Here is a 144,179-nt window from a genome sequence, read left to right as displayed (position 1 = left end):
GTTGAGGACCGAGGGACAGGAGCGGTAGATCTATCTGGGTGTAGCGAGCCCAGCCCCAGGTCCAGCTGAACGGACCTCGGGGTGACTTAGTGCCCGACGCATAAATCCGCTAGGTTTGAGTCATCCCTACTTGCACTTCACACATATCAGTGGACTTGCAACCCATTGGTGATCTCTTTTATTTCCTTATTTGCTACATACCAGGTTTTTGATAAAGATAAAGGTTTATATACTCACTTTTGCATGAACTCGCTCAACATTATTGTTGATTTTTCAACTTACATGTATTTCAGGGAATTAAGGATCTGGCACGGTTTAGCAGGATTTCCCGCTGCATTTAGACTCAGAGTCATCCGGGTTCAAGGCTTATGGCTCTTTCCTGGACAGGCCATAGCCCCTGAACCATGTTTATTTGTGTTTGCACTATGGTAGTGGTTGTACTGTTTAAGACAAGTAATGGTTGTTGGGTGTTTACCCATTTAGACAATGTTTGACAATTTTATTTTCAATGGATGACTTTGCATGATTTTAAATTCATATAGCTGGTTATGGTTAAGCTATGGTATTAAGAAGTCACACCAAATTAACCACGCTTCCGCAAAGCCAGGGTGTGACAGCTTGGTATCAGAGCTCTGATCATAGCGAACTAGGATTCCTTCTCGAGTCTAGACTATGATCACTAGGGCTCTCACGAAAACATTTTCTGCATACCACTTAAGTCCAGATCCAAAACGTTTTTACAAACAAATGTTGAGCACATTTCCTTTATTCATTATTAGGCTCAGTCCTGAAGACTGAGGCTCGGTCTTGGAGGCCGAGGCTCGATCTTAGAGATCGAGGTAGATGTTATTTATGTTAGGCTCAGTCTTGGAGGCTGAGGCTCGGTCTTGGAGGCCGAGGCTCGATCTTAGAGATCGAGGTAGATGTTTGTTGTTTTAGGCTCAGTCTTGGAGGCTGAGGCTCGGTCTTGGAGGCCGAGGCTCGATCTAAGAGGTCGAGGTGGATGATAGAGCAGTCTTAGAGACTGGGAGGAATTTGGCTAGTGGGACTAGGAATGTCAGTCTAGGAGACTGGGAGGCTAGTGGGACTAGGAGAATTATTTGATTGTTTATTGATGACTTACATGTTTACATGAATATATGATTGTTTATTATACGTATATGTGTTTGTGTTACAAACGTCATGCTAGAAGGATGGACACTACGAATCCCATGGCCATAGTGTCAGACGACATAGTTGCAGCGGAGCACGAGGTGTACATTTCCGATACTACCGGCATAGACGATGACGACTTTCAGCCCCTTTTGCGCTGCCTGATGTCGTAGCAGAGCCTACTGATGGCCATCTTGTTGGGAATTTGCCACTCGTGGTGGTCCCTGTTCCTGTACCCCTTGCCGCTTATCCTATTGTTGATATGCCCCCCCTGACATGGCCTCTGACGACGATAACGATCTACTAGAAAGAGGACCCATTTGAGGGCGAGGCCCTATTGCTGCTGGAATTAACCTACTGCTTGCGGACGCTCCTGCAGGGGAAACTTATGCCCATTCCCCTGTCCCAGACTCATTTGAACTTCTGACTTCCGCATTTTCGCATATATAGGGAGTGCAGCACCATTCACTCGACGCCGACCCTGATACGGCATCATCAGCTGCACCGGTTCCCGCACACGGCTTGAGTTTGATCACGGTATTGAGGGTGATCTTGTTCTTCCACCTGGTGTTGATCCAGACCATGACCTTGAGTTCATACACTTAGACCAGCCCTTGGAGGATCCTGTAACCCCCTGTGATGGTTAATCCAGCTGATTTTAAGATGGAATTTGTTAATCCGGAGCCAGCCATGGCCCCTGAGCCAGGCGTTGCTCCTAACACCGCATTGGAGCATGACCCTGTTCATGCCAATGCACCTGCTGTTACTCCTTGGTTGATCATCTGCTTGGACGAGAGAAAATTTGGGGTAACTGTGCAAGATAATTTATTATTACGGGGGCCCACGTAATAACGACTTGTAGTGCACAGAAATCCTGGTGGACTCTGCGGGTCAAGCTAATAAAAACCCATGTGGCAGGAAATAACTCGAACACGAAGGACCAAGGGGATGAAGCCTCGAGTTCATTCTATTTCAAGCAACAAGCCAAATTGGCAAGCCTATGTGGAGGCTCAGAAAATTTATTTTCCCCACCCATACATTGAGTATATTTATGTGTAAAATTGGGTGAGTACATGATGGCTTATGGTACTATGTATCTCATAAGACAATTGGAAAGTTGTCTAACCCACTTCATGCCATTCCGGCAGAAGAGAATGCCACCCAGGCGTGACACAAACACCAGTATGTTGCCAAGGATAGGAGCCGAGCTGCAAAAACGCAACTCACAGGCAATTGCACGACATGAAGCTCTCCGCTTTTAGCACGGCAATGGCACTATTGGAAATAATCCCTAGCTGACCGCACCTATAAGCAGTTCCTAAACTGCAAGCCTTTGAACCTCGACGAAACAGAAAGCGCCATTGCATTTGTTCGTTGGCCTGAAAAGATTGACTCCATTCTACGAAAAACTAACTGATCGCCCCAAACAGAGTGATACCTTTACTTTGGGGTCATTTCTAGATGGCACACTCTCATGGTGGGACCATCAGGATCAGGCCCTTAGCACGGAATGCTGCTTATGCACTGAGCTAGGACGAGCTCAAGGAAATGATTAAGAGGAAATGTTGTTCTAGGACTGGAATTCAGAAGCTTAAGGTGGAGTTCTGGAATTTGAAATGGAGAGACCAGAGATTCCTTAACATGTCCAGCAATCGCACGACTTGCCTAGGGTCGTCCCCTACTAAGTCACTATTGTTGTATGATACAGTTATGTACATATAAGCTTTACATTGTGGTCTCGATTTATGGTAATGCAATCGTAGTATTCTCATCACTTGTGATGTTTGATCTATGGTTTATGTTCTATGACATGAGATGTTATGTGGCTGATTTATTGATAGCATGAGATGTTATGTGCTGATATTGTTGAATACATACGTACATTTTACCTGCTACGACCTAACCTATGTGAAACATCTTTTAGAAGATGCCACCAAGACGCGAAATGCGCATACCCACCAACGAGGCGGAACTTCAGGAAATCATTGCTGCAGTCATCGCACAATACGAGGCCCATCACTCCGAGCGCAACGGAGGTACCTCGGAAAACAACGGTTGTCCCTACTGGCACTTCCTCAACTACAAGCCTCCGAAGTTCGACGGCACTGGAGGTGCCATAGCTTTTGTGAAATGGATTGAGAGTATGGATTCCATCTTTCGAATGAGTGGTTGTACGCCAGAACAACAAGTCCCATACGTTACTGAGTTGTTTCAAGATGGAGCTCGATTATGGTGGAATCTTCAGGTTCGAATAATGGGCCTAACTACAGCATACGCGTTAACTTGGGATGAGTTGAAAGGAATAATGCGTAAGAAGTATTGCACCCAAACAGAAACACAATGGATGGAAGGAGAATTCAAGAGTCTGATAATGGAAGGTCCGAAAATGTTGGAATACATGCAAAGACTTCATGATTTGGCACGAGTAGTTCCGTACTTGGTGGAACCAGAATTGAGGAAATTAGGACATTTCATTTGGGATTTGGCACCTCAAGTCCTGAGCTTAATGACAGCATCTACGCCACCAACAACTGTAGCTGCAAGTAAGATGGGCTTGGCACTCGTTACGGAAGCCACTAGACTAGAAAAACTTGCAAACCCTGACAGAGAGACTCAGGTAGAGTCGTCTGGAAAGAACAAAAGGAAGCTTACCGAAGATACCCGAACGAATAATGAGGTGATTCGAGGTTGTTTTGACTGCGGAGACAAAGGGGATTTCAAGAAAGATTGCCCTAACAACAGACAGGCCAATGATAAGATTTACTTAGAAACTAAATCAAGACGTGCTGGGTGCAAGTATCACCATGAATGTGGATGTTGGAAGCCTAGGTGCGGGAGAAAAGGGCACAACAAGGATGGTTGTGGGATGAAGAGTCCCAGACAAGGAGAAAACCGTAACAACGCCCAAGGTGGAAGCAGGAAAGGAAATGGCCGAGTGTTAGGATGCTTCCATTGTGGGGACAATGGACATCTTAAGAGAGAATGCCCAAAGTTGAAACAAGACCGTGAAAGAACACCCAGCATCGGAGTTTGTGAAGCATGCCAGGATCCAAGCGTGATTACTGGTACGTTCTTTAGCAACCGAAACTTTGGCATCTAGTTTGTTTGATACTAGCGCCGAATATAGCTTTGTATCATTAGAATTTAAGAATATGCTTGGTTTAACCGCTAGTAAATTAAATGTTCCGTACTCGATCGAATTAGCAAATGGAAAGTTAGTAGAAGCTAATGAGGTGATTCGAGGTTGCGAAATCGAGTTGGGAAAGCGCGAGTTCGCTCTAGATCTACCACCAGCCCAGCTGGGAAGCTTCGACGTGGTAGTAGGGATGGATTGGTTATCATGTAACAAGGCCGAGATAGTTTGCCATGAGAAGGCCGTTCGCATTCCGACCGAGGATGGTGAGACCATTGTTGTTCATGGAGAGAAGCGTGAGACGCCGTTAAGAATGATTAGCTGCCTGAAAGCAAGAAAGTGTTTGAGGAAAGGATGTGTTGCTTTTCTAGCACACATTGTGGATAAGAAGGCTGCTGAGCCGAAGATCGAAGACATCCCTGTCGTGAGGGAGTACCCAGAAGTCTTTCCAGAAGACTTGCCTGGCTTGCCACCTCAAAGGCAAGTGGAGTTCCGCATTGACTTAGTTCCAGACGCTGCGCCTGTGGCTAAGGCACCCTACAGACTTGCTCCATCTGAGATGCAAGAACTGTCGACACAACTTCAAGAGTTGTTAGACAAGGGTTTTATCCGACCAAGCTTCTCGCCTTGGGGAGCTCCAGTTTTGTTTGTGAAGAAGAAGGACGGTAGTTTTCGGATGTGTATTGACTACAGAGAGTTGAACAAGCTGACAATCAAGAATAGGTATCCCCTGCCAAGAATCGATGATCTGTTCGACCAACTTCAAGGTTCAAGCTTCTATTCAAAGATCGATCTTCGATCCGGATACCATCAGCTACGGATACAGGAGGAGAGTATCCCGAAGACAGCCTTCAGAACTCGATGTGGACACTACGAGTTTCTGGTTATGCCGTTTGGTTTGACAAACGCACCTGCAGTGTTCATGGATTTGATGAACCGAGTTTGTAAACCGTACTTGGATAAGTTCGTGATTGTATTCATCGACGACATCTTGATTTATTCGAAGACAAAGGCTGAACACGAGCAACACCTCAGAGCTATTTTAGAGCTACTGAAAAAGGAGCAGTTGTACGCCAAGTTCTCTAAGTGTGAGTTTTGGCTGAGAGACGTGCAATTCCTTGGGCACGTGGTAAATGAAAGTGGAATTCATGTGGATCCAACCAAGATCGAGGCGATCAAGAATTGGGAAGCGCCAAAGACGCCAACCGAGATCCGGCAATTCTTGGGTTTGGCTGGCTATTATCGAAGGTTCATCGAGAACTTTTCAAAGATCGCTCAACCGTTGACACTCCTCACGCAGAAGGATAAGAAGTTTGATTGGGGAATCAAACAGGATGAAGCATTTCAAGTGTTGAAGGATAAGCTTTGTAACGCGCCAATCTTAGCTCTACCGGAAGGTACCGACGATTTTGTGGTATATTGCGACGCATCGCGTCAAGGATTGGGTTGTGTGTTGATGCAACGCCAAAAGGATATTGCCTACGCATCACGCCAACTGAAGGTGCACGAAAAGAACTATACCACGCATGATTTGGAGCTAGGCGCAGTGGTTTTCGCCTTGAAGATTTGGAGACACTACCTTTACGGTACAAAGTGTACAATCTTTACAGATCACAAAAGCCTCCAGCATATATTCAACCAGAAGGAGTTGAACATGAGGCAAAGACGATGGGTCGAGTTGTTGAACGATTACAACTGCGAGATCAAGTATCACCCGGGAAAGGCGAATGTGGTCGCCGATGCCCTAAGTCGTAAGGAAAGAATCAAGCCCATAAGGGTTAGGGCTATGGAAATGATAATCCAAACAGATCTCTCCTCGCGCGTGCGTGCAGCGCAGAAAGAAGCTCTCAAGGAGGGAAACCTTGAGGCAGAATATCTCCGTGGGATGGAGAAGATTTTGGTGCCAAACAGGGAAGGAACATTGTGTTTTGGGAATAGGATTTGGGTTCCTTTGTTTGGTGGTTTAAGAGAGGTTATCTTTGAAGAAGCTCACAAGTCACGGTACTCTATCCACCCTGGAGCGGATAAGATGTACCAGGATCTTAAGGATTACTACTGGTGGCCTAGGATGAAGGGCGATGTTGCTATATACGTGAGCAAATGTTTAACTTGCGCCAAAGTTAAGGTGGAATACCAGAAGCCTTCGGGACTTCTGCAGCAACCGAAAATTCCCCAGTGGAAGTGGGAAGAAATCTCCATGGATTTTATTACGAAGTTGCCAAGAACGCCAAAAGGCCATGACACTATCTGGGTGATAGTGGATCGCTTAACGAAGTCAGCACACTTCTTGCCTATCCGCGAGAAGGATCATACAAGCAAATTGGCTGAAATTTACATGAGAGAAATTGTCACTCGCCATGGAGTACCTCTCTCGATTATTTCTGATAGAGACGGAAGGTTCGTATCGAGGATATGGCAATCCTTCCAGGAAGCTTTTGGTTCAAAGCTGAATATGAGCACCGCGTTTCACCCGCAGACCGACGGCCAAAGTGAGCGGACGATTCAGACGTTGGAAGACATGTTAAGAGCATGTGTGATGGATTTAGGCAGTAGCTGGGATAAGCATTTACCCCTGGTTGAGTTTTCATACAACAACAGCTACCACACCAGTAGTGGTGTCGCGCCTTTTGAAGCCCTATACGGACGCAAGTATCGATCACCACTATGTTGGGCTGACGCAGGTGATAGGCAGCTTGCCGGTCCCGAAATCGTCCAAGAGACGACAGACAAGATTGCGCAGATTCTGAAACGCATCGAAGCCGCTCGCCACAGACAAAAGGCCTACGCGGATCCAAACCGAAAACATGTGGATTTTCAAGTTGGAGAGATGGTGTTATTAAAGGTAGCACCCTGGAAAGGGGTGGCACGCTTTGGGAAGCGTGGGAAGTTAAATCCACGCTACGTTGGTCCTTTCAGAATTCTAGAAAGAATTGGAACCGTAGCATACAAGTTGGACCTACCTGCTGAACTAAATGGTGTTCACGATACATTTCATGTATCCAATTTAAAGAAAAGTCCAACTCAAATTGACGTTACCATTCCTATCGACGAGATTCATGTTGACGACACGCTCCACTTCGTAGAAGCACCTGTCGAGGTCACAGATTGGAAAGTTAACAGGACCCACCGGAGCAGTGTCAAACTCGTCAAGGTTCGCTGGAATGCCAGACATGGTCCTGAATACACCTGGGAGCGTGAGGACCGGATGAAAGAGAAATACCCCCACTTATTTTCCTAAGTTCTGCTTGTAACTTAAATTTCGGGACGAAATTTATTTAACGGGGGGAGAATGTGACAACCCTCTCAAAACCAGGTATCCGTACGACCTAATTAATTATTAATTGTTGCCTAATCACTGTGCTTTACTGAGTTTGCTGATAAACTGCTACTTGATTTCTGATAATTGTACATATCTGCATCATACTTTGATTTCCGTCACTACATTAATTACATGCTGAACCCTAGTGACAAACTTGATGCACAAAAAGCACAGTAGCACTAAACGGATACACAGTGAACATGCTGATATAGCCAGCATCAGGCAAACACTGCCTCTAAAGGCCTGAATGAGCCAGAATTATTTTATTACACCCATAGTGTGTGTAAGGATACAAGGGTTGTATGATTACGTCTCTAGGAATAAGATATAGAGATTTGGATGTGCCTAAAACATACTTTAAGCACGAAACACAACACTTTTATCAACATACTAGCTTCTAGCTAATTAATAAAGTGCCAAAACATGAGAAAATATTCCTGACACTTTGCAGAATAAATTGTGTCGCTAAAAATATTATTTATGACGCTTAAAGGATTACTTAAGCACTTTAACGGATTACTATCCAACCGAACAACCGGACTACACCCGGAACATAAAAATATTGTCAAAAATATTATTAGTATTTTTCTGAGCCAGTTAGGGTCCCTGATTACCCTAACACCCGCATTATAACGCATTAAACAACTAACGGAGTTAACACTTAAAGTTAACCCACTTAACTAAACTAAACTCTAACTGAGCAATCGAGATCGAACCGGATGCCATTTCTTTCTAATGGAATCGGTCACTATGATGTGACATGAGAGTACAACTTTAATTATATTTAATTAGATTACGCGAGTATCTAGGAGCATGGAGAACCGTTGGACGACGGAGCTAAATATCTCTATAAAAACCCTCCACTCTCTCTCACACATAACACACACACACAAGAAAATCTCTCTCTCTCCCTTGCTCCTCCCTCACGGCCGAACATAGCACCCCCCATCCATCCATTTTTCGGTTCAATTCTTGCCATTCCAAGCTTGTACAAGTGTCGGTGATCGCATACAACGAAGCTCGGAACAAACGGAAGTTGAAGGACCTCTACCGTTAGCTTTTATCCACGCAGTTTTCGACTAGAATCTTCCCTAGCCCCGAGCTAGAGGTATATTGTTTAAAACTCATTGTTAGTCATGTCTAAAGTGGTTAAAAGGATTTTTTATCGGTTAAATGTTGGTAACCCGCTTGATGAATCTAAAAAGTCTACTAAAATGCGTATATCGTTGGATAAAAGCTCATAACGCGTGTAAATGTCGTAGTATTTGAATATGTTGGTTATTGTGGCCCGATCTATGATGTGGTGGCTCTTATCATCGTTTAACCCGACTTTGTTAAGATCCCGAATCTTGACATACACTTGTTTCTAGCGGTACAAGGGTTAAAAGGTGAAACTCCACCACACGGGAAACATGAACTTGTGTAAAAGTGTTTTGACATGCAAAATAGTATTTAAAACGAGCCGATCTACGTATGTACAAGTGGTATATTCGTAGGACCGGGTGCCGAGAAAATCATGTTTTATAAAAGTGGATAACATGTTAATAAAAGATGTTTTCTATAAACTACAAGTGTAGAAACACTTGTAAAATGAAAGATCCGACAAAATAACAGTTTTTACAAAAAAATTGTCGGGAAGTTGTGAAGAGTGATTTGTTTCTAAAGACGGGGTTTTTGCAAGACTAAGTTATTTTATGAATAGATCCACTAAATATAAAGTGAGCTACAATACGACTTTTGGAAAAATTACAAGTTCATGTGATAATGCGATTTTACATTCTAGTCTACAAGTTTGAAGTGTTGAAACTTGGTTATTATGTTGAAAATTGATTGATTGAAATAAAGAAAGTGTTGAAATGATTTTGTAAAAGAAAATGATACGCTTGAAAGCGTGGCCACCTCCAGTTACAGGGGAAACTCTGGCGAAATTTTTCTAAAATCTAACACTTAGAATTATTTACAAGTGTTAGAGCTATTATTGGAAATATTTACAAAATATATTCGCCATGACTTTATTTATTAAATAATCGGAGGTGGGGTTTTCACAAAAATAAACGTGATAAATATATATATTCGGTAAATATATTTTGTCATCACACTGTTTATGATTATTTTGTGAAAATGTATAAATATTATTTTTAGAGTAAAAATAATATTTACAAACCTTGTCGAGCCCGAAATAATACGGACGCTTATACGTCAAGAATATAAGTTACAACGGTAATTATCATTACCACTTAATCGCCAAAACATAACTTACGCTTTATTCGGAAATACTCATAAGCGCGTGTGTTGTCAATATATTATTTTGGGAAAATATTATGTGGAAAAGGAAATATATTGTTTTTGAGAAAAATAAATATATTTTGGAATTAGGAATAAAATATATTAAGTGGGACTTAATAAAATGATATAATTACACATGTATTAATTCCCCCATCCTTGGGAAGGAGAATACGTTATCAAGTATACACACGGAGCGGTTGTCTAACCGTTTCCCAAAAATATAAACTATGAAGCTAAAGCACGGCCATCCGTCTAATAGAATTAGCACATGTAGGTCGTTGCGCAGCACCTGGATATTTGGATTACTTGATATTGTGACGCATTCACTGTGAGTTCATGTCCCCCTTTTCTTTTAACTGTTTTCAGTTTTATAAACTGCGGGGGTGAAATACATGTTACAATGATTATGGATATGTTATACATGGTATGGTTAGCATAAGGAGGGTTATTACTTAGATCATGTGAGTGGGTAGGCAGAAACTTGAGGCCATTAATCCTCGTTGAGGACCGAGGGACAGGAGCGGTAGATCTATCTGGGTGTAGCGAGCCCAGCCCCAGGTCCAGCTGAACGGACCTCGGGGTGACTTAGTGCCCGACGCATAAATCCGCTAGGTTTGAGTCATCCCTACTTGCACTTCACACATATCAGTGGACTTGCAACCCATTGGTGATCTCTTTTATTTCCTTATTTGCTACATACCAGGTTTTTGATAAAGATAAAGGTTTATATACTCACTTTTGCATGAACTCGCTCAACATTATTGTTGATTTTTCAACTTACATGTATTTCAGGGAATTAAGGATCTGGCACGGTTTAGCAGGATTTCCCGCTGCATTTAGACTCAGAGTCATCCGGGTTCAAGGCTTATGGCTCTTTCCTGGACAGGCCATAGCCCCTGAACCATGTTTATTTGTGTTTGCACTATGGTAGTGGTTGTACTGTTTAAGACAAGTAATGGTTGTTGGGTGTTTACCCATTTAGACAATGTTTGACAATTTTATTTTCAATGGATGACTTTGCATGATTTTAAATTCATATAGCTGGTTATGGTTAAGCTATGGTATTAAGAAGTCACACCAAATTAACCACGCTTCCGCAAAGCCAGGGTGTGACAATGGTGACGATGGTCATACCACTATTAGGTCAATGAACTCTAATAGTGACGTTCCTCCCTAGTAGGTCAATGAACCTAACTGGGAGAAATAGTAATGTGCACAATACCCCACTAACCAATAAATCAAGATATCCACGACTTAGTCCCTGTAATTATAACTTTTTGAAAATAAATTTGGAGTATTGTAAAACAGTTGATAAAAAGAGAATGACTCACATTGCAGATTTAACGAGCAAGATATAAGCCTTACTGATTTGCCTGTGATTAACCTAATTTAAATAATAATGCACACACACAACCGGGTTAATGATCAATACAGCATTTACGATAACTCACGAGATCAGATTCTCACAACGAACGACAAAGTGCGATACTTAAATATCCATTGATTTAACGACGAATGACAAAGTATAACCCTATGTGGGCGGCACTTAAACATCCATTGGATATATTGATCGGTCGGAAAATGAATCGTAATAGCGATCGAGTTTTACCCTGATTGCGGCAGCACTTCGTGAATCGTGTGTGTTAATGGTAGTATACAGAGTATAACTCAGTGTGTAATTCGACTTTGAACGTCATTTGAGCAGCATAAACCGACTGCCAATGTCTGTTATTTATACTAATTTTTGGGACAGGCTTACGGACCGTAAGCCATATCCCTTACGGTCCGTAAGGGACACCTATTTACCATAGGTCGGTCACGGTTGGGACTATCTATGCTGAATCAATGAAATCAACCAATCAGGACTAAACAACGTTTTATTTAGATAATCGTCCAACTAGGGTTTACCCCCCTTGAGTTTTAGGGGCGCTGATCCTGATTCCGATTGTTCTGAAAATTTTAGGGCTAATGCAGAATTATTTGGGTGTCTCAATTAGGGTTTTCTTATTGTCTAATTATCATCCTAATTATTGATTTTTGTGAGAGTTGTTACATCCTGCCCACCTTAAGAAAAATCTTGTCCTCGAGATTTACTGAAATAGATGAGGGTATTTTCGCTTTATCTCTGATTCCAGTTCCCAAATGTACTCTGGTCTTCTTCTGGATTCCCATTTGACTTTCACTAGCACTTAGTCGTTTGTGTTTGAGAAACTTAATCTTCCGGTCTTCTATTTGTAAGGGTTTCTCTACGAATTTCAGTTTTTCATTTATCTCTATATCTGGAAGAGGTACTACCAGGGATTCGTCTGTGAGACATTTCTTGTGATTGGATACATGAAACACATCATGTACTCCTGCTAACTCTTCTGGTAGTTGTAAATGATAATCTACTGGTCCTATTCGTTGGATTACTGGGAATGGTCCTACGTATCTTGGACTTAGCTTCTTGTCTTACCGGATTTATAAATTCCTTTCCAAGGAAATACTTTCAATAGCATTTTGTCTCCAACTCGAACTTCGACGGCTCTTGTTTATTATTTGTATAATTCTTCTAACTGTCTTCAGCCTTTCCTTCGTGATACGAAATATCACAGTCGTAGTCACCGAGGATTTCCTTTTCCTCATGTTTAATTCTTGTTGCTCAAATATGTATCTTAAATTCTTATGACCCATATGGATAGTAAACTTGCTTAGATAATGTTTCCTAATCTTAAGGGTAACTTGTGGCTTCTAATTTTTAAATTTACAAGTGGTATGGCTTTCTTCGTGCTTTTGCAATTGCCTTGATGCATACACAATTACCTTTTTGTGTTGCATTACCATACATCCAAATTCTAGCTTTGAAGCATCGCCGTATACTTTAAAATCTTCTGTTCCTTCTGGTAAGGCTAGGATTGGAATATTTGTTAATTTATGCTAGAGGCTTCTTTTTGTTTAGGTTCTTATTTAGAATTAACTGTTTTAGCTTAGTTAAGGATATATCTATTTAAGAGAATCCTTAATAAACTGCCTATAGTATCTGGCTAAATTTACAAAATTCCTAATTTCCATTTAGGGATTGCGAAACCTTCCATTTTAGTAATTTGCTGCTATCTTAGCAGGATCTAAGTGAATACCTTCATGATTCATCATGTGACCTTACGTGGTTTATTTCCTGTAATCATAAATACTTCTCCGGCGGGTGCCTGGATTTTCTATAAAGTTCTTATCACAGAGAATTCGAGCAGGGTTGGCTACTAACCAATCTACAACATCAAACTCGGCTAATTTCATAGGAATTAGATTGGCGAAGAATTCTATGACCTGAGAGTTCTATATTTTCCTTTTTGTCTGTTTCGACTGTAAAGATTTGCCTAAGTTCGATTAATGATAAGTTAAGAGTTTGACAGAATGAAGTATTTATAAAACTTTGGTTTGCACCAGAGTCAGATAATACTTTTTGTGTAAACGTTGTAACCTAGGACGTACCGGCCATTACATCTGGAATGAGCTCTGCTTCCTGAGCAGTCAATTGAAAGGCTCTTGCATTCCTTTTTGCTTCTTCTGCAGGTTTGGCTTTCGTGTCAGATGGTTTGTTTAGTTTTGGACAATTTGGCCTAAGATGTCCAGTTTCTCCACAGTTGTAACAAACTGAAAATTTCTTCCTCCTGCAGTCTTCTTCCTGATGCCCCGGAATTTTGCAAAAATTGCAGTATCCTTTGCATCTTCCAAAATGCTTTCTTTTGCAAAAATTGCAAAATGGACTAGTGGAAGATTGCCCATTCCCTCCTTTCTTGAAATCGTTATGGTTACCCGAACGGATTACCTGGGTAATCTTTTGGGCTACTTCCTTCCTTCTATTTTCTTCTCTTGTCCGTACTAGTTCGTCAGTCAAAGTATTGGCTAAATCCACCGCATCATCAATCGTGCGAGGTTTCGCAGCCTTGACGATGTTACGGATTTCAGAAATCAATCCCCAAATATATCGAGAAATAAGTACCGGCTCTGGCGAAGCCAGGGTTGGTACTACTCGAGCATACTCGAAGAATGTCGTAGTATACTTTCGACAATCTACATCCACCATCTGGTGGGTTAGAAACTTGTTTGTCATTTGTTCCTTTTCATATTCGGGACAGAATTTTCTTTCTACCAAGCTCTTAAATTCTTCCCAGTTCATAGCATACGCCATCCTTCTTCCTTTTGATTGTAACACCGTATTCCACCATTCTAGCGCCCCTTCTTTGAAAAGATTTGACGCGTACATGACCTGATCATCCTGAGCACATTTACTTATGGCAATTACTGCCTCAGTTTTCTCTAACCAACGTCATGCCGCAGTCGCTCCTTCATTGCCTGCAAACTCAGATGGTTTACAAGCAAGAAATTCCTTTTAAGTGCAACCAGGCGTTGCAACTTTCATTTTCTTAGGGAGCGGCGCTTGTTGTGGTTCATTGTCATGATTAACATGATCATTGCCTCCGTTTACGCAATTACTGAAGTTATCTTCAGAAATACGTTTGCTAGGAACGAGTTGTTGTGGTTCTATTGGATTTTTAACAGCAGCAACGATTGCTGGAATAGCGTTGGCTATCCCTTGAGCTATCATTGTTGGAATAGTGTTGGCTATCCCTTGAGCAACGATATTTTCGATATCCTGCCTAGTCATATATTGATCCCCCGGTTGTTGCTCAGAATCATTAACTGGTTCATTATTCGCGTTTTCCATCTGATAATTAATGTATATATATATATATAAATATATAATTTATTAGTATCAACAATTATACCTAAAATCATCATATAAATTTCACAATATACATATAACCAAATTATCGATTTCTTGATTCCTATTTTTATATTTTATAGGAGACATCAATACACACTTTTACCTTGTAATGATTTTACAGGTTGATGTTTGCTATTACTATTATACAAGCACAGTTCCATAGATCCCCTATCCTGTGGTCGGATGATATTCTAGTAATGGTGTTCCCTCTCATCGTATTTCCAGGAGATCTGTCCCCCAATCTCTTGGATCCTATTTCCATTGTCCATTAGTTCTTCACCAAGGCGAAGTTCAGCTGTATTCTCGTTACTTATTGGTGGATTTGGTAAAGCTTTTGAATTGAACTGAGGAAAAAGCTTATAGGGATGGTTTTGTAACTGTATTTCGTTAATCAACCATTCGTCTATTTGCGAGTGGATTGAAGGGTTTGGAACAACTGGTTCTAAGTTCATTGGTAGTTGTGTTTCAAGAGAGCGATTAAAAATATTTTCATTAACAAACTTAATAGTATTATAGCTGGCAATTATAAAATCTAACTCTTCCTGAGATGGTAACTTTTCAATTTGCCTAGAACTTTCCCCAATTTCTATTTCCTTAGGCTTGGGTTTCTCGAGAGGTAAAGCATCGAATTCTATAGGTTCTTCTATGTCTGGTATATATCTGTTGAAATCTCTGGAAACCTCTACTCTTACTGGATAGAGATTTAAATTCTGAAGGGCCTCAGACAAGTTACTCATGCTGTTTAGCAAAATAGACATAGTTAGAATTCATAAAATTTATAGAAAACTTTTTTTTTAAATATTAGTTCCTACTGGGTACTATTAAAATAACTGAAATTTACATCACACGAGGTTTTATTTGTAAATTTTATGATTTTCTTGATAAGACTTCTAGACTGTAGATAATAAAGGTACTAATACTTGAGTCAAATTATTTAAGAATTTGCATTACTTGCTACATTGACTAGCATATAAAGATCTGCTCATACTGTACACAATTAGTCAGATAAATAAACAAATAATCACAAAATAGCAATTAATGGAAATTAAGTATGTTCTAAATACTTAATTGGCTTAATCAGTGGCTTGAGAAGTGGCTCTGATACCACCTTTTTCTGTCACGGCCCCCGACCCGGTTTAACCCGTTTCAGGAGCCGCGGGACAGAAATCCTGCGGTACTTAAATTTTAGGCGACAGCGGAAGTCTTTTTAAAACAGGATCTTTTAATAATTAAAACTGCTCGTTTCATAACTGAGGGATAAATCCCATAATTTACATTAATGTGATTTCACTAGAACTCTTTATTTTTCAAAACATGTTTATTTATTTACACTGAGCCACTTTTCTAAGCTGGTAGTGCTTCCTGGCACTTTTCTTTGCTCACAACAGATCACCTGAAACATGTTTGAAAAAGGTTTTGTCAGCGGGGACATACTGAGTGAGTTCATTCAGGTTTTATGAAATGACCCATAGTTATAAATTACAGCATAAGAGCGATTACAATGGTTCCTATCTTATCTTTATCTGGCTTTCTGTCACAATGGTGACAAGTCACAATGGTGACGATGGTCCTACCACTATTAGGTCAATGAACTCTAATAGTGACGTTCCTCCCTAGTAGGTCAATGAACCTAACTGGGAGAAATAGTAATGTGCACAATACCCCACTAACCAATAAATCAAGATATCCACGACTTAGTCCCTATAATTATAACTTTTTGAAAATAAATTTGGAGTATTGTAAAACAGTTGATAAAAAGAGAATGACTCACATTGCAGATTTAACGAGCAAGATATAAGCCTTACTGATTTGCCTGTGATTAACCTAATTTAAATAATAATGCACACACACAACCGGGTTAATGATCAATACAGCATTTACGATAACTCACGAGATCAGATTCTCACAACGAACGACAAAGTGCGATACTTAAATATCCATTGATTTAACGACGAATGACAAAGTATAACCCTATGTGGGCGGCACTTAAACATCCATTGGATATATTGATCGGTCGGAAAATGAATCGTAATAGCGATCGAGTTTTACCCTGATTGCGGCAGCACTTCGTGAATCGTGTGTGTTAATTGTAGTATACAGAGTATAACTCAGTGTGTAATTCGACTTTGAACGTCGTTTGAGCAGCATAAACCGACTGCCAATGTCTGCTATTTATACTAATTTTTGGGACAGGCTTACGGACCGTAAGCCATATCCTTTACGGTCCGTAAGGGACACCTATTTACCATAGGTCGGCCACGGTTGGTACTAGCTATGCTGAATCAATGAAATCGACCAATCAGGACTAAACAACGTTTTATTTAGATAATCGTCCAACTAGGGTTTACCCCCCTTGAGTTTTAGTGGCCCTGATCCTGATTCCGATTGTTCTGAAAATTTTAGGGCTAATGCAGAATTATTTGGGTGTCTCAATTAGGGTTTTCTTATTGTCTAATTATCATCCTAATTATTGATTTTTGTGAGAGTTGTTACAACGAACCTCTAGGATCTCACCTATCGAAAGCGGAATACGAAAAATCTTCTTGAAACAAACTACCTCTACGTGATGCTTGGCTAACCAATCCATACCCACTATAACGTCGAAACTCCCAAGTGACATCGGTGTGAGGTCAATAGGAAAAAGATGGTTGCTAAGGTTCAACTGGCAGTTACGAAGAACAGAATTGAGAACAACGGGTTCAACACTGGCTACTTCTACTTTCAAAGGATTTCCTAGTTTCGTTCTAGACATGCGAAGCAATCGCTCAAAAGACAATGACACAAAACGCTTTTCGGCACCTGAATAAAACAGAACAGAAGCAGACTGATTGTTAACAAAGAACGTACCGTTCACCACCTCGTTGTCTACTCGCGCTTCATTAGCATTCATGTTGAAGACTCGACCTCGAGCCTGAGCCTGATTCTGATTTGCGTTGGCCAGCCTTGGACACTTGTTTCGATAATGAGTCAGGTCCCCACAATTGTAGCACAAACCAGGAGGAAAGTGAGGTCTTGCAGCTTGTGCTTGCTGTTGAGCAGGCGGTTGAGCAGCCTGTTGAGCTGGGTTGCAAGCTGCTTGATTGGGAGCAAAGCGACAAACATCAGAAAGATGACCCGACTTCTAACAGTTAGTACAAAAACAGTACGGAACTTGCGGTTGATGGTGACTATTGCATCTGTTGCACAACGGTGCATTCCACGCATACTGTTTCTTTGCTAGTGGTTGTGCAGGCTGATTGGGAGCTGCCTGATTGACTTGGGCAGTGACAGCAAAATTCTGGGAAGCCTTGTGCTTCCTAGACCCTTTCGAAGAACCAGTTTCCTTGCCCTTCTTGTTCTTACCCTTCTTGCTCTCACCCTTATCAGACGGCTATTTCTTACCCTTGTCACCCTTCTTGTGTAACTTACCCTTTTGGACCTGCGACTCAGTCAATGTCGCAGCTAACTCGATTGCCTGACGAACTATGGTAGGGTTACTACCGGTGACGATATCTTGTAGGAGTCAGGTAAGCCATCAATATACCTCTCGATAGCTTTCTCGAGTGGGGTAACCATTATTGGGCATAGCAAACTCAACTCTTCATACCTATCAGTGTAAGCCCGGTGCTCACCACTATCCTGCTTCAAGTCATTAAACTCCCTTTCTAAAGCTCTCAATTCATGACGAGGACAGAATTCCCTCATCATAAGAGCCCTAAGCTCGGCACAGGTTTGTGCTAAAGCAACCTCAGCACCACGGTCTCTCATAACCCCGTTCCACCATGTAAGAGCCCTCTTCTGAAACACACTGGAAGCAACTCGAACTTGCAATTTTCAAGACACTGAACATGATGAAACGTACTCTCAATGCTCTCGAACCACTGTAGGAGCCCAGTTGCTCCTTCAGAACTACTGAACTTGAGTGGTTTAGCTGAATTGAAACTCTTGAAGTTGCATGGAGCATTCTGGTTATTGTTAGCTTGGTTCACTTGAGCAATAATGTCTGGGAGTACAACAGCCATATGCTGCGCCATGATAGCTGCCATTTCGGCATTAGGTAGCGGATTTTCTTGTCGAGGAGGCATTCTAAAAGAGGAAACATGAGAGAAAACGAGTGAGATGATTAGATGAAAAGAATGAGATGATACAAAAATCGACAAAAGCAAAGATGGTGGTCATTCGTCTGTACCACAAAGCAAACAAACGACACACAGTGACTAATCAAAGTAAATGGGTCAAAAATATTGTATCGCGAAGACATGCTCGCCTATAAGTGAACACTCACCCCAAGAGTTCCCAGGTAAGAGTGACTGGTCCGATTATGTGGATTTGTACGAACACTCTAGCCTTAGACAGAAAACTCAGAGTACAGGCATTCACCCTTCCAGTTTGCACGTGTTCACACTATTTAGACCCAAAACTTTGACGAGATTTTGAAAACTTGGAAGGCACAAGGCCAAAAGAATCATTCAAAAACGGATGATTAAATTTTCAAAATCATTCTGAAAATTGAAGGGTTCAAAACCTTATAACAAATCATTTAAACACAGATGATTGATTTTCAAAAATCATTTTGGAAAATTGTGTTCTTGTTTTGGTAATCACCTAAAGATAGGTGACGGTAGTGTTTTAAGATCTAAACACAAGCTAACTTGTGTTAGGGTCCTAGAAAAGTTATAGTCTAGGTCAAAGCATTACTAATAACCTAATTCGCTATAACCATTGGCTCTGATACCAACTCTTCTGTCACACACCGACCGCGTAAAACAACGAAACCGCGGCGGAAACGTCGGGGAGTGTTGTAACAGAATTATTGTTTCACAACCATGGTAATTAAAGTTATGTTTTATTTATCAAACAAGAGAGTTACATTGTCTTAAACAAAAGAAACAGGAGTATATAACATTATTTAAACTAATCTTGCTTCTTTTATGTCACTAAGGCCCGAGTCCACCCTAGTGTATCCTGAATCAAACCTATGCACCAGCTCCTGAAAACACATGTGAAAATAGGTACGTCAGCATAAAAATGCCTGTAAGATACAAAGGTTTTGTGAAAATAGGATTCATGACTTGAGTTTAAAGAAATGTTTAATAAAAATTAGTCATGAATCTTGTTAAGTGTTTTCTTTTATAAATCATATGAAAACTTGATAAGAAATTAGATTATATAAAAGAAAGATGTATGGTTAATTAAATAACCAAAGAAAATGAGTTGTATAAAACAAACTGTTTTGTAAAACAATGTCTTGTGAAAAATATGTTATTTATGTAAAATGTTATATGTCTAAATTGAAATGATTTAAATAACGTTACAATATGTAATATCATAAAAGCACTTATATATAGGAAGTACCAGTGGCGTATCCACCATGCTTTTATCATATTACACACGCCTCGCTACTTAAATCACTTACCCAAACAATCCACCAAATTGTCTTATTTAAACCAATTATCAAATGTTTATGTATAAATAATTGTCTATTGTCAAAATGCAAATCATGTAATGTGTAAACCAATGCCAAAATGTTTATGTCAAATGTAAATCATGTATTGTGTAAACCAATGTCAAGATGTTTATGTCAAATGTAAATTATGTAATGTGTAACCAAATATCGTGTATGGCAAGTGAAATATATCAACTAAACCATAGGTAAAATGCACAAATCAAGGTATTGAAGTAAATCAAAGTTATGTTTTGTAAAATAACTGCATGCTTTACTGATACAAACATCTATGCGGTATTGTGAAAATGCATACATTCAAGCCTTGAGACTGTGGCGATAAACCCTTAAACAAATTAAAGGTTTATCTGAATTATGAATATCGAATTCGGTCATTCCTTCCATCCAAACAAACCTAGGATTTCAGGAACGGGAGTTGTCAGTTCCTATGGTACCACTACCTACTAACGAACGGCGTGATCAATGTTAATGAATGTATTTTTTGTCCCATTTAAACAAACCAAATGTCATACCAAAATGTAAGCATGTTTTATGAAAATAATGTACTAAGTATGCAACAAATGAACATTCATAGCATGAAATGTAATGTAAAACAATGCACTAAGTTGCACTAAATGAACATACATAGCGTGAAATGTAATGTAAAACAATGCACTAAGTATGCACTAAATGGATATACATAGCGTGAAATGTAATGAAAAACAATGTACTAAGTATGCACTAAATGGACATATATAGCAAAAACATAATGAAATCATGTACTATAAGTGTACTAATGAACATAACAAGCATATGATATAAAAGCATGAAAAGCACGAAAGTAACAAGTAGGCACATGTGTTTCACCCCAAAATGTTTGAAAAATAGTAAAAGAGGGGTCTATGTACTCACTTGAGATTGCTCAATAGTCTTTGGATAACCACCAAGCAATGCTAGAAAGATCACGGAATCAAACGGCACCTAATATAGGTAACTACGTTAATAAACCGGACCTAAATCGGAGGATCGGAGAAAATGAGGTTTCGTAAACCAAATGAGTATAAGAACTCATGTAATATGGTTTAACAAAGCCTACATTCTAAAACAGAACCTATCCTAAGTGCTTATGACCCATTACGACTCGTTTTGGTTGCTTATGCTACTTTAACGCGTCGTTTGCGTAAAACGCGTTCGGATCGCCTAACTAGTCCGATGACAAGTAAAATATGCCTTAACATGTCTAATATTGTTTCCTAATCAGTTTAGATGTCAAAATTTATGTTACATATGCTTAAAATGAATTTTGGCGTAAAAGGGCATTTTGGTCATTTTTCCTAAGGCATATAATTTCCTATCATACAACTAAGTAGACTAAGTGACCATAAAGTATAACCTCAGAAGGTTATTCCTTATGCAACTATGTTCACGAAATCTGTTTGGTCAAATCCTAATGATTGACCAAGCAGGTCGGGTTCGAAAGTCTAAGCGATTGTTTAGATCGCTTATCTTACGACCCTATATAAGCACTAAACCTAAACTGACGAGTTAAAGATGTTAAAACATGTTTAACGAGGTTTGAAAACAAGTTTGGTATCAAAACAAAGGGTCTTGATACCTAAAAGTAGTTTGGTTACAAAATACGCAAGAATACGCATTTTGACTGAAACTACAACTCGTCACTACGCCTAGATAATGTGGTAATCAGTAGGTATAGTCACAAAGGACTATGACCATCGTGATTACGCTCATGTTGCGAAGTTCAAACGAACTTCGTGTTGACCATTGACTGGTCAAAGCAGAAAGTCAAACATTGTTTAACTTTTACGCTTAAAAACGCATAAAAGAACGAAAGAAGCTTACAAAAGATCCAAGCGATGAGGTTTTGATCTTAAATTCTCAGGTATGAAGTGCAAGGACTCCAACTTAGAGAATTTGGGCAGATCAAGTGTGAGTTTGGGTGGAAAAACTTGGGGGTATTTATAGATTTCGAGTGACCGTTAAGATCGTTTATCGAAAAACGTGCTTCGATCTAAGCCGTACACATGCACCCCCTGATTTCTAAAACCATGGGCACCTAAAAACAAGCCCAAAGACTTGAAAATACATTTGCAAACATGGGGAACAACTGGAACAAGATGGAAATTATTTTTGCTGATCTAATGGTTTTACACGCCCCGCGTAAGATGAGAGACCAACTTACGTGTGACAACTCGAGTTTTCGACTTTCACTTTCGCATTTAATGCACGTTGACTTTGACTGTTGACTGTGAATATTAGTCGTTTGTTTATTTGACTTATAACTGAAACCGTTGTAATGAGATAAAGTGCATTGTGTTTGCATGAGTATGTGTTATTGTGTTGCATGGTTATGTGTTTGTTTGTGGCATGAGAACTTAACTGATTAAATCATTACGGACCTAAAAGCCCATTAAGGACCCGACGAATCAAATGTGATTCGCCATACAACCTCTCGACGAAACGGGTCTTTGATTCGTCAAGAGCATGTCGACGAAACAAACTGTTTCGCCAAGCCCAGTAAGGGCCCAAATACGTTACGTGGATATTTAATTAGAAATACAACCATATTCGCCACACTTTTTAGCAAAACGGAAACCCTAGAGCTCTCCTGTGCATCGTCGGCAGCCCCCATCATCCGAGAGTTCATCTTTCTTCCGTCCGTATTACTCGCTTAGTTCCGGTTAGTTATTGTTAGTGATTGTTAGATTATGAATTGGGAATTGTTGATAAACACAATGCTGAATCTGTGAATGCTCGACTGTTATGATTTCTTATTAACCGTAGATAGAGATTAGGGTTTGTAAAGATGATCCAATGGTGGATGTTTATGGCATTAACGATTGATTTATGTTTAACCGTGATGCATGTTGTTGTCAAACCGAATGAGTGGTTGATCAATGAAACTGGGTTACTGATATTGTTAATCCGATACTATGATTTTATGTGAAGGGGCCGAATGTTCTTGTCGATCTAATGATTTCGTGTTAGAACTATGTTACCGATGTCCTGAATATATTGTATGATTTCTGTATGATTGTTGTGTATCGTTACGACGGCTGACTAGGGTTTCTGTGTTGATACTGTAACTGATCGGCATGATTGACGTAATTGAAATTTGACGTAACTGATGTTCGACGTAACTGACTTGTTTGGCGAAACATAACTCTCGGCGAAACAGAATGTGTTTCGCCAAGGGTTATCGACGAAATAGAATCTTGTTTCGCCAAAGGGTGATTGACGAAACAGAGTATGTTTCATCAATCTGTGTTTCGCCGACTTGAATACTTTGCACAGTACCCCACTTAACTCTGTTAGAAGTTAACTGGATAGATTAACTGCTGTTAAGTGATATGCATGACTTGTATGATATTGAATACATGTTTAGTACTTCTGTGATTATACCTATACGTGAACAATTTGGATATAAACTGATCATGTACACATGCGAACTCTAGGACTTGATTGATAAACTGTGAGCACATATTTAGCATACCGAGCAAACCAAGGTGAGTTCACACAGCCAAGGCATGGGGTTCCCAGGGTGGGAATGGGTTTTGGATTATTTATTCGTACTTACTCAGATGATAGAATTTAATGATATGGTCCTCAGGGTGAGGAAGGGTAATGATGAGATACGACCTAGACTAGTATACTAATTGAACTGATCTTCGCACACACGCCAGGGGTTGGCCGCGATACTATGACTGATCTTCGCACACATGCCTTGGAAAGGCCGCGAACTATATACTAAAACTTCGCACACATGCGAGGGTGGCCGCGATACAAATATACATAGTCTAGAATAGTTGAGAACTTTCCCTAACCTTCGCATACATGCCCAGAGGGCTGCGATACGAACTAATACGATACATGACTTAATGAACGAATGCAATGCTTACTACACCAATTACTATTACTGAACTATTAACTGTGAACTCGCTCAACTAGTTGTTGACTCTCTGCTGCATGCCTTGCAGGACCTTAGGTACATATGGAGCTTGCACAAGGAGGAGCAGGTCGTTGTGGGCACGGATCGTGAATGTTTCGTTAAACACTTTATGACATTTCATACTTTATTATGTTGGGTTTTATTTATACGCTTCCGCTAAACAGTGATAACATGCTTATATTTTGAACACCTTTCATATTGGTACTTGAATGACATTTACTTTTACTTATTGATTACATGTTCAATATGATTGGTGGCTTGGTCCTGGTCATGTCACGCTCCCAAGCGGTGATATTCCGCATGTGGATTTTGGGGGTGTGACAGATTGGTATCAGAGCCATTGGTTACAGAGAACTTGGTTTTAATATGGGAAAAACGTTTTTATTAAAACCAGACTATAACCAGAACAGTGCTCTCAACGATCCACAACGACGCTTCGCTCCACGTGCAAGACTCAACATCCTAGGTAATAAGGTTTATGTTTATTACCTGCTTGCTAGAACTATATAGAACTTTGCTCGTAGTATGCTTAGATTACATTGCCTACTATACGTCATTACATGAGAATACCTATGTGCTTACACTCTTCTGTCATCGCACTACTCGCGAACCTTTCTCACTTACTCTACTTTTACTATGAAGATCATGTCTGGATGTGTGAACTTGACTCAAGCCCAGTTGACGGCACTTATCAATGAACGAGTAGCTGCGGCACTTGCAGCTGCACAAGAAGGTAGTATGCCCTGCAGATGGGATACACACTAGGATCTTTGAATCCTACATTCCTAAATCAACCTTTGTATTTAATATTGTCCTATTCTATGCACAATAGGTCAAAACGCTCCACAACCTGTCTGCAAATTCAAGAACTTCATGGACTGTCGTCCAAGCACATTCAGTGGCACGGAAGGAGCAGTGGGACTACTCCATTGGTTTGAGAAGCTCGAGTCGGTATTCGAGATGTGTGAATGCCATGAGGCTCGCAGGGTCAAGTACGCCACTGGTACTTTGGAAGGAATCGCGTTAACTTGGTGGAACGCGCAAGTACAGATCCTAGGGTTGGCAGCTGCTAACGCCACCCTTTGGAATGATTTCAAGGAGCTGATTAAACGTGAATACTACACACGGGAAGACATCCACAAGTTGGAAGACGAGTTTTACCATTTGAAAATGACTGGGTCAGAAATTGAAGCTTATACCAAGAGGTCAAACGAGCTGGCCGTGCTGTGTCCAACGATGGTGGACCCTCCAATCAAGCGCATTGAGTTGTATCTCAAAGGGTTAGCGCCAGAAATCCAGAGCCATGTGACATCGGCTAATCTTGACAACATCCAGGCTATTCAGCACCTTGCTCATCGTATTACGGATCAGGCAGTAGAGCAGAACAAGCTGCCAAAACGCATCAGTGCTACCCCTACTGCTGTTACTACTTCTGCTACTCCCAGTGACAACAAAAGAAAATGAGATGGGGATTCCAGCAAGGGATCAGCTTCATTTCAGTCACAGGTTCAGCAGCGAAAGACTGACAGTTATCAGAGTCCCAGTCAGCACTCTTCAGGCAATCAGGGGCAGGGTGGATATCGAGGAATTCACCCACTATGTAATAAGTGCAACAGACACCACAGTGGACGGTGTCGCAAGGAACGTTGTCAGAGATGCCTCAAGTTAGGGCATGAAGCTAAAGACTGCAGGAGTGCGCGACCTGCGAATCAGAACCAGCAACTACAACTACCAGCTCCACAGAACCAACAGTAGCAGCCACAGCGTGGAAACCGGGGGTGTTTCCAGTGTGGGGCAGAAGGTCATTTCAAACGTGATTGCCCTCAATTGAACCAGAACCAGAATCGCAACAACAACAACAACCAGGGCAACGGGAACAACAACAACGGGGGAAACAACAACAATGGCAACGAAGCTCGGGGTCGTGCTTTCGTGCTGGGTCAGGGCGACGCAATGAATGATCCCAATGTGGTTATGGGTAAGTTTCTTCTCGACGATATTTATGTTACTGTCTTATTTGATTCTGGTGCGGATACAAGCTATATATCGTTAAAAGTGAGTAAAATGTTAAAACGTACACCAACACCCCTAAACACCAAACATGTCGTAGAGTTAGCAAATGGTAAAAGTGTAGAAGCCACACATGTAGTCAAGGGTTGTAGCATCGTTTTAGCTGGTCAGACCTTCTCGATTGATCTTATACCCATAGTTTTGGGTAGTTTCGACATCGTCATCGGTATGGATTGGTTATCCCAACATCACGCAGAGATTTTATGCAAGGAAAAGATAGTTCGCATTCCTCGTTCTGGCAAGGAACCTCTGGAAGTTCAAGGCGACAAGAGTGGTGCTGTGGTTAGCATCATCTCTTTCTTGAAGGCTCAGAAATGTTTACGAAAGGGGCACACTGCCATTTTGGCACTTGTTACTGATACATCAGCGAAAGAAAAGAAGTTGGAGGATATTCCAGTAGTACGCGACTTTCCTCAGGTGTTTCCTGAAGATTTACCTGGGCTACCGCCTCATCGCCAGGTCGAATTCCAGATTGAGTTAGCTCCTGGAGCAGCACCCATAGCTCGAGCACCGTATCGTTTAGCTCCAACTAAACTGGAGGAACTGTCAAAGCAGCTACAAGAGCTCTTGGAAAAGGGCTTTATTCGTCCAAGCTCTTCGCCATGGGGAGCTCTAGTGTTATTCGTGAAAAAGAAGGACGGTACTTTCAGAATGTGCATCGACTACCGGGAACTCAACAAGGTGACGGTGAAGAACCGTTATCCTCTTCCGCGTATCGACGACTTATTCGACCAGTTGCAAGGGTCGAGTTACTACTCCAAGATAGACTTGAGGTCAGGGTATCATCAGCTGAGAGTCCGGGATGAGGACGTCTCCAAGACAGCATTCAGAACGCGTTACGGTCACTACGAGTTTCTGGTCATGCCATTTGGGTTAACGAACGCGCCTGCGGTGTTTATGGATCTATTGAATAGAGTATGCAAACCATACCTTGACAAGTTCCTCATTGTTTTTATCGACGACATTCTGATCTACTCCAAGAGTCAGGAGGAGCACGAGCAGCACTTGCGTCTGATATTGGATCTTCTTCGAAAGGAGCAACTGTACGCAAAATTTTCTAAATGTGACTTCTGGCTTCGTGAAGTCCATTTCTTAGGCCATGTGGTAAACAGGGATGGGATCCATGTCGATCCATCCAAGGTAGATTCGATCAGAAACTGGCCTGCACCGCGTACACCGACAGAAATAAGCCAATTCTTGGGTTTGGCGGGTTACTACAGGCGATTTATCAAAGACTTTTCGAAGATCGCACAGCCGCTTACACTACTGACACAGAAGGGTGTCACCTACCGTTGGGGAGATTCCCAGGAAACCGCTCTCCAGTACTTAAAGGATAGGCTTTGCAGCGCACCTATTCTCTCATTGCCAGAGGGCACGGATGACTTTATGGTTTATTGTGACGCGTCGATACAGGGTCTTGGGTGTGTATTGATGCAACGGGATAAAGTTATTGCTTACACTTCGCGACAACTCAAGGTTCATGAACGGAACTACACGACGCACGATCTAGAGCTGGGAGCTGTTGTCTTCGCGCTTAAGATATGGCGACACTACCTGTACGGTACCAAGTGCACAATTTACACCGATCACAGGAGTCTCGAGCATATCCTTAAGCAAAAGGATTTGAACATGCGACAACGAAGATGGGTCGAACTTCTGAACGGTTACGAATGCGCCATCAAGTACCATTCAGGCAAGGCCAATGTTGTGGCTGATGCCCTCAGTCGGAAAGATACTACACCTAGGCGTGTACGAGCTTTGCAACTCACTATTCAGTCCAGTCTTCCTGCACAGATACGGACTGCTCAGATAGAAGCATTGAAACCCGAAAACGTCAAGGCTGAAGCCTTACGCGGCTCAAGGCAACGAATGGAACAAAAGGAAGACGGCGCCTACTATGTAACGGGGCGTATTTGGGTCCCACTATATGGCGGATTACGGGAACTTGTGATGGATGAGGCACACAAGTCTCGCTACTCGGTACATCCAGGGTCGGATAAAATGTACCACGATCTCAAAACAACATACTGGTGGCCTGGCATGAAAGGCCACATCGCGACTTATGTTGGCAAGTGTTTGACATGTGCAAAAGTCAAAGTGGAGTATTAGAAACCAGCGGGCCTACTTCAGCAACCCAAGATACCGCAATGGAAATGGGAAGAAATTTCCATGGATTTTGTTACAGGTCTACCCAGATCCCAGCGTGGGAATGATACTATATGGGTGATCGTGGATCGACTCACCAAGTCTCCACACTTCCTGGCTATTAAGGAAACGGATAAGTTCTCCACTCTCGCAGACGTTTATCTTAAAGAAGTTGTTTCGAGGCACGGGGTGCCCACCTCCATCATTTCGGATCGGGATGCACGATTCACATCAGAGCTATGGCAAGCGACGCACAAATCTTTTGGCTCACGGTTAGACATGAGCACAGCATATCATCCTCAGACGGATGGGCAGTCTGAGCGAACGATCCAGACTCTCGAAGATATGCTTCGGGCATGCGTTATCGATTTCGGCAACAGCTGGGAAAAGCATCTCCCTTTGGTGGAGTTCTCATACAATAATAGTTATCACACCAGCATACAAGTCGCTCCATTCGAGGCATTGTACGGGCGTAAATGCCGGTCACCTCTCTGTTGGGCAGAGGTGGGGGATAGTCAGATCACGGGTCCAGAGATCGTAGTGGACGCCACGGAAAATATTGCGCAGATACGGCAACGTATGGCGGCAGCTCGCGACCGTTAGAAAAGCTACGCAGATAAGCGTAGGAAACCGTTGGAATTTCAGGTCGGGGACCGGGTTTTACTTAAAGTTTCACCCTGGAAGGGTGTGGTTCGCTTTGGCAAGAGAGGCAAACTAAACCCGCGGTATGTCGGACCGTTCGAGATCATTGAGAAGATTGGTAAAGTGGCATACAAGCTAAACTTACCAGCTGAACTCGGTGCAATTCACAATGTCTTTCACGTGTCGAATCTGAAGAAGTGCCTGTCAGATGAGACCCTCATAGTTCCCTTGAAGGAGCTCACTATCGACGAGCGGTTGCAGTTCGTCGAGGAACCTGTTGAAATCACGGACCAGGATGTTAAGGTCCTCAAGAACACGAGAATCCCTCTTGTTCACGTTCGTTGGAACTCCCGTCGCGGCCCAGAGTTCACCTGGGAGCGTGAAGATCAAATGAAACTCAAGTATCCCCAGTTATTCGGAACCAATGCAACCATTACTAAGGCTGAAGCTACTACTGCAGAATTTCGGGACGAAATTCCAAATCAACGGGGGGATGATGTGACACCCCAGGAAAACCAGTAAACGATACAACTTACCTAGCTTCCTCAGTAACCGCATGCTAAATTTCGGGATGAAATTTCTTCCAAGTTGGGGATAATGTGACAACTCGAGTTTTCGACTTTCACTTTCGCATTTAATGCACGTTGACTTTGACTGTTGACTGTGACTATTAGTCGTTTGTTTATTTGACTTATAACTGAAACCGTTGTAATGAGATAAAGTGCATTGTGTTTGCATGAGTATGTGTTATTGTGTTGCATGGTTGTTATGGGTGAAATTCTGAGCCCATATCCTGGAAAATATCTTGATATATATCTTGTTTATGTAGTATCTGTTTACATCCGGGATGCTAGTTCAGGATATTGGTAACATCCTGAATGGTATCCTCGGGATTACTAATGGATTATGTGCAGGTACGTGGGTTAGAAGCTAGCAACGTTAACAAGACTTATTCCACGGAAGACTCGGTCCAAGTCGTTCAAATGAAGACGTTGAAGCCGTATTACTCGGTCCATAACGTTCATAATGGAATATTCGGAGTAGCCCATATTTGTAGGGATTATTGTTTGTAATTCATTACAATAAATAGGTGGGTATATCAGATCAACTAGGACATCACAATCACACTCGCTACACTCTAACACTTGTTCTCTCGCAACTTGTACTCTCACACAAAGCATTGTAACACTTAGCGATCTGGTCAATATCCTGCACTGTATCCTAATATTTGAAGCAATAGAAGAACTAGGCAGCTGCGATTGTCAGCTCCCGAGGTTTTGTGCCGGCGATCTAGATTGATCAAGGGCTTTCCTCGTACATGTCGTGTCACCCCTTTACTTTTTGCTCATTGTTTGATTGTAGATACAGCTCAATATCCTGAGCCGTATCCTGAACACTGTTTTTCCAAACAACATAACAAGCATATTTTCAACACACTTTTTAGAACACTACCTCACTTAACTAATTTGATCACTTAATTGCTTTGGTAATTTTTGACCAAAACAATTTGGCGCCCACCGTGGGGCAAGTGGTGCTCTCTTTGCTAAAAATTTTTGGTAAATCGCTAATCGGTTTTCTATTTTCAAAACTCTTTGCCACATTGTCCGTAATGGCCTCTAGATCAAACATGAGTTCCTCTACTGTGTCTGCTGTGACTTCTGCCACTACCGGTTCGGTGCTTCCACCACCTCCTCCAAGGATGTCAGCCTCTACACAATCTCAAGATGTTATCCCTACTCGGAGTGTCCAGGGATCTGCTCCTATTTTAGCTTCTAACGATGAAATTCTAACCTTATTTGGAAGTGTGCAGGAACAAATGAGGCAGCAACAGGAAACAAACCAAATGCTTTTAAGGGAAATACAACTCCTGAAGTCTGGCTCGAGCAGATCTGCTGAGGATAATGTCACTCCATTACACCCCAGAGCGTTGAACTTTAGTTCAGCTTGTATACTGAGGATAACAGGGGGAATATTGTGCCCAGCCTTCCTCAGAATCATACTCCTGAAATACCCTCCTCGGTCAGGATATCAACCATGAGGAGCTCAGGATATGCTTCAGGATATGGGCAAAATCCTCTAATGGGTAACGTATCAAATAATAATAATGCTATTACCACTAACAGTGTTGGATCTTTGCAGGATACAACTGTAACGTCAGAATTATCCAGGGAGCTTCAGAAATTAAAGGATATGATATCCAGTGTACCTGGGGTGGTGCAGCCAATTCCTGAAGTATCCCAGGATAGCCACAGGATATCTCGGTTCGTGCATCCTATATGTGATGCTGAAATCCCAAAAAGATTTCAGACTCCGAACATGAAGCTTTACGACGGAACCACAGATCCTGAAGAGCATATTGCCCAGTATAGGGAAAGGATGGAGATCAACCCTCTCCCGCCAGATCTCAAGGAAGCATGCTTGTGCAAGGGTTTTGGTTCAACCTTGACAGGATCAGCTTTGAAATGGCTCTTGAATGTTCCTCCACTTTCGATTACATCTTTTGCTCACTTAGTAAATTTATTTAATAGTCAGTTTTCTTGTAGTAGAAGCTTCGAAAAATTAACAAGTGATCTCTACAGGATAACACAAGGGCCTCAGGAATCCCTTAGGGATTATGTGAACAAGTTCAGTCGGGAATCACTAGACATTCCCCATCTTGATGTTGCAACAGCTGTGCAAGCTTTCAAGATGGGGCTGCAAAAGGATTCTCAATTTTATAAAGACCTTGTAATGAACCCATGCAGGAACCTGGATGAAGCCCGGAACATGGCCCTAAGATATATTCGGTTGGAGGATGACAGAAAGATGCAAGAAAGGATGAACTCATCCAACACTTATGAGTCAACTAACAGGAAGTCAGAATCCTCGTTCAAGTCATATCGGCCTAAGCCATATGGCAGAAATGAGAACAAGAGAGTGAATGCTGTCGAAGATGAGGATCCTGAAGAGTATCCTGAATTATCTGAATATTGCTTTTCTGTTAACATTCCTGAATTGATGTATGCCATGCAGGGTCTAGGGGACAAGGCAAGATGGCCTCGAAAGAATCAACAAAAAGCAGATTGGAAAGACAAATCAAAATGGTGTGCTTTCCACGAAGATTTTGGACATATGACTGACGATTGCATCGCTCTGAGGAAAGAAATAAGCTATCTTCTAAGCAAGGGATATTTGAAAGATCTCTTAGGGAGAAAGAAGAATAAGGGTCAGGATACTGAGAAGGATCCTGAGCGAGCGGCATCACCTCCCGCCGATGCCAAGATAATCAACTTCATTTCAGGAGGATCCGACATCTGTGGAACTTCGTATTCGGCAGCAAAGAGACATGCAAAGGAAGCTAAGGCCGAAAGGGGAGACAAACCTGTCAGGATGACTACCCTCACAACAGACAAAGTGATCACTTTTGATGCAGATGACAGGGATACTGTCCAGGATCCTCACCATGATGCTCTGGTAATAACGTTATATGTGGCTAACCATTTTGTACGCAGGATACTGGTTGATAATGGCAGCTCCGTCAACATAATCCAACTAGAAACTCTGAAGAGAATGAATGTGTCTCCAATGGATATCACTTCAAAATCTACCGTGCTTGTTGGGTTCAGTGGAGAGGCTAGAAACACAGTGGGAGAGATAAAGTTGCCAGTATACGTTGAAGGAGTCAACAAGATACAACGTTTCTGTGTGATGGATTCTCTATCCTGCTATAACATCATCCTAGGAAGACCGTGGATTCACGATATGAAGGCCGTACCATCGACATATCACCAATGCATCAAGATCCCTACCCCTTGGGGGGTTGTCAAGATCGATAGTGATCAGCAAGAGGCGAAAGAATGTTACTCATCCTCAATGAAATCCTCGACCAAGCCAAGTGCTGCATAGCAATTAAAGATGCGGGCCCAGGATATCGTGGAGAATCCGGAGCAGGATGTGAAGAAAGTTATCCTGGATCAGGATAATCCTGATATCTCGGTGCTCGTAGGGACCAATATCCCTCAGGATATTGAAGAGCAATTAATTAACTTTTTGAAATGCAGGATGTCAACATTCGCATGGAAGCATGAGGACATGACAGGTATATCTAAAGACATTATTACTCACAAGCTTGGAATTGATAGGTCATTCAAGCCTATACAACAAAAGAGAAGGAAGTTCGCCCCTGAGCGGAATGCAATTATCCAAGAGGAAGTTGAAAGATTATTGAAGTCCAGGATGATTAGAGAAGTCAAATTCCCTAGATGGCTAGCAAATGTGGTAGTGGTTCAAAAGAAGAATGGGAAGTGGAGAGTCTGTGTAGACTACACAGACCTGAACAAAGCTTGTCCAAATGACCCATTCCCTCTGCCTCATATAGACTCGATGGTGGATGCCACTGCCGGTCATGAAATGTTGACCTTCATGGATGCATCCTCAGGATTCCAGCAGATTCAAATGGAACCTTCGGACCAGGAGGATACTGCTTTCATGACACCAACAAGTATTTACTGTTATACTGCTATGCCTTTCGGTTTAAAAAATGCAGGTGCAACGTACCAGAGATTGGTGAACATGATGTTTAAAGACAAACTGGGGGACACCATGGAGGTGTACATTGACGATATGGTGGTCAAATCCAAGAAAGCTGAGGATCATCTTCAGGATATTAAAGGAGCATTCGATATCCTGGACCAGTATAATATGAAACTTAATCCTGCAAAGTGCCATTTTGGAGTGGGGGCAGGAAAGTTTTTAGGATACATGGTGACAAAAAGAGGGATAGAGGCAAGCCCGGAGCAGATCAAAGCTATCTTGGATATAAAGTCACCCTCGAATATGAAGGATGTTCAACGGTTAACAGGACGAGTGGCAGCCTTGAATAGGTTTATTTCAAGATCCTCGGAAAAGTGTCAAGAATTCTATGATATCCTGAAAAAGAATAAGAAATTTGAATGGGGCGAGAAGCATGAAGCAGCCCTGCAGGATTTAAAGCAGTATCTCTCAACCGCGCCTCTATTGATGAAGCCTGAGGATGGTGAACCATTATCCCTGCATCTGGCAGTATCAGGGAATGCAGTAAGTGCAGTACTGGTAAAGGATCACGAAGGTCAGCAGTATCCTGTTTATTATGTTAGCAAAAGTTTGTTAAATGCTGAAACTAGATATTCTCATCTAGAAAAGTTAATATTGGCTCTAGTTATGGCATCAACAAAGCTTAGACATTATTTTGAAACACATAGGATTCATGTTAAAACTAATTATCCTGTCAAGAATGTGCTTAGGAAACCAGAGATGTCGGGTAGAAAGGCTAAGTGGTCGGTAAAATTAAGTGCCTATGATTTAATATATGAACCTAGAAATGCAATAAAGTCTCAGGCTCTAGCAGACTTTGTGGCTGATTTCAGTAGTGATATTCAAAATGAACTAGGAGAAAACTTAGAATCCTGGACATTATATACTGATGGTGCATCTAATGTAAGGGGTGTAGGTTTAGGTATACTACTAAAATCGCCACAGGGGGACATAATACCCCAGGCTGTTAGATGTGAATTCCCTGCTACTAACAATGAGGCAGAATATGAAGCTTTAATTGCAGGATTAGAGTTGGCTAAGAATATGAATATCAAGAATTTGCAAGTATATGTTGATTCCTTGTTGATTACTAATCATTTTAATGGATCCTATGCAGTCAAGGGTGAGAAACTAATTGAATACCTTGGTATTCTTAAAAAATTATCAGGATATTTCGATATTTTTACACTTGAACAGGTACCAAGAGAGGATAACGCCGAAGCAGACGCATTGGCAAACTTGGGATCATCAATCAGGATACCAGAAGGGACCCCAATACCGATATTACATATCCTGTATCCTGCGACGAATTCTCAGGATAAAGAAGTAGCAGGTATTCAGGTTCCTGGAACGGTATATCCTGAAGAGGATCCTAAATCCTGGACGGCCCCAATCATGAGATATCTCAAAGAAGGACACATCCCTGGAGATGAAAATCCTAAGGCAATTAGGATGAAGGTATCACGATTCACTATTATAAATAATATTTTATACAAAAAATCTCTTGCAGGACCATACTTGAGATGCTTGGAGGATCCTGAAGCCAAAGAAGTACTTCAGGATATACATGAAGGGGATTGTGGTAACCACACTGGGGGCAGGTCGTTATTCTCAAAAGTATTAAGGACAGGATATTATTGGCCAACAATGAGGAAAGATGCCGCAGAATATGCTCGAAGATGTGACGCATGTCAGAGACATAGTAACATACTACATCAACCAGCTGAACCACTATATCCTGTAGCGTCCCCTTGGCCGTTCATGAAATGGGGGATGGATATAGTAGGGAAGTTACCAAAAGCTCCGGGAGGAAGAGACTTTATGCTGGCAATGACGGATTATTTCTCTAAGTGGGTTGAAGCTGAAGCATTTGTTCAAGTTAGAGACCAAGAAGTAGTATCCTTCATAAAGAGGAATATCCTGACCAGGTTTGGAGTACCAGCTGAAATCATTTGTGATAATGGGTCCCAGTTTATAAGCAGAAGGACTACCGACTTTTGCAAGAGTTGGGGAATCAAAATGATAACGTCTACTCCAGTACATCCTCAAGCGAATGGACAAGCTGAATCTTCAAACAAGATAATAGTGAATAACTTAAAGAAGAGAGTTGGAGCCAAAAAAGGAAGATGGGCAGAGGAATTACCCTTTGTGTTATGGGCTGACAGGACAACGGTAAAAAATGCAACCGGCCAAACCCCATTCTCCTTGGTATTCGGAGCAGAAGCAGTAATTCCAACGGAAATGGCGATACCTACTACAAGATCTATCCTACAGAATCCTGAACAGAATCCTGAAGCCTTATGTCAAGATTTGGATACTATAGACGAAAAAAGAGACGCAGTAAGGCTAAGGATGGCAGCATATCAACAAAGAATATCCAGAGCATATAACAAGAACATAAGGACTATGAGATTTCATGTTGGTGATTGGGTGCTAAGAAAGGCTTTTCAGAATACTACTAATCCTGCCGATGGCAAGTTAGCTCCAAAATGGGAAGGACCATACGAAGTTGAATCAGAAGCAGGGAAAGGAGCATACAGACTCAAGAATATGGGAGGGGATATGCTACCGAGGTCTTGGAATGCTATACACCTAAAGCTCTATTTCAAGTGAGTTTAGAATTTAATTTCTAACTCAGGATGGTATGAATTCTACCTTTTTTAAATATGTTTGGTTTAATTTGTTCTTTGTAACCCAATACTGACTTAAGCATCGGAGGGGTGTTAGCTAAGCTGACACCCACCTTAGTTTACAATTGTTTTGCAAGATATGTTTCAGGATACAGCTCCAGGATGTGTACTCAGGATAGCTCGAAAGATTAGAGGATTGGCCCCCTCTCTCACGTTTAAGGGATACTGATCCCTTCACAGGTTTAAAGGTATTCACCTTTCTCCCGAATTGGGTTTAAACACCCCGCCTGGAGCGCAAGTTATTCAAGGATAGTTCAAGGTGGCGGGACCAGTCCATGTAAAAGTGGCTGACAATTTCGTTACTGTTGGCTATATCCTGAATCCTAAAGGTATATGAGGATTGATCACCCTCTCTCACGAAAGGGTATTTTCATACTCTCTAAGGTTTAAAGGTTATCACCTTTCTAAGATTTTGAGTTTATACACTCTCGCCTGCAGCGCATGAAACTCAGGGTTTATCCCCAGGATATTAAGGGTTTATCCCCAGTATACTAAGGGTTCATTTCAGGATATCAAGGGTTTTGCCCTGGGGTATTTGGAATTCATTCGAGTCAAAATATGAATACATTTGTGTTTCTGTGTCAAGAACAGGGGACATACATTACACTATTCAAAGGATGGATCCAAGTTTATAAGTATGCACTGGGGACAAACTTATAATGGAGAATTGAAATTGATTCTCTAAGAATCTCTGGTATGATCTCTCCTTTTTATTTGGACAACTAATAGGTTGTATTTTAATATCCTTATCAAAATATCTTTCAGGATATATACCGGGATACGTTTATAATATATTCTCAAAAATGTTCAAACAAAACAATTTTCACAAGTGAAATTTATATATCAACGACAACAATAATAAAGTCAAAAGAGGAGTTATATTATTAATATACCAAAAGATGTGCTCTTAGTTTCACCTAAAAACAAGGCCCATCCACTAAGAGCACTAATAGTCCATTACCATATTTACCCAACAGTTGAAGGCTTCATCTCCAACCGAGACCCATCCACCTCCAACTGTTGTATTGTTCAAAAACCATGCAGGAAATGTAAATTGTTCAGGTGCAGAAAAGTAAAGTGCGGAAAAGTAAATTGTTTAGGGGTTACAGACCAACATTCAAATTTAAAAAAGGTGGGCTCTGGCCTTGGCACGTATATCCGTCATCGCCCACCTAAATGCCCTCACACAGCGGCATCACCTCCAACCTTCTCAGGCTTCTCAGCACCAGCATCCTGACCAGCATCCTGTGCAGCATCCTCGCCAATATCCATCCCAGCATCCTTCTTGTCTCCAGCCTGGACCACCACCTCTGCTGACTTAGAAGACTCACCGGCTTTAGCAGGAAATGGCACAGCTTTGCCTCCGAGCTCCTTTAACTTGGCCACCCAGGATTCAACTGGCCAAGATGGACAAACAAGGCCCGTCTCCTTGGCCTCGTAGGCCATCTTGATGCGTGCTTTTAACAGGGAGACGATAGCAGAAGCCTTGATTCCCTCCCGGAAATTGATCAAGGCTTGATCATGATCCATTTGAACGGTGGCAAGTTTGACCTCAGCGTCTTGGGTGACCTTCTTCAGCAGGCTTTCGTAGTGCCGGGTCTTCGCTTCAGCAATGGCACCTTGGTCAGCGACGGTGCTTTCAAGCTGTTTGATCCTGGCTTCATGGAGTGCAACAGTACCACATGCATCATTGTACAAGTGGAGCAAATGCTGGAGGCCCTGCACATCAATAACAGGTATAAGTTAGAATATATATTGACCAGGATATCCTATCAGGATATCCTGTTAGGATATACATGCAGGATATATGTGCAGGATATACATGAAGGATATGCGTCAGGATATTACCTTGTTAAGGAAGGATGTCATTGGCTCTAAGGAATCAGGGAAGCTGAGTTCGTCAAAGGAGAACCCTTCTGAGCCTGGAGCACTGACTTCAAGACCCTTCCTCTTTTTCGCTGTGGAAGCACGGGTCCTTGGGTTGGCCTTGGGAGCTGGGAGTGGCTTGGAGCTAGTAGCAGCAGGAGTCTCCTTCTTGACTATGGCTGGAGTTGGATAACTGTCAAGTTCATCAAGGTCTAGATAGACTGGAACTTTGCTGGAATCTGCACACAGGGAGTAAAATTCTAAACCTCTCCTAAAAATATCAAATAAAAACATGTATGTACAAGATATCTTGCAGGATCCTTACCAGACATGTTTGCGCTTGAAAGAGGGCTTGGAGTTGGTGGAGATGGGTTGAAACTTCTCTCTGCCTCTGGAAGGAGTCTGATGGCGTCTATTCTTTTTTGAGAATCAGCAAGGGGAGGTGCAATTTTCCTGAAATCAGCTGCATACACAACAGAGAAAGTTGGTCAGTTCAGGATATAAAGCAGGATAAGAGGCAGGATCATCTTTAAACCCTAAATCCTACCCTTCTTCAACCATCTCATCGGATAATCCGTTCCACCAGGGATTGAATCCCTTTTTACAAAGAAATATTTGGATTGCCAACCATCCTCGTTCCTGGTGGCACGAAGTATCAATGGGTCACCGGAAGTAGAGTAAAACAGAAACCTGCATGATCCGTGACATCTAAGTTTGTAAGCTAGAGGCAGATCATGGACAGAAAGATCAGGAATGTGGTTTCTCTTGATTTGGTCAAGAACAGATAAAACACGCCAGAGCATTGGCATGGTTTGGCTGAAAGAGATTTTGGTGATATTAAAGAATTCGGTGATGAAATCCGGAAAGGGGAATTGTAGCCCTAGGGTAAAAGGGAAAGCACTAAAGCATATTCACTCGCTGGAGACCATATCCGACCGGATTTCCCGGTCAAACGGTCTAAACACGGTCCCTTCCGGGAAGATGCCGGAGGATTTCAAGGCTGACAGGTGGGCACTATCGAAGGTACATGCTTCCTTCTCCGGTTCTTGGAGAAGGTTCTGTTGGATGAATGTGGGAGCCGAGTCGCCTGAACTGGATCTTGTTTGCCTGGGCATTTGGTCGCCTGAATTGTCACCGGAGAAAGATGATAAAGATGAATATGAAAATGAGGGAGAGAATATTACCTTTTCCTTGTCGATTGTAGTTAAAAAAGAGATGAGGATGAGAAGATATAGGGCATGATGAGTAAATATAGGTCGGGTGGTTGAAAGCTGTCACATCAATAGTCTTATCTCTTAATTGCCTCGGCCACTGTGAAAAAATGTAACCGTTAGGGTATCAAACGGTAACATTTTTGGGGACAATTGTTATGGGTGAAATTCTGAGCCCATATCCTGGAAAATATCTTGATATATATCTTGTTTATGTAGTATCTGTTTACATCCGGGATGCTAGTTCAAGATATTGGTAACATCCTGAATGGTATCCTCGGGATTACTAATGGATTATGTGCAGGTACGTGGGTTAGAAGCTAGCAACGTTAACAAGACTTATTCCACTGAAGACTCGGTCCAAGTCGTTCAAATGAAGACGTTGAAGCCGTATTACTCGGTCCATGACGTTCATAATGGAATATTCGAAGTAGCCCATATTTGTAGGGATTATTGTTTGTAATTCATTAGTATAAATAGGTGGGTATATCAGATCAACTAGGACATCACAATCACACTCGCTACACTCTAACACTTGTTCTCTCGCAACTTGTACTCTCACACAAAGCATTGTAACACTTAGCGATCTGGTCAATATCCTGCACTGTATCCTGATATTTGAAGCAATAGAAGAACTAGGCAGCTGCGATTGTCAGCTCCCGAGGTTTTGTGCCGGCGATCTAGATTGATCAAGGGCTTTCCTCGTACATCTCGTGTCACCCCTTTACTTTTTGCTCATTGTTTGATTGTAGATACAGCTCAATATCCTGAGCCGTATCCTGAACACTGTTTTTCCAAACAACATAACAAGCATATTTTCAACACACTTTTTAGCACACTACCTCACTTAACTAATTTGATCACTTAATTGCTTCGGTAATTTTTGACCAAAACAATGGTTATTTGTTTGTTTGTGGCATGAGAACTTAACTGATTAAATCATTACGGACCTAAAAGCCCATTACGGACCCGACGAATCAAATGTGATTCGCCATACAACCTCTCGACGAAACGGGTCTTTGATTCGTCAAGAGCATGTCGACGAAACAAACTGTTTCGCCAAGCCCAGTAAGGGCCCAAATACGTTACGTGGATATTTAATTAGAAATACAACCATATTCGCCACACTTTTTAGCAAAACGGAAACCCTAGAGCTCTCCTGTGCATCGTCGGCAGCCCCCATCATCCGAGAGTTCATCAATCTTCCATCCGTATTACTCGCTTAGTTCCGGTTAGTTATTGTTAGTGATTATTAGATTATGAATTGGGAATTGTTGATAAACACCATGCTGAATCTGTGAATGCTCGTCTGTTATGATTCCTTATTAACCATAGATAGAGATTAGGGTTTGTAAAGATGATCCAATGGTGGATGTTTATGGCATTAACGATTGATTTATGTTTAACCGTGATGCATGTTGTTGTCAAACTGAATGAGTGGTTGATCAATGAAACTGGGTTACTGATATTGTTAATCCGATACTATGATTTTATGTGAAGGGGTCGAATGTTCTTGTCGATCTGATGATTTCGTGTTAGAACTATGTTACCGATGTCCTGAATCTATTGTATGATTTCTATATGATTGTTGTGTATCGTTACGACGGCTGACTAGGGTTTCTGTGTTGATACTGTAACTGATCGGCATGATTGACGTAATTGAAATTTGACGTAACTGATGTTCGACGTAACTGACTTGTTTGGCGAAACATAACTCTCGGCGAAACAGAATGTGTTTCGCCAAGGGTTATCGACGAAATAGAATCTTGTTTCGCCAAAGGGTGATTGACGAAACAGAGTATGTTTCGTCAATCTGTGTTTCGCCGACTTGAATACTTTGCACAGTAACCTGACTTAACTCTGTTAGAAGTTAACTAGATAGATTAACTGCTGTTAAGTGATATGCATGACTTGTATGATATTGAATACATGTTTAGTACTTCTGTGATTATACCTATACGTGAACAATTTGGATATAAACTGATCATGTACACATGCGAACTCTAGGACTTGATTGATAAACTGTGAGCACATATTTAGCATACCGAGCAAACCAAGGTGAGTTCACACAGCCAAGGCATGGGGTTCCCAGGGTGGGAATGGGTTTTGGATTATTTATTCGTACTTACTCAGATGATAGAATTTAATGATATGGTCCTCAGGGTGAGGAAGGGTAATGATGAGATACGACCTAGACTAGTATACTAATTGAACTGATCTTTGCACACACGCCAGGGGTTGGCCGCGATACTATGACTGATCTTCGCACACATGCCTTGGAAAGGCCGCGAACTATATACTAAAACTTCGCACACATGCCAGGGTGGCCGCGATACAAATATACATAGTCTAGAATACTTGAGAACTTTCCCTAACCTTCGCATACATGCCCAGAGGGCTGCGATACGAACTAATACGATACATGACTTAATGAACGAACGCAATGCTTACTACACCAATTACTATTACTGAACTATTAACTGTGAACTCGCTCAACTAGTTGTTGACTCTCTGCTGCATGCCTTGCAGGACCTTAGGTACATATGGAGCTTGCACAAGGAGGAGCAGGTCGTTGTGGGCACGGATCATGAATGTTTCGTTAAACACTTTATGACATTTCATACTTTATTATGTTGGGTTTTATTTATACGCTTCCGCTAAACAGTGATAACATACTTATATTTTGAACACCTTTCATATTGGTACTTGAATGACATTTACTTTTACTTATTGATTACATGTTCAATATGATTGGTGGCTTGGTCCTGGTCATGTCACGCTCCCAAGCGGTGATATTCCGCATGTGGATTTTGGGGGTGTGACATTACGCGGCCCGCGGGGTCCTAGTTTGGTAGTTTTGAAAGTTTAGGTCCCTGCACATGATTAAGCCCATTTTCGACACATTTAAGGCCCGTTAAGCCATTTTCAAGGCCCTACAAGGGTGCCTAAACATAAGGGACATGAAACATGCTCAAAAATATGCCGGGTGTCGGTTCGTTTGGCCGTACGGTTGCGTTGTTCGGTTAATTACGACGAAACACGAACGGACGCGTAAAACGATCCAAATTACGCGACGAATGGACTTTTATCATGCCAATCACTAAAGTAAAATATTTTAATGATTACATAAATTTTTGGATGTCTGGATGTATTTAGAACGTAAGATATGCGTGAAAATGCAAACTTATGCACTTTTTGACGCTTTTAGTCCCTGAATGACCAAAAAGTTTATTTTAGCACACCGAACCCCTCAAAGCCTATTTCTAAGCTATGTAAAGGATATTTAGGGTATGTTTAACTTATGGTCATGTTCTGGATTGTCCGTTACAGTACGAATCGGCATACTTTCATAGTTTGTCGAATTTAGTCCCTGTAAGCGAATAAACTTGATTTTGCCATACCAAAGCCTTCAAAACTTATTTCTAAGTTATGTAATGGTTATTTAAGGTATGTTAAGCATATGTTGATGTTCCGGAGTGTTTGTCGCATTAAACTGATTACGTTTACGTATCGGTTTGCGTATAATTCTCCAGAAAGTGGTATAGAGTTTGAAATTGAATAAAAATTAAAACATGTAAAATGTTAAACATAAAAAAACAAACACTGGGATCAAGTAAGATTATTTCATTGATAACTGAACTGTTTAAAATGATTACAAGCACAGGTGTCACATTATACCCACCACTCACATGATCTAGCAGTACCTTTCCTTAGCTAACCATACCATGTATAAACGTTTGTAAACAATATGTAACATGTACTTTACCCCCGAAGTTACAAAACTGAAAACAGTTAAAAGAAAAGGGGGATATGAACTCATGGTTTTCCGTTCTTCGTAATCAACAGTAACTCAAAGCTTCTTCCGGTGTACTTAATATTATTCCAAATTATATAATTATTTGTTAAAATAATAAATATTTTAACTTCAATTATATTTATTTCATTTTGGAACAATTGTTAAAAAAATATTTTTTTTAACTCGTTACCTTTATGTATTCATACATGTATATCCTTCCCAACGATGGGTGTATTTGTATTCGTATTCGTATTCTTATACTTGTATGTTTTTGCCAAGTATCGGTGTCGTATTCCGGTGTGTATTTATACGTACGAGAATATGTATTTTTATTGTGTTTATTAAGTATCCTTATACTTAATTTTGTATTAACTTTTCTGGAATAATATCTGTAATAAAAATTCAGCAATATATATTTCCAAAATATATATTTTAAGAAATATTACTTAGAAAAATTATTTATAATTTTTCCCTTAGCAAAAATATTTATAAATCTCATACAAGTCTCAAAAATAACATTTTCCAAGTCTAACTTAGAAAATATATATAAATCCATTTTTCTTCCAAAAATAATATATTTCAAGTTTACTTAAGAATACACATTTTCTCCCAAAATAATGTATTTCATGTTTGTTTGAGAAAATATATATTTTTTTTTTCCAAAAATAATATATCTTCTAATAATTTCAAGAAAAATATATATTTTTATTTGCCCATAAATAATATATTTTCTCCTTGTAAAAAATATGATATATTTGTAAAAATTGTAAAAATCATATTTTGTTCTCTTGGTGTCCAAAATATTATTTACCAAAAATATACTTATGAATAAAATTTCCGGAATATTTTGTAGGTTATATTCCTTTGTTCGGTTCCACCAACAAATTGGGTATTCTTTGTATATTTATTCTTTGGAATTTTGGTAATATATTGGATTGAAATTTTTGGGTATTTTAATGAGTTATATTATTTCAAGTCCTAAAATAATATAACTAATACACATAATATAAAAATAATCACACACATGGTGACATCTAAATATATATTTTCCTAAATACATATTTAGTCACTTTTATTTATTCAAACCAATCTCCAACATTTATAATTTTTGTAGCAAAATTTATGGCAAACTTTATATGAAAATTTATGGTTTGAAATATACTTGTAAATATTTGTTTAGAAATATTTTTCTAAGTGTTTAATTTTTAGAAAAACTTTGCCATAGTTTCCCCTAAAAATGGAGGTTTCCATGATTTCAAGGCATATCATTTTCTTTTGTAAATCAACACAATCAATCAACAATCAATCTATACTTACCATCTTGCCAAAAACAAGCATAATCTACTAGTTCATGAACTTGAAAATTTACAAAAATGTGTAGTAACTTACTAGTGTATTTAGCAAGTCTTGTTACCCTTTAAAGTGTGGTTATTTCTTTAAAAACATCATTTTTAAATAAAATGGTTCGTTACAACTTGTGATCACATTACAACTTGTGATCACATTTTCTAAAAATGTTTCTTCTTGGATTTTTCTTGTTACACATGTGTTTCTACACTTGTTTAACCTTTAAAAACATGGTTGATTTCTTTAAGAACCAAGATTAAGTAAACTTTGTATTTTTAACTTGGTTTCTTGAAAAATCATTCTTGAAACCTTAGATTTACAAGACTTACAACTCACCTTAATCATCATTTTACAAGAAAACAATATATTCTTTCAAGTTCAGGATTTATGTGAGGAAGATCTATGGATCTTTAACACTTTCTTCCTCTCGTCTTGCTAGATGATGTTTTTAATCATCATCTAGCAAGATCAAATGATGATCTACATCATTAACATAAGTAAACAACAATCAACAAGTATAACAACACATAAACATCAAGATTTCTTATGATTTTAAGCTTATGTTCATGTTTCATTCTCTTGATTCTTAGTGTTCTTCAAGATTAACATCATGTATCATCTTTTAACCACTTAAATAAGATGTAAAATGAAGAGTTTAGTGTTCTTACCACTAGCTCAAGGCTAGGGATGATCAAGAGAAGAAAAGAAGAGGATAAAAGCAAATGGTGAAGGTCCTTTAGCTTCCAAAGGCTCCAAACTTCCTTACTATGCTTCGAACACCTTTGTGTATGCTTGGAATTGGATGAAGATGATTGAATAATGGTGATGATATTGTTGTTGCTTTCGGCCGAACCCAAGAAGAAGAGAAAAGTGGTGTTGAGTGTGATGTTGATGAAATGAGATGTTAAGAACACTAAGGTTATTCTTATAACCCATCTATACTTCATTCTCCAATGTATAATATGTCTTTAAAAGAACAACATGATCCAATATTAAATTAAAAGAAAATCTCATGGTGGGGTCCTTGTTGGTCTGTTCACTAGGTTGGGGGGGGGTATAGACTAGGTTTTAACTAAATGGTTAGTTATTAGTTAGATTTCAAGTGTCTAGTTAGGGATTAAGTTATTAGATATTTATATAGTGTGTTATAATGTTCGGGGACCATAACTAGCTTGGTAATGTTAAAACAGTGCATCTAGTGAAAATTTGGTGTTTCGGGTATTGTCCAGTTGTTCAGTTGGTTACCGGTTCGTTAAGGTGCTAACTATGCAATTTAGTGTGTTTTATGTTACCCTTTTATGACAGTTTCGATTCCCGACACTTAGGAAAGCATTCGGGACCATTTAACCATATTTCTGCATGATATAAGTGTGTTTAAATGCTGAATTTGCTGATTTTCTGCAGAATTCTGCAGTTTATGTGAGTTTTAGACACTTTCCGGCGCTTAAACTATCTCTAGGAAGGCAGTTTTATGATCCTTACTTTCCTACACACTATACTAGTGTAATACTGGGTTTCTGGCTCATTCTTTGTCTTAACACATTGTCTGCCTATGTACTGAACTCCGTCAGCATTTTCCCGGTTTGTCTGATAGCTGTGCTAACTGTGTTTCGTTCATCATTTGAGTCAATAAAGTTCTCATGCAATAATGATATGACATTAAGCAATGTGTGATGCACATGTATGTATATGACAATAATCAGAAATCAATTCAAGTCATTAATTGTAATTCAGCACAATCATTAAGCACTAATCATGGTTTAATAGTTGTACGAATACCTGGAATTTTGACAGTTGTCACATTCTCCCCCTGTTAAGAAAATTTCGTCCCGAAATTTTAAGCTTTACTACTAGCTGCAGGGGTGTTGGGGAACAAATGTGGGTATTTAGCTTTCATGCGGTCTTCACGCTCCCAAGTAAACTCTGGGCCGTGACGCGCGTTCCATCGAACCTTGACGAGTTTAACGCTACTCCTCCGAGTCTTGTTAAGTTTCCAATCAATAACGTCAATGGGTTCTTAGGTAAAGTTGAGTGTTTCGTCAATGTAAACTTCGTCAGCAGGGATGTGCACTGTTTCTTGTGTTGGACTCTTCTTCAGATTAGATACATGAAATGTATCATAAACACCATTAAGTTCTGCTGGTAGCTCCAACATGTATGCTACGGAACCAACCCTTTCCAAAATTCTGAACGGTCCGATAAATCGTGGGTTTAACTTACCACGCTTCCCAAAGCGTGCCATACCTTTCCAGGGTGAAACTTTCAACAAAACCATATCACCCACTTCGAATTCCATAGATTTACGTCTTTGGTCCGCATAGCTCTTCTTGCGATCATGAGCCGCCTTAATGCACTCTCGAATCTGTATGATCTTATTAGTTGTCTCTTGGACCAGTTAGGGACCAACCAGCTGTCTATTACCTGTATCTGCCTAGCATAATGGTGATCGACACTTGCGTCCGTAGAGAGCCTCGAACGGTGCAGCCTGAATGCTTGTATGGTAACTGTTGTTATAGGAAAACTTAACCAAAGGTAGGTGAGTGTCCCAACTGCCACCCAAGTCCGTTATGCAGGCACGTAACATATCTTCAAGCGTCTGAATCGTTCTCTCACTTTGACCGTCCGTCTGTGGATGAAAAGCAGTACTCAGATTCAGCTGAGAACCAAACGCTTCTCGGAAGGATTGCCAAATCCTTGACACAAATCTTCCATCTCTGTCTGATATAATCGAGATAGGCACTCCATGACGTGCGACTATCTCCCTTAGGTACAACTCAGCTAGCTTACCCGTGTTATCCTTTTCTCTAATCGGCAAAAAGTGCGCAGACTTTGTCAAACGGTCCACGATTACCCAAATCGTGTCATGAACTCTGGGAGTCTTGGGTAACTTTGTTATGAAATCTATTGAGATCTGTTCCCATTTCCACATGGGTAACTCGGGTTGCTGCAGAAGACCTGAAGGCTTCTGATACTCGGCCTTCACTTTGGCGCAGGTCAAACACTTTCCAACGTAAGTAGCCACATCACCCTTAAGTCTTGGCCACCAGTAATAATCCTTCAACTCTTGGTACATCTTGTCCGATCCTGGATGGATCGAGTACCTTGATTTATGAGCGTCATCAAAAATAACATCTCTAAGACCACCAAAAAGTGGAACCCAAATTTGTCCCATAAAATACAAAGTTCCTTCCTCATTGGGTACCAGCTTTTTCTCCATCCCACGGAGATATTCAGCCTTTAAGTTCTCTTTCTTGAGAGCTTCTCTTTGTGCAGCACGAATGCACAACGAGAGATCTGTCTGGATAATCATCTCTAAAGCCCTAACCCTTATGGGCTTAATCCTTTCTTTGCAACTCAACGCGTCTGCCACCACATTAGCCTTTCCTGGATGATACTTGATTTCGCAATCATAATCATATAACAACTTAACCCAACATCGCTGTCTCATGTTAAGCTCTTTCTGATCGAATATGTGTTGTAGGCTCTTGTGATCTGTAAAGATCGTACATCAGGTACCATATAGATAATGTCGCCAAATCTTCAAAGCAAACACCACTACGCCTAACTCCAAATCATGCGTGGTGTAGTTCTTCTTATGGACCTTTAATTGGCGCAAAACATAAGCGATAACCTTTTGTCGCTGCATCAACACACAGCCCAATCCCTGACGCGAGGCGTCACAGTATACCACGAAGTCGTCGGTGCCTTCGGGTAGGGATAAAATAGGTGCATCGTAAAGCTTATTCTTAAGAAGCTGAAAAGCCTCTTCTTATTTGTCTCCCCATTCGTACTTCTTATCCTTTTGAGTAAGGGAGGTCAGCGGTTGAGCAATTTTGGAAAAATCCTCAATGAATTTGCGATAATACCCAGCTAAACCTAGAAACTGACGGATCTCGGTTGGCGTCTTCGGAGTTTCCCAATTCTTAATCGCCTCGATCTTGGTGGGATCTACATGAATTCCATTTTCATTCACCACATGACCGAGAAACTATACCTCACGCAACCAGAACTCGCACTTCGAGAACTTAGCATAGAGCTTCTCCTTCTTTAGCAGCTCTAAGATGGCTCTGAGGTGTCGCTCATGGTCTTCCTTCGTCCGCGAATAGATCAGAATATCATCGATAAATACAATCACGAATTTATCGAGATATGGCTTGCAAACTCGATTCATCAAATCCATGAATACTGCTGGTGCGTTCGTCAACACAAACGGCATTACAAGAAACTTGTAATGTCCATAACGAGTTCTGAAGGCAGTCTTCGGTATACTCTCTTCTTGTATCCGCAGCTGGTGATAACCTGATCGAAGATCGATCTTGAAGTAGTAACTCGAACCCTGAAGTTGATCGAATAAATCATCAATCCTGGCAAAGGATACCGATTCTTGATGGCTAACTTGTTCAGTTCTCGGTAGTCAATGCACATACAAAAACTACCATCCTTCTTCTTGACAAACAGAACTGGAGCTCCCCAAGGCGAGAAGCTTGGTCTAATGAATCCCTGTCTAGTGCACATACGAAAACCACCATCCTTCTCCTGAAGCTGCGTCGACAACTCTTGTATCTCAGAAGGCGCAAGTCGATAAGGTGCCTTGGCTACAGGCGCGACGCCTGGAACCAAGTCAATACGGAACTCGACTTGTTGTTGGGGCGGTAATCCTGGCAAGTCTTCAGGGAAGACTTCAGGATATTCCCTTACCATAGGGATATCTTCGAGCTTCGATTCTTCGGCCTCTTTATCAACAACGTGAGCCAAGAAGGCAACACATCCTTTTCGCAAAAACTTTCGTGCTTTCAAGCAACTGATAATCCGTAGAGGCGTATCATGCTTTTCTCTGTGTACCACAATCTTCTCTTCATTCGCCATCGGGATACGGATAATCTTCTCATGACATACGATCTCAGCTCGGTTACTCGACAACCAATGCATTCCAACCACTACGTCGAAGCTTCCCAACTCAACGGGCCGCAGATCAAGCGTAAACTCACGCTCTCCAAGCTCTATCACACAGCCTCTAATTACTTCGTTTGCTTCTACTAGCTTCCCATTAGCTAGTTCTATCGAATACGGGATATCTAACTTACCGACACCTAACCCAAGTATATCCTTAAACTCTAGAGATACGAAGTTATAGTCAGCACCAGTATCAAATAGCACAGATGTAAAATGTTGATTGATAGGGAACGTACCAGTGACTAAATTCGGATCCTGACGAGCTTCCCTAGCTCCAATGTTGAAGACTCTTCCTTGGGCTTGGTTGTTCTTTGGGCAATCCCGCTTGAAATGCCCTACTTCACCACAACGAAAGCAACCTTGGCCATTTCCGGTACCACCCTGATTGTTGTTGTTATTTCCCACGCGGTTTCCACTTCCTGCTTAGTTTCCGTTTCCATTTCGGTTTCCATTACCTCCCTGGTTATTTATATTCCCATTACCGTTTCCACCATGGTTACCATTACCATTGCCATTTCCATTTCCTCTCTGACCACCATTCCCACGACCAGTACCAGCCCAGCACGTTTCCTTCGAATGACCATTCTTTGCGCAGTTATTACACATCCTGAACTTGCACTGGCCGGCATGATGATACTGGCATACATTACATTTGGGCAGGGTGCCCACATATCCTTTCTCTTTGTTCTCAGAACTTGCAGCACCAGTAGCACCAGCTTGTGCCTCCGCTGGTTGGTTAGCGTCTCTATGCTTGTTGGCATTGTTGTTTGCACGAGTACCCTTCTTGAAGTTCGAAAACTTCCTTTTGTTTTCTCCTGACGACTCGACATGAGTCTCTTTCTTCTTCTGCTCAGATTTTGAAAACTTGCCCAAACGGATCATTTCTTTAGTCAGTGCCACGCTCAGGTCAATGGCTTCAGTGATTATTGGAGGCTTAGAAGTAGTCACTATGCTCAGTATTTGGGGTGCCAATCCCCAAATGAAACGTTCAACTCGCTTGAACTCTGGCTCTACCATGTAGGGGACAACACGAGACAAATCATGGAATCTCTGCACATATTCCGCTATCTTAGGACCATCCATTTTCAGATTCCAAAACTCGGTTTCCAATTTTTAAATTTCAGCGCTTGAACAGTACTTCTTACGCATTATCTCTTTCAACTCGTCCCAAGTCATAGCATACGCTGCAGCCTCACCTAGAGTCCGAACCCGAAGGTTCCACCACGACAGAGCTCCATCTAGGAAAAGTCCAGAAATGTAAGTGACTTGATGCTCTGGCGCACACTTACTCATTCACAGCACAGAATCCGTCTTCTCAGCACATCTTACAAAAGCTACGGCACCTCTAGTGCCGTCAAAGTTTGGAGGCTTGCAGTCCAGGAACTGCTTGTAAGTACAGCCTGTACAAGCAACATCATTCATAGAAGGCATTAATAAACGCACATGGAAATGTCCAAACGTATTGTAATGTGTCTTAAATGACTTAAACATTACCGTGAAGTGGGTTATTTCCTGAGTTGCCTCCGTTGTGTTTGGAGCATAGGGACTCATGTTGTGCGATTGCCTGTGAAATTCATTCTTGCAATTCTGCCTCGGTTGTGGGCAACTGAGTGTTCCTTCGAGGAGGCATCTTCTAAAAGAAGACTGTATAGGTCAGGTCTTATTAAAGACACAAGCACATAAGCATCTACTTAACGAATAAGACCTAGGGGTGTATATATAGGTATATAAGCAATCATCATAACAAGAAATCATATAACATCACAATCATAGCACAAACATGTAAATCGACAACGTATTTAATGAGAACATGACAATTGAACTTTCATTAATCATCGACCACAGGTATTGTTACATGTTTTACAAATGTACCATATCAAAAGGAACACAGGGTCACACTACCCTTGTCCAACAAGTCTACCAATCTACTAAAGTCATACAATCAAAAGGTGGTCTCCAAAGGCTTCACAAGCTCAGCTCAATAGCGGTGCTCTCATCAAAAGCAAAGCAACCTACATAAAACCAAAAACTAGCTATGCTGATGGTGGTGGAGGAAGAGGAGGTGGAGGAAAGAAAAGCAAGTTGCGCACATGCGCAAGCTCCTCCTCAAGCTCATAGACATGACGCAGCAGATAACTAATCTGCTGCTCGACCGTAAGGAATCGAGCATCAAACTCTGGAAATGGAGTAAGAGGAGCAGGTGGATGTGAAAATGGAGACGGTGATGAACGAGGGGGAACAAAAGCAGGCTGACAAGGACATGGTAAAGGACGCGGTGTCATCTCAAGCTCCAAAATTCTACGACTCATGATCTCATACTGGAGCTGAAGTGATAGAAAACTCATCCTGTGTATAACCAACAAAATGAGAGGGATGGCAAGGATCCAAAATCGGCATGGTGTACAGTGGGAACCATCGGAATGGCTCATCAAGTGGTGAAGAAGTAAAAGGAGTAAACGGTGCAGACTGGGGAATGTGTGGAAAAGCTGCTGAAACATGAGGGTCATGACTAGGCTGCTGGCCTGAAGTACCTTCCTCTGGACGGGGTGCGGGTATATCCTGCAAGAAAGCGATAAGTAAATCAACACGATGAACATCAGACTCCACAGGGTGAAAAGGAGCAACATCAGCGGGTGCGGGTGCAGGTGGAGGAATAAGTGGCTCAACAACAGGAGGGTCAACGAGTGCAAGAACTGGGTCAGGTATGAGGGGTGCAATGTCTGGTATGGCAAAGGAATAGGGTCATGATCAGGTAAGGGCTGAGGATCAGCAGGTGCAATATTGGGCTGATCGACATGAACAAAGTCTGGCTCAAGACCAGGCTCAAGATCGTGTGGAGGAGATGGTGCAGCTGACATGGCCGTATCATCACCAGAATCAGTGGCATAGCGGCGTAATCCAACTACCTGCAAGGCGGAAGACATCACAGACTCAAAGGTATCTGAGACAGAGTGTAAACTAGAATCAGAGGAAATCTCAATAACGGGGATCTCGAGAAGTGGAGTAGCAACAACGTCCTCATCCAACTCTCCATCACCATCGGCGTCATCAGGAGGACCATCAACAAACAGATCAATATCATCATCAAACAGATCATCAAAAGGCCAATCCTCAAGAGGGATGACCACTAAAGGAACAGGAGTGAGGATCGGTGCCAAGATATACTCACCATCGGGATACCCGATGATAAGATGATCATGGACTGGAATGGGAATAACAAAAGGATCCTCGTCTGGAATACCATCAGCAAGCGGTAAGTCATCTTCAAAATCAGGCTCCAAAATCAGGCAACGCAAACGGCGGAAAGTCGTCGTCGTCGTCTGATAGCATATCTGGGTCGCTCTCAGTATCGGATGTAAAGATCTCTGCCTCCGGTGCGATCTCGTCATCGGACACAATAGCCATAGGGTCATCGGTATCGGACAATCCGCTCTCGGATGAAGACATAGTGTCTGTAACAGAACAATCACAACATATGCACATATATTAACCACTATCATTTAGCATGCAATCAAAGACAATGTATCATGAAATCATGTATCCTCATTATTCCTCACAAATCCTTTCTATCCTTCCTAGTCTCCCAGACTAAACCACCTAGTCTCCCAGACTAAACCACAAAAGTAAACCTTGCAATCGTGTTTCTTGTCTTTCCATTTGTGAAAATGTCTGTTTTCCTGGATCTGGGCGTTTCGTGTATGCAATGAAAACATGTGGTAAAATATTTTTGTGAGAGCCCTAATGATTGTAATCTAGACTCAAGAAGGAATCCTAGTTCGCTACAATCGAAGCTCTGATACAAAACTTGTTGGGATTGAACCCTGCCAAAGGAACAGATAATGAAAGCCAAAACTGGATCAGAGCAATGGGAGAGATTTATTCTTCGATGAGTTTGGAGATGTTGGCCTTGTGAACACTTGCAGACTTTCACACATTCTTTTGAAGGCTAGTTCAATGACATTGTTTGCTGCAGCTATGTCTTCTGCAGTTTCTTTTTCAATTTGCTCTTGCCTCTCAATTTCTGTCATGCCCGTCGAAGTGGTTGGTGATGCAGGTTTAGTTAATACCTTCTTAAAAAAAGGTTCTGAAGCTTTGTTGAGCTCTCTTCTTTTAAACCCATTTTCATGATGGTTTCTTTGAAGTACTCAGCTTCCTTTTCCTTTACCTCTTCTTCAGACAGCTGTTTACATTCTTCTTGGTTTGACACAAGAGTAGGATTGTCTACTGATTTGAACAGTGTTCTGAGGTTTTCTATCTGCTGTTCAAGCTTCATCATCTGTTCATGTTTCTTTGAAGTGCCTGAAACAGTTATCTTCCTTTTCTTCAGCCTTTCATAGGCTTCATCAGTCTGCTGCTTTGACCATTTTGATATGGCTTCAGCAGTATCCATTTTTGCATCCACCAACTCCTTTTTCTTCTTTTTTATATTCAGAAGTAAGATCAACAATTAGCTTTTTATATTTGTTCCAATTTGGAGTTGTCTTCTTCTTACTTGGATCACCTTTAATCCTTTCAATCCTATTTGCTTCTTGCTTTAAGGCCACTATTGGCCATTCTTCAAATTGGTTTTCTTCAGCAGGGTAAAATTTTTCTTGCATAATGTATGTAAGAAGTTTTCTTCTCAGCTCTTTTCGTTGTTCTGCCTTTTCTTTGCTCAGTTCTTGTGCAAAATCTTTTAACTGTTTGACTTTTGTGAGTAGAAAATCCAATCTTTTAGAAATGGCTTCATCACCTTGATCTTTACATTTGAGTTTAGCTCGAATCTTTGCTTGCCTCGCTTTCATTTCGAGATATTCATCCATGTCTTCTGGAACTATGAAGCCTATGAGAGAAGGAAATTTCCTTTTTGAAGAATCATCCTCAGTGTAAAATTGTTTCATCTCATTCTTTACAGCATCTTGTTCCAATGGATATTTTGCAGCAATAGGATCAAATTTTTCATCACTGGCTTGAGTTGTTTCTCTTTTTCTTTTGTAAAGCTTTGTGGATGAAATGGATTTTGCTTGTGACATAGGAATGGTGAGAGCAGTGGTGGATAATTGACTAACAGCTGTTGAAACAACTGGTGTTTCAACTGCTGTTGTCATTACAACTACTGATGTATCAGCAGATGTCTTTTGCTTTTGAGAAGGGGTTGTGATGGCAGTTGTTTGAGTGGTGATGAGTGACTGACTAACAGTAGTTGGAACAACTGGTGTTTCAACCACTGTTGCCATTACAGCAGATGTTGTAACATCTGCTGTGTTCTGCTTTTTGGCAGGAGGTGATGATAGGGTGGCTGATTTTGATGGTGATGGAGGTTTTGGTGCTGTAGACACAAATGATGGTGGAGCAGTAGTTGTGGTGGTGTGTGGTGATGTGGTGTGTGTTGATACTGCAGTTTTGGTTTGGCTATTTTCTGGCTCAACATATATACCATCATCAATTCCCTTTTTCTTCCACTTGATCTTCTCCCCCTTTTTGGCATTATCTGGGAAGGGTTCATTCATGAAGAGAACAGTGGAGGGAACTTTTCCAGAGGCACTTTGAATGTGAGCCTTGATAGCTTTAATATCTGCCTGAGTATCTTTAAATCTTGACTCCATCATATTTGTCAGCTTTTGAACATGTATAGCATGCTGCTGATCTACCATCTGCTTTTGTCTTTCCAGCAGTGGTTGGAACATGGTCCATAACTCATTTGCAGCAGGTGCCTGTTGAGCAGGTGCTTGAGCAGGAGGAGCAGTGGATTGGGCTTTCTGAGCTTGTAACAGCTGCTACACCATATCCTTTATTTCAGCAACTGAGGTTTCCAGGTTTTCAACCCTGCCCGTCAATTCCTGATATTTTGAATCATCACCTGAATTAACAGGATCATCTGAATCCCCACTAGCAGTGGTTTTACCAATGTATGACTTAGGAACAGAGTCCCAAAAGTCAGCCATTGATGCCCCTTGTTCTTGGTACTGGGGACTTCTTTCTTCAGCACTTGATAACCTTTTGATGTTGCCAGTGGTTAAAACAAACTCACTGGTGGTTCTCACTGGTGCTATTGAAGTAATTGCCTTCAAGGGAGTCTTATGAATGTAACCACTGTCCAAATGTAAACCAGTGGGTTCAACATTTGTAGTGGCTGCTCCATTTGAACTATTGACAGGAATTACTTGTAATTCGTGCAGTGTAACCTCCTCAGTTGTTGCTGGGATAACAGAGATATCAACATCAGACCCAGTTACTTGTGGGAGTATATTCTCAGTGATGGGTGTTTGAGAAGAACTGGTTTGTGTCTGAGTAATACCAACTGTATGCAACAAGGGTATCATGGATTGTGGTAATATGGAGGGTGAGGGTGAAGGGGTTGAAAGAGACATGTCCTTGGGATTAGGACTGTGGAAGATGGATCCGAGTGGGTCCAGAGCTTCATATTGTGGGGTCCCTGTGTTTACAACCTGATCCTTTTGTGAGGATGCAGGAGGAGTTTGAGGCAAGGGTTGAGATCTTTCTTCCATCTGTTGTGAGGAAGTAGCAGTAGTGGTTATTGGTGACTTTTGCGCTGTCACTGGCATTGACTCTGGGATCTCAACTTCCAGAGGTGCCGTTGGTTTGGGTTTGGTGGGCTTTCTGGATGTTTTCTTTTTGGTTCTTTTTTTGGTGGCAGGTGTGGGTTTCAAAACGGTGGGTGTGCTGCTTTGATCACCTGGAGCAGTGGGCTCAGCAGCCGATACCTGAGGAGCAGTTTCATCTGCTAAATTCTGCTCAGGCACCTCTACTTTTGTTTTTATTGGTGCCAACATTCTAGAGAATGTTTCAGGTGTTAAACAGTTTATTTTAAAAGAAGCACCTTGTTTGGGCAAATCTGCATCTTCCTTTACAAATTTTTGTTCAAAATTAGTAGCTTAAAAATCTAGGAAAGAGCATAAATGCTTTAATATCAACGTTTTTTTCCAAATCATCAAATATTTCCTAGGAATAATTAAAATTTTCATTGTTTAAAATTGCATACCCCAGGCATTGAATTTTTGATGGTATTTCATTAAAAGACGTTGTTTTATTAGAAACACACATCAATAGAGTGTGAAACAAAAATCTGGGTGCAGAAGGTAAATAGCCTTTTTGTAAGGTATCCCTTTTTGGTTGCTCTGCATAGCCCCTGTTCATGAAATCCTTTTTCAACCCGGTTTTAGAAAATGAGGTTTTACCTTTCAAATCATCGAGTTTGAAGACTTCACAAATAGATTGTGGAGAGATTTGAATCTTTTTACCCTGTATCGAGGAGTTGATGGCTGTGACGATGTCTCCTTGTTTTTCAAGGGTGGCATTTTTCCAGAACTCTCTTTGGGTTTGAAGATAAATGGGAGCGTCTGCTGTTAACAAAGTTTTATACTTTGATGCAGATAAGGTATCAAGGATGGAGTCGAAGGTGTTGTCGGTTGTGGGTTTTGTGAGTATACCCACATAGTTGTGAGGGGCTTTCTAACGGATTTCTGTGGTTTCAGCGGCCATTTGAGTGGCGTCTGTTGGGGTGGAAGAAGATGGTTTTGTTTTTTACTTCGATTTTGATTTCTTCATTTTCGATGAAGAAGATCGAAGAAAGTTTTTGTGAAGAAGAGTGGGAAACTGCTTTGAGAAGAGAATTTTGGAATTCAATTCGACAGTGTGAACCCTTGTTTGGGTTTAATCAGGGTTTTATTTTAGGGAAAAAGTGAATGCTGATGTGGCAGCGGTTATAACGATCTGACGACTAAAAAGCTGACCACGTGTCAACACCTGATGAAAGAGTAAATAATGGAGGACAGTTGTTTTGACAGCCACTGATGGATCAACCATTAGTAGTTACAACGGTAACAAAATGAGGCAGTGGATGACTTTTACTATCAGTTGATAGAACAATGATTTTGAACATCAGTGTTTTTCAAGATTTTCAAAGAGCAGGGGTTGACTTTCAGCAGTGGATAGACTTTAGAGAGCAGATGTTGAGGCACAACAACATTTAAGGTACAACAGTGGTAGAAAGCAATAATGAAGGCCATTAGTATACAACTGTTTGTGCAGCAGTGTTTTGACTTTTGAGAAAGAATTTTAGCATCTGCTTGATCAGATGTGGGTATTGATTTTGTCTTGTGTAAACACAATATCATGTCCAACATCTGTTTAGTTTCAGAAGTGCTATACTCAACAATTTACATTTTGGATGTAAATTCTCAAGTTTAAATTGCCAGGAGTTATCTCAGAAATCTTTGTTCAAGGCTTTGCCACATGTTCATTATTCCTGACAGTGGTTCAGCATCCCAGATGATGAAGTCTTTTCTACCAAGGCTACTCAATTTGTGTCTAGTTATTTGAATTAGAACATGAATATCTCAGTAGTTGAAAATCAATTTGCAATCAATTTTTGATCTGTGACAAACAAACTTGAGCTTAACATGACTTTGACATGCGTGCCATTTCCTTTTGATCAGATTTAGGGATAGAAATTTCACACAAAAATAAGGAAATTATATCCTGGCCGGTGAGAAAACTTTTACTATCAAAAATGAGTAAAAGTCCAAAATATATTATTCAAAAGAAATGAAGTAATATATCCGGTTTTATTTGAGAAAAACACCTTAAGAAATAGTTAAAGGATGTTTTGAAAATAACATCAAAAGGATCTGACAGCTTTTCACCTAAGAACATGATCATATCATTCTCAAGTTATTTTAACCATTGTTTAGGGTCATTTTCTTGACAATTGATTGAAAATTCTTCTTTTAAGGTCAATCACTGGAGATGCCATTGTTACCCGAACGATTCCTGTATTCGATGAAAGCACACAGTTGCATGATGACCACTGTTTACCCAACTTTGACCTCATAAGTGTTTTATGCTTATACTCTTTTTCTTTTGGTTTCAAAAGCTTTGAGATAAGCACACTTTTGAGTTTTGTTCATTTTCTTCTTCCCTTTTTACCGTTCCCATTCATAAGTAATAAATTACTTACTGGGAGGTTTTTATGAAAGAATCCTCAATCCAAAATCATTTTCAGCAATGTTTTGGGAGATCTGGCCACATTTGTACATGTTTTATTACCAATTCTCACATTACATATGATTTGGACTATTTTGACCCCATATTTTCTTAATGTGTTTTGACAAAGTTGATTTAGTCCTTTTGAGGATTCTCAACCTGCCTTTTAGCACATAAGAAATTTTGACTAAAGCTTTATTTCCCTCTTTCTATGTTAGCAGAACACTAATGTTTATATGAACATAGGTTTCGCTAATCTGAGGTACATACTTTAGAATAAAATATGATGAAATCATCACAAATTTCATAACAACAGTTGAAATCAATTTTGAATGAAGATAGTCATACATAGTTGCCAGTCATGTTGTCAGATCTGAAAACTATGAGTGATTTGAGCATGAAAACACTTGTTATTTTGAAATTTGTGAATCTTATGACATCTTGGTTGTTTTACAGAGTATCAGATTCATCATTTTGAACATGATTTCTCATTGCGCTGTTTTCCAACTAAATACAATCAACCTTAGTATCAATGAATTTTGAGCTGAACTGTTATGTCAAATTGATTGTTAGATCGAATTTGACTGTCCTAGCTCTGATACCAATTGTTAGGATCGGAGGCTGTCATGATTGTGCTTGTTTGTATAATTTTGACAGAACAATGAATATAAAATGAGATTAAGTGCAGCAGAAATGAAAAACAAACTTTATGAACACAATCAGAAGAGAAAATAGTTTGGTAAACAAATGCTTTCCATTAAGTTGAATGATTGAGATACAAAGCAAATGATTACAGCATGTTTACATAACTAAGCTCCCCCTCAGCCTGATGCCCCAAGGTTGGTTGCACAAGATGAAAGGATTGGACTGAAGAAGAAGAATCTACTTAGTCAATCAAATGTAACAGTACAGGGTACTACTCCATTTATAGGCAAACCAAACCACTGAAGCATCTCAGCTGACGTCACCATGATAGTGACATCTAACAAACTAACAACCTATAAACACTGTGCTAAACAAACTACTGATGTGTAACATCTGATTATAAGTACAATACAAAACAAGAGATAACAACTGCTTCATGTTCCACCGTTGCAGCCTGAGCACTGACTTTGAATGGGCAGTGCTTGTATCTTCAGCAGTACTTAGGAAACAGCAGTAGATAGAGCAACAGAGCTTTAGTTCTTCAATTAGTCTTTGTCTTGAGCAGCAGTTGTAGGTCAGCAGTTTGCATGATCAGCAGATGTTGAAACCACTTTCAAGGGGAGAGACTTGCAACCAAACATCTGCTTATTCTGGATCCATTACTCTGATCCAGTTTTGGCTTTCATTATCTGTTCCTTTGGCAGGGTTCAATCCTAACAAAACTGTCACACCCTGACTTTTGCGGAAGCGTGATTATGTGCGACTTGCTTAATATCATTACATTCAACCATAACAAACAACTATATGATGAAACTAAAGATGATCATCCATTAAATAAGTTTAAAAATATCACAAACATCATTGTTTTGAAATCCCAACACATACTTTGAATCCATATTACAAACCACGCAAATAGTTTTAGAGTTCTATAAGGACTCAACAAAAGACTCTAAATAAAACCAGGCTTTGAAAGATGTGTCTTATCTAGGATAAAACACATTATCCAAACCCTTAGACTACGGATGACATCTTTTATTCTCAACATTACTTGAAATCTTCAAATGCCTGCCAGATCCATATTTAATTCCCTGAAATACATGTAGTTTGAAAACATCAACAAAAGTTAAGCGACATGTGTTTGCTTGTGTGCACGAATAAACCTTTGTAATCAGTGAAATTATGTATGTATGTTTGTAAACTCCTGGTATGAAAGCAAACAAGGAAAATAGAAAACAGATCATTAATGGTTTGCAAGGCCATTAATATGTGTGACGTGATGCAGGAAGGCTCAAACCTAGCAGATTTTGCACCGGGCTTCAGTTTGAAGACATAGTCACCTCATGTGCCAAACCCCGGTCCACATGGGTGTGGGCTCGCTACACCCAAGTAGATCTATCACTCATGTCCCTCGGTCCTACTATGAGGATTAATGGTCTTAAGCGTTATACCCACCACTCACATGATCTAGCAGTACCTTTCCTTAGTTAACCATACCATGTATAAACGTTTGTAAACAGTATATAACATGTACTCCCCCCCCCCCCCGAAGTTATAAAACTGAAAACGGTTAAAAGAAAAGGGGGACATGAACTAACGGTTTGCGTTCTTCGTAATCAACGGTAACTCAAAGCTTCTTCCGGTGTACACGACTACCTACAACGTACTATGATCTATTAGACGAGCGGGTCGTGCCTTGAGTTAGTGTTACTTAGTGTTTTGGTCAAAAATCACACAAGGATAATACAACCAAATCCGATTTTGTCAGGTGTGATGCTTGAATTAGTGGACAAATGTATGAACAATGAATGAATGAAATGAATGTGTGACACAAGGATTTATACGAGGAAAAAGCCCTTGATCAAGATATGATCTCCGGCACAAAAAACCTCGGGTGGTGGAAACTACCGATCACCAACTATATTAAACAAATAAAGGTTACAAATCGGGATGATAACGAGCTTGTTACAAGGATCACTCGTGTGCAAAAATTGTGAAATCGCCAATAAGTTGCAGAGAGTTCGCGTGTAGTGTGTGTTTGCTAACTTGTTCTATCTATTCAAGCTTGTTATCCCCTTATAAAAATGGAAATAATCTAGATAACTAACAATCCGCAATTCATGCAAGCTTCCCACGACTTCCATAATGGTCACACAAGCCATGCACTTCCAGAATTATGGAGCATATTCCCTTAGAATCTCAGCAAGACCAAGTCCCATTCGAATACTCCTGCAAAACAAGTTCAAATATAGTGGAAAGAACCATTAGTGTAAGAATAATAATGAGGATCCTGGATCATTAAACCTGCAACGTCTTCTGAGGATCCTTAATTCAAACTGAACTGAGGATCCGTGATCCTGGCTGCACTTGAGGATCCCTGATCCATATATTAGAAAATCCATCCCTAACAATTGCCCCCAAAATATGAGGAATTAATTGTAACTAGATGAGTCATATTTTCTATTTGATCAGAACAACTTGGTTAGCGATAAACTAGACGTTGTAATCGGACTAGCCGTTACGAATATGATATCAGCAATAAGACTACCTACAGAATCATCATTATATATAGGTTAGAGATAAGGATCAAATTGCATTTAAATTTGAGCATTACTCTTCTTTAAATCACCATCCAGAGATTGAACAGATATCTCTCTTCTTCCTTCTCTCTATATTTTCTTATTCTGATCCTCTATTCTCGAGCATCCATGGCAAAAATGGTTCTTCGATCCTCACCTGCTAAGGATCCTAAAAAGGATAGTCCTTTGAAAATCCAATGTGTCACGAAAAACCCTTCGTTGGAACTCTACCGCTTCACTGATCCAGAAATTGACCGGATTCGCCATTGTTTTCCGATCCTTTAACTCTTCGATGAAGAGTGATTGTATTTCTAACACTTGGGTCGCTTTTCCGACCACCCCTTTTCTGATTGGGTTCTCTTATCCTTTCCCTGTTTTCACACAATCTTTCTTCGCACTCACAGGCATATGCTACATATAGGCCATGCCAATGATGTGGAGAGTTCTTTATACCATAGAGAACATCATCGATCAGGAGGGTATAGAAATAGGGATGTCCGAGTTGAGTCAATTGTACAACCTAGTTAGCCATGGTTCACACCGTTTCCTGTTAAAACATAAGCCTGGTGAACCTCATCCAATCCTCAAAACCCCTAAAAACGACACCCACTGGAAGAGCCATTTCTTCTTTGTGAGGAGGGACTCAATCCCAGATGGGAAGGATCTCCCTAAAAAGTGGATCACCCATGGTAGGATATGGGATCCTTAGACAAGGATCATAGCAGGACACTTTTTCTTTTAAGGGTATCTGATCCTTCTTTCTGTTCTTGCAGCTATCTCACTTTCTCACATCCAAGAAACACCTGCAACAAAGGAAAGGGTTGCTGCTTTCTGGAGCCTTGACCCTGCTGTAAGGACATTTCATGTTAAAGCAAAGGATTCCCAGGAAGTATCCTCCGGGTCCTTCACCATGTCAAGTAAGTATTCAAATTTGTGTATGATTAAATGTCTAAATGAAAATAAAACAAGAATACTTATCTGTGTTTTGCATTTGTAGGCACTGGAAAATCCTCTAAATCAGCCTCCAGGTTCAGCGTCAGTGACCTTGACGCATTTGCTTCTTCCAAGTCCATCAAGAAACAGCTTGCTTCCAGTCCCAGCGTCCCAAACCCCAAAAGCATGAGCACACGGGGCAAGGGTGCCAAGAAAAGAAAAGCTTCTGAAGCCCTTGAAGGTCTCCCTCTCATCCAACACCAGTTCGAGGAGTACGTCTCCGAAGTAAGCATCCTGGATCCTTAAGTCTGATCTTCCCATACTGAGGATAACGGATCCTGACATATACTTCTTTTTTTGCAGAAATTTGATGAGATCCAAATGCTTCTGGATCACCACTTCGAAGAGGCTGAGAAAAAACACCTGGACTTCCAGAAGATGTTCCTGGCAAAGGACCAGAAAATCGCCTCTCTCGAGAATACGATCAACCTGGTGAACAGGGAGCTAGTCCTGACCCAAGCTACAGCTCAGCAGGAGAAGGAGGAAGTGATAGAAGGATCCAGACTCTCTGCTACAATCGCCATGCTCAAAATCAAGCTTCAAATGGCAAAGGAGGCTGAGGATCCTTCTTTTGACAGGTCTGCCTGGGATCAAGAGGCTTGGAAACTGAAACTAGCGGAGCTGGATGATGAAGAGGAGGTTGAGGAGGTCCTGGCAATTGAAGCTGGTGGAAGTGGGCTGAGGATCAGGTGGAAGGAACAGCTGGTGGTGATGATGCAGCGAAGGTATAGGCTGCAACAATGGGCGATAATGGATATTTCTAGACGTGGCCGGAGCCCATTTTTTATGGTTTAATGTTTTTTTGGTGTTGATGTTTTTAAACAATGGTTGGTATGTACTTGAACAATAGTTTTAGGGTTTAGGATCACTAATCCTTAGAACACTAGGGGTTAACAAAGGTGGATGGGTCCTTCTGTTTGTGGAGGATGAAGCCTTTGGTGCCCCTCGCCTTTTATTTCCTGCACTTAGACATTGTTAATATGGGCAACCTTTACCTACCCTAGCGGACGGGCCACGTATTGCTGGTAGATGCTTGGGGTAGGTAATTTTGACAACCTTTGAAGGGTTTAACTTTTAATAAATAAATAAAACCTTAATCTTTTGACTATTGAGTGTTGTTCATTGTGTATATTTACCTTTCAATTGTTATTGTACAACTTCTCTGAATTTACAAGTAATGAAAGTACCGAAATTGGTTTAAGTCAAAAGGTTTAGGATATGATCAAGGATCAAATATCCTATAATCGAAAAGTTTAAAAAATGAGATAATTTTAGGATCATATATCCTGTTGTCAAAGAATAAGGGTGACTTAGATAAATCAATAATAAAGTTAAGGTAAATAAGGATCATACCAGAGAATCCAAGTTAGCATCCTAAATCCTTGAAACTTACAATTATGTTAACCAATAGACAATTCCTTATATAAGGTTTGGATCCTGGATCCTTAACTGTTTAACTTTGGAAACCTGAGAAGGAACATAACTTGGGACTAAGCCAACTGTAAAAGGAAATGTTAGTAAGTGGGGATAAGCCCAACAATCTGGGGACAAGCCCAATAAACTGGGGACAAGCCCAAAAAAAATAATAAAAAAAAGTCGGGGACAAGCCCAAAGGATCTTGTGTAAACTGAAGTATGGCCCACACTGGCGACTATCCAAACTTAGTGACATGAAAATGCCAAAACCTTAGCTAACGTGAAAACGTTAGAAACCTTAGGAATGGATGTATGGTACGTCTACCATTATACGTAGGATCCTGAATACAGCCAGTACAATGAAATTGTCAGCCCCTAAAGCGGGTACTGGTCCCATTTCCTTGAACTGCACAAGGATCATCGTGCGCTATTGGTGAAGGTAGTGGATACCTTAAACTGGGGACAAGCCCAAAACTGGGGATAAACTCAAAAAACTGGGGACAAGCCCGTAAAACGTAGGAGACTTCTGTGGATACTTGATCCTTTGTCAAGGATGCATCAATCTTCTACAAAACTCAAAACTTAGTGAAAAAGGGTAAAGGATCCTGGATCCTTCTCCTTGTAATAAAATAAATTGAAGGATTAAATAAATTAGAATCAGATCATTACTAGACTGAGGATCATTTATCCTCTAAAGATCCTTAATGTATATCAAATATAAAGATGGCAAAGGATCCTGGATCCTTCTTACATGAAGTATCTCTTCAAGTGAACAGCATTCCAAGCTCTTGGTAGCAAATCACCTTCCATTGTTAATAATCGATATGCCCTCTTTCCTGCCTCAGCTTCAATAAGATAGGGGCCTTCCCACTTTGGTGCTAACTTGCCATCAGCAGGATTTGTGGTATTTTAGAATGCTTTCCTTAACACCATATCACCAACTTGAAACTTTCTGATCCTGACACTCTTGTTATAAGCTCCAGCCATCCTTTGTTGATAACTAGCCAATCTTATCCTTGCCAAATCCCTGAGTTCTTCTATGGTATCCAAGTCTTGAAACAAGTTTTCAGCATTTCCTTCAGGATCACGGATGCTTGTTCTAGCAGTAGGAACCACCATTTCTGTAGGGATCACTGATTCTGCTCCAAACACTAAGGAAAATGGAGTCCGGCCAGAAGCATTCTTGGGAGTTGTCCTGTCAGCCCATAGCACATAAGGTAGCTCTTCTGCCCATTTTCCTTTATTGGATCCAAGCTTCTTCTTCAAGTTGTTAATGATGATCTTGTTGGATGATTCTGCTTGACCATTAGCTTGTGGGTGGACTGGTGTTGATGTTATCATCTTAATCCCCCAACTGTGACAAAAGTTAGTAGTTCTACTCCCAATAAATTGGATCCATTATCACAAACAATTTCAGAAGGAATACCAAATCTGGTAATAATGTTTCTTTTAATAAAGGATATCACTTCTTTTTCTCTAACTTGAGCAAAGGCTCCAGCTTCTATCCACTTGGAAAAATAATCAGTCATGGCAAGCATAAACACTTTTCCTCCAAGTGCTTTGGGAAGTTTGCCAACTATATCCATTCCCCATCTCATGAATGGCCAAGAAGAGGATATAGGATGCAGGAGCTCTGCTGGTTGATGAAGGATATTGCTATATCTCTGACAAGCATCACATTTCTTGGCATAATCCACAGCCTCCTTGTTCATAGTAGGCCAATAGTATCCTGTCCTAAGGATCCTTGAGAACAGTTCTCTACCCCCAGTGTGGTTTCCACAATCTCCTTCATGAAAATCCTTTTGGACTTCTTGAATTTCTGGATCCTTAATGCACCTTAGATATGGACCTGCAAGAGATCGTTTATATAACATGTTATTTAATATTGTAAATTGAGATACCTTGACTTTGAAAGCTCTGGGGTTTTCTCCTGTAGGAATCTCTCCATGCTGTATATATCTCATGATTGGGAGGATCCAGGATCCTGAATGTGATTGTGCATCATCACTAGGCATGATTGCAGAATCCTCTACTATTTCCATAGCTGTGTGATCCTCAATAGCAGGAGTCAAAATGTGGATGATGTGAATTTTAATATCCTCTGGAATCTTTGTGACACACGCGAAAATGCTCAACAAAACTAGCTTCCCCTGTGACTGTTTGCTAAATTTTGGGACGAAATTTCTTTCAACTTGGGGATGATGTGACAACCCGTACTTTTCAAGATATAAATCAGTCAATTTCGTCGAGCATTTTATTTACGTTTCCTTTGCGTTCTGTGTAGCATATCGTACCGCGCCTGATCGAATATGTATTGTACTTATATATTATCTTACATTAATCTATTTAATTATAATTGGTTGATTTCTATTGTTAGAATCTTATATATAATATCGTATGACATAATTGTTTGTAATTTGGTATCATCAAAAATAAAAAGTGAGATTATGTTTACCTCTCAAGGCCTTTGCTTGATCTATATTAGGGCAAGTATGAGGATACTGTTAAAGAATGTAGCAAGGCATTGGAACTAAATTCTACATACATGAAAGCTTTAATTATGTAAACATAAATTGATAGAAATATATGTATGTATATAAATAATAAACGGATGGCTGCCATCTTAGGCTTTCATGTATGCAGCCCACTCACCACAGCCCAAACTATTCTTTTCTTTCTTTGATTTGCGGCCCTTTACACCCAAACCGCCCCCAACTTAGCCCTATTTAATTACGTACATTGCATGTTATGTTGATAACACTTTCAAAACCCTACCTATGAAATCCTACTCTTCTCCTACCTTTCTTCCTGCCGTCGACCAAGGGCTCCAAGGAAAACGGCTTCAAACTCTTCGGCCATCCACATCTAGCGACCCTTGTCATCTCTACACTCGGTAACCTTTTTACACCATGTAGAATCATGCTAATTATTCGCTGTACTTGGCTACTTTGTTGTTATGCATGATATTGTGATCATATGTAGTGCTAGTGGCTAAAAAAATTCATGATTTAATGATGTTGGGATCAAATATGGTCTCGTATATAAACTAGGGTTTCGATGTTGAGTTAAACTTTATTAGCTTTTGGTGTCTTAGTGATAATAATCTGAGTTCGATGACAACCTGCTGTTAGGGAAGCGTGAGTGTCGTTATTTTTCGCTAAATCGGTTAACGGAACCAATATAACTTACACTAGAATGTCAAAAACTGAAAAACAGAATCTGTCCAACGAATTCAGCCAACTTCAGTTGGCTGTACCCGGGTCAAAAATTAATGAAATCTGAATTTTCTTGAGTCTATAATGCGTATTTCGAAATACGATTCAAATGGCACTGGAATCATGATTTTTGGATGTCGTTTTCTATTTTAAATAAACTATTTCGTTTCAGCAACTAAAGCTGAGTTTTTCTGCAGAAAATACGCTGACTTGCATAGCTTGTTTCGGGACTTTAAATTATCGAAACCTTAGGCATTCAGAGTCTAAAACCAAGTATCCGGAAATAGCTTTCAAACAGAAGTGGTTTCGTACTTTTTGGACAGGTCTGGGTATTTTTAGCGGAATTGTTTGTAAAACTGCTATGAGCTGCCATTTTCTGCAGAAAATGCAGCGTACATTTTGCGTCATAACTCGGTGTGTGTTTACTGTTTGAATGTGAAAATTTTACTGTAGATACTAGGGATCGGGCTTGTGATTATGTTTTTGGTTTCGCGCCAATTGGATACACAGATATTTTTAAATAAATTGTTCGGCAAACGTGATCAGATTACATCAAATCTGATCATGGTTTGGCGCAAGATTTTTCACGAAAAACCCTTAAGGAATTTGGTCACCAAATTTTAATACAATGGTCTTTGTTTCGATTGAAACGTTCCGTAATTTTTCGGGAAGTATCCGGTGCCCGAACGGTCCCGATTAACGCACCGCAAATTGTCCGAAAATGCACTTAAAAGCTGAAATTTTGTGACAAGATTTATTATGTGATTTGTGACGAATATGTGGTCGCTAATTCGATTAGCGACACTTTGCATGCATGTGTACATATATTACATTATAATATTTTACGTGTAACATGTTAGAATACGTTTAGCAACTTTGTGCTTGAAACCACTAATTGACTAAATGTTAATCATACTAGGACGTGATTGACCAACCCTGACCGTTAGCTATTTTAAGAGTCAGACCGAGCAAACCAAGGTGAGTTCACACAGCCAAGGCATGGGGTTCCCAGGGTGGGAATGGGATTTGATTATTTACTTGTACTTACCTAGATAATGGAAATTAGTGATATGATCCTCGGGTGAGGAAAGTTATTGATAAGATACTACTAGACTAGTGATACATATAGAACTGATCTTCGCATACACGCCAGGGTTGGCCGCGATAATATGACTAATCTTCGCACACATGCCTAGGAAGGCCGCGAACTATACACTAAACTTCGCACGCATGCCGGGTGGCCGCGATACAAATATACCTAGTCTAGAATACTTGGGAACTTTCCCTAGTCATCGCACACATGCCTAGAGGGCCGCGATATGAACTAATACGATACATGACTAAACGAACGAACACAAGGCCTACTCTACTATTACTATTACTGAATTGTTTACTGTGAACTCGCTCAACTAGTTGTTGACTCTCTGATGCATGCCTTGCAGGACCCTAGGTACTCATGGAGCTTGCATGAGGAGGCGTGGACGTTGTGGGACACGGACCGTTGTGTGCCATGTTAAACTATAAGAACTTTTGACTTATATTTTGGTTTTATATTTTATGCTTCCGCTGATAACCTTAACTTGGTTGAATTGTTTTGACACCAATTATATTGATTGGATTGGACTTTCATATACTTAATTTATATTGTTCAATATGATTGGTGGCTGGATCCTGGTCAGTCACGCTCCCAAGCGGTGATACTCCGCAGGTGGATTTTGGGGGTGTGACAATCTTCAATGACGATCCAAGATTGGCCAATGCATCAGCTTCTGCATTTTCTTCCCTGGGTACTATTGGAACTTTTGAGATCGTTCATACTTGTGCTGGATTAGTTTTATAGTGGTTTGTAGCTAATTTAATAGTATAAGGGCTTATTTTGTAATTCTCTAGAATTAGGATTCCTGACTTAGTGTAGTTAAGATTCCAGCAAATATATAAATTTGCTGGCAAATCAGGAACACTATATATAGCCTTTGTATTGTAACCACTTGAAGCTTTTGGCTCTCTTAATGAATATTGATGTTGTTTACATTCAATCATTGTTCTTGTGCTCCAATCTGATATCCAAGGTGCTTTATTGATTTACACTATTGTTTGGATTCAATACAACACTTGTTGTATTCATTAATCCATTAGCTTCACCTTCATCTTTGATCATTCTTAACTTTTTCATAGTTCAAACACTTAATCAATAGGTGTTTTGGGCTAAAACAACCAACCACTGTGATCCGGATTGATATTGGGATCTATCAGGTACTTGTGTCAAACTAAAAGAAGCAAAAGAGTCTGCCAATTTCTTGACTATCTCTAAATATTTGATTAGTCGTTCACCTTTACCAGCATAAGATCCATTAAAGTGATTAGTAATTAACAATGAATCCACGTGTACCTCAAGATACCTGATCCTCATGTGCTTGGCAATTTGCAAACCAGCTATCAAGGCTTCATACTCAGCCTCATTATTAGTAGTTTGAAACTCACAAGCTATTGAGTGGGGTATTATGTCCCCCTATGGCGATTTTAGTAGTATTCCAAGTCCTGTTCCCTTGACATTAGAGGCTCCATCTGTGAAGAGTATCCAAGGATCCTTGGTCTCTTCAAGCTGCTGAACTTCTAACTCAGCTTCCCTTTGTAGATCACTACTGAAATCTGCCACAAAGTCAGCCAAGGCTTGGGATTTAATGGTAGTTCTTGGTTCATATCTTATATCATAAGCACTAAGCTTCACTGCCCATTTGGTCATCCTTACTGACATTTCAAGTTTCCTGAGAACATTCTTAATTGGAAAGTTAGTCTTAACAATGATAGCATGGGTTTCAAAATAATGGCGTAATTTAGTAGATGCCATAATCAAAGCAAGGATAAGTTTTTCTAAATGTGAATACCTGGATTCCGCATCAAGCAAACTTTTACTTACATAATATACAGGATGTTATGTACCTTCGTGATCCTTAACAAGGACTGCACTTACTACTTTAGAAGAGACTGCCAAATATAAGGATAATATATCCCCTTTTTTCTGGCCAAATATAAGGGCTTTGAGAGCATTCTCATGCTTTTCAGTTCATTCAAATTTCTTGTTCTTCCCCAGAATGTCATAGAATTCCTTGCACTTTTCAAATGACTTTGATATGAACCTGTTCAAGGCTGCGATCCTCCCTGTCAACCTTTGCACATCCTTGGCATTAGCAGGAGATTTAATATTCACAATCGCCTTGATTTGCTCTGGACTTGCCTCTATGCCTCTTTTTGTCACCATGTAGCCTAGGAACTTACCTGCTTTAACACCAAAATGACACTTTGAAGGATTCAATTTCATATTGAATTTGTCAAGGATATCAAATGCTTCCTCCAAGTCTCTAAGGTGATCCTCAGCTCTTTTGGACTTAACCACCATGTCATCTATATAGACTTCCATAGTGTGTCCAATGTGTTCCTTAAACATCATATTAACTAGCCTTTGATAAGTAGCACCTGCATTTCTTAGTCCAAATGGCATAGCAATATAACAATAGATACCAGTTGGGGTCATAAAGGTTGTATCCTCTTGATCAGATGGTTCCATCTGAATTTCTGAAATCCAGATGAATTATCCATAAAAGTCAACAACTCATGACCCGCGGTAGTATCCACCATGGAGTCAATGTGGGGTAATGGGAAAGGATCCTTGGGACGTGCCTTGTTTAAATCAGTAAAATCGACAAATACCCTCCACTTTCCGTTTTTCTTTTGAACAACAACCACATTGGCTAACCACCTTGGATACTTGACCTCTCTGATCATACCTGCTCGGAGCAGCTTATCTACCCCCTCCTGAATAATGGCATTCCTCTCAGGTGCAAACTTTCTCCTTTTTTGATGTATGGGTTTTAATGACCTGTCAATGCCAAGCTTATGAGTGATAATATCTTTAGAGATACCTGTCATGTCTTCATGCTTCCAGGCAAAGGTAGTTTTTCTCTTCTTGAGGAAGGATACTAAATCCTGTTCGATGTTGCTGAGGATCCCGGATCCTATAAAGACCTTGGATTCAGGATCCTGAGGATCCATGAGGATATCTTTCACATCTTGTTCTCTTCCCTCCAGGACATCTCTTGGAGGACCCTTTAATTGCTATTTCTCCCTGGGTCTTGAGGCTGGTTTCATCGATGAAGTGTAGCAATTCTTGGCTTCTTGTTAGTCACTCTCAATCTTCACCACACCCCACGGACTGGGAAGCTTTACACCATTGATGATATGTAGATGGAACTGCTTTCATGTCATGTATCCATGGCCTGCCAAGGATAACGTTGCAACAGGATAAGCAATCTATAACACAAAATTTCTGAAAAGAATTAAGTCCCTCTATGTAAATGGGAAGTTTAATGTCCCCCAATGTGTTCTTGGTTTCTCCATTGAATCCCACAAGAACTGATGTTCTTGGAATGGTATCTGATTCAGGGATGTTCCTCTTCTTGAGGAACATCAAGCTGAGTGATGTTTACTAAGCTTCCTCCATCTATCAAGATCCTGCGAACAAAATGATTAGATATAAACAAAGTAATAACAAGACCATCATGATGAGGATCCTGAACATCCACACGATCATCCTCATCAAAAGTAATAACTTTCTCCTGTGTAACAGTAGAGGTTCGAATGGGTCTATCCCCATTATCCATCTTGGTCTCTTTGGAATGCCTCTTGGCTGCTGAAAAGGAAGTGCCACATATGTCTGATCCACCGGATATGAAGTTGATACTTTGTGCATCAGCAGGAGGAGCAGGAGCTCTTTCTGGAACTTTTTCAGGATCCTGGATCCTTGACTTTTTTCTTCCCAACAGCTCCTTCAAATGCCCTTTGCTTAACAAGTAACCAATCTCTTTTCTGAATGCAGTACATTCCTCAGTGAGATGTACGAAATCTTCGTGATATGCACACCATTTGGATTTGTCTTTTGTTGCAGCTGGCTTATCACTTTTTCTGGGCCATCTTGCTTTTTCACCTAGGTTCTGCATTGCAAGGATTAGTTCATTGTTATCAACTAGAAAAACAATATTCAGAAATGGGAGGATAATCCTCATCATCCTCTTCTTGCTCCCCTGCATGCACGTTTTGGTTATCAGACTTGTTGAACGATTTAGACTTGTTGTTCCTAAAATAGGATCCTTGCTTTTCCTGCTTCGAGGATCCTGCCAGTCTTTCTTGGATCCTTTTATCATCCTCTAATCGGATGAATCTAAGGGCCCTGGATCTCACTTAATCAAGATTCCTGCAAGGCGTCATGACAAGATCATCATAGAACAATGAATCCCTAACTAAACCCATTTTGAAGGCTTTTATAGCCGTAGCAACATCCAAATTAGGAATATCTAAGGATTCTTTACTAAACTTAGTGATATAATCTCTAAGTGATTCATTTTGACCTTGTGTTACCCTATATAGATCACTAGTTAAGCGTTCAAATTTTCTACTGCATGAGAATTGGCTATTAAACAGATTAACTAGATTAGCAAATGAAGTAATATAGTAAGGGGGAAGACTTAGCAACCATTTAAGAGCTGATCATGTCAGTATGGATCCGAAACCCTTGCACAGACATGCTTCTTTTAACCTCTCAGGAATGGGATTGATCTCCATCCTTTCTCTGTACTGAGCTACATGCTCTTCTGGATCCGTTGAGCCATCATATAGCTTCATGGTTGGTATTTGAAACCTCTTCGGTATTTCTGCATCACAAATAGGTGGTGCAAAACGAGATATCTTGTGGCTCCCATCTGAAATTTCAGGAATGGGTTTAACCACTCCTGGAACACTAGATATCATATCCTTAAGCTTCTGTAACTCTCTGGCCATAGCTTGGTTGATATCTGTATCCTACACAAAGCCATGGTTAGCATTATAAGAATTATTCAAAGTGTTACCTCCTTAAGGATTCAGGTTTGGAATTCCAGATGTGAATCCATATTGGCGAGATTCTGGTATGATTGAGGGACCAGATGAAGCAATAGTTTGCATAGGTATGAAGTCTCCCAAATGAATCTCTGAATTTCTGGGCTCTGCAGTTCTTAAGGATCCCTGATCCTGAAGGATGTTGGATCCTTGATGCACTGAAGTTGGGGGTCTTAGAGGATAATCCATGGATCCATGAGCCTGTGATGCGACAACCCTCACCAAACCAGGTATCCGTACGAATTAATTAGTATTTAATTACTGCTCAATTACTGTGCTTGCTTACAGTGGTAAATAAACTTCTACATGATTTCTGAAATATATATAACCATGCCTCATACTCTATTTGTTGCTACTCTATTATTTACATACAGAACTTTAGTGACAACCTTGATGCACAAAAGCACAGTAGCACAATGAACGGATAACCCATTTAACACGCTGATACAGCCAGCACCAGGCAGACACTGCCTCTAAGGCCTGTATGAGCCAGAGATAGTTTACTACACCCATAGAGAGTGTAGGGAAGTGAGGATTGTAGAACTGCGTCACTAGGTAATAATTACAGTGACCGGATGTGTCTAAAATGTACTTTAAGTACAAAATTCAGCACTTTAAATAAAAATTCAGCATTAAGCTAACTAATAAAGTGCCAAAACATGAGGAAAATATTACTAGACACTTTCCAAAGTGTCGGGAATAAATTGTGTCACTAAAAATAATGATAACGACACTCTAAAGCTTTGTTAAGCACTTTAACGGATCACTATCCAACCGAACAACCGGACTTTACCCGGAACATAAAAATATTGTCATCTACATTGTTTTTCTTTTTTTGAGCCAGTTAGGGCCCCCGAAAACCCTAACACCCGTCACAACTTACTACACGCTAGTAACCGGATTAACCTCCTAATTATGTAACTAGATCCTAACTATTTAGTTGGAAACCAACCATAAGAACCCCCCCCCCCTAACCGAGTTCGGCCCTCATGGGGGACACCCCTTGTCCTTTGTTTATTATTTTAATTTCTTTGCCTAATATCTAGTTAACACAAGGACCTTCGGACAATGAAGCAAGGTTTGTCTATAAGTATATGATCATAACCATCATTCTTTCACTAACATACATTACACATTATCTCTCTCTCTCCCCTCTCCTTGATTCTCGGCCGACCACCATAGCACCACCGCAACCATTTTTCGATTTCCATCTTCCAATTCCAAGTATATACAAGGGTTAAGGATTGCGTATAAGGAAGCTCGGTGCACTCGGATTGTGAAGGACCTCACTACATTGCTTTTATCCACTCGATTTCTGACTAGTTTCTTCCCTAGCCTCGAGCTAGTAGTAAGTGACTCTAAACGCCTTCTTGATCTATTCTAAAGTGGTTAAAATGAACTTTGTCGGTTAAAAATCGTGAACATACAAGATTACATATGAAAAGTTTACAAAAGTGATAAATATGTTGGATAAAAGCTATGAAGTTGTGTAAAACTTGTAAGAATTGTTTTGTTGTGATTATTTAGTGTCGATCTATGTTAGTAGTAGCTCGGATCATCATCTAACCCAGATTAGTCGTGCTCATGAAACATGACTTAGAGTATGTTAAAGTATGAAAGGGGTTAAATGATGAACACTACTACATATCAAGCATGAACTTGTGTAAAAACAATTTTTCTTATGAAATAGTGTTCTAAACTAGTAGATCTACGGATGTACAAGTGGTATTTTCAAAGGACCAAGCGTCAAAAGAAATCATATTTTCTAAACCGGGTTTTTCATGAACAAGAGTGATTTTTGTGAACACACAAGTGTGTAAACACTTGTGTAACACAAAGCTTTGACAAAAGAACTATTTTTGTAAATGTTGAAAAAAAGTTGTAAAGATGCAACTTCTTTAAAAAACGAGACTTTCAAGAAACCGAATTGATTTATACAAAGATCCACTAAAAACAATGGAAAGTTACTACATATTTTGGATAAACCACAAGTTCATGTATTTTTGCGATTTATATCTATTTTTACTAGTTTGATGGTTTGAATATTGTTTATTGTTGATTGAGAAATTGTTGATTTGAATTTTGAAAGAAAATGATACGCTTAAAAGCGTGGCCACCTCCAGTTACAGGGGAAACTCTGGCGAAATTTTTCCAAAAACCTAACACATGGAAATATTTTCATCACAAGTGTTATAGATGTATTTTTAACTTGTTTTCAAAAATGTAAACTTCGCGACGATTTTATTTACAAAATTTCTATGTGTCGGAGGTGGGATTTTCACAAAATAGAACTTGATAAAATATATATTTAGTATATATTTTTCATACCAACACTTGTGAAATTTTTATGATTATTTTGTGAACTATACAAATATTATTTTTAGGGTAAAAATAATATTACCGAATATTAACAATTCCAAAATAATACGAACGCCTTCACAATAAATATTAAGTTACAACGGTATAATTATTACCACCCGATCTTTAAACGTAACTTACGCATTTTCGGAAAAATACTAATGAACGCGTATGTTGACAAGAGTATTATTTTGGGGAAAAATTATAAGGAGTAAAATATAATATTTTTTGGGAAAAATATTTATATTTTGGAAGTAAGGTATTTTTGATTAATGAAATAAAATATATTTTATTAAGTGAGACTTAATAATACATTACAAACGCACATGTATTAAAACCCCCATCCTTAGGAAGGAACGTATTTACCAAATATTTGCAAAGAGTAATTACGAAATAGTTGTCTAACTATTTCCCAAAGACATTAAACCTTAAGCTAAGGCACGGTCGTCCGTCTAATAAAGTTAGTACGTGTAGGTCGCCGCACAGCAGATTGATCTGGAGATTTACTTGATAGAGATGCACCACTGTGAGTTCATGTCCCCCTTTTATCTTAACTGTTTTCAGTTTTCTAAACTGCGGGGGTGAAATACATGTTACTATGATTACAAGTACTTTTTACATGGTATGGTTAGCGTAAGGAGGGTTATTATTTAGATCATGTGAGTGGGTAGGCGCAACTTGAGGCCATTAATCCTCATTGTAGGACCGAGGGACAGTAGCGGTAGATCTATTTGGGTGTAGCGAGCCCAGCCCCAGGCCCAGCGTAACGGACCTCGGGGTGACTTTGTACCCAACGCAAAATATGCTAGGTTTGAATCTTCCTACAGCACTTCACACATATCAATGGTGTTGCAAACCATTGGTGATCTCTTTTTCCTTATTTGCTACATACCAGGATTTTTATACTTATAAAGGTTTTACTTACTCACTACACATGAACTTGCTCAACAATTTTTGTTGATTTTTCCAACTCACATGTATTTCAGGTAATTAAGGATTTTGCATGGTATGCTACGTTTTCCCGCTGCATAAGAGTTCTGAGGTCATCCAAGTTTAGGGGATGTGGTTTTTTCCTGGACGAGTCACAGTCCTTAAACTGTGTTTATTTCATGTTGGTGTTTGTGTCTTTCAAACAATGCTTTTATGTTATTAGGTTGTAGTTTCCGTTGCATGAGTCAACGCCTTAAGACAATGTTATGTTACTTTTGTTTTAAAACTTAAATCAATGGATGATCTGCATGGTTTTATTTTCATATAGCTTTGTTATGATTAAGCTAAGGTATTAAGAAGTCACACCAAATTAACCACGCTTCCGCAAAGCCAGGGTGTGACAGCTTGGTATCAGAGCCTCGATCATAGCGAACTAGGATTCCTTCTCGACTCTAGACTATGATCACTTGGGCTCTCGCGAAAACATTTTTACACTGCATACCACTTAAGTCCAGATCCAAAACGTTTTTACAAACAAATGTTGAGCACATGTTATTTAATAGTTATAGGCTCAGTCTGGGAGGCTGAGGCTCGGTCTGGGAGACCGAGGTAGTTGTCTAGTGGGACTAGGAAGAGCAGTCTGGGAGGCTGGGAGGCTAGTGGGACTAGGAAAAGCAGTCTGGGAGGCTAGTGGGACTAGGAAGAGCAGTCTGGGAGGCTGGGAGGCTAGTGGGACTAGGAAGATTAGTTTGGGAGGCTGGGAGGCTAGTGGGACTAGGAGAACTATTTGATTGCTTATTGGTGACTAATGTGTTTATTTGACTATGTGATTGAGTAATTGTGCATATGCGTGTTTGTATTACAGACGACCTGCCTTCACCCGGCCTTGGAGATTCGGACACCACAGACCCCATGCCCATAATATCAGGCGACATAGCCCCATCAAAGCACGAGGTGTATACCTCAGATACTACCAGCGCGGACAATGATGATTTCCAGCCATTTGCACTGCCCGATGTCGTGGATGAGCCCGCTGAAGGCCCTATCACTGGGGATTCACCGCTCGCGGTGATCTCAGCCCCTGTACCCCTTGCCGCTTACCCTATTGTTGATATGCCCCTTGACGTAGGCGCTGACGATGACGTCGACTTGTTGATGAGGACCCACTCGAGGATGACATGCAGGGCGAGGCCCTTACTGCTGCCGGTGATCTCCTACTTCTCGCTGATGCTCCTGCGGATGAGGCACCCATCCATTCACCTGTCCCAGATTCCTTTGAGTTGTAGCATCTGCACCTTCACATGCGCAGGGAGTGCAGCATCATTCGCACGACACGGACCCTGATATGGCATCATCCACTGCACCTGCCCCTGCCCCTAGCTTTGAGTTTGATCATGACATTGAGTTTATCCAACTAGATCAGCCCGTGGTGGATCCCGTAGCCCAATGTTTGCTGACTCCGCAGATTTTTGAGAAGAAGTCTGACGATTCGAAGCCTGCAGTGGCCCCCGAGCCAGTAGTTGCTCTAGACCCCGTATTCGAGTATGACCCTATTCATGCTGATGTACCCGCTGTTGATCCTTTGATTGATGATGTACCTATCGATGATCATCCCATTGTTGCTCCACTGTTGGAGGATGAGCATGTTGTTGATGCTCATGTTGATGCCCCTCACATTGCTGATATTCCTGCTGATCCTGTTATTGCCCCTTTTCCTGACCCTGTGCCTGTACAGTTCGATCATGCGCCTTTTGCGACCCATGTTGATCCTCGATACGCGCACACCCGAAATGGGTGGATAGACGATGACAATGGTTACCCACCTTTCGAGTTTCCTGTGACACTCTCTTGTGGCTCCTGTTTCAACCCCTGTTTCAGTTCCTATGGATGCACCTTTGTTACCCACACTCACCGCTGATGTTCACCACACCGTTGCATGACCCGGAGCCTGCACTTGACCCAGCTACTACACCATTTGGGTCAGCTTGATGTTGCGCCTGCTGAACCTACACCTTTACGTGGTCACGATCCTGTTTCTTTTTAGTCTGCCAGACGTTGCACCCCTTATATCTACCTGCATCAGGCAACCCCCTCATTTGTGGAGAGGTTCGTTTTCCCTTGTGAAGATCGAAGCCCGTTGCGCCATCGTGCCTAACACTTTCTGTCAGGACATACCCGCGCCTCATAGAGATGCTCCAGGCCGCACTGCTTGCTACATTCACCTCTACAACGCTCGATAAGCCGATTTGATGGTCCCTATAAACACACTATGCTAACTATAAACCCTTACCATTCCGCGCATTATGAAAAACACACACATGATAAGTTGCTCCTGTAACATCTACTGCAGTTGAGGATATGATTCGCGGAACATTGAAGCTTGAGCTGACACCACAAAGGGCAACTTCAAATACAAAACATTACATAACCAAAAACGTGAGTTAAGTGTCTACATCACAAAACAGCATATTGTCTGAAAATTTAAATAAAACACCACGTCCTCCACCAGCATGCCTTGATCCGCCACGTACATCAGGATCCCTTTTATGCTCTTAACCTCTGATATTTCACCCTCCCCAGGATTTTGATGCTGGTCCCTTTTACCATTGAGCGGTAAATCAGTTGACTACTTCGAGGAATATACAAGCTCGCGGAGGAATTCAAGCATGTCGACAGTTTACTTTTCTTTCCTCCCCCACCTCAGTCACCAGTAATGTTGGTGTCTGGATTACGCAGATTGCGTTATGATTGGGTAGAGACCCCAAGATTGTGGAGATTTGTGAGGACCACGTCTGACTACGTAATTTAGATATGCTGATATACTTGTTGGGCAAGGGTAGGGAGACCCGGTGACCCTGATAATGTGATGCATTTTGTAAGACAATGAAATTGAAGCCGGAAAACGATGGGAACCAATTGTCATTAGGCATGCACCAAAACATTATGGCCAATAACCAACGAAAGCTCAGTCGCCATGTCATTGCTAAATGCGATCAGTAACGCTTAGGTGCTTACTAAAATTTTAATACTACGTGTTTACTTGCTATACTCTCATTAAACGAAACCCTCAAATTACGTACGAATGTTATGATTTTGATGCAATGTGCTTACCCGTTTAATGAAAACCTAATCATAAGACATGATACCAATGTAACAGGAATGTGCTATGACTGAGAAACACGTGTTTGTTTGTTATACTTTCGGTAAACATGATTCCAATTACTTGCTTGATGAATTGCGTGATGTGTAATAAGATAACTTAAATATGTGCGATACATGTGTTCCAAACGACTATTTACGTTCCCTGAGTAGAAGAGACCTAACTAACATTAACTTCTTCCTAGAAGATGTCGCATCAAGAGATCACCCGACTGACCGAGGCAGAATGGTTAGCGCACGCCTCTCAAGTCAGAGCTCGGCACGAGGTTCTTCGCTACAAACATGGCGAAGGTGCCTTAGGGAGAAACCTACCTAACGGTAATGTTTAAGTCACCTAAGACACATTACGACACGTTTGGAAAGTCCCCAAAGTTCCTTGCTAATACTTTTTGTGATGATGAATGCTTGAATACCGGTTGTACCTACCAGCATTTCCTAGAATGCCAACCTCTGAATTTCGGTGGCACGGGAGGTGCCATAGCTTTTGTAAAATGGGCTGAGAATGTGGATGTCGTTGTGCGAATGAGTGGTTGCACGCCAGAGCAGCAAGTCCCGTACGTATCCGGATTGCTGCAAGATGGAGCTCTGTTATGGTGGGACCGTAAGGTTCGAGAATTGGGCGAGGCTGTAGCATATGCGATGTCATGGAGCTAGCTGAAAGAAATAATGCGTAAGGAGTACTGTTCTCAGAACGATATCCAAAGGCTGGAATTAGAATTTTGGGAACTACAGAAGGAAGGTCCAGATGTGGTGAAGCACGTACGAAGGCTTTACGATTTGTCACGAGTCGTTCCGTACCTGGTGGAACCCGAGTTGAAGAGAATGGAGCAATCCATTTGGGAACTGACACCTCAAGCCTTGAGCTTGATGATGGTATCAACGCCACCATCACCCGTGATTGCCCATGTGATAGGACTGGAGCTCACTAAGGAAGCACTTAGATTGGTTAAACTTTCAATCCCGGACGAGAAGAAGGAAACACCAGTGGAGACGTCTGAAAAGAACAAAAGGAAGCTCAGTAAATTCCAAGGAGGTGATCAGGCAAATAACAAGAATAAGGCCAAAAAGGGAAAGATGTACCTGGGTAATCTACCTAAGTGCGAGAAATGCCAGCGCCATCATAACGGGCGATGCGGTAATAGAAAGTGTGACAACTGTGGTAAAAAGGGACACAGCAGGGAGACGTGTTGGTAGGAGACGAAAAGAGGAAAGGAAGAAAAGGAAGGTTATAACTGCGGTGGTATGGGGCACCTTGGGAAAGATTGCCCAAGGGAAATTAACCATGACCATGAAGGAGCATCCAACACCGGAGCTGGTGAAGCATGCCAAGATCCAGATATAGTCGCTGGTACGTTCTTTATCAACCCAAAATTTTGCATCCACGTTATTCGATAACAGTGCCGACCATAGCCCCGCATCTCATGAATTTAGGAATCTTCTTAGTTTAGTAAAGAGTAAGTTAGACGACCCACTCTTAATGAGGCTGGTTAATAAACGACCTCGACGTAGTAACTAGGATGAATCCGCGGTCGAGCAACCAAGCGGAGAATCGTTATCCGCATTCCGGAGTCGAACAACGAAGCAATCATGACTCATGAGGCAAGATACGCCTCTACAAACTACAAATTGCTTGAAGGCATGAAGGTGTTGCGTAAAGAATATGTTGTTTCTTGGCCTATGTTGGGGACAGGAGGAGCCGAAAAACTAAGCACGAAGATCTTCTTATTACAAGAAAATGCCCTAAGGTCTCTCCCGAGGATTTTCCAGAATGTTCACTCCCACGGCTAATCCTGTTCACATCAGATAAATTCCCGGCGTCGCACCTACAGTCAATACCCCCCCTCAACGACTTACATCTTCGGGAATGCAAGGATTGACAGTGAAGTTCCAGAAGTTGATGGAGAAGGAAGATAACAGACCAAAAATCCCCTGTTGGGTAACCACATTTCTGCTCGTCAAAAAGAAGGATGATGATTTTCAAGTAGACGTCAACTACCAGGAGCCGAACAAGCTAACCCACCAGAGTCAGTGACCCTTGCTAAAAATTAGCGAACCTCTTACACAACTGACTATGATGATCCAACTACTACTACACGACCGATCGACGATCGAACATCGTCAGCGGAGAAATTCAGGGAATATACCAGGATGAAATTGTGGGACAATGATTGTGCTTAGACATAAACAAAATGCTGCTTCCTACATAATGTATAAACCAGATCCACACGAGATGCGGAATCCAGAGAAACTAGAAGCCTTACATCTAGGAACCATATCTGTCAACTCAATCAAACATCATTAACTTGACCAACTTGTCATTGCAGTTAACGAAACCGAAAGTACTTAAATTTTCTTCCGTTGAAGTCTCCACTTTCACTTCTAACGAGTAGATATTTGCATTTCTACTCCCCTCAAGTAGTTGCATCATGTTATTTCCTTCGCTGAGAGCGAACACACGTTTGCTTCGTATATTTGGTCACTTCTTCGTTTTGGTAAGAACGCATCGCTTCATTACTTGAAAACCTATATATAACCCATGCACCATTTGCTACGCATGCGGTTTCATTTCGAATAAACGCTTCATGAATGTTCAGATATTATGTCGTCAAATCTAATTACCGGTTTGTGATTCGAATGACCTACATTTTTGTCATTGTTGACTCTTTTGTTATCAAGTCAACACACTTTTCGAAACTACCTTCTTTCAAGTTACATGTTTGCTATCATGTCAAGATTTCCTTGTTGATATGTACGCTTATTGTTTGGTTACGTTGAAACTAGGTTCAACTGCTTGAACTTATCCAGTTCACATGTTTGATTTGAGACGCCATATGATGTATTGAGAGCATCATGTTCTAATACTTTGGCACAAATTCTTTTGTCTCGAGTCGTAGTAGACTTATTTGGTCTATGACTCCACTAAAACGTTGATAGATTTCGATGCCTTACAGTGATACTTTCACAGAATTGAAGCTTGCGCTTATCTGACTACTCACTTCGTACACGGATTTAATTGATTATTTGAAAACTTGCCCTAAATCCGTTTTCTTTATCACAATTAAATCACTCTCAACACACTTGCATGCTGAGTCAAAGGTACATAAATTCGTCTCATTTCATGATGTACCTCCTAACAATTCTTTCGTTATCAATCAAATGCCTTGCAGTACTTAGTTTCATCTTCCGGCTTATTTCGGTACACCTTCATCTGGTTTCAAACTCGGTGATTTTGTTCAGTCACCGCTATTTCGAATCATGTCGTTGCGATACCTTGTGGTGTCATTACAAACTTGTAGCTTATGCTAATCATGGTCAACCGTTTTACACCAAACTGTATATCTTCTCGTTTGACCAGCCATTTAAACATTTCCGATGCAACTACAAATCAAAGCAAGAATACACCAGATTCATTTGTTCTTATTCGGTGTATTCTCGCAGTTCAAAATGTTCAACGTACTGAACCTTGCCACTCGTCTACTTGGGAGTTGACAGATCAATTTACCATTTCATTTGAGTTGTTGATTTTGGAATTCATATAACGGGTGCTCTGTTTCGTGAAAACTCGCTTGGATACTGCGATCGATCGTTTGAGGATCTTATTAGTTGAAACTCCTCTCTTGTGGACCCCCTGCTAGCTGGAATACATTAGGCTATACGTCAAGTACGTTCTGTACTTCTGACATCAACGGCTATGAGCACCCACCTTCTTAACCCTAGGGTACGGGTTGTTATATATATTCTTGAACCCACCAAGTGAGAGAAAGGTTTGATTCGGTTTGATGACTATCTACCTCGATGTTATATATATATATATATATATATATATATATATATATATATATATATATATATATATATATATATATATATATATATATATACATGTGTGACGTGACCATAAGGAGTTAAGGTAGTACAAATTTTGGGGGTGAAATTTCTTTAACGGGGGGAGAATGTGACAACCCTCACCAAACCAGGTATCCGTACGAATTAATTAGTATTTAATTACTGCTCAATTACTGTGCTTGCTTACAGTGGTAAATAAACTTCTACATGATTTCTGAAATATATATAATTGTTTTGGTCAAAAATCACACAAGGATAATGCAACCAAACTCTCTGTAACGGGGAATGATGCTTGAAATGATGAATAAAGATAAGGATCACTTAAATGTAAATTGCACAAGTGACACAAGGATTTATACGAGGAAAAAGCCCTTGATCAATGAATGATCTCCGGCATAAAAAACCTCGGGTGATGGAAACTACCGATCACCAAGTTCAAATATAATAAATAATCTTTACAACTTCGGATAGTAACGAGCTAGGTACAAGGATCACTATGGTGTAGTATGCTAGAGCGTGTAAGAAATGTGTCGTTCTCTGCCAAATGCTCGAGAGTGCAGTTTATATAAGTGTGTGTGATTGAATTTAGGCAAGTCACCTAACTACTAGCTCGTTACCCCTTTTAGAAATGGAAGTAAATTTAGCCTAACAAACTATCCGTAATTTGTGCTAGGTTTCCATATTCTCCACAACGTATATTTCCGGTTATACATGTGCGAAATTAGCGTGGAAGATTCCTTAATAACGTTGCCAAGACCAGGTCCAACTCGTAATTCCTGCAAAACAACATGAAATTCAAAGAGAACAATCGTTAGTATGAGGATCCTTGGGATGATCCATGATCCTGACCCTGGAGCTCTTCTGAGGATCACTACCTGCCACAGAAACAAGGATCACTGTTAGGATATCATGTAAGGATCACAGGCCATTAAAAATCCTGCCCTAACAATTGCCCCCAAAATATAAGGAGTAATTGTGAAACGTTGACGAGTTATATTTTGCTGATCTTATATGTAACTAACTCAACGGATATATAGCCGTTGTAAACGAACTATCCGTTGCAATCCTGACGTCACGGAGGTGACAGCCCTGCACAAATCATGATTATAAATAGAGATAGGGATAGGATCGTTTGCATTTAAAATCAAGAACTTCTCCCTTTATAACCGCATTCAGAGGATTTGAACAGGTATTCTCCCCTTCATCTTCTTTCTTCCTTGCTCTGTTTTTCTTCTCGTATCTATTTCGTTAAAAAATGTTGCTCCGGAATTCCCCTGCCAAGGGTCTTCAGAAGGAAAGCCCCTTCAAGAGTCAAGGGATCATTACAGACTCTGCTAAAGAACGCTGTATCTTCACTGATCCTCAAATTGACAGGATTCGGTGCTGTTTTCCTGCAAATACTGTGTTCAAACCCCATGATCCTTCTGCCCTGAGCGATCACACTTCTGATTCATGGGTTGCTTTCCCTGTGACCCCGTTTGCCATAGGTTACATGTATCCCTTTCCAGCCTTCACCCAATCCTTCTTCTCCTTGACCGGCATATCTTACATTCAGGCCATGCCGATGATCTGGAGGGTTTTGTATACCCTTGAGAGGATCATCGAGCAAGAGGGGATAGACTTAGGCATGGCCGAGTTAGGTGAGCTGTATGATCTGACCACCTTTGGTTCCCATCGTTATCTGTTCAAACGTAGACCTGGGGAGGAGCATCCGATCTTCAAGGCTACCAAGAATGATACTAACTGGAAGCGGCGGTTCTTTTTTGTGAGGAGAGATACAATCCCTGATGGGAAGGATTTACCCAAGAAGTGGGCTACCCATGGTAGGATAGAGGATCCTGGGAAGGATCACCGTAGAACTTATCCTTTAGTATAAGGATCACTGACATTCTTTTGTTTTCTTGTTGTGCAGCTATCTCCCTTTCACATCTTAGGTTGACTCCTGCTGCAAAAGAGAGACTCTTGGCCTTCAAGAAGCTTGATCCTGAAATAAGAACTTTCAAGATTACCACCCAGGATTCTCAGGAAGTATCCTCTGTTTCTGTCACAATGTCAAGTAAGTATCCTTATTTAAAGAGTAATTATATACTGGAATTCAAATTAAGTTAAAATACTTATCTTGTTTTGGTTGTGTAGGTGCTGGAAAATCCACCAAGTCTGCCTCGAAGTTCAGCATCACCGATCTCACCAATGTCAGATCCTCTAAGAAGAAGACTCCTGCTGCTAGTCCAACTGCTTCAGTCCCTAAAGCACCCCTCAGAGGAAAGGGAGGCAAGAAGAGAAAGACCTCCGAGGCTGAGGATCTGCAAGGCCTTCCCTTGATCCGCCAACAGTTCCTGGAGTACTCCAATGAGGTAAGGATCACTGTCCCAGCTTATATATCCTACTCGTTTTGAGGATCACTTGGTTCTGATGTTATCCCTTGTCTTCCTTGCAGAAATTTGCTGAGATAGAGACCTATGTTGGCCACGTTGAGGATCAGGATAGCAAGATCGCTGATCTTCAACAAGTTGCTGTGCTGAAAGACCTCAAGATAGCCGATCTTCAGAAGGAGCTCCATGCCACCAAGAATGATGCTGCCAAGATGCTGATCAACTTTGACTATGAGAAGCATGAGATCACTCAGGATGCTAAGGTTTCCGCCGCCATAGCAATGTACAAGATCCAGCTGCAAATGGCCATGGAAGCTCAGGATCCTGCTTTTGACAAGAGCACCTGGGATGTGGAGGGCTGGAAAGCAAGGCTGGCTGAACTGGAGGACGATGAAGAGGCTGAGGAGATCTTGATGCTTGAGGCTGGAGGCAATGGCAAGGATCAGGGTGGTGAGGCAAGTGGAGCTGGTGGTGATGATGCAGCGAAGGATTAAGCTGCAGGATTGGGCGATGAAGGAAATTTCTAGACATAGCCGGAGCCCAATTTTTTGTTTGTTTGTTTGGTGGTTGTTTGAACAATTTATGGTCTGTACTTATGAACAATAGTTTTAGGGTTAAGGATCAAGGATCCTTCAGACAATAGGTAGGATTGCATATGGTGGAGGGATCCTCTGTTTGGGGGATGAAACCATTGTGATCCTGCCACCTTTATTTTCCTGCACCACTTGAAAACTATTATCATGGACACCCTTTACCTACCCCGGCGGACGGGCCACGTATTGCTGGTAGATGCTCGGGGTAGGTAATTTTGACAACCTATGAAGGGTTAGTCTTTATGCTTAATAAATAAAATCTTAACTTTTGTCGCTTATCCTGTGTTGTTATCCTTTAAGTTCTTTTAATTTTTAATTGTCTTGATGTATACTTATTAAATAGGTTACTTTGAATAACTCAGATTGAAAGCATTTAGGATATGATCCATGATCAAATATCCTATATGTAACATCCGCCAATTTTAGAGCTGTAGGTTGTAACGCCCCTCCCGTATATACGGGTATTGTTAGGTTTAATCTATTAACTCTATTACCACCCTTTCGAGGGTTAGGCTATGTTAATTGCGTAACTATGGTTTGGACATGTGGATTTCATCGTTACGAGTATGACAGTTAATTGAATATCAGTTGTTCACATGGATTAGATTTGATAAACTATTAACTCTATTATGCTATATCAAACCTGTATACTCGCCAGCAATTATTTGTTGATTGTATTTTAAATGCATACTGCAGGTTGAGGATCCAAGAAAAACAAGAAAAGACTAGGATGGCTTAGAAACCCATCAACTATTTAAATTTCCAAATCTATGTTATGTATTTGAACTTTTCTATGTATCGTATGAAACTTATGATTATCAATGAAATAAACTTTAATTATTGTCACAACTAGTGTTATGATGTCTTTGAACAGTTTGTACGTCTCATCTCGATGTTTCCGCCATCGGTTGGGGTGTGACAGATTGGTATCAGAGCCATAACTATAGGGAATTAGGATTGCCTTGCTTTACCTAGTCTATAGTTTAAGAGCTTTCTCATTTACTTGCTGTTAAAGACATTATCCTTTGCTTTCTTCTTTGCTTCTCTCTATTCTTTTGGACTTCTAATATACAAGCCTTTCCTAAGGCTAACACAATACACACTTGGAAGCTTTGAAGACACTCTTATAACACAATCGAAATGATTCATCAAGATAGGGGTGATTCCCACACTTGGTGATGATTTTCACTCAGCTATACTTTGATTTTGCACGAAATCTACCCTCAAGTTAGGAGTGATATCCAAATCTTGATGGGAGTTTTCCATTTCCTAATCTAGTGGACCCTCATCTTTGGATGGGTACTAACCACGTTAGGGTACGATGTTATCAAGTTAGAGGTGAAACTCGCATCTTGTTAACTAGTCCCATTCCTTGATTTTCGATCTCGCCAAAGTTTCGATTTACCCAATCGATTAAGGACGTGTAGTAACTGGAAGGACAAACATCGTTAGTCGCTCCTCGATGAGAATGTTTGTCTATTAGGCCAAAGCACGTCTCCTTAATTCGAAAAGGATTTCGACTCACTTTGGAATAGTCTATGTTACGTTCCGTGACACTCCATATTTATTGATAAAATCTCTTTTTATGCTATCTCAATTATCATGTGATTTATATTTGAGCGTTATCTTCAATTCAAATTTGGGAACACGAAGCACGTTATTATCGCAATCCAAAACAATTAATAACTACTCTCTTTCGTGAACAAACTAAATTTATATTGCTTTCATTATTCTATGTGAAACATCATTCTATGTGTAATACTATGTTAAATTATGTGAAACTATTTGGTGATCCATGTGAGAAACTATGTGCTATGTGATGCATACATGAAGTCAATTTTCCTAAACAAAAACATTATGATTAAAAGTCTCATCCATTTCTTGTTTTGAATTTCTAGATGTCATCATCTCGTCAGTACTCTCACTCTCCCAGAAAATCCAAGTTCCTTTTTATCAGATGTACACTTTATTATCTTCGATCTTTTATGATGAAACTCTTCCTTGTCAATTTTGAACCATTTTTTTTTTAGAATTTCACTTTTGCGCATACATCATACGATTATACATCATTAGCATGCATAATTTCACTTAATTTTAATTACACTTTCGTAACAACGGGTGAAGACATATCATCGAGATAGGAGTGATTTCCTTACCTTGACGATTAACTTCGCTTCTTTCCTCATCTTACAACGACCTCACCAACGGATTTGGGGTGATTCCCTTACCTAGGTGATCGTTACCAATACTTTCTTTAAATAGATTATATTGCGTAAACACGATCATGTTTATACCTAAATCATTTATCATGTATTTCAAAATGCTTCATTTATTTAGACGTATCTCCTATTCTATAATCTATTTTCACATCGCTCGCATACACAAAAATTTTCAATGTTACCAAAAACGCGTATTCCTCGATTTCAAAAATTTCACAAAATACTACTGTCACCCTAATCAGTTTAATAAATCTATTGCCCACAAAATTTCGTATTCCACGTAATTACTAAAACGCACTCATCTCGCATCACTATACTAAAGAATTCTAAATTTCCAATTGAGAATCAAACCAACTTTTCATACAGAATATTACAAATATTATCCGATCAGTTATCAAAACTCTTTTCAAGATCAACAAAAACATTTTATTAAGGACACCTTTCACGATCACCAGGTTCATATACCAAAATTCCTTTTCCTAAGGTTAAACCTTTTCACCAGAATCTGTAAACTTCGAAGTTAGTAATACAAAAAAAAAAAAAAAAAAAAAAAAAAAAAACTTCTTAAAACGATGCAAACTTTTTAATTCGAAGAACTTTTCAAAACCTCGCTTGATACGTTAATTAAATTCAAAACACGTGGGCAAGGAAACTTTATGAGGACGACAAATTTTCAGCTATGAAAATTTTTTTTTTTTAAAACCATAATAGCACTTCCATTCTTTTACAAAGTATCCTTTCGCATAATCAAAAGATGTTTTCCTTTATATTCTCTTTACAATTCACAAACTAGATTCTACATTCCTGACAACTCAATCTAATTTAACTTCACGTTTTGCACAGACAACTATATATGTATATCATTTTACACGTTTTAGTCAATATCTCACAACAATCTCACGCGTGTCACTCGTTCTCTTTTTCCTTTCATATTCAAAACTTTAAACCTTTTATGCGCATAAACTCATGTATTTTGATTTTATATTATAAACAAAATCATTAATCCCTACGTCTATACTTATACATTTTATGCTTTCACTTATGTTCACACTTACGCATTTATGTTATACTCACGATTCAAAACTCATACGTTTTACGTTTATACACACACTCACAATTATACATTTACGTGATACTTAAATTCATATTCATACACCTTCGTTTTACTTATAATCATATACACATTCATACGTATGCAATTTGCGTATACGCTCATACCGCTATGTTTATACTTGTATTTATATTTATACTTGTATTTATATTCAGACACATCCTCGTATTTATATACTCATAACTACCACGACACGTTTCGTGTCTATACTTTGACTCATATTTACACACGTACTCCCCACAATACGTTCGTATGCTTACACTTGTACTCATATTTATACTCATAGTCGCAACAACATACTTGTACTTGAACTTATACGATCACGTTTACACTCATATATATATATATATATATATATATATATACTCATACATTCCATTCGTACTTAAACATTCATGTTTTACACTTAATTTTCACATTTACAACCATACTCATGCATCTTATGTTTATACTCATATTTATACTCGTATTCACACTCGTACTTGTGTTCATACTCTCATTTATACGATTTATGTTATACTCGTACTTTTGTTGTACTCTCATTTATACGAATTTTGTCCATACTCACGTCATTCGTTTGTGCTCAAATTGTGCTCACATTTATGCTCATTTTAATACACGTTATGCTTATACTTTTGCTCACACGCCTGGCATGCTTTTTACTCAAAATTTATACATTCGCACATGTACACGGGCGAAACCCGAAGGATTCGTTTACGTTAGTCTTATACTATTTGGAACGCGAACATGCTTACATGTTACATTTTTATACGCACACAATCTTATTTTCAAATTTATGTATACCTTGATTCATACGCAAATTAGTACAAGCTATGCGGATCATGCGACGATTGGTATAATCGCGGGTGCACACGGGATTATAGTAATAAGCGCATGAGAACCATAGAGTGTACTACTGTGTATGGTAAGACATGGAACGTAACATGACACGAATAACGAAACGGACGTAACATGGTGAAAACATGGTGGATACACCGCTGGTACATCCTATATATAAGTGTTTTCACCACGTTACCAAACTTTCGTGAAACGTGCCATGAGAAATTCAGTGTTTTGCACACCTTTTTGGACCTAATGCAAACTTTAAACAACTTACAAACGCATTATGTCCGATTATCCAAGACGAAACTCCATTCTTACTACGCAACTTTTGTATATCCAATACTTATGCCATTCTTATACTTGCATCCACTTAGAGTCAATCGTTCACTTCCATACTCCCACTATTCTCTATTATTCCATGTCTTTGATATGACTCCCATTCACAATCAAGTTTCATCTATTCTCTCTGTGGAATCCTTGGATGCCATCTTTTCAACAGTCTTCCTCTTAGATTTCGAGGACGAAATCTCCTAAAGTAGGGGAGACTGTAACATTTCGTATTTTCAAACTTTCCATTTTTGGAAAGTCTACTTGTACTTTCTACTTTTGTAAGTTGTACCTTTGTTGTACTTGATTCAAATTCCAAAATTGTACTCGAGACTTGAAATCATAATGAAATTGCATGATTTTATCTATATTTTGTGTTTGAATACTATGAATCATTGAAACTATGAAACTATGTTAAACACGTTGAAACTATGTTAAACACGTTGAAACTATGTTAAACACGTTGAAACTATGTTAAACACGTTGAAACTATGTTAAACACGTAAAAACAGAGGAATTCCATCTTAATTTCGACTCTTTAATTCATCGTTGCCAAGAGATTACCCTAAACTATACAAAAATTGGGAATTTATACACTAATTCGGTAAAAATACTGAAATTCGGGTTAAATTTGATTATTATATTATTTTATTATTATTTTAAATGAGTAAAATAACAATTTAAATTAAATAAATAAGTATTTTCTAAATTTTTATTGATTTTTAAGAAATTCTGTTAGCGAATCTAACCCCGTTAGTGAAAACCGGGTTAAATCAGCCTAACCCGGTTAGTTTTATTAAAGGGCAGCACTAACTGAGTTAGAAAACTCAGTTAGTGGCTAACCCAGTTAGTTAGTCTAATAGTTAACAAAAAAGGGGTGGAACCGCGTGGGAACAGACTCGAACTCGGGACCTCTTGTTCCCAAACACGGGCATCAAACCAACTGGGCTGCATGCTCAGTTGTGATTAATCTTGGATTGTATTATATTTAACACAGCATTTAATACTAAATTCAAATAAAAAAAAAAAAAACCGCCGAAGGACTGTTCTTCTTCGTCTTCTACGTTTAAATTCCGGCAACCCCTCATCTCCGTAACCGACCTGCAACTCCCTATAAATACATGCTTCATCCTGTAATCTTGTTCCTTCGCAACTCGAATCAACCCGAAACAAAACGAAACAAACCCGATCGTTCGACTTCGTTCACGCCGCCGGAAACCTTCTCTTCGCCGGAAGTCCACCGCACCGTAACCACGGAGCCACCACCGTGCCGCCGGGACCATCAGACACCGTCTGGTCGTCGTCACACCGGTAAACCCTTCTGTCCGACTCGTTTCGTTTTTCCGATCATTCTCTTTACTGTATATATTATTATTATTATTAATATTATTGTTATTATTATTATTATTATTATTATTATTATTATTAATACTATTATATTGTTATTAATATTAATATTATTATATAAATCAGAATTATAGTATATAAATACATATAATCAGATATATTATTTTCTGATTTATTTAAATCAGAAATTTATTAAAATCAGGTTTATGTTTATTAGTTCTGAAAATTTATATAAAATCAGTGATAATTATTTAGAAATTAGATATATTATATTTCAGAATTTTTATTTAATTATTTCAGTTTTATAAAATCAGTTTTATTAAAAATCAGTTTTTATTTATTTATTTATTTCAGGATTTATTTCTGAAATTTAATAAAATCAGACTTTATTTATTTATTTATTTCGGAATTTATTTCTGAAATTTAATAAAATCAGATTTTATCTATTTATTTATTTCAGAATTTACAAATCAGAATTATTATTTAGAAATCATATTTTTGTATATTTTTTTATCAGAATTTTATTTCAGAATTATATTTTAAAACCAGGTTATTTATTTATTTTCAGAATCTATAAATCAGAATTATTTATGTATTTCAGAATTATTATCATAAAAATCAGATATATTGTTTTTATTAATTCAGAATATTTATTTTAAACGTTGTTTTATAAATTAATTCTGAATTACTATTTAATTATTATTTGATCATATTTATTAACTTCAGGATTTATATTCTTTAAATCAGAATTATTGTTTATTTAATAAAAATCTAGAAATTTTATTTATTTTATTTTCAGATTTATTTATTTGTTTTATAAACTAGAAACTTTATAAATAAGTTATTTGTTCATAAGATTATTAACTAATGTTGTGGTAATTATTTTAGATTGTTAAAATAATTATTTATCTATTTAAATTCCTATTTATTTTATTGTTCCAACACTTTAGGAATTTTGTATTATTTATGTCTTATTATCTAAATTATTCTATAAATTCCCAAATAATTAATCAAATCCTCAAATTAATAGGGTAATTCTCTTGTGCACGATCTTCTTGGAAAATCCCTGATTCTATTATCTTTTTCCAATATACGCAACGCAACCTAAGGTGAGTATACTTGACCCATTTTCTTTTTACACGTTTGGGTGTAGTATGCATTTCCTTATCAAAAACACAATGATAAACACTTTCATTGCACAATCTATCCATTTAAACATGAACATTTTCTTATGCAATGCACAAAATAATACATTATATATGAATACTTTGATACATCTTGATGCTTGTTAATACTCATATTCCCCAAAAAAAAAAAAAAAATGGAAACTTATCATCAAGATAGGGGTGATTCCCAAACCTTGATGATTAGCTCCACTCACTTTCTAACTTCACCAACGAGCTAGAGGTGATTCTCTTACCTCGGAGGTAGTTACCAACTTTTATTCGTTCTCAATGAAATTTTATGATTGAACGTTCCTTTTCAAAAATTTTAGAATTTATTTCACGTGCATGCTAATACGATATACTGGATTCGTGTCACTTGGGTTAAACTTTATGTGATAAACTTGTCATTAACTTCGTAAGAAGCCACACCTTAACATACTCGATGGGTTGACCTGTGTATTCACATGCCAGGGATACGTTAATCTTGTTAACTAAGTATGGCATGTGGATTGTTCTAAATTTTTATGAAATACGTTAATCTTAGATTTCGAGGACGAAATCTCCTAAAGTAGGGGAGACTGTAACATCCGCCAATTTTAGAGCTGTAGGTTGTAACGCCCCTCCCGTATATACGGGTATTGTTAGGTTTAATCTATTAACTCTATTACCACCCTTTCGAGGGTTAGGCTATGTTAATTGCGTAACTATGGTTTGGACATGTGGATTTCATCGTTACGAGTATGACAGTTAATTGAATATCAGTTGTTCACATGGATTAGATTTGATAAACTATTAACTCTATTATGCTATATCAAACCTGTATACTCGCCAGCAATTATTTGTTGATTGTATTTTAAATGCATACTGCAGGTTGAGGATCCAAGAAAAACAAGAAAAGACTAGGATGGCTTAGAAACCCATCAACTATTTAAATTTCCAAATCTATGTTATGTATTTGAACTTTTCTATGTATCGTATGAAACTTATGATTATCAATGAAATAAACTTTAATTATTGTCACAACTAGTGTTATGATGTCTTTGAACAGTTTGTACGTCTCATCTCGATGTTTCCGCCATCGGTTGGGGTGTGACACTATAGTCGAAAAATCCCAAAAAGTAGTGTATGTTTTAAGGATCATAAGTTCAGTTGTCAAAGTATAAGGGTTATTCAAATAAACAATGAATAAGATAAAAATAGTTAAGGATCATACCTGTGGATCCAAGTTAGGATCCTAACCATAATCAGGATAACTATAAGATAAACCTTAGAGAGAAATAAGGATCAGGGATCCTTAGTTGTTTAACTTCAAGGACCTGAAATAGAGCATAACTTGGGACTAAGCCAATATAAGATAAGAGTTAGTAACTGGGGACAAGCCCAAGGATAACTGGGGACAAGCCCAAGGATAACTGGGGACAAGCCCAAGGATAACTGGGGACAAGCCCAAGGATCGTATGTAAACTGGAGTATGGCCCTTACTGGCGACTATCCAAACTTAGTGACATGATAATGCCAAAACCTTAGCTAACGTGAAAACGTTAGAAACCTTAGGAACGGATGTATGGTACGTCTACCATTATACGTAGGATCCTAGGTATAGCCAGTACAATGGAATTATCAGCCCCTAAAGCGAGTACTGGTCCCAAAGACTTGAACTATACCAGGATCATCGTGCGCTACAGGCGAAACTGGGGACAAGCCCAAGGATAACTGGGGACAAGCCCAAACAACTGGGGTTAAACCCAAGGATCTGAATTGCTTCTGAAGATTATCAACAATATGCTAAGGATACCTGGACTATCAAAACTCAAAATCTTGTGAGAGAAGGATAAAGGATACATGATCCTTATCCTTAAATAAGAAAATAAGAAAATGAAATAGTTCAAGATTAGGATATTACCAGAGTAAGGATCATTTGTGCCAGGAGGATCCTGCTCACATGAAATATTTCTTCAAATGGACAGCATTCCAGGCTCTTGGTAGCAAATCACCTTCCATGGTTAGCAATCTATATGCCCCCTTTCCTGCTTCAGCTTCAATCAAATAAGGACCTTCCCATTTGGTGCCAATTTTCCATCAGCAGGATTGGTGGTACTCTGGAATGCTTTTCTCAATACCATATCCCCAACTTGGAATTTCCTCATCTTGACATTTTTGTTGTAAGCACCAGCCATTCTTTGTTGGTAGCTAGCCATCCTTATCCTAGCCAAATCCCTGATTTCCTCAATAGTATCCAAGTCTTGAACCAGGTTCTCATCATTTTCCTCAGGATCACGGGTACTTGTTCTAGCAGTTGGAACCACCATTTCTGTTGGGATCACTGATTCTGCCCCAAATACCAAAGAGAATGTTGTTTGACCAGTAGCATTCTTGGGGGTTGTCCTATCAGCCCAAAGCACATAAGGTAATTCTTCTGCCCATTTCCCCTTCTTGGATCCAAGTTTCTTCTTCAAATTGTTGATGATGATCTTGTTGGATGATTCTGCTTGACCATTAGCTTGTGGGTGGACTGGTGTTGATGTTATCATCTTAATCCCCCAGTTGTCACAAAAGTTAGTAGTTCTGCCCCCAATAAATTGGGAACCATTATCACATATAATTTCAGAAGGAATGCCAAATCTAGTTATAATATTTCTCTTAATAAAGGATATAACTTCCTTCTCTCTGACTTGGGCAAAAGCTTCGGCCTCTATCCACTTGGAGAAGTAATCAGTCATAGCAAGCATGAACACTTTTCCACCAGGTGCCTTAGGGAGCTTGCCAACTATATCCATCCCCCATCTCATAAATGGCCAAGAGGAGGATATAGGATGTAGAAATTCAGCCGGCTGATGAAGGATATTGCTGTGTCTTTGACAAGGATCACACTTCTTAGCATACTCCACAGCATATCTTTTCATAGTTGGCCAGTAGTATCTTGTCCTTAAGATCCTTGAGAACAATGCCCTGCCCCCAGTGTGGTTTCCACAATCTCCTTCATGGAAGTCTTTTAAAACTTCTTGAACTTCAGGATCCTCGATACATCTTAAATATGGTCCTGCAAGAGATTGCTTATACAACATATTATTTAAGATTGTGAATTGAGATACCTTAATTCTGAAAGCCCTAGGGTTTTCTCCCATAGGAATCTCTCCGTGTTGTAAGTATCTCATGATTGGTGATATCCATGATCCTTAACAAGATTGAGTATCCTCACTAGGGATCATTGCAGAATCCTCTTCTATTTCCATGGTCACTTGATTTTCAATAGCAGGAGCCAGGATATGGATAATGGGGATACTTATATCCTCCGGGATCTTCAAAGATGATCCTAGATTAGCCAATGCATCAGCTTCTGTATTTTCTTCCGTTGGTACCTGTGTCAAACTAAAGAAAACAAAGGAGAGTGCCAATTCTTTGACTATCTCTAAATATTTAGTTAGTTTTTCACCTTTAACAGCATAGGATCCATTAAAGTGATTAGTGATTAACAACGAATCCACGTATACCTCAAGATACCTGATCCCCATATGCTTAGCAATTTGCAAACCAGCAATCAAGGCTTCATATTCAGCCTCATTGTTAGTGGCTTGGAACTCACAAGCTATGGAGTGGGGTATTATGTCCCCCTGTGGCGATTTTAGTAGTATACCAAGCCCCGTGCCTTTGACATTTGAGGATCCATCAGTATGTAGTATCCAAGGATCCTTGGTCTCCTCCAGCTGCTGGACTTCCAATTCGGCTTCCTTTTGTAAATCACTACTGAAATCAGCCACAAAGTCTGCTAATGCTTGGGATTTGATGGCTGTTCTAGGCTCATATCTTATATCATAGGCACTAAGCTTTACTGCCCACTTAGCCATCCTTCCGGACATCTCTGGTGTCCTGAGGACATTCTTAATTGGAAAATTAGTTTTAACAACAATAACATGAGTTTCAAAATAATGTCTTAACTTAATAGATGCCATAATTAATGCAAAAATAAGTTTTTCAAGGTGTGAATACCTGGATTCAGCATCAAGTAAACTCTTACTTACATAATAGACGGGATATTGTGTACCTTCATGATCCTTAACAAGGACTGCACTTACTACTTTTGAGGATACCACAAGATATAAGGATAACACATCTCCCTTTTCTGGTTTCATCAATGCTGGAGCTGAGGATAGGTATTCTTTGAGGGCTCGTAAAGCACTCTCATGCTTCTCAGTCCACTCAAATTTCTTGTTCTTCCTTAGGATATCATAGAATTCTTTACACTTCTCTGAGGATTTGGATATAAATCTGTTTAAAGCTGTTATCCTGCCTGTTAGCCTTTGCACATCCATAGCGTTGGCAGGAGATTTGATATTCACCAATGCTTTGATTTGTTCCGAGCTTGCTTCAATGCCCCTCTTGGTTACCATATATCCTAAGAATTTACCTGCTTTAACACCAAAATGATATTTTGAAGGATTAAGCTTCATGTTATATCTGTCAAGGATATCAAATGCTTCCTCCAAGTCTCTTAGGTGATCCTCAGCTTTTATGGATTTCACCACCATATCATCTATGTACACTTCCATAGTCTGTCCAATCTGATCCTTGAACATCATATTCACCAGCCTTTGATATGTTGCACCTGCATTCCTTAATCCAAACGGCATAGCAATATAACAATATAAACCGGTTGGGGTCACAAAAGCCGTATCCTCTTGGTCACATGGTTCCATCTGAATTTGTTGGAATCCAGATGAAGCATCCATAAAAGTTAACAGTTCATGACCCGCCGTTGCATCCACCATGGAGTCAATGTGGGGTAATGGGAAAGGATCCTTGGGACATGCCTTATTTAAATCAGTGAAATCGACACATACCCTCTGTTTTGGTCAAAAATCACACAAGGATAATGCAACCAAACTTTATGTAAATGGGGTATGATGCTTGGTTTGTAGAAAAAGTAAAGGATCACTTCAATGTGAAATATGCAAAGACACACTGATTTATACGAGGAAAAAGCCCTTGATCAATGTATGATCTCCGGCATAAAAAACCTCGGGTGATGGCAACTACCGATCACCTAACTTCAATATAAGAAAAATAGTTACAACTTTGGATGATAATGAGCTGAGTACAAGGGTCACTATAGTTTCGAGTGTCTAAGCGTGTGAGAGTTGTGTTGTGTGTTGCCGTGTGTTCTTCCAAATGAGGAAGAGTGGTATTTATACAAGTGTAGGTGACCTATTTTAGGTAAAAAGACTAATAATCAGCTCATTACCCCTTTAGAAATAAAAGACAATCTAGCCTAAATTGCCGCCCTTAAATCAAGCTAAGTTTCCATATCCTTTGCAACGTCTATCTCCGATTAAGCTAATGCCATAATTGTGAAGACGCGTCCCTTGATTATGATGCTAAGAGCGTATCCTGCTAGATGTTCCTGCAAAATAACATTGTATTAAACGAAGGTAACCGTTAGCATGAGGATCCTGTAATGTTCCATGATCCTGATCCTGAAGTCCTGTTGAGGATCACTGTCTGTCAAAGAAACAAGGATCACTGGTTAGGATCACGTGTAAGGATCATGCATAATAAAAATCCAGCCCTAACAATTGCCCCCAAAATATAAGGAGTTGATTGTAAATTAATGAGTTGTATTTTGTTTTGATCTTATCTTCAACGGGCAACTCCAAATAACTAGCCGTTAATATCGAACTAGCCGTTGCGATCATTACGTCATAGATGTGACAATCCCTGCAAATCATGATTATAAATAGGAGATAGGGTTAGGATCACTCTGCGTTTAAACTCGAGATATCTTCCCTTTATAATCGCTACCGAAGATTGACCAGGTATCCTCTTCTTCTCTCTTTCCTTTCTTCCTTCTTTTTGCTCTGTTTTTTCTACTTTTATTCTGTTTCTGTTCCACCACGAGTATGTTGCTTCGAAATTCTCCACATAAGGATTCCAAGAAGAGTAGTCCCCTAAAAAGCCAAGGGATCATCAAGGACTCTCCTACGGAGAGATGTTGCTTTACTGATGCTCATGTAGACAGGATTCGTCATTGCTTTCCGGCGAATGCTATTTTCAAATCCTTCACACCTACTGCTCTGAGCGACTTTGTTTCAGACGTCTGGGTGGCCTTTCCTGCTACTCCGTTCACCATAGGGTATACGTATCCTTTTCCAGCCTTCACCCAATCCTTCTTTTCTTTAACCGGCATATCTTATATCCAAGCTATGCCGATGATCTGGAGGGTCCTGTATACCTTCGAGAGGATCATCGAGCAGAAGGGAATTGATTTGGGGATGGTAGAGTTGGCCGCTCTTTATGATCTTACCACATTCGGTTCTTGCCGATATCTGCTAAAACGGAAAGCTGGGGAGGATCACCCTGTCTTCAAGGTTACTAAGAATGATACAAACTGGAAGCGTCGCTTTTTCTTTGTTAGAAGGGACTCCATCCCAGATGGGAAGGATCTGCCCAAGGAATGGGCCACTCATGGTAGGGTAGAGGATCCTGGAAGGATCACTATCAGACTTGTCTCATGCGATGAGGATCACTAACGTCTTTTTATTTTTTGTGCAGCTATATCCATTGCTTATCTTAAGTTAACCCCTGCTGCAAGAGAAAGAGTCTTAGCTTTTAAAAAGCTCAATCCTGAGGTCAGAAGTTTCCAAGTCACCGCCCAAGATTCACAGGAAGTATCCTCCGCATCTGCCACTATGTCAAGTAAGTATCCTTGTAAAAAGTAAGTTATATGCTAGATTGTTTAATTAGTAAGGGAACTTATCTTGTTTTGATTGTGTAGGTGTTGGGAAGTCTGCCAAATCTGCCAAGTCTGCCTCCAAGTTTGGGATAGATGATCTCACCAACGTCAAGTCTCCGAGGAGAAAGACTTATGCTGCCAGTCCCTCCGCTTCAGCCCCTAAAGCATCCATTAGGGGTAAGGGAAAGAAGAGGAAGACTTCCGAGGACCTCCAAGGATTTCCCCTGATCCGCCAACAGTTCCTTGACTATGTCAATGAGGTAGGGATCATTGCCCCTGTGGGTTATCCTTCTCTAATATCCTGCTTGTATATCCTGCCTGTATATCCTGCTTTTTTGAGGGTCACCTGATCCTGAACTTACCTTTTTTCTCTTTTGCAGAAACTTGCCGAGATTGAGACCTACCTTGGCCATGTCGAGGATCAGGAGAGCCAAATCGCCGACCTCCAACAAATGGGCGTGTTAAAGGATCTCAAGATAGCTGATCTTGAGAAGGAACTCCGGGCTACAAAGGATGAGGCTGCTCAAAGGCTAATTGATATGGATGGCGAGAAGTAGGAGATCATCCAGGATGCCAAGGTCTCTGCCGCAACTGCTATGTACAAGATTCAATTACAAATGGCTGCGGAGGCTCAGGATCCTGCCTTTGACAGGAGCTCATGGGACGTGGAAGGTTGGAAGGCAAGATTGGCAGAGCTGGAGGTTGAGGACGAAGCAGAGGAGATCCCCATGCTGGAAGGTGGTGATGCTGAGAAGGATCAGGGTGGAGAAGCTGGTGGTGATGGAGCAGCAAAGGTGTGAGCTGCTGGATTGGGCGATGATGGATATTTCGAGACTAGGCCGAAGCCCAATTTTTTAGGATTGGTAGTGGTTTTTTGTGGTTGTTGATGGTTTGTGAACAATTTATGGTCTGTAATCTTTGAACAATAGTTTTCAGGGTAAAGGATCCTGGATCCTTCGAACAATAGGTAGGATTACAAAAGGTGGAGGGATCCTCTGTTTGGGGGATGAAGCCTTTGTGATCCTGCCGCTTTTACTTTCCTGTACCTGCTAAGACCGCATAGACAACGGACACCCTTTGCCAACCCACGTGGACGGGCCACGTTTTGCTGGTAGAAACGTGGGTTGGCAATTTTGACAACTTTTTGCAAGGGTTAAAGATCCTTTTGCTAATAATATAACCTTAATCTTTCTGGCTTATCCTGTGTTGTTATCCTTTATTTATCTTTTTTAGTTTCCAATTGTTTTAGAAATATATTTGTAATAATAGTTAAGCAAACCATGTTCAAGAAATATAGGATATGATCCTGGATCAAATATCCTATAATCGAAGATTTTCAAGGTAGTTTATTTTAAGGATCATAGGTTCAGTTGTCAAGGTCTAAAGGTTATTCAAATGAATAATGAAATTAAAATAGTTAAGGATCATACCTGAGGATCCAAGTTAGGATCCTAACCTTTAATCGGGATTACCACAAGTAAAACTTTAATGGATGATAAGGATTAAGGATCCTTATTTGTTTAACTTCGAGAACCTGAAAAATGGAACATATCTTGGGACTAAGCCAATGTAAAAGATAAATTAGTAGCTGGGGACACGCCCAAAGGATAACTGAGGATGATCCCGGAGGATCACTGGGGACAAGCCCAAAGGATAACTGGGGACAAGCCCAAAGGATAACTGGGGACAAGCCCAAAGGATCGTATGTAAGCTGGAGTATGGCCCTTACTGGCGACTATCCAAACTTAGTGACATGAAAATGTCAAAACCTTAGCTAACGTGAAAACGTTAGAAACCTTATGAACGGATGTATGGTACGTCTACCATTATACGTAGGATCCTGGGTATAGCCAGTACGATGAGGTTGTCAGCCCCGGAAGTGGGTACTGGTCCCAAAGACGTGAACTATATCAGGATCATCGTGCGCTGCTGGCGGAAACTGGGGATAATCCCAAGGATAACTGGGGTTAGACCCAAGGATCTGCGTAGCTTTTGAAGATCTTTGATGATATGCTGTGGATACCTGAACTATCATAACTCAAATGGTTCGTGAGAAGAGGATGAAGATACAGGATCCTTATCCTTTGGTAAAAAGTAAGGAAGTGTAACAGTTTTAAGATAAGGACATTACCAGAGTAAGGATCACTGATATCGCCGGGATCCTTCGAGGATACTTCAGTGTAAGGATCACATGCTTGAAGGATCATGTTCACATAAAGTATCTCTTTAAGTGAACAGCATTCCAGGCTCTTGGTAACAAGTTTCCTTCCATAGTTAGCAATCTGTATGCCCCCTTTCCTGCTTCAGCTTCAATTAAGTAAGGGCCTTCCCACTTTGGTGCTAACTTCCCGTCAGCAGGATTAATAGTGTTTTGGAATGTTTTTCTCAACACCATATCCCCGACTTGGAACTTCCTTATCCTAACATTTTTGTTGTAGGCACCAGCCATTCTTTGTTGGTAGCTTGCCATCCTTATCCTAGCCAGATCCCTGATTTCCTCAATAGTATCCAAATCCTGAGCCAGGATTGTAGCATTTTCTTCAGGATCACGCGCACTTGTTCTAGCAGTTGGGATTACCATTTCTGTTGGGATCACTGCTTCTGCCCCAAATACTAAAGAGAAAGGTGTTTGACCAGTGGCATTCTTGGGAGTTGTCCTATCAGCCCATAGCACATAAGGTAACTCTTCTGCCCATTTTCCCTTCTTGGATCCTAGCTTCTTCTTTAGATTGTTGATGATGATCTTGTTGGATGATTCTGCTTGGCCATTGGCTTGTGGATGAACTGGTGTTGATGTTATCATCTTGATTCCCCAACTGTGACAAAAGTTAGTAGTTCTGCTTCCAATGAATTGGGAACCATTATCACATACAATTTCAGAGGGAATGCCAAATCTAGTTATAATGTTTCTTTTGATAAAGGATATAACTTCTTTTTCTCTGACTTGAGAAAAAGCTTCAGCCTCTATCCACTTAGAGAAGTAGTCAGTCATGGCAAGCATGAATACTTTTCCACCAGGTGCTTTAGGGAGCTTGCCAACTATATCCATTCCCCATCTCATGAATGGCCAAGAGGATGGTATGGGGTGTAGCAATTCGGCTGGTTGATGAAGGATATTGCTGTGTCTTTGACAAGGATCACATTTCCTAGCATATTCCACAGCATCCCTTTTCATGGTTGGCCAGTAGTATCCTGTCCTAAGGATCCTTGAGAATAATGCCCTGCCCCCAGTGTGGTTTCCACAATCTCCTTCATGGAAGTCTCTCAACACTTCTTCAACTTCAGGATCCTCAATACATCTTAAATATGGTCCTGCAAGGGATCGTTTATATAGCACATTGTTTAAGATTGTAAATTAAGATACCTTGATCCTGAAAGCTCTAGGATTTTCTCCCATCGGGATCTCTCCGTGTTGCAAGTATTTCATGATTGGTGAGACCCATGACCCTGCATGAGATTGAGCTTCTTCACTAGGGATTACTGCAGTATCCTCTTCTATTTCCATGGCTACTTGATTTTCAATAGCAGGAGCCAGGATATGGATGATTGGGATACTTATGTCTTCTGGAATTTTTAAGGATGATCCTAAGTTGGCCAATGCATCAGCTTCCGTGTTATCCTCCCTTGGTACCTGTGTTAAGCTGAAAGAAACAAAAGAGAGTGCCAATTCTTTGACTATCTCTAAATATTTGGTTAGTTTTTCACCTTTAACAGCATAGGATCCATTAAAGTGATTGGTAATCAATAATGAGTCTACATATACTTTAAGATATTTTACCCCCATATCCTTAGCAATTTGCAAGCCAGCAATTAAGGCTTCATATTCAGCCTCATTGTTAGTTGCTTGGAACTCACAGGCTATGGAGTGGGGTATTATGTCCCCCTGTGGCGATTTTAGTAGTATCCCGAGCCCTGTGCCCTTGACATTTGAGGATCCATCAATGTGTAGTATCCAAGGATCCTTGGTCTCATCCAGCTGTTGGACCTCCAATTCTGCTTCTTTTTGTAGATCACTACTGAAATCAGCCACAAAGTCAGCTAGTGCTTGGGATTTAATGGCTGTTCTTGGCTCATATCTTATATCATGGGCACTAAGCTTTACTGCCCACTTAGCCATTCTTCCTGACATCTCTGGTTTCCTTCGTGATCCTTAACAAGGACAGCACTTACAGCGGTTGAGGATACCGCCAAATATAAGGATAACACATCTCCTTTTTCGGGCTTTGATAATGCTGGTGCTGAGGACATATATTCTTTAAGGGCTTGTAAAGCATTCTCATGTTTCTCAGTCCATTCAAACTTCTTGTTCTTCCTTAGGATATCGTAAAATTCTTTACATTTTTCTGAGGATTTTGATATGAACCTGTTCAGAGCTGCTATCCTGCCTGTTAGCCTTTGCACATCCTTAGCATTAGCAGGGGACTTGATGTTTATTAGTGCTTTAATTTGCTCCGGGCTTGCCTCAATGCCCCTCTGAGTTACCATATATCCTAGGAATTTACCTGCCTTAACACCAAAGTGGCACTTTGAAGGATTAAGCTTCATGTTATAATTATCAAGGATATCAAATGCTTCCTCCAAATCCCTTAGGTGATCCTCAGCTTTCTTTGACTTGACTACCATATCATCTATGTATACTTCCATAGTTTGTCCAATTTGATCTTTGAACATCATATTCACCAGCCTTTGATATGTTGCACCTGCATTTCTTAATCCAAAAGGCATGGCAATATAACAATACAAACCTGTTGGGGTCATAAAGGCTTTATCCTCTTGGTCAGATGGTTCCATCTGAATTTGTTGGAATCCAGATGATGCATCCATAAAGGTCAACAGTTCATGCCCCGCTGTTGCATCCACCATGGAGTCAATGTGGGGTAATGGGAAAGGATCCTTGGGACATGCCTTATTCAGATCGGTGAAATCGACACATACCCTCCACTTTCCGTTTTTCTTTTGGACAACGACCACATTGGCTAACCATTTTGGATACTTTACCTCTCTGATCATACCTGCTCGAAGTAGTCTCTCTACTTCTTCTTGGATAATGGCATTCCTTTCTGGTGCAAACTTCCTCCTTTTTTGATGGATTGGTTTGATAGACCTGTCAGTGCCAAGTTTGTGAGTAATGATATCCTTAGATATACCTGTCATATCTTCATGTTTCCAAGCAAAGGTAGATTTTCTTCTTTTGAGGAAGGATATTAAGTCTTCTTTCATCTTGCCAAGGATCCCTGATCCGATATAGATTTTTGATTCAGGATCACTAGGATCCAAGAGGATTTCGTCCACATCTTGTTCCCTTGCCTCCAAGACATTCCTCGGAGGATACTGTAATTGCTATTGCTCCCTTGGCTTCGAGGTTGGCTTCATGGATGAGGTATAACAATCCTTAGCCTCCTGCTGATCACTGTCGATCTTGATTATTCCCCATGGGCTAGGGAGCTTCACACATTGATGGTAGGTGGATGGGACTGCTTTCATATCATGTATCCAGGGCCTGCCAAGGATAACATTGCAACAAGATAAACAGTCAATAACACAAAATTTTTGATAATTATGTAATCCTTCCACGTAGATTGGGAGTTTGATGTCCCCCAGAGTTTTCTTCGTTTCTCCACTGAATCCTACAAGCACGGAGGATCTTGGTGTGATGTCTGACTCTGGAATACCCATTTTCTTCAGAACATCAAGCTGGATAATGTTCACTGAGCTTCCTCCATCGATAAGGATCCTGCGGACAAAATGGCTAGAGATAAAGAGAGTAATAACTAGACTATCATGATGAGGATCCTGAATGTTAATGCGATCATCCTCATCAAACGTTATCATCTTCCCTTCTGAGACACTTGATGTCCTAATAGGCCTTTCTCCATTATCCATTTTTGACTCCTTTGCATATCTTTTGGCCGCCGAGAAGGATGTACCACAGATGTCTCATCCTCCGGAAATAAAGTTGATCACTTGTGCGTTTGCCGGGGGTGCTGGAGCCTTTTCAGGGATCCTTTCAGGATCCTGAGTCCATTGCTTTTTTCTTCCCAATAATTCTTTTAGGTGCCCCTTGCTTAACAGATATCCAATCTCTTTTCTTAAAGCTATGCATTCTTCAGTTAGATGCCCGAAATCCTCATGGTATGCACACCATTTTGACTTGTCTTTAGTCCCGGATGGTTTATCATTCTTCCTGGGCCACCTAGCTTTTTCGCCTAGATTCTGCATTGCAAGGATTAGTTCATGATTATCAACGGAAAAACAATATTCTGAGATTGGAGGATAATCTTCATCATCCTCTTCTTGGTCAACAGCATGCACATTCTGGTTCTCATTTCTATGGTAGGATTTGAATTTGTTGTTCTTGAAGGAGGATCCTTGCTTCTCCTGTTTTGAGGATCCTACTTGTCTCTCTGGATCCTCTTGTCATCCTCTAGCCGGATGAACCTGAGTGCTCGAGTTCTTACTTCATCTAGATTCCTGCATGGTGTCATAACAAGATCATCATAGAATAATGAATCCTTAAGCAGTCCCATTTTGAAGGCTTCAACAGCCGTAGCCATATCCAAGTTGGGAATGTCCAAGGATTCTTTACTAAATTTAGTTATATAATCCCTTAATGATTCATTATGATTTTGAGTTATCCTGTACAAATCACTAGTTAATCTTTCAAATTTTCTACTACAAGAGAATTGATTATTGAATAAATTAACTAAATTGGCAAATGAAGTAATAGAGTAAGGGGGAAGACTTAGCAGCCATTTAAGAGCTGATCCAGTAAGAGTGGATCCAAATCCTTTACATAGGCATGCTTCCTTCAACTTTTCTGGGATAGGATTGATCTCCATCCTCTCCCTGTATTGTGCTATATGCTCCTCTGGATCCGTTGTGCCATCATACAGCTTCATAGTAGGGATATGGAACCTTTTGGGTACCTCTGCATCACAAATTGGTGGTGCAAAGCGAGATACCCTGTGGCTTCCATCTGCAATCTCCGGGATAGGCTTGACTACCCCTGGAACACTTGAGATCATATCTTTAAGCTTCTGCAATTCCCTGGCCATAGCATGATTGACACCTGTATCCTGCATGAATCCATGGTTAGTGGTAAGATAATTATTTAAAGTGTTACCTCCCATTGGGTTCAAGTTAGTGAATCCATATTGCTGGGATTCTGGAATAACGGATGGACCAGTGGAAGCAATGGTCTGCATTGGAATGAAGTCCCCTTGATGGACATCTAGACTTCCTGTTTGCAAACTTTTTAGGGATCCTGGCATCTGGGAGGATCCTGGTATCTGGTAGGATCCTGGTATCTGGGATGATCCTGGAACGAAGGAGGATCCTTGAACCTGGAATGATCCTGGAGCAAAGGAGGATCCTTGACCCTGGGATGATCCTGGAACAAAGTAGGATCCTTGAAACTGCTGTGCTCCCGGATATGCTCCCGAATTTATGAAGGATCCCATATGCTGGGGATAGGATCCTGTCGGCTGAAAGTGTGAACCTGATGCCTGAGTCATTGCTGTCGAACCGAGGTGCAATCCTCTTGATTCACCCATAATTTGCACGTCTGGAATTCCCGATGGCTGAGAAGTGATCATTGGAGTATCAAAGCTCAAGGATTTGGGCATCAGTGGGGAATGATCCTCTGCCGTTCTCTTTTGTCTTTTGAGATCTCCAATTTCCCTGAGGATCCTATCATTAGTTTCATCCTGCCGCTGCATACGATCCTTCATCTGCAAAATCAAAGTAAATACATCACTAGTACTGGGAATATAAGAATTCATAGCAGAAGAAGATGGAGGTTTAGAGTTAGTAGGAGTTTGTCTCTTCTCAGCATTCTTCTGGGATCCTGCCGGTGGAGGAGGTAGAGTGCTTTGAGACGTGGTGACTGCAGACATCGCCGTGGACATGTTTTTCAATGATGAAGCCATGTAATTCTTTGAAATGATTTCGAACAGAAAGTTTTCTTATGAATGAAGCACCAATTGCCCCACGGTGGGCGCCAAACTGTTTTGGTCAAAAATCACACAAGGATAATGCAACCAAACTTTATGTAAATGGGGTATGATGCTTGGTTTGTAGAAAAAGTAAAGGATCACTTCAATGTGAAATATGCAAAGACACAATGATTTATACGAGGAAAAAGCCCTTGATCAATGTATGATCTCCGGCATAAAAAACCTCGGGTGATGGCAACTACCGATCACCTAACTTCAATATAAGAAAAATAGTTACAACTTTGGATGATAATGAGCTGAGTACAAGGGTCACTATAGTTTCGAGTGTCTAAGCGTGTGAGAGTTGTGTTGTGTGTTGCCGTGTGTTCTTCCAAATGAGGAAGAGTGGTATTTATACAAGTGTAGGTGACCTATTTTAGGTAAAAAGACTAATAATCAGCTCATTACCCCTTTAGAAATAAAAGACAATCTAGCCTAAATTGCCGCCCTTAAATCAAGCTAAGTTTCCATATCCTTTGCAACGTCTATCTCCGATTAAGCTAATGCCATAATTGTGAAGACGCGTCCCTTGATTATGATGCTAAGAGCGTATCCTGCTAGATGTTCCTGCAAAATAACATTGTATTAAACGAAGGTAACCGTTAGCATGAGGATCCTGTAATGTTCCATGATCCTGATCCTGAAGTCCTGTTGAGGATCACTGTCTGTCAAAGAAACAAGGATCACTGGTTAGGATCACGTGTAAGGATCATGCATAATAAAAATCCAGCCCTAACACCCTCCACTTTCCATTTTTCTTTTGAACAATAACCACATTGGCCAGCCATCTTGGATACTTTACTTCTCTAATCATACCTGCTCGTAGCAATCTCTCTACCTCTTCCTGGATAATGGCATTTCTTTCTGGTGCAAACTTCCTCCTTCTTTGATGGATTGGTTTGAATGACCTGTCAATGCCAAGTTTATGAGTGATAATATCCTTAGATATACCTGTCATATCCTCATGTTTCCATGCAAAGGTAGACTTTCTTCTTTTGAGGAAGGATACAAGGTCTTCTTTCATCTTGCCAAGGATCCCTGATCCGATATAGATTTTGGATTCAGGATCATCAGGATCCATGAGGATTTCAACCACATCCTGCTCTCTTGCCTCCAAGACATCCCTTGGAGGATACTTTAATTGCTATTGCTCCCTTGATTTCGAGGCTGGTTTCATTGATGAGGTGTAACAATCCTTAGCCTCCTGCTGATTGACGGGTGGTCCATTGGACAACCCTTAAGCGTGTTAAAAGATGAAATAATCCTTCACTTAATCGTGTAATTATCTTGAATTAGATAACTACTGTGCTTATGTTTCAGGTGCGGTTCGGGAGCTAAAAGACGGATTAAATGCAGCTTTGGAGACTTTGGTGATGAACGGGTCGAGCGTGGAACAAGAGACAAAACAAAGAAGACAAATCAGCTCATCACCGTAAATTACGGTCCTACCGTAATTTACGGTGGACCTGGAGTTCATTTTATGCTCACCGTAAATCAGTTTCAAATCACCATAAAACTTTTATGTTCACCGTAAATTACGGTGATGCCGTAATTTACGGTGGATCCTGACGGGAAAACATGTAACTGCCACATTTAAGTTAGTTTGATGAGGTCTTTTCATCATTCCTCATCATTGAACGGTTAGAGAACATCTTGGGGGCGATTTTTGCTGCACTTGCTTGGTTTTGAACAATTTCTATCATCCGGTTTGTATTTTCGATTCGTATGAACATTGGTTTGATTATGATGATGATTCACCAAGCCATGTCCGGCTAAACTCTTCGGTGATCATCTTAGGTGAAGGTTTCTTGAACTTTTGTGTGTTTTATTTCTGAATTTCTAGAATGATAACTTGCATTGCTTGAATATCATGGTGTGTGTTTGATTGCTTGTAACTTGTTAATTGATATTGCAATTTCTAGTCTTAATCGTACGTTCTTGGTGCCATTGGCAACCGAGATATCACGGGAAGGGTTAGGGTTGGTTATTGATTAATTGGTCATCGGGAAACAACCTCGCGTTTATATAATCCGAGTACTTTGTTCCCTTTTATCACTTCAATCATCTATACACGAGTTATGTCTATGTAACTCTTTCTAGTTGGAATTACACACAATTGTTTAAAGAAACTGAAACCTAAGGTGATCATTGTTCTCTCCTAATTTGTTTACAACCAACATTTGATTTGAATTAGTTCTTAATTTAGTTTTTTTAAAACAACAATCCAAACTCTTGAATTTTAATTTCTGCAATTTAGTTTAATTTTAGTTTAAGTACAAAGCTATACAATTGACATACCTTCCACATACTCCCTGAGTTCGATACCCTCTTACCACTATCTATAGTTGTTTTTTTGGGATTAAATTTGCGTGACCCACGACATCACATCACTGATCACTATCGATCTTGACTATTCCCCAAGGGCTAGGGAGCTTCACACATTGATGGTAGGTGGATGGGACTGCCTTCATATCGTGTATCCAGGGCCTTCCAAGGATAACATTACAACAAGATAAACAGTCAATAACACAAAATTTTTGATAATTATGTAATCCTTCCACATAAATTGGGAGTTTGATGTCCCCCAGGGTTCTCTTAGTTTCGCCACTAAATCCCACAAGCACGGAGGATCTTGGTGTGATATCTTATTCAGGGATACCCATTTTCTTCAGAACATCTAGCTGGATAATGTTTACTGAGCTTCCTCCGTCAATAAGGATCCTGCGGACAAAATGGTTAGAAATGAAAAGAGTAATAACTAAACTATCATGATGAGGATCCTGGATGTCAACGCGATCATCCTCATCAAAGGTTATGACTTTTCCTTCCGAGACACTCGATGTTCGAATAGGTCTTTCTCCATTATCCATTTTAGCTTCCTTTGCATGCCTTTTAGCTGCTGAGAAGGATGTACCACAGATGTCTGATCCTCCAGAAATAAAGTTTATCACTTGTGCATCTGCCGGAGGGGCTGGAGCTTTTTCTGGGATCCTTTCAGGATCCTGTGTCCTTGGCTTTTTTCTTCCTAGCAACTCTTTTAAATGCCCCTTGCTCAACAAATATCCAATTTCCTTTCTCAATGCGATGCATTCCTCTGTTAAATGCCCAAAATCCTCATGGTATGCACACCACTTTGATTTGTCTTTAATTGCAGCCGGTTTGTCATTTTTTCTGGGCCATCTGGCTTTTTCTCCTAGATTTTGCATCACAAGGATTAGTTCATGGTTATCAACGGAAAAACAATATTCAGAAATTGGAGGATAATCCTCATCATCATCTTCTTGGTCAACAGCATGCACGTTCTGGTTGTCAGTTCTGTTATAGGATTTGAATTTGTTGTTCTTGAACGAGGATCCTTGCTTTTCTTGTTTTGAGGATCCTGCTAGTCTCTCCTGGATCCTCTTGTCATCCTCTAGCCAGATGAACCTGAGTTCCCGAGTCCTTACTTCATCTAGGTTCCTGCATGGTGTCATAACAAGATCATCATAGAACAATGAATCCCTAAGTAATCCCATTTTGAAGGCCTCAACAGCCGTGGCTATATCCAAATTGGGAATGTCCAAGGATTCTTTACTAAATTTGGTTATGTAATCCCTTAATGATTCATTATGACGCTGAGTTATCCTATATAAATCACTAGTTAATCGTTCAAATTTTCTACTACAAGAAAATTGATTATTGAATAAGTTAACTAGATTAGCAAATGTAGTAATAGAGTAAGGGGGAAGACTTATCAGCCATTTGAGAGCTGATCCAGTAAGAGTGGATCCAAATCCCTTGCATAGGCACGCTTCCTTTAACCTTTCTGGAATCGGATTGATCTCCATCCTCTCCCTGTATTGTGCTATGTGTTCCTCGGGATCCGTTGAACCATCATACAGCTTCATAGTTAGAATATGGAATCTTTTGGGTATCTCAGCATCACAAATTGGTGGTGCAAAACGAGATATCTTATGGCTTCCATCTGCAATCTCCGGGATAGGTTTCACCACCCCTAAAACACTTGATATCATATCCTTCAGTTTTTGCAGCTCTTTGGCCATAGCATGGTTGATACCTGCATCCTGCATGAATCCATGGTTAGTGGTAAGAGAATTATTAAAAGTGTTACCTCCCATTGGGTTCAAGTTAGGAACACTGGATGTGAATCCATATTGCTGGGACTCTGGGATGATGGAGGGACCAGTGGAAGCAATGGTCTGCATTGGAATAAAATCTCCTTGATGGACATCTGAACTTCCTGTTTGCAAACTCTTCAAGGATCCTGGCATCTGGAAGGATCCCTGAAACTGGGATGATCCTGGAACAAAGGAGGATCCTTGAACCCGGGATGATCCTGGAACAAAGGAGGATCCTTGAACCTGGGATGATCCTGGAACAAAGGAGGATCCTTGAACTCGGGATGATCCTGGAACAAAGGAGGATCCTTGAACCTGGGATGATCCTGGAACAAAGGAGGATCCTTGAACCTGCTGTGCTCCTGAGTAGGCTCCTGAATTCATGAAGATCCCATATGCTGAGGATAGGATCCCGCCGGCTGGAAATATGAACCTGATGCCTGAGTCACTATTACTGAATCGTAGTGCACTCCTCTTGGTCCACCCACATGTTGAACGTCTGGAACCTCTGATGGCTGAGAAGTAATCATCGGAGTATCAAAATTCAAAGATTTGGGCACCAGTGGAGAATGATCCTCTGCCGCTTTCTTTTGTTTCTTGAGATCTCCGATTTCTTTGAGGATCCTGTCATTGGTCTTGTCCTGTTGCTGTATATGATCTCTCATCTGCAAAATCAAAGTAAATATGTCACTAGTAGTGGGAGTATAGGAAGCAGAAGAAGTTGGAGGTTTAGAGAAAATAGGAGTTGGTTTCTTCTCAGCATTTTTCTGAGATCCAGCTGGTGGTGGAGGCAAAGGTGGAATGCCCTGAGATGAATTGACCGCAGACATCGCAGTAGAGGTATTCTTCACCGATGAAGCCATGTATTCGTATGCAACGATCCGGAATGATCACCAAGAGAAAACTTTCTTATGAATGAAGCACCAATTGCCCCACGGTGGGCGCCAAACTGTTTTGGTCAAAAATCACACAAGGATAATGCAACCAAACTCTCTGTAACCGGGAATGATGCTTGAAATGATGAAAAAAGATAAGGATCACTTAAATGTAAATTGCACAAGTGACACAAGGATTTATACGAGGAAAAAGCCCTTGATCAATGAATGATCTCCGGCATAAAAAACCTCGGGTGATGGAAACTACCGATCACCAAGTTCAAATATAATAAATAATCTTTACAACTTCGGATAGTAACGAGCTAGGTACAAGGATCACTATGGTGTAGTATGCTAGAGCGTGTAAGAAATGTGTCGTTCTCTGCCAAATGCTCGAGAGTGCAGTTTATATAAGTGTGTGTGGTTGAATTTAGGCAAGTCACCTAACTACTAGCTCGTTACCCCTTTTAGAAATGGAAGTAAATTTAGCCTAACAAACTATCCGTAATTTGTGCTAGGTTTCCATATTCTCCACAACGTCTATTTCCAGTTATACATGTACGAAATTAGCGTGGAAGATTCCTTAATAACGTTGCCAAGACCAGGTCCAACTCGTAATTCCTGCAAAACAACATGAAATTCAAAGAGAACAATCGTTAGTATGAGGATCCTTGGGATGATCCATGATCCTGACCCTGGAGCTCTTCTGAGGATCACTACTTGCCACAGAAACAAGGATCACTGTTAGGATATCATGTAAGGATCACAGGTCATTAAAAATCCTGCCCTAACAATAACCATGCCTCATACTCTATTTGTTGTTACTCTATTATTTACATACAGAACTTTAGTAACAACCTTGATGCACAAAAGCACAGTAGCACAATGAACGGATAACCCATTTAACATGCTGATACAGCCAGCACCAGGCAGACACTGCCTCTAAGGCCTGTATGAGCCAGAGATAGTTTACTACACCCATAGATAGTGTAGGGAAGTGAGGATTGTAGAACTGCTTCACTAGGTAATAATTACAGTGACCGGATGTGTCTAAAACGTATATGATCGTAGCCATCATTCTTTCACTAACATACATTACACATTATCTCTCTCTCTCCCCTCTCCTTGATTCTCGGCCGACCACCATAGCACCACCGCAACCATTTTTCGATTTCCATCTTCCAATTCCAAGTATATACAAGGGTTAAGGATTGCGTATAAGGAAGCTCGGTGCACTCGGATTGTGAAGGACCTCACTACATTGCTTTTATCCACTCGATTTCTGACTAGTTTCTTCCCTAGCCTCAAGCTAGTAGTAAGTGACTCTAAACGCCTTCTTGATCTATTCTAAAGTGGTTAAAATGAACTTTGTCGGTTAAAAATCGTGAACATACAAGATTACATATGAAAAGTTTACAAAAGTGATAAATATGTTTGGATAAAAGCTATGAAGTTGTGTAAAACTTGTAAGAATTGTTTTGTTGTGATTATTTAGTGTCAATCTATGTTAGTAGTAGCTCGGATCATCATCTAACCCGGATTAGTCGTGTTCATGAAACATGAATTAGAGTATGTTAAAGTATGAAAGAGGTTAAATGATGAACACTACTACATATCAAGCATGAACTTGTGTAAAAACAATTTTTCTTATGAAATAGTGTTCTACACTAGTAGATCTACGGATCTACAAGTGGTATTTTCAAAGGACCAAGCGTCAAAAGAAATCATATTTTCTAAACCGGGTTTTTCATGAACAAGAGTGATTTTTGTGAACACACAAGTGTGTAAACACTTGTGTAACACAAAGCTTTGACAAAAGAACTATTTTTGTAAATGTTGACAAAAAGTTGTAAAGATGCAACTTCTTTAAAAAAACGAGACTTTCAAGAAACCGAATTGATTTATACAAAGATCCACTAAAAATAATGGAAAGTTACTACATATTTTGGATAAACCACAAGTTCATGTATTTTTGCGATTTATATCTATTTTGACTAGTTTAATGGTTTGAATATTGTTTATTGTTGATTGAGAAATTGTTGATTTGAATTTTGAAAGAAAATAATACGCTTGAAAGCGTGGTCACCTCCAGTTACAGGGGAAACTCTGGCGAAATTTTTCCAAAAACCTAACACTTGGAAATATTTTCATCACAAGTGTTATAGATGTATTTTTAACTTGTTTTCAAAAATGTAAACTTCGCCACGATTTTATTTACAAAATTTCTATGTGTCGGAGGTGGGATTTTCACAAAATAAAACTTGATAAATATATATTTAGTATATATTTTTCATACCAACACTTGTGAAATTTTTATGATTATTTTCTGAACTATACAAATATTATTTTTAGGGTAAAAATAATATTACCGAATATTAACAATTCCAAAATAATACGAACGCCTTCACAATAAATATTAAGTTACAACGGTATAATTATTACCACCCGATCTTTAAACGTAACTTACGCATTTTCAGAAAAATACTAATGAACGCGTATGTTGACAAGAGTATTATTTTGGGGAAAAATTATAAGCAGTAAAATATAATATTTTTTGGGAAAAATATTTATATTTTGGAAGTAAGGTATTTTTGATTAATGAAATAAAATATATTTTATTAAGTGAGACTTAATAATACATTACAAACGCACATGTATTAAAACCCCCATCCTTGGGAAGGAACGTATTTACCAAATATTTGCAAAGAGTAATTACGAAATAGTTGTCTAACTATTTCCCAAAGACATTAAACCTTAAGCTAAGGCACGGCCGTCCGTCTAATAAATTTAGTACGTGTAGGTCGTCGCACAGCAGATTGATCAGGAGATTTACTTGATAGAGACGCACCACTGTGAGTTCATGTCCCCCTTTTATCTTAACTGTTTTCAGTTTTCTAAACTGCGGGGGTGAAATACATGTTACTATGATTACAAGTACTTTTTACATGGTATGGTTAGCGTAAGGAGGGTTATTATTTAGATCATGTGAGTGGGTAGGCGCAACTTGAGGCCATTAATCCTCATTGTAGGACAGAGGGACAGTAGCGGTAGATCTATCTGGGTGTAGCAAGCCCAGCCCCAGGCCCAGCGTAACGGACCTCAGGGTGACTTTGTACCCAACGCAAAATATGCTAGGTTTGAGTCTTCCTACAGCACTTCACACATATCAATGGCCTTGCAAACCATTGGTGATCTCTTTTTCCTTATTTGCTACATACCAGGATTTTTATACTTATAAAGGTTTTACTTACTCACTACACATGAACTTGCTCAACAATTTTTGTTGATTTTTCCAACTCACATGTATTTCAGGTAATTAAGGATCTGGCATGGTATGCTACGTTTTCCCGTTGCATAAGAGTTATGAGGTCATCCAAGTTTAGGGGATGTGGTTTTTTCCTGGACGAGTCACAGTCCTTAAACTGTGTTTATTTCATGTTGGTGTTTGTGTCTTTCAAACAATGCTTTTATGTTATCAGGTTGTAGTTTCCGTTGCATGAGTCAACGCCTTAAGACAATGTTATGTTACTTTTGTTTTAAAACTTAAATCAATGGATGATCTGCATGGTTTTATTTTCATATAGCTTTGTTATGATTAAGCTATGGTATTAAGAAGTCACACCAAATTAACCACGCTTTCGCAAAGCCAGGGTGTGACATGTGATGAGGATCGTTGACCCTGAGATGAGGATCCCTGAACCTGAAACGAGGATCCTGGATGCTGAGAGTAGGATCCTTGAACCGTCTGTGTCCCCATGTATCCTCCTGAACTAGTAAAGGATCCTTGATGCTGGAAGGAGGATCCTTGAGGCTGAAAAGAGGATCCTGGAGGCTGAAAGTAGGATCCTTGAGCCTGAGTGTGACACAACGTAAAAACATGTCCAAATTATATATAGACACGTATCCTGAACTTTAAAAACATGGAAATTTTGTGAAGGACTAAAAATGTCAACATGCCAAACTTGAGCCTCTGATTGACACTACGTGCATAATATATTCTTAATCGAAAGATTAATTGAATATAAAAGGCCATTTGTGTACATAATTGAAAGATGATAAAGCTACGGGAATTAAATGTATCAACATGTTAAGTTTACCTCTGAGTGATTTTTTTAAACATTCCCCGAAAGCTTTATAAATTATATTAGACACATTGATAAATGGCTATTAGGAAAGTTATAAACCCCGGCTATTAGTGATAGTCCATGTTTCAATTCAACGAGTTCGAAGTGCATGTGCAATATCGACAAAACCTTCAAATATGGCCAACCCCTATAAACTCCAAGGGGACACAATGCATGGCATGGTTATTAGAGCATTCAAAACTGATTATTTGGACTATCACACTGAGTTATGGTTCAAGATTTGGACATTGGAAATGCATGGTAAAGTGTATGAAAGTTTGAGAATTTTTGTCCTCTGGTCATCGGTTACGGATCGTATGGCCCTAGGCTTACGGTCCGTAAAGAGGTAACTGGGCGATGCAAATCAGGTTCGGTTACGGACCGCATGCATTATGACTTACGGTCCGTAAGAGCCGGATACGGTCCGCAAGACTACTAGCTTACGGTTTGTAATGTCACACCCCCAAAATCCACCTGCGGAGTATCACCGCTTGGGAGCGTGACTGACCAGGATCAAGCCACCAATCATATCGAACATGTAATTAATATCAAGTATAATAAATGTAAACCAATCATTCAATACGATAGGTGTTCAAAACATAATCATAGTTTCAAAGTATAGCGGAAGCATAAGTAAGAAAGCCCAATGTGTAATGTAAGTTCAAATGTTTAAATGTTTTAACATGGTATCCACGATCCATGCTCCACAACGACCTGCTCCTCCCTGTGCAAGCTCCATGTATCTAACGACCTGCAAGGCATGTAACAGAGGATCAACAACTAGTTGAGCGAGTTCACAGTTTACAGTTCAGTAATAGTATAGTGTGAGTAGTAGTATGTTCGTTCGTTATGTCATGTATCGTATTAGTTTCCATCGCGGCCTCCCAGGCAGGTATGCGAAGACATTAGGGTATGTTCATCCCGAGTATTCTAGACTAGGTTTATCTGTATCGCGGCCTACCAGGCAGGTGTGCGAAGATTAGTAAATCCCAGTCCGCGGCCTTCCAAAGGCAGGTGTGCGAAGTCAGTCATAATATCGCGGCCAACCCTTGGCAGGTGTGCGAAGATCAGTTCAATAAGTGTTACTAGTCTAGTCGTATTCTTATCGTTAGGTTCTATCAACTGAGTATGTACAATAAAGTAATCCAATCCCATTCCTACCCTGGGAACCCCATGCCTTGGCTGTGTGAACTCACCTTGGTTTGCTCGGTACGTTATTGCTTCTAGGGTTTATTAATCTCTAAGTCCGTTACACACGACCTAGGATATATTGCACATGATTCATTCAATTAGGGTTTACAATCCTCGATATTCAAGCAACGGTGCTCTGTGTGTTTATTGTGTACACGATGATATTACATAAAGTGTTCACACATGCAGGATCATGCAGTTGAAATCAATGTCATACAATCGCATAAGGAGTCACACAGTTATATGCAGCAATCACAGTAACATGTAGTAATGTACAGACATCATACGATAAGTAGCATTCAATATCATGCAGTCACAGGTGATGGACAATCATACATCATTCAATAACAATTTGGTTCTGATAACAAGTCAACATACTCGGACAAAGCATCCTTTACAAGGTCGGACAAGAGAAAGGGCTCCCCCTTCACAAACTCGGACCTTGGTGTTAGTGAAGGTCGGACAACAAGTGGGGGGTAGAACTCGGACTAGGTCATGAGGAGGGTCAAAAGTCGGACCATGGAAGGCTACCCAAAAACTCGAACTACACAAGGTGGGGTGTCAAAAACTCGGACCTTACTAATGCAAGCAAAAACTCGGACCCTTGTCACTTAATTATGAAACTCGGATCTTGCCACCAAGTTATAAAGATCGGACCCTATATCATATATGATAAAAACTCGGATCCCTTGATGCTTATACAAAAGTCGGACCTCACATATGCCAAGGAAACTCGGATAACAACCAACAAACAAAGTCGGACTAAGTTACAGCTCTTAAACTCGGACATACTTGATTAATTTAAACTCGGACCATACTTAATGAATGAAACTCGAGCAGCACTTTATCAAGCAAACTCGGATATATATCATCTATTAATAAGAATTCGGACTCTATTTGCTTATTAAAGAGTTCGGACCAGCACTATGTAAAGGAAACTCGGACTAAGTGTTGTATGCATATAAGTCGGACATGCTTGGTTCATTAAAAGCTCGGACAAGATCTCATGGATTAAACTCAGACAACTAACATTCAATAAACCTCTGACTAACAAATAATCATGCGTTCATTGCAATTGAAGCAGTTACGCACATACATCCAACAGTTACGTTTTTACTTTTCTACGATCCAGAAACCCTAGTTACATACTTTCACAATGCAGGATCAATCAATCAATCGATACATAACAACAACAGTCATCAGAGGATCAATCTACCAAGCATACCCTAATCATCATCATCATCATTTCAATAATCAAGATTCAAATTAAGCACAGAACCATTCAATCAAATCTAGGGTTTACACATACTACAAGAATCAAGAATAGATGACAATCAAACAATCAATAAACAATGATTAAGCAGTTACCTTGATTGATTCTAAATGGATTGAAGGATTAAACTTGATGCAAAAGACTTGTGAAACCAAGAGTGATGAGAAGATGGTTGTAGAGAGGATTAGAGGAGGTGAAAGTACGTGTTTTGATTCTTTGTGAATGATTAGTGAATGATTAGGGAAGGGGATTAGGGTTATGAGTTGTTAAAGTTTCACTATCAACCCTAAACACCCTTAAGTATTATTTATTACAGTTTCAACACCACATTCCATTATTTGTCATATCTTTCACAAGTAACACATAACCATGCACAACCACAAACCACTATATTGTATCAAAACGTATACAGTTTCATAGCAAACCAATTGTGCAAGCAAACAATTAAACAATCAATAAACGTGCAATAAATGCGTAATAGAATCTTGGAAATTCGAGTTGTCACATTATCCCCAACTTAAAAGAAATTTCGTCCCGAAATTTGGTACGCACTCACTGAGGAAGCTAGGTAAGCTGTATTGTTCACTGGTTTTCTTGGGGTGTCACATCATCCCCCCGTTGATTTGGAATTTCGTCCCGAAATTCAGTAATAGTAGATTCAGCCTCAGTAGTGGTTGCATTGGTTCCGAATAACTGGGGGTACTTTTCTGTCATCTGGTCTTCGCGTTCCCAGGTGTACTCTGGGCCACGTTTGGAGTTCCAACGAACTCGAACAAGAGGGATTCTCTTGTTTTTGAGGACCTTAACATCCCGGTCCGTGATTTCAACTGGTTCCTCGACGAACTGCAACCGCTCGTCGATAGTGAGTTCCTTAAAAGGAATTATGAGGGTCTCATCTGACAGGCACTTCTTCAGATTCGACACGTGGAATACATTGTGAACTGCACCGAGTTCAGCTGGTAGGTTTAGTCTGTAGGCTACTGGGCCTATTCTTTCAGTGATTTCGAACGGTCCAACATACCGTGGATTGAGTTTGCCTCGCTTACCAAATCGAACCACACCCTTCCAGGGTGAGACTTTAAGTAAAACCCGGTCCCCGACCTGAAATTCCAACGGCTTCTTACGCTTATCCGCGTATGCTTTCTGACGGTCGCGTGCTGCCGCCATGCGTTGTCGTATTTGTGCAATCTTTTCTGTGGCGTCCACTACAATCTCTGGACCCGTAATCTGACTATCCCCCACCTCTGCCCAACAGAGAGGTGACCGGCATTTACGTCCGTATAATGCCTCGAATGGAGCGGCTTGTATGCTGGTGTGATAACTGTTATTATACGAAAACTCCACTAACGGGAGATGCTTTTCCCAGCCGTTGCCGAAATCGATAACACATGCCCGAAGCATGTCTTCAAGAGTCTGGATCGTTCGCTCAGACTGCCCATCCGTCTGAGGGTGATACGCTGTGCTCATGTCTAATCGTGAGCCGAAAGATTTGTGCATTGCTTGCCGTAGCTCTGATGTGAATCGTGCATCCCGATCCGAAATAATGGAGGTGGGCACCCCGTGCCTCGAAACAACTTCTTTAAGATAGATGTCTGCGAGAGTGGAGAACTTATCCGTTTCCTTAATAGCCAGGAAGTGTGCAGACTTGGTGAGTCGATCCACGATCACCCATATAGTATCATTCCCACGCTGGGATCTGGGTAGGCCTGTAACAAAATCCATGGAAATTTCTTCCCATTTCCACTGTGGTATCCTGGGTTGTTGAAGTAGACCTGCGGGTTTCTGATATTCAACCTTGACTCTTGCACAGGTCAAGCACTTACCAACATAGGTGGCGATGTGGGCCTTCATGCTAGGCCACCAATAAGTAGTTCTGATGTCGTGGTACATTTTGTCCGACCCTGGATGTACCGAGTAGCGAGACTTGTGTGCTTCGTCCATCACAAGCTCTCGTAAACCGCCATAAAGTGGGACCCAAATACGCCCCGTTACGTAGTAGGCGCTGTCTTCCTTTTGTTCCATTCGTTGCCTTGAACCGCGTAAGGCTTCAGCCATGACGTTTTCGGGTTTCAATGCTTCTATCTGAGCAGCTCGTATCTGTGCAGGAAGACTGGACTGAATAGTAAGCTGTAGCGCTCGCATGCGCTTAGGTAAGGTGTCCTTTCGACTGAGGGCGTCAGCCACAACATTGGCCTTGCCTGGATGATACTTGATGGCGCATTCGTAGTCGTTCAGTAGTTCAACCCATCTCCGTTGACGCATGTTCAAATCCTTTTGCTTAAGAATATGCTCGAGACTCCTGTGATCGGTGTAAATCGTGCACCTGGTACCGTACAGGTAGTGCCGCCATATCTTAAGTGCGAAAACAACAGCTCCCAGCTCTAAATCGTGCGTCGTGTAGTTCCGTTCATGAATCTTGAGTTGCCGCGAAGCGTAAGCAATAACCTTATCCCGTTGCATCAATACGCAACCAAGACCCTGTATCGATGCGTCACAATAAACCACGAAGTCATCTGTGCCCTCCGGCAATGAGAGAATAGGTGCGCTGCAAAGCCTATCCTTTAGGTACCGAAAAGCGGTCTCTTGTGAATCTCCCCAACGGTAGGTGACACCTTTCTGTGTCAGATAGTAAGCGGCTGCGCGATCTTCGAAAAGTCTTTAATGAATCGTCTGTAATACCCCGCCAAACCCAAGAATTGGCGTATTTCCGTCGGTGTACGCGGTGCAGGCCAGTTCTTGATCGAATCCACCTTGGATGGATCGACGTGAATCCCATCCCTGTTCACCACATGGCCTAGAAAGTGGACTTCACGAAGCCAGAAGTCGCATTTAGAAAACTTGGCGTACAATTGCTCCTTTCGAAGAAGTTCCAAGATAAGGCGTAAGTGCTGCTCATGTTCCTCCTGACTCTTGGAGTAGATCAGAATGTCGTCGATGAAAACTATGACGAACTTGTCAAGGTAGGGTTTGCACACCCTGTTCATTAGATCCATGAATACTGCAGGCGCGTTCGTAAGCTCGAATGGCATGACAAGAAACTCGTAGTGGCCGTAGCGAGTTCTGAATGCTGTCTTGGAGATGTCCTCATCCCGGACTCTCAGTTGATGGTAACCTGACCTCAAGTCTATCTTGGAGTAATAACACGACCCTTGCAACTGGTCGAATAAGTCGTCTATGCGCGGAAGAGGATAACGGTTCTTCACCGTCACCTTGTTCAGTTCACGGTAGTCGATGCACATTCTGAACGTACCGTCTTTCTTTTTCACAAATAACACTGGAGCTCCCCAAGGCGAAGAGCTTGGACGAATAAAGCCCTTTTCCAAGAGCTCTTGTAGCTGCTTCGACGGTTCTTCCAATTCGGTTGGAGCTAAACGATACGGTGCACGGGCTATTGGTGCTGCTCCAGGAGCTAACTCAATCTGGAATTCGACTTGACGATGAGGCGGTAAACCGGGTAAATCTTCAGGAAACACCTGAGGAAAGTCACGTACAACTGGAATATCCTCCAGCTTCTTTTCCTTTGCTGATGCGTCAGTGACAAGTGCCAGAATTGCAGCGTGCCCCTTTCGTAAACATTTCTGCGCCTTCAAGAAAGAGATGATGCCAACCACAGCACCACTCTTGTCGCCTTGAACTTCGAGAGGTTCTTGACTAGAACGAGGAATACGAATGACCTTTTCCTTGCATAAAATCTCTGCGTGATGTTGGGATAACCAATCCATACCGATAACAACGTCGAAGCTACCCAAAACTATGGGTATAAGATCAATCGAGAAGGTCTGACCAGCTAAAACGATGCTACAACCCTTGATTACGTGTGCGGCTTCTACACTCTTACCATTTGCTAACTCTACGACGTGTTTGGTGTTTAGGGGTGTTGGTGTTCGTTTTAACAATTTACTCATTTTTAAGGACATATAACTTGTATCAGCACCCGAATCAAATAAGACAGTAACATAGATATCGTCGAGAAGAAACTTACCCATAACGACGTTGGGATCGTTCCTTGCGTCACCCTGACCCAGTACGAACATACGACCACGAGCTTCGTTGCCATTGTTGTTGTTTCCCCCGTTGTTGTTGTTGTTGTTCCCCTTGCCCTGGTTGTTGTTGTTGCGATTCTGATTCTGGTTCAGTTGAGGGCAATCACGTTTGTAGTGGCCTTCAGCCCCACACTGGAAATATCCCCGGTTTCCACGCTGTGGCTGCTGGTGCTGGTTCTGTGGAGCTGGCGGTGGGAGTTGCTGGTTCAGATTTGCTGGCCGTGAGCTTCTACAATCCTTAGCCTCATGACCCATCTTGAGGCATCTTTGACAACGTTCCCTGCGACATCTTCCGCTGTGGTGTCTGTTGCACTTATTACACAGTGGGTGAATTCCCCGATATCCACCCTGCCCCTGACTGCCAGATGATTGCTGACTCGGATTCTGGTAGTCATTTGTCTTGCGCTGCTGAGACTGAACAGAAACTGATCCCTTGCTGGAATCCCCCTCCCATTTTCTCTTGTTGTCACTGGGAGTAGCAGAAGTAGTGACAGCAGTAGTGGTAGCCTTGACACGTTTTGGCAGCCTGTTCTGATCCACTGCCTGATCTGTAATACGATGAGCAAGGCGCTGAATAGCCTGGATATTATCAAGATTAGCCGATGTCACATGGCTCTGGATCTCTGGCGCTAACCCCTTGAGATACAACTCAATGCGCTTAACTAGAGGGTCCACCATAGTTGGGCATAGCACAGCCAACTCATTCGACCGTTAAGTATAGGCTTCGATCTCTGACCCAACCATTTTCAAGTGATACAGTTCATCTTCCAGCTTGTGAATGTCTTCACGAGTGCAGTATTCCCTTTTGATCAATTCCTTGAAATCATTCCAAGGGGTGGCGTTAGCAGCTGCCAACCCTAGGATCTGTACTTGCACGTTCCACCAAGTCAACGCGATTCCTTCCAAAGTGCCAGTGGCGTACTTGACCCTGCGAGCCTCAGGGCATTCACACATTTCGAACACAGATTCTAGCTTCTCGAACCAATGGAAGAGTCCCACTGCCCCCTCGGTGCCACTGAATGAGCTTGGACGACAGTCCATGAAGTTCTTGAAAGTGCAGACAGGCTGCTGCGCGTGTTGACCTATTGTGTACGAATAGGACAAAGTTAAATACGAGAGTTAATGTAGGATCTAAGGATCCTAGTGTGAGTCTATACTGCAGGGTATACTACCTGCTTGAGCAGCTACAAGTGCCGCAACAACTTGAGCTTGAACGAGAGCCTCTAGCTGGGCTTGTGTCATGTTAATTCGTCCGGCCATTGATCTTCACATCAAAGGCAACATAAGTGAGAAAGGTTCGCGTATAGTGCGATGACAGAAGAGTGTAAGCACATAGGTGTTCTTAAGCAATAACAAGTAGTGAGCAAAGTAATGTAAGCATACTACGAGCAAAGTTCTATGCAATTCTAGCATGTAGGCAATAAACATAAACCTTATTACCTAGGATGTTGAGTCTTGCACGTGGAGCGAAGCGTCGTTGTGGATCGTTGAGAGCACTGTTCTGGTTATAGTCTGGTTTTAATAAAAACGTTTTCCCATATTAAAACCAAGTTCTCTATAACCAATGGCTCTGATACCAATCTGTCACACCCCCAAAATCCACCTGCGGAGTATCACCGCTTGGGAGCGTGACTGACCAGGATCAAGCCACCAATCATATCGAACATGTAATTAATATCAAGTATAATAAATGTAAACCAATCATTCAATACGATAGGTGTTCAAAACATAATCATAGTTTCAAAGTATAGCAGAAGCATAAGTAAGAAAGCCCAATGTGTAATGTAAGTTCAAATGTTTAAATGTTTAACATGGTATCCACGATCCATGCTCCACAACGACCTGCTCCTCCCTGTGCAAGCTCCATGTATCTAACGACCTGCAAGGCATGTAACAGAGGATCAACAACTAGTTGAGCGAGTTCACAGTTTACAGTTCAGTAATAGTATAGTGTGAGTAGTAGTATGTTCGTTCGTTATGTCATGTATCGTATTAGTTTCCATCGCGGCCTCCCAGGCAGGTATGCGAAGACATTAGGGTATGTTCATCCCGAGTATTCTAGACTAGGTTTATATGTATCGCGGCCTACCAGGCAGGTGTGCGAAGATTAGTAAATCCCAGTTCGCGGCCTTCAAAAGGCAGGTGTGCGTAGTCAGTCACAATATCGCGGCCAACCCTTGGCAGGTGTGCGAAGATCAGTTCAATAAGTGTTACTAGTCTAGTCATATTCTTATCGTTAGGTTCTATCAACTGAGTATGTACAATAAAGTAATCCAATCCCATTCCCACCCTGGGAACCCCATGCCTTGGCTGTGTGAACTCACCTTGGTTTGCTCGGTACGTTATTGCTTCTAGGGTTTATTAATCTCTAAGTCCGTTACACACGACCTAGGATATATTGCACATGATTCATTCAATTAGGGTTTATAATCCTCGATATTCAAGCAACGGTGCTCTGTGTGTTTATTGTGTACACGATGATATTACATAAAGTGTTCACACATGCAGGATCATGCAGTTGAAATCAATGTCATACAATCGCATAAGGAGTCATACAGTTATATGCAGCAATCACAGTAACATGTAGTAATGTACAGACATCATACAATAAGTAGCATTCAATATCATGCAGTCACAGGTGATGGACAATCATACATCATTCAATAACAATTTGGTTCTGATAACAAGTCAACATACTCGGACAAAGCATCCTTTACAAGGTCGGACAAGAGAAAGGGCTCCCCCTTCACAAACTCGGACCTTGGTGTTAGTGAAGGTCGGACAACAAGTGGGGGGTAGAACTCGGACTAGGTCATGAGGAGGGTCAAAAGTCAGACCATGGAAGGCTACCCAAAAACTCGAACTACACAAGGTGGGGTGTCAAAAACTCGGACCTTACTAATGCAAGCAAAAACTCGGACCCTTGTCACTTAATTATGAAACTCGGATCTTGCCACCAAGTTATAAAGATCGGACCCTATGTCATATATGATAAAAACTCGGATCCCTTGATGCTTATACAAAAGTCGGACCTCACATATGCCAAGGAAACTCGGATAACAACCAACAAACAAAGTCGGACTAAGTTACACCTCTTAAACTCGGACATACTTGATTAATTTAAACTCGGACCATACTTAATGAATGAAACTCGGGCAGCACTTTATCAAGCAAACTCGGATATATATCATCTATTAATAAGAATTCGGACTCTATGTGCTTATTAAAGAGTTCGGACCAGCACTATGTGAAGGAAACTCGGACTAAGTGTTGTATGCATATAAGTCGGACATGCTTGGTTCATTAAAAGCTCGGACAAGATCTCATGGATTAAACTCAGACAACTAACATTCAATAAACCTCTGACTAACAAATAATCATGCGTTCATTGCGATTGAAGCAGTTACGCACATACATCCAACAGTTACGTTTTTACTTTTCTACGATCCAGAAACCCTAGTTACATACTTTCACAATGCAGGATCAATCAATCAATCGATACATAACAACAACAGTCATCAGAGGATCAATCTACCAAGCATACCCTAATCATCATCATCATTTCAATAATCAAGATTCAAATTAAGCACAGAACCATTCAATCAAATCTAGGGTTTACACATACTACAAGAATCAAGAATAGATGACAATCAAACAATCAATAAACAATGATTAAGCAGTTACCTTGATTGATTCTAAATGGATTGAAGGATTAAACTTGATGCAAAAGACTTGTGAAACCAAGAGTGATGAGAAGATGGTTGTAGAGAGGATTAGAGGAGGTGAAAGTACGTGTTTTGATTCTTTGTGAATGATTAGTGAATGATTAGGGAAGGGGATTAGGGTTATGAGTTGTTAAAGTTTCACTATCAACCCTAAACACCCTTAAGTATTATTTATTACAGTTTCAACACCACATTCAATTATTTGTCATATCTTTCACAAGTAACACATAACCATGCACAACCACAAACCACTATATTGTATCAAAACGTATACAGTTTCATAGCAAACCAATTGTGCAAGCAAACAATTAAACAATCAATAAACGTGCAATAAATGCGTAATAGAATCTTGGAAATTCGAGTTGTCACATGTAAGCTCGTCGATGGGCAGAATTTTGGACAGATGTATATTTCAGTTGTTAAACCGACTTTAAGTGACTTATTTCGAAACAATGGATCATTGGACGATATATACAAACCACTAGGACACCTGGGTGATCCTAGGGCCTTCCATAACAGCTAGGATTGATCCAAGAGTTTGTGATCAAGTATAAATAGGACTTTTGAGTTGAGCTCTCATACTTCATTTGCAAACATCTTCAAAATCATTTTCTGGAGCATTGCAAGGACTTGTAGAAGACTATCAAGTGTAGAAAAGACTGCTTGGACCTTTAGTAAGCCTCTAATTTCCTGATTAGTCCTTGTAGTAAGCTTAATTATCTAAAAGTCAAACTTGACGTAATTTAAGTTTGACTTTCATTTTAATCTCATATGGTTTAACTACTGATCAAATTGAAAGTAGTTATAAGACTACATTAGTATAGGTGGTTAAGCCTTAAAAGGGCATCTCCTAATTATCTTGTTTGACCAGTTAATTGTCGGGTCAAAGTAGTTTGACAAAAAGTCAAACTGGACAGAAATTGCAAATATGATTAAAATTGATAAACCAAAGGTTCTAAATTATATTTTAGTATTCTAATAACTTGGTAATTAATATTTAAACATGTTTTATCAATCCTAACCCGACAATTAATAGTCTAAGGTCAGTTTATAACCGAAAGTCGCAAAAGCTTGACTTTTGCTTTGACTTTCCGTTCTGACCCGTTCAAGCTTAATTCTTCTATGTTTTAAGCTTCCATTAGGACCACATTACTTAGTAGTATAACCCTCTGGAGTTATATTGCATGGTGCTTAGTGGTTTAAATTATATGCACTTGATCGTAATTATGCTTAATAATGCCTTAAACCCCTTTTTTGCATAAAACTGAGATTTTTAGCAATGTGAATGGACTAATACCTTTGCTACTGATATTTAGACATGTTCCGAAAATTTGACATCAATTTGAGGTCTAGAATAGGAGATATGCTCAATAGCGTAATTAAGGAGCTTTTTATTAATTAAAAGGCGTAATTAGCATAAAGCCTATCTAAACCCGATTTTTGACACCAAATTTTATACCTACTGATGTAAAATAATATTTTAGAATTTTTGAAGATTTTTATTTATTTTTAGGCTGAGCATAACATAGGATTATAGCATGATTTCGGTAATTGTCGGTTTTACCCTTTTTGTACCTAAAATGAGTTTTACATAACAATTTAATGCCAAACTTATTGCTACTGATTTTATATGATGAATAGAATATTTTGAACCTTATAAACTGATCAAAAACTCAGATTTCCTATTTCAACACGAATACCCCTTTAAACTGACTTTTAAGCGTTTTTAGCACCTAGTGTGGGTCAAAACTATATTTGGCATATAAAACTCATTACCTACTGATGTTTTAAGCTAATTTATATAATTATACAGTATGCCAAAGTTTTTAAACTCAGAAGCCTGTTTTGACCTTTAAAAGCTTATGTGAAATTACCAAAACGCCCCTACGGTGCATAGTTGGTTATAAAAGGTATATTTCTTATATATATATAAAATGTCCTACTGATATAACCTATAAAAAATACATGTTTTTACTAATTAAATCAGACCTGGAACTCAGTTTAGTAATTAAACTCTTCTATGGGCGTTAAAATTACCAAAATGCCCTTTCGGGACTTATTTTGGTTTAACTTACTTTTTGGGCATATATGTTAATATATTACTGATATATTAACATACTTTGAGCATAATAATGATTAAGACCTGTATATTTTTTTTGAACGACAAATTTGGATCACTGACGGACCACTGGAGTATCATCGTGCCACCAGCAGAATCACCCGATCATATCTATCTCCACTAGGCAATAATGCCTATACACCAATTCAGGAGGAAACCCAATAAACCTGGGAAAACCCCCTTTGTGAGAATCGAACCCATGATCTAATGGTCATAAGCCTTATCCCACCCCCAAGATACCACAAGGCTATAATGCCATGGGTATATTTAGACCTGTATATAATTTATTTGGTTACAAGTTACGCATTTACGCGTTCGAATCGGTCTACGTGACTAGTTTACGTAAAATAGCCGAAACGGGTTTAACCTTATCATTTAATTCTCATTTTCCAGAATGTGTTTAGTTCACCCATATTATACAAGTATCCAAGCTTGTCGGGTCTAAATCACATTCTATCCCGGTCTCTGCTTAATCTAGCGTTTAGAACCGTAAGGTTTCCTTCTAGCTAGCCGGTCTAAGTCCTTGACTTAATTAAAGACCCGTTAGCATCCTAATAGGTTAATTAAACCTTTTATACAGATTAAATAGCTTCCCGTAAAAAGTGCCTTCAAGAGTCTTAGGAATTTTTCTGCTATCACCAGGTAAATACTTTTAACTTATTTTCCCTATACGGGCTTGGGATACGGTATATTAATACCGCTTGGTCGGGTATGGGATTATTTAGTCGGATTGTGATTTAATAAATCCGCATAACCCGTTTTAATCCGTATTGTTTGATAACATAAACATTTGGGGGTTAACGACCGTGTCCTGGATATCCTTGGCTCATTTAAGTTAATAATGGCCATGACCTATGCACGGGGTGCAGGCATGCACCCGACAGATGCAAATGCTAAATATTAAATTACCCACAAGTTGGGGATAACTCCTTTGTGGGTTCTATAAGTGGTGAGTCTGTTAATCATGTCCGGCTTACAAACCGGCCCCACATGTATGACAAACATGTAAAACTGTATACAAGATTTTATTAAAAATTGTCCCAAGTTATAAATGATTTGTGCCATGTGCACCTAAATCAATTTTCTTAAATGTTTTCAAAACGAGTCAGTTAAATTGTATTTACCAGTGTAAACTGACGTATTTTCCTAAAGATTGATTGACAGGTACTTCTCGAAATAGGCTGGAGCTATAGGGTGTCATAGAGGATCTTGCAAATCCATAAGATACCCGAAGTCTATAGTTTTTGTTTCTTTGTACATTATGATCCGCCTGTGGATCTTATTACACTCTCGTCTGTATTATTCATGTACTCGAACACTCAGACAGTATGGTTTGTAATAGTTTAATTACCGAGCCTTCCGCTGTGCTATATTATTGTGTGTATTGACAATGATGATATCAACTACGTCACGATACTCCCCGCTGGGCCCACCGGTACTATGTGGAAATATTGGGGTGTGACAGGTTGGTATCAGAGCCAACATTGAGTGAATTAAACACTAACCTTTTGTGTTTAATCTCAATGACACAATAAGCACATTCCTTAGACTCTCGAGTCTAGGCAAAAGACCTAGGATGTATCTTTAACTTTTCCTTGTTGTTTATGTTTTATTTTATTTTGATTTCTTGTTTTATCAGGAAGTTCTTCAAACATGCCTCCCAGAGACAGAGGAAGAGGAAAAGGCCCCATGCGAGGGGGACCATCTGCTGCAGGACGCTCGCATAGACGCACTCCATCTGCGTCTCTTTCTAGCTCAAACTCACACAATCTGTGGGGTCATTCTTTCGAGCTGGCGAGACATTCTGTCTCGTTAAGCTCTTCACCCTCTTTTCATCCATCTTTTGGGCCGCCTATCCCAGACGAGCCCCAACACTCGCACCATTCCCAGCACTCTCACCACTTTCACGAGTCCCACCAATCGCACCATTCATTGCACTCTAATTCGTTCCGCCATTCGGATTCTACTTATTCGCCAGCGCAGTTCAACCCGAATGACTACGTCAATGATTTTCTTGGTTACAACCCATTGGGCCCTGAGGACCATTTTTCTCAGGAAATGGAAATGAATGACGACCTATACCCGGAGATGCAAACCGGAACCCCGGGCCACCCAATCAGCATATCTAGTGGGTCTCCGTTTTAGGGATCCACATACCGTGGGCCCGATTCTTTCCAGGAGAGGATGGCCACCTTTGATTGGTATTTTACTCCTTCATACCATAGCTCTCCAGCCTAACCACCTTTGGTTGAACCCCAACTCCAAGTTGTTTCACCACCACCACTTCCTGTTGAGGAGCCACGTCAGCAGCCACCACAGCCACCTCCTGAGCCTCCGAGGCAAAGGAGGAACGCACGTATATCCGTTCGGGGGGGGGGGGTCGTTTCAGTTCTCCCCAGGGTTCGAGTTCTTATCCCCCTATTCCAGAGGACTCCCAGATGGGTGGGCCCTCGAACGCGGCGCCGGAGATTGAACCTCCGCCAACTTCTTATGCACCACCTCAGCCGCCTATGGGTTTTGATAACCCAATCCCGACGTACCCAGGTTCTTTTGGGTACAATCCTTTTGAGAACCCATCGGGGTACCCATCGGACTATGGAACTCAAGACCCGTACCTTACAGCTGCGCAGTATCATCACCTTTACCATTCTTCTTACCCTCCGGTTCATCCAACTGGATACCCGGTACAGGGTTATCAGTACCCGCCATACCAGCAACCTCCTCCACCACAGCAGCAGCAACAAACTCAGGAAATCCTAGAGAGGTTAGATAAGGTTGAGCACAAAGCTAGAAAAGCTAAGGAGAAGTATGGTAGCTTCATGAAGGGCCTTGCAAACCTTATCAAAGGGATGAAGAAGTAGGGGATTGTTAAATTTTCATGGTTTTTTGTAATCATGTCCCTGTGAGGACATTTGTTTAATTTCAGTATCGAAGTCCCTGCGTGGACTTATTTTTCCTTTCTGTAAGCCCCTGCGCGGGCAGTTTGTCTTTTCCAAGTCCCGTTTAGGGCACCTGTACTTGTTTCAAGTATAATGAAGTTTTATCTTTGGTTTTTAATTATGTATTTTATTACATCATGTTATATCTTTTCAATTTATGATTGATCCGCCAAAGAAAACTCTTAGAGGTATAACCTAGCCAAAGTATTAATTGGCAATGATGGTACAACCTTTTTAAGATAGCAAATCTCTGTTAACATCTGAAAACATGTTAACATTCCGAGCTGTGCGGTACGAAAAACCACACAAGCTTCCAAAAGGTACTTGGATCTTTCCAAGTCACATATAACATAAATGATCAATCCGAATCATGGCTAATAAACATCAATATGATGTGTACACCAAGACATCCCTTAGAGATGTATGCTTATAATCAAAGGTGTAATAATGACAACGAAAGTTCAATTTATAAACTTCTTGTTAAAAAGGTGATGAACTTTGTTCGACCCTTAAAAGATCACTGAGCCAAGAGATCGGTGGTTAGATCTTAAGTCGTCCCTATGACAAGCTTCCTAAGCTATTTAAATGTCCTTTGAGACGAGCTTAATGATAAATAAAATGTCTTTTAAGACATTGGCAGTTGTGAAAATTCCATCTTCCCCTGCCTAATAATATAAAGAATAGTATATTCTATTAATTTTTGATTATGAATTAAAACGGTCCAAATGGTTTAAATAATACCATGACCATATGATCATCAATGCGATGTATCTATACATAATTTAAATAAATATTATTGTTTGTTATAGTACTCAGAAATGGCTGGCTCAGATGAAGTAAATAGTCATCCTACAGAAGGCAACACCAGGATTAATATCACTGGTGCCGAACTTCAAGCAATGATCCCCGTGGCAGTTTCTCAAGCGGTAGATGCTAAGTTTAAAGAGCCGAGTGTTGTTCGATCTCAAACTCATTCAAGAACCCATTCCCAACCTCACACTCACATGAGTCTCAATACTCTTCTAACCAGGGTAGTGAACCCAAGAGGCAGATCGTTCTCGAGCCGACCCCTAGGCACTCCAAGGGTTGTACCTACAAGTACTTTGTCTCCTGTAAACCGAGAGACTTTACAGGGGAAAAGGGGGCGATTGATTGTATGAAATGGTTAGACGAGATGGAGACTGTGATAGACATTAGCGGATGCGCTAAGGAGGATGTGGTCATGTTTGTATCCCAATCTTTTAAGGGCAATGCCCTCACGTGGTGGAAAGCGCTAGTGCAGTCCACTAGGAAGGTTCACTTGTACAATCTTTCGTGGGAGAAGTTTGTTGATCTGATGAAGGACACTTACTATCCTCAGCATGAGGTAGAGAGGATAGAGACTGATTTCCTCACCCTAGTGATGAAGGATCTGGATTGTAGATCCTATGTGACTACTTTCAATTCCATGTCAAGGCTTGTGCCATATCTAGTCACTCCTGAGCCCAAACGCATTGCGCGTTTCATTGGTGGTCTGGCCCCTGAAGTAAAGGGGAATGTAAAGGCTTCTAAGCCAGCCACTTATAGGTCCGCTGTGGATCTATCATTGTCCCTCACGTTGGATGTTGTGAGGAGTCAGCCAAAGAAGACTACAGATGAAGGGAAGAGGAAGAGAGAGGATGACTAATCTCCTCAATCAAACAAAAAGGGCAAGGGGAACTCTGGTTCCAAAAAGGGGCAATCAGGCGATAAGCCAAGGTGCAAGACTTGTCATAAGAGGCACTTAGGTAAGTGCAATCGAGACCCACAGGCCAAACCATGTGGGATCTGTAAAAAGAAGGGGCACAAGTTTGTTGAGTGCCGGAATATCAAGGATGCGACCTGTTATGGTTGCAATGAGAAGGGGCACATTAAAACCAATTGCCCCAAGACACAAAGAAGCCTGAAGAGGCAAAGAAGAACAATGCCAGAGTGTTCCAGATGCAAGAAAGGGAAGCGGTGAATGACGAGAACGTCATAACAGGTACCTTCCTCATCAATAATAACTATGCTAGAGTCTTATTTGATTCCGGTGCCGATAAGTCTTTTGTAGACCATAAGTTCTGTAAGGTACTAAATTTGCCTGTTAAGACTCTAGACATAAAATATGAGGTAGAGCTTGCTGATGGTACCTTAGAAACAGCTTCAACTCTTCTTGATGGATGTTCCATAACCATTAAGAATCATTCGATCCCGCTATCCCTCCTGCGAATGAAATTGGCTGGTTTTGATATCGTTTTAGGCATGGATTGGTTATCGCATAACCATGCCCAAATTGCCTGCGATAAAAAGCTTGTCATTATCAAAACCCCCTCTGGTGAAACAGTCACTATTCAAGGAGATACATAATATGGGTTGCCTAGCAATGTGTCTATTCTCAAAGTATCCCAGTGTTTGAAAAGTGAATGTGTCATTTACATGGCACAGGTGACTGTGAATGATCCAAAGCCGAAGATTGAAGACATTCCAATCATCTCAGAGTATCCTGATGTCTTTCTTGAGAGGCAAGTAGAGTTCAGGATAGATATCCTTCCAGGATCTGCGCCTATAGCACGAGCTCTGTATCGTCTAGCGCCTACTGAAATGAAAGAGCTCAGAACTCAGTTAGATGATTTACTGGAAAAGGGTTTCATTCAGCCTAGCTCTTCGCCTTGGGGAGCTCCAATTCTGTTCGTGAAAAAGAAGGACGGATCAATGCGCTTATGCATTGATTATCGTGAACTGAATAAGGTAACGATCAAGAATCGTTATCCTTTACCCAGGATCGATGATTTGTTCGATCAACTTCAAGGAGCGAGTTATTTCTCAAAGATTGATTTGAGATCTGGGTATCATCAACTCAAGGTTCGAACTGAAGATGTTCCAAAGACGGCATTCAGAACGAGGTATGGACATTTCGAGTTCTTAGTGATGCCTTTTGGGCTCACTAATGCGCCTGCAGCATTCATGGACCTCATGAATAGAGTCTGCAAGCCATATTTAGATAAGTTTGTCATTGTCTTTATAGACGACATCCTTATTTACTCTCGTAGCCAAGTGGAGCATGAAAAGCACCGTCGGTGTATCTTAGGACTGCTTCGACAGGAGAAATTGTATGCCAAATTCTCCAAGTGTGAGTTTTGGCTTCGCAAAGTCCAGTTCCTTGGACATGCTGTCAGTGAACAGGGCATCCAAGTAGATCCAGCCAAGGTAGAAGCTGTTATGAATTGGGAAGCACCTAAGACACCTACAGAAATTCGCAGCTTTCTGGGTTTAGCCGGATATTATAGAAGGTTCATTGAGAACTTTTCAAGAATAGCTGCACCATTAACCTTTTTGACCCGTAAGAATGTGAAGTTTGACTGGGGTCCAAAGCAACAGGAATCTTTTGAGATCCTAAAACAAAGATTGAGCAATGCTCCGGTATTATCTTTACCGGAAGGAATTGAAGAGTTTGTTGTATATTGCGATGCTTCACACACTGGCATGGGGTGTGTACTCATGCAGCGAGGAAATGTAATTACCTATGCATCACGACAGCTAAAAGTGCATGAAAAGAATTTACACCACTCATGATTTAGAATTGGGCGCTGTTGTATTCGCACTTAAGTTGTGGTGACATTATTTATATGAAACTAAATGTGTGATCTATTCGGATCATAAAAGTCTCCAACATCTGTTCAATCAAAAAGAGCTCAATATGATACAACGCCGTTGGATGGAAACTCTGAATGATTATGATTGCGAAATTCGCTACCATCCAGGTAAGGCGAACGTGGTTGCTGATGCTCTAAGCCGAAAGGAAAGAGTTAAGCCGATAAGGATCAATGCCAAGAGCATTGAGTTGAAGAATAGTCTGAATGAAAGACTATTAGCTGCACAAAAAGATGATGTTTTGGAAGTTAATCTTCCAAATGAAAAGTTAGGTGTAACTGCTGAACAGTTAACACCTGGGAAGGATGGAATCCTTAGGATGAATGGTAGAATTTAGGTTCCTATTCAAGGAGGACTACGAGAGGTGATCCTTCAGGAGGCCCACAACTCTAAGTATTCGGTTCACCATTGAGGTGACAAGATGTATCAAGATTTGAAGGCTAATTATTGGTGGATAGGTTTGAAGAAATCTATTGCCACCCACGTAGCTAAGTGCCTAACATGTGCCCAGATTAAAGCTGAACATCAAAACCCATCAGGCCTTCTACAACAGCCAGAACTCCCTACGTGGAAATGGGAGATGGTAACCATGGATTTTATATGTCACACCCTGGCTTTGCGGAAGCGTGGGTTTATTTGGTGTGACTTCTTAATACCATAGCATAATCACAACAATGCTATATGAAAATAAAACCATGATGTTCATCCATTCATCAAGTTGAAAAATGTAAACACAACAACATTGTTTTAAAAGTTGACACATGAAACAACATACAACCATGACATAATTAAAAACTTGTTCATACGACACAACAATAGACTTGAAATGAAAACACAGTTTAAGACTTGTAACCCGTCCAGGCAAAGGTCACACTTCCTAAACTCGGATGACATCATTATTCCTACGCAGCTTGACATGAAGCATACCGTGCCAGATCCACTAATTTCCTGAAATACATGTAGTTTGAAAAATCAACAAAAAGTTGAGCGAGTTCATGTAAAAGTGAGTATTTATAAACCTTTAAAGTAAGTATAAAAGTCCCTGGTATGTAGCAATAAGGAAAAAGAGATCACCAATGGGTTGCAAAGCCACTGGTATGTGTGAGAAGTGCAGGGAAACTCAAACATAGCAAATTTGTTACTGGGCTTCGGCTAGAAGACACAGTCACCTCTATGGGCCACCCCGGCCTCACGGGTGTGGGCTCGCTACACCCAAATAGATCTATCACTCTTGAGTCCCTCGGTCCTAACAAGAGGATTAATGGCCTCAAGTGTTATTGCCCACCCCTCACATGATCTAGAAGTGTAAACCCTCCCTACGCTAACCATACCATGTAATAAAAGTTTGTAATAATTGTCGCATGTATTTCACCCCCGAAGTATAAAACTGAAAACAGTAAAGAGAAAAGAGGAACATGAACTCACAGAAGTGCGTATCCAGAAACGTCAATCTCCAACTCAAACTGCTGCGTGACGACCTACACGTACTAATGCCTATTAGATGGACGGTCGTACCTTGGCTTAAGGTTTAACGTTTTTGGGAAATAGTTAGACAACTATTTCGTATTCACAGTTCTTAATTATTTTATAAGTATATTCCTTCCCAAGGATAGGGGTAATAATACATGTGTGCTTTATAATTCCGAAAATATATTTTTAAATGTCACATGAAAAATATATTTTAATCACTAGTCTAAATTGTTTTAAATTCCAAAATATATATATTTTTCCCAAAAATATTATATTTTATTTCATAAGTTTTCCAAAATAATATTTCACCAAAAATACACGAATAAGAGTATTTTTCTAAAATATACATAAGTTACGTTTTAAAGTTCGCGTCGTAATAATACTTGTGTAACTTAAATAATTATTTTGTGAGAGCGTTGGTATTATTTTCGAGTCGTAATTTCACAGTATTTACAAGTTGTATTATTTTTACCCTAAAAATAATATATCTAGAGCACAAAGTAATAAACAATCACACAATCGTCTTATTGTAAAATATATATATTCTAAATATATATATATATATATATATCAATTTTTATTTACAAATTCCACCTCCGGTACTTGGTATTTTTGAAATAAAATCATGGCGAAATTTATTTTGAAAACCAAGTTAAAAATATATTTGTAAACGCTTGTTAGGAAAAATATTTCTAAGTGTTATATTTATAGAAAAATTTCGCCAGAGTTTACTCTGTAAATGGAGGTGTCCATGCTTTTCAGCATATCCTTTTCTTTTGTAAAATCAATCAAACAATCAACAATCAACAATATACAACCTTTAATCACCAAACTTGACAAAAATAAACATGAACCATAAACTCATAAACTTGAAAGTTTATAAAAATATGTAGTAAGTTGCTAACATGTTTAGTGGGTCTTGTTATCTTTAAAAATAAGATTAGTTTCTTAAAAACTTTATTTTTAAAGAATATACATTTTCACAACTTCTAGTTATGATTTCCGAAAATATTTCTTTGTGAAAATTTCTTGTTACACAAGTGTTCATACACTTGTTTACCTTCTAAAAATATATTTAGTTCATGCAAGATCCGGGTTTTAACAAGACTTGTATCTTTCATTTGGTTCTTTCGAAAAACCACTTGTAGATCTTTAGATCTACAAGTTTACATCTTTATTTCTCAAGAAATCTTATGTTTATTCAAGTTCAAGGTTCATGTATGGATGGTTTCATCATCCTTCATATCCCTAACATTTACATCTCACTAGTTCATGTTCTTGAACATGATCTAGCAAGTCTAGATGATGATCCATCCTACTTTTACTAACAAACAACATCCAATAATCATGACTACACAAGATCTACATGATTTAACCATACATCTTCTCTTTATCCACTTTTACCCTTTATGTTCAAGACTTAGATTATGTTCATTAGTGTTTCTTAATATTTCACCATTCAATCATCTATTAACCACTAAATACAAGAACAAGATGAAGTTTTAGAACACTTACTACTAGCTCAAGGCTAGGGGAGAAACACGGCATAAAAGTGGTGGATAAAAAAAACTAGAGTGGTCCTTGAGCTTCCGAGTGCACCAAGCTCGTTTGTAGGTCTCCTTGCACCTTTGAGTGTATGGAAATGGCTTGAACAAGAGCTTGATGGTGGGTGTATGGTGGTGATGGTGTTCGGTCGTGAGGGAGGAAGAAGGGAAAGAGAGAAAGTTGTTGGTGTTGAGTGTGTGATGAAATGAAGTATGTAACTATTGTGTTAATTTATAAACCGCTTCCATCTTTTATCCATTGTACATAATGCCCGTAATCACCCTACATAATCCATTTTTATAATCAACAAAATCAAAGGGTGGGTCACCCCTAAGTGACCGTCGAAGGAGGGGGGTATGGGGTTGGGTGGTGATGATCTAGTTACACTTTAATTAAGATCTAATGCATTTAGTTAGTGTATTAAGGGGTGTGTTATAATATAAAGTGTGTTAGGGTGTTCGGGGACCCTAGCTAGCTCAGAAAAGTATAAACAATGTGTTTGGTAATATTTTTATGTTCCGGGTAAAGTCCGGTTGTTCGGTTGGATGTTGATCCGTTAAAGTGCTAAACAAAGCTTTAATGTGTCTTTTATATTGTTTTTAGTGACACATTAAATTCCCAACACTTTGGAAAGTGTCTAGGGCTATTTTACCAAGTTTTTGCACTTTACTAGCTTGGTTAAATGCTGAATTTTGGTATTTAGTGCCGAATTCTGCACTTAAAGTATGTTTTAGGCACTTCCGGGCACTATAACTATCACCTAGTGACGCAGTTTTATGGTCCTCACCTCCCTACACTCCCTACTAGTGTAGTATTCTATTCTTGGCTCATACTGGCCTCAAAAACAATGTTTGTCTAGGTGCTGGCAATGTCAGCATGTTTACCGGGTTATCCGCTCACTGTGCTAACTGTACTTTGTGCATCAGGTTTACCACTATTGTTTGTGTGTAATAAATAGTGTGACAGTATAAGATGTGATGCATGAGTATGTATGTATCAGAAAACAGAAAGCAGTTTATTCATTATTGTAATCAAGCACAGTAATTAAGCACTAATTAAATAGTAATTAATTTGTATGGATACTTGGATTTGTGAGGGTTGTCACATTATAACCAAGTTACCTAAGACAAATCACGGAAATGACACCATATGGGTTATTGTAGATAGACTGACAAAGTCAGCACATTTCTTGCCCATCAAGGAGACTCATAGCTCCGACAAGTTAGCCCAGTTGTACGTTGATAAGATTGTAGCTCTTCATGGTGTACCGGTGTCTATTATCTCGGATAGAGATACTAGATACACCTCTCATTTTTGGAAAAGTTTCCAACAATCTTTGGGCACTCGTTTGAATTTTAGTACTGCTTATCACCCTCAGACTGATGGACAGAGTGAGCGTACTATTCAAACCTTGGAGGACATGCTTCATGCATGTGTTATTGATTTAGGTGGTAGTTGGCATGACCACCTGCCATTGATCGAGTTCTCCTATAACAATAGCTACCATACCAGCATTCAAGCTGCGCCTTTTGAAGCTTTATATGGTAGAAAATGCAGAACGCCTGTCTGTTGGGCAGAAGTAGGAGAAGCTCAGTTATCAGGACCCGAGATAGTCCTTGAGACAACGGACAAGTTGTCCAGATCTGTGATCGCCTGAAAGCGGCCAGAGATATGCAGAAAAGTTATGCTGATAAGAGGCGTAAACCTCTAAAGTTTGAGGTAGGCGATAAAGTTTTATTGAAAGTGTCACCCTGGAAAGGTGTGGTGCGCTTTGGTAAAAAGGGCAAGTTGAGCCCTAGATATATCGGACCATTCGAGATTATTGAATGTGTCGGCAGTGTAGCTTATAAGCTAAACTTGCCAGAGGAACTGAGTGGAATTCATAACGTGTTCCACGTTTGCAATCTCAAGAAATGCCTAGCCGATGAATCACTAGCTATGTCTCATAAAGGCGTACAAGTTGATAAAAGCTTGAGATTCGTGGAAAGACCAATATCGATCGAGGATCGACAAGTTAAGAAGCTCCGAAGAAAGTATGTGCCAATAGTAAAGGTAAAATGGGACACTCGCAGAGGTCCTGAGTATACGTGGGAAGTCGAGTCCACTATGAGGTAGAAGTACCCTCACTTATTCTAGTAAATCTCAGGGTCGAGATTTCTTTTAAGGGGGTGAGGATGTGACACCACGTAAAAACGTGTCCAAATTATATATAGACACGTATCCTGAACTTTAAAAACGTAGAAATTTTGTGAAGGACTTAAAATGTCAACATGCCAAACTTGAGCCTCTGATTGACACTACGTGCATAATATATTCTTAATCGAAAGATTAATTGAATATAAAAAGCCATTTATGTACATAATTGAAAGATGATAAAGCTACGGGAATTAAACGTGTCAACATGTTAAGTTTACCTCTGAGTGATTTTTTTTAAACATTCCCCGAAAGCTTTATAAATTATATTAGACACATTGATAAATGGCTATTAGAAAAGTTATAAACCCCGGCTATTAGTGATAGTCCATGTTTCAATTCAACAAATTTGAAGTGCATGTACAATATCGACAAAACCTTCATATATGGCCAACCCCTATAAACTCCTAGGGGACACAATGCATGGCATGGTTATTAGAGCATTCAGAACTGATTATTTGGACTATTACACTGAGTTATGGTTCAAGATTCGGACATTGAAAATGCATGGTAAAGTGTATGAAAGTTTGAGAATTTTTGTCCTCTGGTCATCGGTTACGGACCGTATGGCCCTAGGCTTACGGTCCGTAAAGAGGTAACTAGGTGATGCAAATCAGGTTCGGTTACGGACCACATGCATTATGACTTATGGTCCGTAAGAGCCGGATACGGTCCGCAAGACTACTAGCTTACGGTCCGTAAGCTCGTTGCTGGGCAGAATTTTGGACAGATGTATGTTTCAGCTGTTAAACCGACTTTAAGTGACTTATTTCGAAACAATGGATCATTGGACGGTATATACAAACGACTAGGACACCTGGGGTGATCCTTGGGCCTTCCATAATAGCTGGGAATGATCCAAGAGTTTGTGATAAGTATAAATAGGACTTTTGAGTTGAGCTCTCATACTTCATTTGCAAACATCTTCAAAATCATCTTCTGGAGCATTGCAAGGACTTGGAGAAGACTATCAAGTGTAGAAAAGACTGCTTGGACCTTTAGTAAGCCTCTAATTACCTGATTAGTCCTTGTAGTTAGCTTAATTATCTAAAAGTCAAACTTGACGTAATTTAAGTTTGACTTTCGTTTTAATCTCATATGGTTTAACTACTGATCAAATTGAAAGTAGTTATACGACCACATTAGTATAGGTGATTAACCTTTAAAAGGGCATCTCCTAATTATCTCGTTTGACCAGTTAATTGTCGGGTCAAAGTAGTTTGACAAAAAGTCAAACTGGACAGAAATTGCAAATATGATTAAAACTGATAAACCAAAGGTTCTAAATTATATTTTAGTATTCTAATAACTTGGTAATTAATATTTAAACATGTTTTATCAATCCTAACCCGACAATTAATAGTCTAAGGTCAGTTTATAACCGAAAGTCGCAAAAGCTTGACTTTTGCTTTGACTTTCAGTTCTGACCCGTTCAAGCTTAATTCTTCTATGTTTTAAGCTTCCATTAGGACCACATTACTTAGTAGTATAACCCTCTGTTGGTGCACTGAATGTCTGTTAACTACGTCTGTATCGAGTCTTAGGTCTAGATAGGTTAGATTGGAGCATGGAAATCAAGTTAGGGTCTTAGAGTGTGATTTCGCTCCAAACGACACACATGTCATTTGAAGCGAAATCAGATATTATGTTGATTCCGCTCCTGTGTACATGATTGTTAATTTCGCTCCTAGGTAACCTGTTGGTTCCGCTCGAGATCACATGGTGGTTTCGCTCCTGCTGTTTGGAGCGAAATCAGGAACACTATATATACTCGTAGTGTGATCTCATTCGGTAACTGTTGGAGCGAAATCTGAGTCAAGGTGCTGCCGGATTTTCGTCAGAATTGTTGTAAAACGACTCAGAAAGTGTTTATAAAGAGGAAATTAAGAGGATATAGCTGTGTGACTTCATTTACATTGATTCCGCCTTTGTATTTGAAGATGAACTGCCTTTTACTGACTGTTTAGGGTCACGAAAACGGTCCAACAAGTGGTATCAGAGCTCAGGACGAGGAGTTCATACCATTACAGCTTGATTCTACCAGATTCTCTTACTTCTACTCACTTCTTCTCATACTTTTCTGATTTGAACTAGTTCCTACGGTTGAAATGGACTGAAATTTGAGTATATTGTGTAAAACGTAGAATTAACAAACCCTAGAAAGAATCAGGTTAAAATTCAAAGTAAAAATGGTAAAAATTACCTAAAAACTTGATTTCGCTCGAAACGGTCATCGAAGGTTCCGCTCATAATAACCTAATTTCGCTCGAAAACATATTGGTCATTTAGAGCGAAATACCTGATTTCGCTCGTAAGGTCATATTTTCTAATTCCACTCGAAAGTTAATTCCTGATTTCGCTCCAAATCAGAATTTTTCGGATTTCGCTCGAACCTTATTGTCTGATTTCGCTCGTAATCAGATATTTGTCTGATTTCGCTCGAAATTGTTATTTTTTAAAATTTTGAAAATATTCTAAGTGTTTGCTGATTTTTTTCAGGTACGTTCAAGATGGATGATATTTTCATGAACCCGTTTAGCAATTTGTTTGCTTTTACTGGAAATTCCGGAGACGACACTTCTTCTAGCAACACAAATGAGAATCCTCCAAATGCAAAGAAAAAGTTATTGGATGCTTTGGAAGTTGAAAGTGCTTTCGGAACTTACAACAAACCAACGAAATTGATGGCTATTGAAGATTATAGTCGGTGGGCCAAGAAGTTTGAAGATTGGTTGATGGCTTTTGCTTTTCCTAGCTGGAAGAGTCTGAAAAATGGGTACGATAATGGAGGCAAAACTGGTGAAACTTTATCATCATCTGATGAAATAGAAGTGTTTGTTGCTGAGCAA

This window comes from Helianthus annuus, chromosome 5 (assembly GCF_002127325.2).
Source record: "Helianthus annuus cultivar XRQ/B chromosome 5, HanXRQr2.0-SUNRISE, whole genome shotgun sequence".
Classification (NCBI taxonomy): domain Eukaryota; kingdom Viridiplantae; phylum Streptophyta; class Magnoliopsida; order Asterales; family Asteraceae; genus Helianthus; species Helianthus annuus.
The sequence above is the reverse complement of the archived record's forward strand: the minus strand, read 5'-3'. Positions refer to the sequence as shown.